This window comes from Vanellus vanellus, assembly GCF_965231255.1.
Source record: "Vanellus vanellus genome assembly, chromosome: 1".
NCBI classification, from domain to species: Eukaryota; Metazoa; Chordata; class Aves; order Charadriiformes; family Charadriidae; genus Vanellus; species Vanellus vanellus.
Window position 1 is genome coordinate 110,697,061 of NC_138905.1, and position 144,179 is coordinate 110,841,239.

The following is a 144,179-nucleotide window of genomic DNA, read 5'->3' on the forward strand; positions in this document are numbered from 1 at the left end:
CTCATGAAACCCCACAGCCAACCACAATGCAAACCTGGGGTCCCTCAATCATAATTTGGGGACCATCCCTCTTCTCCTGGGGAGGATGGTGGTAGGAAATACAACCAGTCATGACATGCTGCAGGCACCACCTGACAGTAATAGAGATCTATGCCATGTATTTCCAAATAATGTGGCAAGAGCAACCCTGCCATGGCAGGAAGACTGCAGTGATTGCTGCCGAACTTGAGTAAACAGTAATGATGTAGCAGCTGTAACTTCTGCTATGGAAAAAGAAAACATTTAAAATGGGGATTTCTGCTTTTATAGGAGCCTTATCATTTTGGGTCTGTAACCTGACCTTGTTTGCTCAGATGCTAAAGCAAGGCATTCTGGTACCACAATTCTCCTGAGGTCCTTTTCTGCATCTCCCTCTTATCCTGGACTCTTTCAGCAAGCCCAACCCGGTCATCATTCCCTCCAGGCTCAGGATGCTATACCTACCACCTACCCAGCTGGCCACTGTGTATCCCCCGCCCCACTGAGCATCACGAGCAGCTGCAGCCAGAAGGCCCCTTTTTGGTACCTCATTTAATCATTGCCAGGTCCCAGGTAACACCAGGAATTTGCATACTAGGTAGAAGAGACGGAGCATCTTTCCAAACACTCCTCCTTTGACCAACCTACTTCTGTAACAATCTCTTGGCCTTGATAACTTTCTGGACAGAGGTCTCTGTGCTTCACCGCTTTCTGGTCTGGTTCCTCATTCCATGGACTGGATTTAGCCCTCTGAATGCTGTTCTCATTCATCCAATTCTTCCCCACCTGGTTTAAAGTCCAGGAAAAATACACGCAACAGTGCATCAAGCAGAGGAGAGTAAACTCCAAGCATCCAGCATGGCTCCTCAAAAAAATGGAGCACTACGCTGCCCTACAGATGTTTCTATAGTTGTCAAGAGTTTTATATCATATGCTGAATCCTCTACTTTCCTGCAAAGCACAGGGCTCCACGCCACAGGCAGCCACGTTCCACATCAAAACGGACAGCACCATCTCAGCTCCAGTATAATCATGTGTGGCTTGGGGCAACTAGGCACATGCTCAAAGGGTGGCACTGGCACAGCTGCACCATTAATGCAGGGTAGCATGAATATAGTAGGGAAAACTGGTTGCTATTTCTGCAGCCCATGCTCTATGTACTGCCAAAAATTTCCGTATCCCCTTGCTCCAAACTGGGAGATACAAAAAGTGAACTAGGCAGAAATGTATGCAGTGCTCAGCATCTCACATCACTAACGTTACCACTTACCGCTCCAGGCATCCTAGCAGTGAGGAACAACAGTTAGCCTGGGTCAGAGGAGACTTCTGTTCCATGCAGGAGGTTCCCGGTACTGTCAGGAGACGTTTTGCAGGCAGAATTGTAGTGTTACAGATATAGTTTGAAATCAAACAAGGGGTAGCACGCCCTATTCTTCTCGTGTAAGCACAACATAAATGTTTATGTAAAAAGAGAGACAAAGATGACTGGAAAACTGGAATAGCACCTTTGTTACTAAAGTGAACCAACTTTTTAAGTGCTAAGCAGATGTGGGAAGACAATGAAAAAAATCTGTTGAAGCCACTAGATATAAAAGAAGTCATCTTTTTATGTAACTAGCTTTATCCTTAGACCTTCTATGCAAGTTTTGAACACTCAGATGTATTCAATACAATAGCTGCTGTCTGTTTCTAGACAATTATTCCTTAATAATTAATTATTAAGCATTTTAATTACTTAAATTAATAACTGCAAAGCTATGCCATGCAAGAATACAGGATGATTCTTTGGGCTGTCAACATTTTTCAGTGGGGGATTCCAGTGCCTTCTCTTCCTCTATCAGCAGCTGCCCCTGTTCTGTCAGCGGTGAGAGCAGCCGCCACCAGCTCCCCACGTCAGATCTCATGCAGCATTTGGGCCCCTGAGAAGCAACCACTGCCTGCACCGCTGTTGTGTGTTCCCTCTGGGAAACAGGTGGTGGGACAGAATGGGAGCAGGCAACAGGCTGCCAGCTGGACCCCACTGAGGATGCTTTTAAAAAAAAAAAAAACAACAAAACCAAAAACATTCCCTCTCTCATTTTGCTTCTTTTACTCTGTCCTTGGACTTGTACCTTCCATTTTGTGTCACTTTTAAATAGCATTTGGGGGGGGGGGGGGGGGGGAGAGGGGGGAGGGGGAGAGGAGAAAAGGGCTTTGTGACATCCACTTTGCTTCTTTCTGCCATAGTAAGCAGCATTCTAAAATAAAGGAAAGAGATACTGGGGGTAGGTGCTGTTAGAAGTTATCACCACCCTGCTCGGTATGCAGGCACTATGCAATGCCCTGGGTGAATATTTACAGTAGGAGAGACCGAGATAGAATACTTAATACAGTCAACGCATAACATAGTACCTTAGGCAAATACTCACTTCAAAGCAGTTTTTTGTCTAAAAATATATACTATATACTTCCTTCTTTTTTTTTTTTTTTTGCCTCCTCTGCCTTCATGGGTGACGACTGGGCTCCCATACAGTTTAAAAATGAGATTAAAGGACTCAAAAATAATAGAGAAAAGGAAGCGGGGGAAATGGCATGAGAGTTAGCAGTTGCTTGCACGAGAGATGGACACATTGTACATAAAAGGATTAGGTAAAGTAATTCCTTTCAGATTTTCAAGCATATTCACGGGCCGACCAACCAGCTTGTGGTACTTCTGCATCACAAAATGTAAGGCTTCTTTTGATTTTAGGCGAGGAAGTAAGAAAACTTGCATGAGTAATACTCTGAGATTTAAACAGTGATACTGTCACCATGTTGAATAGAGGAAAAGGGAGGTGGGATTAGTAAGTGAAAGTAAAAGGCACTGGAGAGCAACGTCTTTGTAGCTTGCTACCCTAAGATTTTGAGAATAACATCTTTGTAAGTTGCTACCCTAAGACTCTCCTTCCCTCTCTTTCTTCCTCCTCCCCTTAAATTAACTGCAGCCCGGGAGGTAACACCCCGAAGTCACTGGCTTGCCACAGCAAACGGGCATGCAGATATATACAAGCACAGGGGTAGTGTGTGGCAACTGAAGGCACACAGCCTTCCTGCAAGACCAAAGGTGTATCACATGCTGAGCCATTTGGAAGGCATGTGAGAGTCACTTAGGTTTCTTTACAAAAAAGAAAAAAAAAAAAAACAAACCAAACACCCCTCCCCCCCCCCCCAAAAAAAAAAACCAACAAAAAAAAAAATCAAGAACTTCTTTTACAGCCAAATGTGAATAACACATTTGGAAAAAAAAAATGCACAATGCTAACAGAGGTATTAGAGGAACTTCCTTCCATCTTCCACAGAACCCCTAGATAAGCTTTTCCCAAGTCACAGCACGCAAGGGAGCGAGCGTCAGGGCATCCAACTCCAAAACATCATTGAATTTCATCACTCTCTCTCTCGGTAGCAGTGATGAGATTTGGACATGGGTTCTAGTCAGGCAGAACTCGGAAAACAATGACGTTTTGCTGGGTGCTGACAGGCAAAGAGTAAGAGATAAAAGCAACAGATTGGATGGATGTATCTATGTCCCAGTGGCTACCCGCAACTCATTTGCAGAAGCCACCTTTGAGGTCTGTACTGCAGTTTTCAAAAGAATTTCTGAGCATGCAAAAGTGTGCGACTTTAAAAGTCAACACCAGCTTCAGTAAAGATCAGGGCCAGAGAGCCCCCAGTAACTTGCAGAATATCCCAGTTTGCCTCCCATTTAGTGAGGAAGCATCCCCACCTCACCAAACTAGACTGGGCGAAGAGAATCAAGATCATCTAATACTGCGAAGGGGGACACATCCTCTCCCCAGCACACCGAGATGCACCGAAGGCACATGCTGAGTTTCGCTGGGGAGGCAGGCATCAAGCTTATCTAACTGGCACAGTCGCAAGTCGATAGTGTTCGTTTTGCATTCAGTTAGATTCTGAGTAGTCTAATCGGAAAAGTACTCTGGAAATAGAGGCAAACCTCTTTACTCATTAAGAGCTAGCAGTCCTTAAAAAGGCAAACCAAAGCGGGCTGCTGTGAGCTCGGATCAGTATATGCTCTTTCATTAGCGGTATTGGTACTTACCAGCAGAGAGGATTTTTGTGCCCCGAGTTTGTGCCATGCTCCCTTTGAGTCACTCTGACAATCAAAAGGAAATAAAAGTATTATCAACAATTACTACCTGCGTGGGGTAGCCACTGCTTGAGGCTTACACCAAGTCCCTACAGACATGCCCGTGGGTGCATTACATGTCTAACGCACCCAGCTGTCCCATCCGGAAAAGCACTGTCATTGTCTTCTACAGCTTCAAAATCCCATTTTTCTTGACAAAGTTTACAGCCAGTGAAGAATAATTTGGTTTACTTTTCTTACATGCAGATGCGTTTGTATTACCGCAACAAGTTCTTCTGCTCTGAGAAAAGCTCCCACAAGGCACAGGCCCGCAAATGATCTATCAGAGTCCACATCCTGTCCTTGTTGCCCACAACGCTAAAAGTTAATTTCATCGAGGAGCATAAGATTGGGCTGCCAAGTCCCATCAACACAATTGCTATTTCCCTCCCCGCCACATTTTGAAATCTCTGAAGCAGAAACTTTCATTTCTTTATCCAGCGGCTGTTTTGTGAAAAATCAACATCACGTGCATCTTTTATTTTGTGAGAAACAAACCGAAGATCAAGAAGATTCCGCATGACCACAGGTCGGTCTGTAGAGAGTTCACTGGCGGTTTGAGGCATTTTTGAGCGAGTTTATTATGAATCACTAAGCAAATGTTGTTAATGTTCACTTGGAGTGAAATGTTTCCCAGAATATTTACACCCATTCAACATCCTCGTCACTCCACAGGCTGTTTAGCATACCATACGCTCAGTTCCACAGGCCTGTTTGTTCCGGTAGACACAAAGCAAGTTTTACTTGGTGTTACAGCACAATAAATTGAATAGATACAGTGAAGTTACAAGAGTCTAAACTCTCCCTGAGCAATAAAACAAAAATCAGTGACATTCAAGTGCTCCAAGGAACGGTCCTAGGGCATTAGAAATAAAGGCATAATGTTGGTTTTGCTTGGTGGGTAGAACCAAAACCGAAGGAACCAAGTCAGTGAGGAAGCATGGATTTCAGAAATTATTTCCAGGCTGCACCGCTGCATTAGAAGACTGGATTGGTTCCTTCTTCCCTATGTTGCTTTTTTGTGTGGCTGTATTTTGGCTTAGCCATTCATCCCTCAAATCAGGGGCAAGCCTACTTACAGGGAGAGGAGTCCATGCAGAAGCTGGGTAAAGGGTCTTTTCCCTCTGAAGTACAGTCAAGTATCATCGGTGGCATTATATACGTAGTTTAAGATGAGGTATCCAAGGTCAGCCAGTATCCCGGATCCTACTCTATTTAGGATACCAAACAGTCAAAGCGTTCAGCTATATACTCCATGAAGCCCTAACTGAGATCTATGGAGTTGGAATCGTTTTGAAATTAAACTTTACGGATTACAATTTATGCTTTCCAGAAAGCTTCCAAAGAACCTCATGCATGCATATTTATTGCTAAGTGATCAGAAAACACAGGATGGCTCAGGAAAATAGCTGTTACTGTTACCCAAGACCCAAGTGCTCGCTCGCAACCGTACAGCTCCAGACCCAGTGTACCTATGCATCTTGGAACAAAAATTCTCCGCAGAAACTGTGTTTGCACTAATGTTACAATCCACCATTTGCACTAGTGTCATAGCCTAACTTAAAAGCTGCAAAACATGATGCCAGTGCACTGTTAAATCTTTGTATAATCTTCACAGCCAAACCATGTTCACTTTTCTACACGTTTGCTTAAGAATTTGAATACAACTAAAGTGTTCTTTGTGATATGGACCAAAGTAGATTTTAGTGGGAAAATACACCTCTCCTGCCCCACACGGGGGACCTGAAAAATGTTTCAACATCTGCTTGACATGATTTTCACATGAAAATTCCCATTTAGAGGTTTCCAGTTGTGGTCACTGATTTCAAGTTAATAAGCAGAAGCCTATCTGAATAAAACAGAACACAGTGCTTTGTGAAGTAAAGCTGCTAACCTGATTTAGATTGTTTCATTTCCAGTTCCACGACTCTGTTTCCAGTCAGTAGCCTCGTTGAAGGCTGTGTGTCCCTAAGTTCCTTAAGATATTTTCATTGTCAGATATTTATATTAATAGCACTGATGCAATGAGCCCACTAACACTCCACTAACGGAAAGTACACATGAAATAAAGCAGATTTAAAAACCATCAAGACAATGCATTTTTCTCATTTATTCAAATCTTCTGCAGGAAGTAAACACTGAAAGATTTAAAAAAACTTCACACTGCAGTATGTACAGTTTTGTGACATCACATGAGGAAATTAATTTCTAATAAAAAATGAGAGCAGTTAGATAAATTACTGAAGACACATCACAATAAAATTGGTTGTGGTAAACCCCCAAATTCTTATGTATGGCAATGAAAATCAATATTCCTTTGTTTTACAGGGATGGAATAGTCCTGGTACAATATTTCAATTACGCAAAATGGAGTCCTGAACTTACATGACTGATAATTGATGTACGACTACTTCATGTTTTAAAAGTAGTTTTGCGGTTTTGTTTGTTTGTTTGTTTGTTTTTTCCCCCCAGACCCTTTTGATTTGAAGCACATTCTTTCACAAAGCTAAAATACCACAGCAGAAGTCATGTCCAGAAGAGGAATACTGTTGTGTTTTGAACTGATCTGACTTGTTAAGACATTTTTTTTTTTGCCAACGCACAGATGCACAGGGTCCCCCATGCATTTTTCATGCAGCAGGTAATCACAACTTTAAATAAAAGTATTTTTCTATACATTCTTCCAGACTTGCAACTGTATACATACATGCAAAATTTTTAAACCTATGTGATCATATTTACACTTATACATGGAATATACATAACAAAAAAGATTAAAAGTTTTTTTTTTTTCCTTTGCATTAGAACAATACAAAATATGTATTTTTCATTAAGGAAACCACTATTTACATCACCTTTTAAAAACCAATTTCAACATATTATAGGTGTAACAAGTCAATATATTTACATTATATATAAATATATATAATATATACTTACCAGTTTACTCCTCTGTAAGATGTGGCAGAGAACAAACTGGTAATATCATGTCACTGACGTCAATGAGAGCTGTAATACTTTCACCAACATTTAACAGGGAAAATTTAAACCATTCATTTCTTTCTTTTAAAAACATTTGTAAATTAAAAATTTAAAAACATTACTAAGAGTAAATGGCTAAGAAAAGTGAAAGTTATGGCTGAATTCCCTTTTGATCTCATAATGTTCTTAAACTTCTCAAACCGAGCCGCCCAGTTACGTGGTATCAGTAGAGAAGCCCTCCAGCAAAACACCTTCGATTCTGCGGTCACGCGTTACCCCCCGTCATCTCCTCAAACTTTGGCAGAGGAAACACTAGAAATCTGGTTATCTCTGTCCCATACACTTTCCCTCTGGAAAGAAAAGGCGTACCTGCGTGGCAACTACAAGTCAATCCCCAAATCTAGCTAGGTTGAGTGCTGCACCACCACAGCGGGTGAAGCAGCACAAGCCTGTAGATGCCCCCTCGAGCAAGGCACCGGGCACTTCGCAACCCAACTGCTGCTGCTGCAACTGCTCTGAGTTACATGAGGCTAAAGTTAATTCAGGTGTAAGTCCCACGGGACTGCAATTACAACTTTAGGTGTAATTCTACATCCCTGACTTACTCCTTCACTGCTTCATGGGGCGAAGGCAGCTTTCCCCCAACAGCCTCAGCAGCTACAATTGGGATGTGACCTCCTCCCCTCCCTCCCTGCTCCTTTGATGGCGAGATCATACAACAGCACCCATCAACCCTGCACCTCTTCGCCTACACAGCTACTGCTGCCAATATCTGACAAGGCCCTGTTTTCCCCCAAGTCTACAGTCTGAAGACCTAGCTGAAACTTCAGCCTCCTCAGTTCGCAGAGCTATCTTTGAAGTTTCCACTCCCACAGACTGAGGAAGCATACTGGGGACAGCCAAAATGCATATCCTAGTAGTTAATGTCTACTGAACCGAGGAGACAGGAGTTGCTGAGAATATCAAGCATTGCTCAGCTGACCTTGGTTTATCGTTTAGCTGTAGGGACTGGTGGAAATCAAGGATCTTTGAGTTGCTTGGGAAAACATGCCCAGCCCAGCCCTACTGCTCCTTCTGCTGGTGCAGCAAACCCAGCTCCTGCACCCCCTTTTCCTGATGGAAAAGTCCCCAAGGAAAACAATGGTGATTCCTTTTTATTCACCCATTCTACAAGATAAAAAAAAAAAGATTAAAGAGCCTTTGGTCCTCAGGTGGATGGGGCAGATCTTAAAGACGACCTCTCTTCCCTAGGGCGGGGTAACATCAGTGATACCGGAGAATTTCACATAGGAGAGTATTGCCCTCTGTAGCTGACTGAAGAACAGCTTTCAGTTGGCATGCCCTACCCTCTCCAAGGGCCTCATCATTATGTGACACGCTGCTTGAGATTGCAATGTCTACAAGAGGTAAGGTTCTCCCACAAACAGCATGTCCTAAACTTATCTTTTTGTGCATTATAGTTTACTGACGTCTGTGAGAATGGCAATACCCTTTCACTAACATCACCTAAAAAGAAAGCTAAATCATTAACTGGTCAAGCTGTTAACGTTTCAACTTAAATGTTGTATAAAACTTTCAAAACTAAATGTTCAAAAGTATATATTATAACAATAGACTACCATAGAATAAATACATAGGTAAGCACACTCCTAGACTCCCAATATTCCTTGTTAGGGTTACTCTCCTCCCTACTTTTCATCTCAACTTTGTTTTGATAAAGATTTTCCAACCAGATTATTTGACATCCATTCAAGCCGCATTTTTCAGTGGAGCCCTTCAAGTAAATCATAGCCCTGTATTTACTCCGGGGACCATCTATTATTTTATATCGTATATATTTCCTAGCTATATACAGGTTGTTTCAAGAAAAATAATCAATTAAGACTTTAAGAGACATTTAATGGATGGAACAAATACCATCTTTTTAATATTTCTGCTGGGTTGACTCATATAAAAAGAATTCAGTTCCACTGTCAATCCAAAATATACTTTTTCTCATTAATGATTATTCTATGAGACATCTGAATTGTCATTGGGCCACTTATAAATGCAATATTAAAGACAAACAAAATTTTATTTTTATATTATACTTCAGACAATGACATTTAAAATGATATTATATTTGTGTGAAGGTTTTAAAATATAAATCTTCTTTGTACAGCCCATTAATATATTACGCTTCACCCAAATAACATAAAAATATATCTTTAAATCGCTCTGTTATTTCTCATATAAACCAGGGGGAATGTTTTATAATCAGATACTGCCAAATATTTGTGTTCCCTAAAAGAAGATATCCCCCCAGGGGGGTAAAACAGAATAGTGGTGCATTTTCCAGCTGGCAGGCAGGAGAAGTCCCTTTCAGTAGGGGCTGCACTGGAAAGAAGGTAAACTGATCCCAGACAGGGGGCAGAGGAGCAGAGGGGGACAACAGCTCGCTCTGTCTGGGCAAGCCAGCGGTCTGGGAGAAGGATCTCTGAAACCAAACCAGAAAGGAAAAGAGGAAAATGCCCCATCACTCACCTCTGCTACGCAAACATGAGATGGAGAGAAACGGCAGTTTTGTCATGTCATTGGCTCTCAACGGTGAAAATGGTCAAAATTAAAGCAGAGCGTAGCTTTCGTTACCTGTGCAAGCCAACTACTTAGCTGTTTGCCGACAGCACAGGGGATTATCAGTGAAATTAGAAGCCACAGAGAACATCTTTTTTCACGGGAGTAAAAAAGTTCAGCGAAACTTATGGTTGCCAATAATGCATATAATTTAGCAGACCTGGATTTTGTCCTCCTCCTCCCCCGTGAGAAATCAGGGCTGCAAACGGACTTAACACTGACAGTGTTAACAGGAAAGCAGAGCTGCACGGCTCTTCCCCAGCCAGCAATTCTTTTAAGGTGTCTCAGCTTTGACCGCAATTTTCAGTGACTCCCATCTCAGACTGATATTGCCAGATGTTACAAATCACAGCACAGGTGGGGATTGAGGAAAAGGGCAGAGGAGGATTTCTCAGACACGTCCCACTATCCATTACAGAACATGACAAAACCACAATTTTATCCGCAGTGCAACCTGAAAAATTATTCTAAAACCAGGTTTTCTGCAGTGAAAGGGTAGTGCATTAAACCATGCATCAGCTGTTCAGAGAGTAATAAATATTGGCAGAATATGGATTCTTTTCCCTGGTTGTAGGAAAAGGCCAACACATTTTTCATTAAAATCCTATCCCACCTTTGAGTGGAAGTCTGATGTGCTGCTTTAGCGCAGTTGGTGTTCTTCTGCAGGGGAAGCAGGATGGAACTAAAGAGACAATTTGCTCATCCGCTTCACAAATTTTCCACCATTTTCTTCACCAAATATATGTACTAAGCTTTCTTAATGGCACTACTCCAAGAGGCATTTTGGCTTCCCCCTTTTAAGCAGGGAATTGACAGAAATGCGCTGACAAGACAACTCATGCAGTACTTGCGTGGCCTATGAAAATCAGCCTTTTGTATAAAAACCTAGAAAAACCCCTTAATCGTAACTAGTAACTCACAACTATGGCTAAGGATTCTGAAGAAGGCATTTGTCAAGAGCAGGGCAAGGAAGAAAAATAGATTTTTACACCACTATTCTGGCAGGACCACAAACAAGATTTAAAAATAACAATAAAAATTTTGGAAGCACTAAAAAATACATTTCAGTGCATTTCAATTATTAACACTGACACAGGTTTCCCAATATGACGAGCTAATACCTTGGACGGACTGCTCCATTTCTTAAAAGTTATTCTTAAAATTTCACAAAACATATTAAACATTCAAAAAAAAGTACACTGTCCCTATGCTCAGGCTTCCAAAAAATAAGGATTATTTTACAGGGAAGGAGGAAACGCAGCATTACCACCACCTAGGCTGTACGCTTACACTTTATGTTATACCAAAAACTTGCAGATCCAAATAAGACTCTGATCAAAGAGTACTCATAACTTAATCTGATGCATACACAAATGTCTTGTACAAATTACAACCTTTCTAGTTTCCTTGTGACAATCTATTGTAAAGCAAATTTTATCTACATGTATTTTAAATATCACCAGAAAAATAAAAAGTTTATCGAATGAAAACATGTTTCAATTAGACCATGCTTTTCTAAAATCATGCTCAATTTATACAGTAGACAAGTTCGTACTCATTTTTATTTTTTCTATCTTTTTTTTTTTTTAAAGAAAGATTCAAAACCACTGATTGTAAACTCATCGAGGAGGCTGTAGTTTATTCTGGCTCTTTTTTGATTGTTAGCACTTTTTCCAGAAGTCCATGCACTTCTCCATTCATACCATGTTGATGAGAGGTCTTACTCCCCATATGGCTGTTGTAAGGGCTCCTTAAGTTACCAAAAGGAGTTTTAAGCTCTGCATCGGATGTCAACTCCTCTTTGATTGTAACATGAGCTGAACTATCAGTAAATGAAGGTTCATTCCAGATTTCTTTGTCATGTGCTTCTTGGCTACTAACAGAGTTGCCACCTTTCTGTAACATGTAGTACAATATTGGATTGGTTTTGGTCAATCTCGGAGAGTCTTTTTCATAATCATTCTTGTCCATACCTGTGATCACCCATCTGATGGGCCCTTTTTCACTGGGCATGGGACACACGCTAAACTGGTCAGACTCGAGTCTAGATACTGTACTCCCCAAATGTTCAGGGAAGGGGGAACCAGCAGGACTTTTTACTGCTACAGGATACTGAAATGTTCTATGATCTACACAATTGTTCTGTTGCACAGGGCTTCCCATTAATGCACCTACTGAAGAAATGCTGAATTCAGGTTTATTAATTGTTGCACTGGTTTTGTTTCCTTTTTTCTTGCCCTCCGTTAGTATGTTATTCCTATGTTGTGACAGATCTCTCTCGCAGTTTTCTGAGAGAAGCAGCTGTTTCAACACATTAAAGCCTTTACTATCTCTAGACCAATTCCTATTTTCACTTTCATTATTTGAACCATGACTTACAGCATATTTAAATTCAGCATCACTTCTACTGAATTTCAGTTCTTGCTGGCTCAGCAAAGGCCCGTATAGTGCCTCTGTAGGGGAAGCGTGATTGTTTGCAGCATCAGACACATTACTTTTCATCTTTTTTAATGGACTTTCCAAAGGCTCAGCATGAAGCTTCCTCTTCTTCGGTACTGTGCAAAGACTCTTTGATTCAAGGTGTGTCAGGTCATTGTTTCGGTGACTTCTGTCCAGCTCATCCGCAGGGTAACTGTCTTGACTCTGTCTCAGCAACCTACTTAGCAGGCCGTTTTTGGCAAAAGAGAAATCTTGAGGTGAAAGAGGCTCAGATTTCAACTCCTCGGATGCTGGAGAAGCAGCGGTGTTTCTCTGCAGCGAATGGACAAATCCTTGAAATTTGTTACCCTTGCACTCTCTTACTTGTGCATTTGAATTATAAGGAACATTTGATTCTTCAGATGGTTCCGTTTTTATTTTCACCGTCAATATTTGCTCATTCAAAGCCTTATCTGTCTGTTCTGGAGAACTTTCATCTCTTAAAAGCATCCTCTCTTTCTTTTCATTTTTACCTTTATTGGGAGTTCCCAGAAGCAGCTGAAGGACAGTGCGCCTTTCAAGGAGATTTTCTATTTCCGAACCTGGAAGTCCTTGTTCAGCGGGTGCAGGCTGACAACTGAATATTCTGCTGTTTTCTTCATGCGTACTCAATTTATTCGTAAGCAGAGGGCTGTTCAATCTATCAATCAAACCTACAGGTTTATCTGTGTTCCCTGCTAGCAGCTGTTTGCTGGCTCTTTGTTCTTCACTTGACATGGAAGTCTGCATGCCACACTGAGCGAGGTTCTGCAACAGTTTGCTGGCACTGAAAGCCGAAGAGTTCTGGGGACTGTCGTTCCTGCTCAGCTTGGCTCCTTGCATTTCTTTGCTTTTAGAAAGGTCTATCAAATGTTTAGATGCGGGATTCACCAGCCTGTCTGGCTGGATGCTGCAGGCATACGGTGGTGAGCTGCGCTTGATGGCTAACGACTGGTGCGAGAGATTTATAGGAGAATCTGCTTTTGTAGAAGCCAGCAAAGGCGGAGTGCTTAAGGGAGTCATTCGATTTGCACTGGGACTGTCAGTAACAGGAGTCCTTTTACCAGTCTGTACAGTGAATTTTGCCACATCAGCTGCACTGTGTGGTCCCTGAGGGTCATTACTCTTGTCTACCTTTTCTTCACTCTTATGCCCAAGTAACAGCTGAAGTAGCGTTACCTTCTGGTGAGGGTTCAGCTTAGAAGCCTTCGGAGTGTCTTTGTCTTCCTTGTTCTCTGGACAGGAAACTTTTGGCTCCCAGTTATGAAGCAAGGACTGAGTCAGGTTATCCAGTGACGCAGGTGGACCTGCATCTGGTTTATCTGTCCTCTGTTTAAAGGATAGGTCTATAGGAAGACAGTTAGAATGGGAGCTTTCATCATCACTGCTGTCATCTTCTGTAAAACTAGGATTGTTGTCTGAATACTCGTCGATAGTTGTTGGTGTGCTGCTGTCTTCAAAAATGCTGGCTCTCTCACTCTGTTCATGCCCTTTTACATGTTTGGTGGTATCCTGGCTTTTCAGGAGATGCAAGAGCAAACTGTTGCTGGGACAGGTCTTCAGGTTACTCCTTTCCAAAGTACTTTTGTATCCCACATTTTTGGGAGGCGAATGCATGATTCCCGCTGAACTCTGAAATGGTGCCATATTGCTTTTGCTAGATACAGTTTTGGTTGATGAGCCTGTTTGACCATTGAGATGGCTTGTCATTCCTTTTGCTAAACCAAATTGGCCAATATCTTTCTGGGCGCTTTCTTGTAATCTGGCCATAGCTGCAAGTCTCTCGCTTGCTATTTGATTTGCATTTTGTGCTTTTAAAGCATGTTCCCTGGAGTACTGCTGCAAGTGGGCTTCACTTGAAAGGAGTAAAGCTAGCTGGCTGCATGCTACGCTGGGCTTCGGTGAGGCAGCAGGACTAGATCGTTTCTCTACCATGCTTGCAACAGCTTGTAATCTTGCAGCACATGACAGTGGCTCATTCATCACTTTAGGTCCGCTCTGCACCGCATGAGGAGATTCTATAAACCTCTCCTTGGGCAGGTTCTTTGTTATATCAGGCAGGCTGTTGTCCAGCTTTTGATCTTTTGCTTTGCTCTTCTTCAGTAGAGTCTTCAAGTGACTGGATGCAACACCATAGCACCTTAAATCTTTCTCCACTTGTAAAGAATCATGGCTAAGGGAATACCCTTGCTCCTTAAGGCTCTGCCTAATCTGCTGTGACAGAGCAACACTCTGCAGCCTAGAGCTGAATGACTGAAGCAAAGAGGCAAGTAATGTGCTATCCTGTTTGCCTTTAGGCACATTTTCAACCATGCCAGCTAACAAAGCTTCCTTTTTTCCATCTAAATCCACAATGGAATCAGACAACCGCCTTCTCTTTGCTGCATTCCAGTCTTCAGAAGACTGCAACAGTCTTGCTTTTTTGAGGTGCAGCATGCCAGATCCCCGATATGTATTTGTGTTAAGAACTGGACCATTACTTTGACAGCTGGGAAATATATTTCCAGAAATCTTAAAGTTTTGATCCTCTCCACTATGCCCAGTAGACTTTTTGTCAACTGCAGTACCTGAGCCTCCTGCTGCTTGATGCATTAGTAATCCCTCTAGATAAGTTAGAACAACAGAATCCTGGTGCATCTCAGAGCCAAGCTCTTCTCCATGAGTCATGTTCAATAAAAGTTTCTAAAAGGGCTCTGGTTCTATTTACTTCAAAGACTAGTTTTGCTGTAGCTAAATTGAGATGCAGAGTTAAGAAATAATGGGTAGATGTCTATAGTCTTTTCTCACAGACCTTCAGAAACAATACAAAAACATCATATTCCAAGCGGGCTTCTTCCAGTATATACTGTTTGATGAGCCAGGTTTCCAATCATATCAATCTGCTGATATCTAGAATATTTATGAAAGATGTCTAGGAGGAGCACTCAAAACATGGTTCCACAGTAATAAAGTTCCATTAAGTATTTGCCGCCTTCTTTCTCCGGGAAGTCAGCTTGGTTTTCATCTTTTTCCATCTCCACCAAGCACATAAAATTCCTAAGTGAAAAAAAGAAAACAAAAAAACATGTGGTCAAGAAAGAAAATATTTAGGATAAGACCTACTTGCAAAAGACTTTTTTTTTTTTAAAAAAAAAAAAAGCACATTGGTGTAAACAGACATTCAGGATATATAAGCAATAACCACACTCCAGCAGAAATTAAAAGTCAAGTAATGGACAAAGTACATGGTAACTAATGTAAAGAACTTTGCTAAAACAATGATTCTGTAATACTGAGACAGAAAACTTCATACAAAAATTAAGCTTAACTATCACAAGCATTGCTACCGCAAACGTTCATCAAATTTCTCTACCCTACAGCTCAAAATAAGGAACCGCAACCATGAAAGGAAAATCTTAAAGCACTCTAAACAAAGTTTTAGAAAAGTTACATTTGATTTTACTTCAGTTACATCAACCTTTCTTCTTATTACGTAAACACACAGGACATGCTGACTATCACTCTAAAAGAGAATTAATGGGAAAAGGCATGCCTAAAGTCAATGTTTAGGTTCATGTTAAATCTGTTTTCAAATAACAGAAGAGGTAGCATCATATATGAGTACATTTTTATTTGGCAGGTAGATGATACCACTAAAACTAGAAACCAAGTTGCCACCGTTACCCAGGACTATCTACGAAGGCAAAATCTAGTATGATAGCACAAAAGGGAGGAAATTTGGTGTTCTTAAAACTCCCAACTACCACAAGTCATTAGAAGAGTCATGTGATAGGAGTGGTGAAAAGGGTGCATGTGTTCCTAACAGAATATAAATCCTGATATAAAAATCCCCCCTTCGCTGAAAGATTTTTACCTTTATATTCTTTCCATGCATTAAACATATAATGGTAAAAAACCCCAACCAGGTTTTCCTTGAAGTCTTGTTATTTTCAAAGAACATAGAATATTTCTACTCAGTACTTCTTTGGATGAGGCAGTATGCTATAAAAAGCTGTTTTAAAAAAGCACAACAATGACGTTTATGCTAAATGCATCGTTTTAGTCATGTTACTGGTCAATGATAGCATGAACAGTTCAGACAGTCAACACGGTTCAATATTGAGATCATTACACCACACATGCATACTCCTTCACTCATTCAGTTCCAAGCTGGCATAAATATTCAAAATGAGCAAAGCCAAGTGTCTTTCCACATATCTAAGTGTGCAATTTGCTTTCACAGACTAAAAGCCCATTGAAAACTTGTATTTACAAGTTTAAAAAGGATGTACACAGATAAAATACATGCCTCCTTAAAGTGAGTGTTTATTTTGTGATTGATTTCCCAGAGGCTACTTTTTAATTCAAGAGCTACAGGCAACTAGAAGTCAGAAAAATATCAGATCTGAAAAAAAGTAAAGAAGAACAAGAACAACTAAGTAGCCATAATTTTAACAGTCCATATATCCCCCTGTGCAAATACTCCTTTACTAGATTTTAAGTCATCTAGAGAAAACTCAAAAACTGAGCTGTCTCAAAAAAAAAAAAAACTTAGAATATCAGCAATGCACTGTAGTGTAAATGTGTACACCCATGTATCTAAATATCAAATGAAAAGTTTGTAGCTATTGCTGAGGTTTCAGTACTTGTCTCAGAAATACACGTCTACATCAACCAGCATTTACATAATTACCTGCAGAAGGCACAGTGTTCGTTCATATATATAACTACTTAAATGTGGATTCACCTAATTAAAAAATACTGATCATCTTACTGTTCCTTCAAGAACTTGTGCACCTCTGGCTGGGCTTTTGCAGAGTTTCAACCCAAAATAGACTAAAATCTGAAAGAACAAAGCCTTGAAAAATCAAGGTTTCCAATGAATACGTCAAGTATCCAACAATTGCAACATCAATACAGCTAGACTTATTTCCTCAAATATTTGGGAATGCACTTTATCCAGAAAACACAGTTTTCCAATTTCCAAAAAATAAACTGCTTATCTGCAGCCACATTTTCATATTCAAAAGGGAATTAAGCTGACAGCATGCTGTTCTTAAAAAGCAGTGAGTAGCATTTGAAGCCCTGTGTTTTGTGTTTAAGAGAATAAAATTGAGATTTTTTTCAAGACTTCTGACTATCAGAACCTTGCAGGTCACCTTTAACATAAAGTCCCAAACAAATGCACCATTAAGCCAATATTCGGTAAAACTTCACTCATTACAGCTCTGGGTAATTAAGAGAAGACAATGCATTTACACAAATCCCTCAGGTATTCAAAAAGCCTTTGCAGGAGATGACACTTGTAGCCAGTACAGTTTACATACAATAACTACTCTAAGAAGTGTTTTGCCACCTTTATTTAAAAAAAAAAAAAAAAAAAAAAAAAATTACTCAGTGCTAAGGAAATATTGCTAATTTTACAGAAATTGGGTTGATGCAAAAGAAGCCTTCATTAAAGAGAATGAAATCTGAAAACCACTTAAGACATAAGGAATGGGACATCGGTGATCCTTCTAAATAGCCTGTTCTGATCTAGTGATGCAACAGGTATTACAGCATTACAAAACCTTACATGACCTAACGTACGATGCACAAATGTGATGAAGTCATCTGTCAAGAACTGAAATTACATTTTAAAAATCCGTCTCTAAAAGAATACCTTATTTGTGATAGAAATCCAGGTAGTAAATTTCAGGGTTTGAAGACAATGTCATAAGGAAGCACTTTCAGTGAGTTTTGAATTGAGAACACTTTTCTTCTACTATCTGAAGTGCGATCACATGGAAACTGAACCAGCTTTGGAAATTAATGTTCAGCTGTACACTAAGGTAACTAAGGTACACTAAGGTAATTCAGCAACCTTTTAAAAACATATAGGCCATACCAGAGAATTTCCTTGGACCCACTGAAATGTTAATAACTTTTCTCACTATTAAATATTATTCTAGAAATTACCAGAGCGGAGGAAAGAAAAAAAAGAACCTAAAGGAAAAAGGCAGAAGGAAGAGAAAGGAGAAGCCCTACAGCAATACATCTCATATCTCCCAGTAAGGGCTGAAATAACCTTATGGCAACGAGCCTCTAACATTAACCTCTAATGTGTATGAATCTCCAGACCTAAAAATTATTTTTAACTATTGTGACAAAATTAATTGATAAAGTTGACATGCTTTATTGACCACATAGCTACTGTATATGCACTGCTTTCGCTTGTTTCAACTATCTTCTCCCAGACCTCTGTATCCTAACAAACAAATAAAAGACTTGTTTTGCAAAGACTATTTTCAGAACCTCCATGAACAGGCACCAACCACAGCTCATTAGGCCATGTTTACCTAGACAGAACTAAAGCGGCAGCAGGATTCACAGCACAAATGCGGTAACCTGGGGAGACACTCCCTAAGTGGAGCGTACCATGGGAAATCAGTCCTACAGCCTTTTAAAATGTGCCTAGGGAGAAACTGTGGGCAGAATAGGGAAGATAAGAGAATATTAAAATGTACACTGAACACTAGAAACTGTGTATGTCCAGAATATTAATTCTACTTTTGTAGTTGTTGGAGTTTTCCTTTGTTTGCAAACTACGGATATACTTAGCCATCACAAAGATCCTAAAAAAGTGATAATAATAAACTCTAAGATTCTTTGCTTACCATAAAGTATTACTGCTGCAAAAGATAATGAAATTTAAGAACACGTCTCCTAAGAGGTTACACCACAACAACATTGGAGCCAATGGCTTCTGACTCCTGAATATTTATTTATTTTCAAAGAAGTCTTTGAATTAATGAATGCCTCAACTCTAAAACCTAATTGGAGACTAAACAAACAGCAGCCTGTTTGTTAACCCCACAGATAATCAGCTGCTGCCATTTAAGAAATTAAGAACAGTTCACAATTTAAACTAGCAAAATGATATCCATAGCAATTTTTCCAATATCCCAGACTAGTATTTCTAGTCAAATCCTTTTGCTAAATGGAACAGAGAACCACAATAAATTAACAACACTAGACTACTGTTATTTGAGTAGGAGGGCTACACAATCTAATGGAGATAACTCATAGAACTTGGTATTATCAAGGTGTCTTCTGTTGTCTTAATTCAAGATCTTATTAAAAAAATCTTATAGAAACTATTAAGGTATTTGTGGAGGAAACTGCAAACAGCTAGCAGACCAGCCATATAAACACTTATAAAAAGAAAAATTATCAAAATTCTGGCACATTGCTAGAATGATTAATAGAGGTTGAGATGTGTATACATATACACAGATAAAACATTTTTATTAACTGCATTTTAGAGTTCTTTAATGACTATTAAATTCCAGTAGTAATTTTACATTTCATTTTTAAGTTGAGTCAAAACACAAATTTGTAGAGCTGAAATCAAACTGGTCTGTGAAATTAATATCTTGTTATTTAATAAATTCAGTGTTCCAATGGTTAGAAACTACTGGATAAGCCAGAAAAAAAAAAAAAAAAAAAAAAGTCTCTCACTAGCTCACTGCCTTCCTGTTCTCATATTCCCAAATGTAAAGGCTACATACAGCCCACCACATCAACCAATGGCTCAGTCAGTCATTTTAATTATTACAGATTTGAGGAATGCAGTACAGTGATTACAGTGGCAGCTTGGGATCCAGGGGTGCAATTACTCGCTGTGCTGCAGACAGGCCGTCTGACTTCTGGTTTTACTTTTCTGCACCCTGTTTTCCCAGATGGAGTAATAATAGATGCAAACTTCAGAAAGATAATTGAGGATAAATATATTAAAGGCTATGTGTCGCTCAACAGCTCCAGGAATAGTACTGAGCAAGTATGTAAAACATAGGATTTTAAATGATTCCTCATCCTTAAAGTTGTCTGCAGTGAAATGCTGCAGAGCGCAATGAAATTGATGTCTCCAAACAAATTCCTAGATGCACTGGAAATTGCAGCAGAATCTTGCAGTGAACCAAAATGAGTATGGAAAATGAGACTAACCGTCCCAGAATTATTTTGTTGTTAAGCTCAATTTGTACTCCTTTGATTTTAGCAGGCAGGAAGGATGTATTCAGAGTGGCGGTATAAGCACTTCAGTTGACTCTCTGCTAAGGTTATAAGCAGTGAAACAGGCCTGATTCAACAACCCACAGTACCAAATCCACAGAGCTGCACAAATGTGCAGGTACTTCAACAGCACTTAAGCATGTGCTTTAAGAGAATCGAGTATTGAAGTGCTTTGCTAAATCCCTGCTTTATGTCAGAAATCCACTGAGATGAATGGAGCAGCTGAGACCTCTTCACAGTTTTGATTCAGGCTATCAAGACATTTTGAAGGTTCCCTTTGCAAATGTAATTTAGAAAAACACAAAAAAGGCAAAAAGTGATCAGATGGTGGAACAAAATTCAACAATAAAGGGGTGAATTCTTCCATAGTTGCAGTCAAAAGAACTTGGGAATCAACAAGCCTTTTTTTTACAATAAATTAATTTAAAAAAATAAATCAGGCTCCCCTCCTACAATCGTAGGATATCACTTTGAGAAAGCAAAAATAGGCTTCTTCCCAGGAGCTTGGCATGTTATTCAGTCCTTCATTAGGCCTACTGACTGACTGCAAAAGACATTTTAAACATGGAAAAGATAGCCTATCACTTTTAAACAGCTCGGTCAGGAGAGGGCACATGGGGAATCGTGTTGCAGCAGCAGCAGGATTTTTGGAGGGGCTCCCGAGGCCCCAACCTTGCCCGGCAGCCGGCGTTCCCCATCCCGGGCAGGGGTGTTCCTTCCTGGCTGGCATGGTCCTGCAGCATACAGCAGCATCCCTCCTCACTCGATAAAATACCCCCCTTTTTGGGGAGGGGTTGGGTATTTGATAGCAGCAGGGTCAGCAACAGCCATGGCTTTATGGCTAAGTCCTGAGCAAGTATACAAAATGGAAAAGCCTTTTCCCTACTGTTTCGTTAAGCTGCATACTGCCAAACACAGTCCTGACCTTACTGTCTTAAGTTTTAGGCAGCAGAAAGGGGTGTTGGGTTTTTTCCAGTATTTGGGGGTGGGGTGAGTAAAGTGTAAGAGAACAGACCCAAACCAGCCCAATCAAAATCTTCTGATGATTTTAGCAGCTTAAATGGTAGGATTCAGAATCATAGAATCATTTTGGTTGCAAGAGACCTTTAAGATCAAGTCCACCCACTAACCCAGCACTGCCAAGTCACCACTAAACCATGTCCCTCAGCACTACATCTACACGTCTTTTAAATACCTACAGGGATTTTTATTTTTTATTTTTTTTTAAATACTGCAGAAAACCGATTCCATAACAGCTGATGCAACAGCTCAAAAAGATGCAGAATCTACCATCTTACAAAAGCATGCAAACACTGAGTAACAGAGAAGTCCTAAGTCAAAATTGACAGGAACACAGAACCAACAGCACAGCAGGCACAAGAAACGGTTTTTCCTGTGAGAATAAGACTTGACAGACCACTGGACTGAAATGTTAGCAAGTCAACAACTGAGTGGGGAAAAAAAAAACACCTACTGTTCTGGGGGCAGAGACTGCTTAGATTTACTTTGGCTTTTAAGAGACTGCTAGAATGTAAAGCCTAATTTCTGTCATCGTTAATTGTGGCCCCAGAGGCACATAAGGAAGGGGTGGCTGTTCCTACATATTCCCTCTGAGGTGTGAAAAGGGGGATTCGGACACCTCGTCTCCAAGCACCATGGCTCCTCGGATTTCACATGGGATTCTCCACCGTCCGGGAATCTCTGACTCACCCAGCCCATGCAACACCATCTTTGGGACAATACGTAATATATCAAGGGGGAATATAATATTTCCACTGTCTGCTTAAACGAGGTGTGGAAATGTCAGAGAGATTTTCATGTTTATGCAGAGGGCCTTTCGGGAAGGCGGGGGGGTGGCTGGGGCCATGGCAGGCCCCTGCAAGAAGAGCCGCTGGAGTCCGAAGGCCTCATACTCAGCAGCCAAGCATTTTCGCACGAAATAGGGGAAAGCCTGAGCAGGGCTGGCCACATCTGGCAGCTTTTACCCAACCCTGGGGAAGCACGTTGCAAAAAAAAAAAAAAAAACGCCCATCTAGCTCTGACACACGGCTCTCCCCCGGGAGGGGACAGTACGAGCACGAACGACAGCCACCCCACAGCAGCAGCGCTGCTAGGAAAAAGCCATGTCGGTGCTGCAGGCTGGCGGTGTACAGGAGAGAGCCAAGACAGCTCAAGTGCCACAGCTCGCCCAGCCCGGCAGCAAGGGAAATACCCCCAAGAAGCAGGGTATTTCAACACAGCGCCAGTCTGCTGCCGCAGGGCCCACCGCAGGCACTCAGTCCGGCCCAGCTCCCTCTTCCCAAACATGGAGCGCGGCTTACCCCATGAGGCAGTTCTGCAGACAGCTCTGCCCCAGTCACACGTGACTCGTGTTTTCGAAGCTCACTTCACAAACTTAGCAGTAAGGAGAGGAAAAAGGGGGGGGGGGACACACCACAAGAAAAAAGGAAATATCCACCCCACCCAAACAACAACAACAAGAAAAACCCTCACCCAACAACACTCTAAAAACCAAGCAAACCCCCAAAACAGCTGAAGTAAGTATATGGGGAGGGGAAAATGGGGCATGGACACAAGTGCCACAAAAGCTGAGTTTGTGAAAGCCTTAGTAGCAGTGCTGAAGGTTTACACAAATACACTCAAGCACTGGTACGCAGCTTAATCCAAATCTGGCCTGCACATCAAAACTTCCAACTAAGAAGTTCCGCTCAGTGCAGAGACAAATCACACGTGTGGCCATTTTCCATGCTCTTGGCACTCTTCAAACAATAGCTAATGTCAACCTACCTTAAATTACTTGTTAGAATAAGAAATACTAAAAGAATTGAACATCACAGAAATAATCACTCTTAGATATTGAAAACACCACCCTGTTCACATAACTTAAAATTTAACAACTTACAATAGTTCACAGAAATTTCAGTCAATTCCTTAGGACAGACCCATGCACATATATTTGTTCTTACAAATACTAATGGAGGAACATTTCTATTTTGTTCTGTAACAGTACGGTAAAGGGCATCTTCCAGTCTATTTCTTGATCAGGATCTGCTAAAGCTCAGACATGAACTTAGAAACACATTCTCTGCCAACTCTGCTAGTTGTAGTATGAAGAGGAACAGACATTCAACCTAAAAATGCCACCTGTGAAGGAATCGAGTATTTGACATCTTCAACTGCCCCATGAGTCACTGCTGAATGATCTTCTGTGACTGAAGACAAGAAGACCAGAAACTAAACAAGGCAGAAAATTTACACCCCATCTGCAGTAAGGACAGGAATCCAGAAGAAGTGCGTATCACAATCTCAACTAACTTGGGATGGTGTGTTGATCAAAGCTCAGCAGTACAGCTAGCAGAAAGGCTTTTGGTTAATTGAGTCTTCTTAGTCAGAGACCAAGAGCAAACAGGCACAAAAATATATACCAAAATCTGTTTTTAGGGTAGAGCAGTGGATAATATAGGTAGGTACAACCGAACAGACAGAGGATGCGTCTTTCCAATCTTTGTAAGCCACTTGCTTATAAATAGGCAATTAAAAGGAAACTAACAACCAGATTCTCATTCCCTCCAGTACCTACAGAAACAGACCACTGATTATGCATTTAACTCTATGTCAACTCTCCATGAATGAAACTTGATTAATATACAGTGAAGAAATCAATGTCGCGTTCTGGACAATCATGCTTTTGAGTTACAATCAATGCATGCAGATAATGCATTTCAATACAACTCTGACCTTCTGCTTGTTGGAGGGATCTAAAGATACAGCCATTTATCCACAGTACTACAATAAAATTGTGTATTTCTTGGATTTGTTGGAGTAACCATACATGTTAGGTGGTTTGTCATATGGTAAGTCACTTTATGTTATTTTAACCAAGAATTGGTTTCACAGAGGTCAAAATGCAACAAAGCACTAAAAAGTAACACACAGCTTTTACTGACAGCAGTAGTTTTGCTCCACTTGGAATCAAGCATCTCATGGTTACTTATGAACGAGAGTCAATTTCTAGACTTCTCAACAGAACAGCTTTCAGCTAACTGAACACAAATACACAGTAATTCCATAGGAAGGTGAAGCATGGGTTCACAGTCACATAGTATTCAATTATATGTAAAACCCCATAAATCCATGTTAAAGACCCAGATGATTTGGTGTTTTTTTTGTTTGGTTGGTTTTTTTTGTTTGTTTGGTTTTGTTTGTTTTTTTTGTTCTTTTTTCTCCCCAGTGAGTGGAAGGACAATACAGTTTCTATTGTAATGCTATATTTCAGCTTATTGTAGATGATGTTTCTAAAGGGTATGGACACAGAAAAGGCTCATATAATTTCAGTTAAGTGGGAAAGGAAAAATCTGCATTAACTAGAAGGTCTCTGCTAGTTCAATTACAATGAAAAAATTGATATTTTTTTTTCCTTCTCCAAAGCAACAATAAAACCAAGTGGAATTAAAGATACAACATAAGAATCAACTTTAGTGAACCCTGGGGAGAAGAGGCTAACAGCATCCTGTACAGAATGCCACAGAAACTCATCTTACCATTGTGCCAGAATTAATTCTGAAAACATTCATAACATAAACCCCTAAATAAAATACTAAAAGCCTGTTAAGTCATACAGATGTATACAGAGATGATCAGTTAGTTAGTAATACCCTCAAACATCAGGAACTGGGCTGCAACTCAACCTTAGCCATGAGTCAAATCAGAACAATTACAATACTGACTTAGCTCAAAAACTGATGAAAACTGTGTTCATTGCCACAAAGCCACGGTAGGAACAGTAGATGGCTGGCAAGGGGAAGTGTTTGACTACCCCTCAATGTAAGGGCATACACTTTGAAGTAATTTCTCAAATCTTATGTTGATAAAAGTGACAAGCATTTTAAGAAGAAAGATAATATGCTGTCACAAGGTTGTAGAAAAGAGTTCTTACTAATATGTTTTATATCTGTCTTTCATGAGTGCTGCATGAAGGAAATAATTGAAAATTAGCAAGAAAAGACTATTTATTGTTACTGCTTGTTCCATTAATGTCAAGGAAGTTGAAACAGGTGCTCATACCCAATTAAAAACTGTATAAAGTAAAACAACCCAGATGTGACTGATTTCTGAAGAAACTGTGTGATTTTCTACACATAACAGCACTACCTCCAAAATAAACAACCTGTTAAAAATAAATCTATTACTCCATACTTGCACATAAGCATTAGCTAATTTGGGACCACCTTTCATAGTGCCTATCAAGCCAACAACCTCACAAAGCCTTTATAAAGCCATACGCCCAAAGCATCAGTTACACCTAACAGCTTCGCTGCCATGTTAGCGTATCTCTAAAATTAAGCTTGTGTTCAAGAGCCCTGTTGAATGCAAGCACGCAAGCGGCACCAGTGCATCAGAGTCTAACTGGCTGCTAGTAAGCTCCATCTCAATCTCTAGAAAAAAAAAAAAAAAAAAAGACCATATCAGTTGCCATGAAGAACAACGCTAGCAATAAATAAAATAAACTAGTTCAGAAGCTGGACATTCAAATGTATACAAAAACTTGGCTCCACAAGAATTTTTCTCTGATCTTTAAGTGAGAAGCTGCTGCCAAATCATGCAACCTTGTCTTGGTCTACAGATCTGCAGCCAGTTGTTCCTGTCACCTTCCCCCTGCATTGACACAACCATCCCTATAGAAAGCTTCTACAAGGCAAGTTGGACCTCGTTGCCGCCAAAAGAAACCCTGAAGATACGGCCAAGTGATTGGTTCACAGTTCTCCATGTGGGAACATGTGACTATGAAAGCGGTGTAAGGAAGGACAAAGAGCAGAGCCTCCTCCTTTCAGTGCACTTACACCAAATGAAAGCAAGAGGAGTATTCCACCGGTGAGCTTCTTCAAGCAGAAACCCCACCTCCAAGCAAAAGGTCTGTGCTGAATTTGGAGGAGTTCATGGGTGAGATAAAGATGCCTTTTTAAGAAGCATCTCCTAAACAGGATTTAAAAAAAAAGAAAAGTCATCTATGTGTTCTTTTCAAGCCCTCTGAGAAGATGACTGGAAATAGAATAATTAATTCAAATATTTTAATTTTTTTATTTTACTGAGGCATCCTGTGAAGCTGGAGTGCAAATCCTATTAAACTGAACTTAGTTTGTCCATCCCTAAAATAGATTTGACATACAAACACAACACAAGGTCAAGGTCACAGATCAGCAAGAAAGATTACAAAGAGGACTGATGTAAGAGCTGGCATTTGATCAAAGCTGCTGGATTTTTATTTTTTTTTTAGTACACTTACCAGAAATACCACTATATTTTCTTCACATTGATACATTACATGTTTTAAGTATTCCCTACCTTTAAGGACAGCTGCCCTCTGCTTATTTATTTTAACAGGAGATGTTAGGCAGCATATCAAGTAAACTAAGGAAGAACTCTTATGTTCACTGAAAAGGAAGCAGAAGACACTTTTTGTCAACCTTTTCACTCTATTCAAATATGTGCTGATACATACTAAATCACAAATCCAAAAGGAAAACCCATTCACAAATATCGTACATGACAGTGAGACCTCTGCTACAGAATCAGGACCTCGGTTTATAACTTCATGCAGTCCGAGTTACTTATCTTAATATAGCAATTGTATGTTTGGATGTGCACTTCCAAACACAACACTCGCTTATCTATCCTAATTATCTGTGTGCACAGCATATATTTCTCAATTAAAAAAAAAGAACTCTTAACACAAGGTCTGTGCAGAACACAATCAAACTAACCTCTTCTGTAATCAGGACAACATTTACCTCCTAGAAAGCTGCTTTAATGCTGAACGCTGAGTAAGTGAGCAGATTAAACACAGTAGCAACAGTTGAAAGACTCATTAAAAACCCAGCTGCTGAAAATAGTTTGCAATGAAAGTCATTTACTGATCCATCCATCCATTCATCCACCCACCCACCGACACATTCTAAAAGCTTTAAACACATGCTGAAGAATATTTAGCTTGCAGGTCACGTCCACCAGATGTACCTTCTGACACTTAAACAAGAGGGAGAAAGGTGTCTTGGGTGACACAACATCATATGACATTCAAAGGTGTACCGCTGCCACAAAGTTTAGATGCTCGTTACAACAAGTAGTAATTTAAAGAATAGCGTGGCTTGTACTCTCACTTCTGAACCCCTACTTTCAACACCAGCACCGCTCTGATGTTAGTCTAGACATGATTGGGAGCAGTTTATATTTAGACAGAGAGCTATGTCTATAAATAGGACTGTTCGTGTGGGTATAAAGCTTTTATTGCAACCCATTTGGGGTGACCTGCGTAACTCACTTGTACGTGGGCATCTCAGACATTGCCTGTAAAACCTTCATGCGACCACAAACCCTCCTACGTCTCCTTTCAGCTGTGTTTCAACATCTGTTTACTGACTTTTCTCCATTTAACTTTTGTATAGGTATTACATTTGCAGCACTCAACCTGTTTGATTGGGTTGGTTCTAATGAAGAGGTCTTAAATGCAAAAAACAAACAAACAAAAAAAAGCAACTTTAAAAAGATGCCTCCTTCTTGAAAACATCCTTCACAAGAATTGGATTGTCACCATTTTATGCTATAGTGTTGCCTGAGCTACTAGAGCCAGATACAAATCACTCCTGAAGCCTGGGATGTGAGCTTCTCAGTGCAACGCTATAGGTGTTTTTAGCCCTGATAGTGATTCACCAGATCTTAAAACAGTCACTGGTTTAATATCAAATTGAGTTAAGTTGTAGACCTCAGGACAATACAATTTTGCTCTTCCTTAGTCTCTCTTTTTCTAAATCCTTTCAGCAAAAACAGAGAAGAGAGGAAGGTTGGTTTGTTTTTGGGTTTGTTTGTTTGTTTTTTTTTTTGTTTTTTTTTTTTTTTTTTTTTTTTTTAAGTGGAATTTCTATTCTTCGTACATTGTGAAACACTGAGAAAGCTTCTCATTGCATTGAAGAGTTAGGAAGAATTAAAAAAAAAAAAAAAGACCAACCAAAAAAAACCCAGGCAATTAATTATGATTCAAGATTTTTTTAAAAAAAGAGGTTCATTCAATATCTGCAAACAAACAGGCAAATTACTCCGAGAACCAAGCACACATGAAAACATATACATAAGACATTTCACAATCAAAAACATTTTAAGAAATGCATTAGTTTATTAGTAGTATAACTACCCAACACTTCAAACTCTAAACCAAGTATATTCGGAGTCATATAAGTTTACTGAATAACACATGAAAACCCTAATGCGTGAAAAAGCTTTCACTTTAATTGAGCTATATCACAGTGAATAACTGTTCATTCAGTATCACATCAGGACTTCTCTCATGCTTACACTATAAAAACTTTCTTTAATCATCACAACCAAACCTTTAATAAAACAACTCAGCAGCAGTTGTTTGGGGTGGGTTTTTTTCTGTTAAATACAAGTTCACACTCTTTACATACATAACCTGCTGGAGCAGGGGGCTTGTGCTAGTTCTGAATTTTGGATCAAATCCCTCACTTTTCAAGCGGCGGGGATATGCCAGCCTGCTATCAGTTGGCACTGGTGTTTTGGTCTCTTTCTTACTGTGACACCACAGAGAAAACATCTGAAAGCCAATTCTATGCCATTCCTCTTTGGGGAACTCTAAAAGGCATAGCTAAAGCTTCCCGGCACAGAGTGCTTAACATAAACCATTTCAAGTGTGCTGCCTTCGAAAGGGGGTAATGACAAACTGCAATAAATGACTAGCCAATACAGCAACAAAAATAAATATGACAGCTAGTGCGAAGAAGAGAGTACTTCTGATCAATTCAGTAGTCAAGCAGCCCCCAACAACAGGTGATCTTAGAAGCACTGGAGGGCTGCCAATATCTAATCTGTAAAGGTACTATTTTATTTATTTTCAAAAAATTAAAAAGTGTTGTCTGTGGTTATATTTACATGTGTGAAATGTCAAATCAAGAAGTTTTAAAACAATGTTGAAATATAGTTTTGATGAATAGTTTAATAGTAACTCCTTTAACTTTGTATTTTCTTTTTATTTATTTTTACTAACACAAGTAGATCTATGGATTTTAATAGGACAACAAAATAACGGCCAGATTATGCATGCACACTGATTTGTATGAGAGGCATCTAATTCATGCAACATATATTAAGGTTACAGAACTAGGCACGTGATAGATGGACATCCACCATACTGAAAAACAGTAATACATCACCAGTTTAAGCATCATGATTATTAAAAGCCAACTGGTTCACGTTCAAAGTTTGCACATTCTTCTGCTATTCAGGACACAGCATAGGATTTCCTTTTCCAAACAAGACGTGCAAGATCAGTTATTCCAGCTTTCCCATTCCTGAAGCTGTTCAACACACACCGACCATAGCAGGTGATCTGGTTTCCCGTATGCTGGAAGTCTGATACCCATTCATCATCTAACAAAACTGGCTAGTGGTAACAATGAAAGGCAGCGGGAGGTAGGTGGTGAATTTCCCTCTGTAAATCTTGTCTCAGCTTTGGGGCGTGGAAAGCAGGGGAACCCACAGAAATATCTCAAAGTTGTAATTACAGTTTTAATCTGTGCACTTAATGTCTACTGATAAAGTATGGAGAGAGAGGGGAATTGTCATAAACCAAAAGACCTAAAAGTCACAAATCTAGCAAATAAACAAGTGAAACTCCACCAAAGTAGCTTAAACTACATATCATGTAGTATAAAGTCATTATCTAATAGTTATTATCCATAACCACAACTCTATTGATTCAGCTGATCAGGCTAGATATTATTTCCAGCTTAATCTGCCATAGTAGAGATCTGAGCATGGCTGACAGGTCACAACCCATGTCCTTAGTGTTATATAAAGCCACCTTTCCCTGATGTATCTGGAAGAGTCATTTCCCAGCTCAATATACCATCAATAAGTAACTCCAGCATTTTCTGAATCAATATATAGTAAGGCATTGTCAATGACCTGAAGATAAGTTTCATTGACTGCCTGTACTCTTACTAAACTGTACCTTTTTTTTTGGTTTCTTCTCTTTTTTACAGCCTTTATAAAAATTCTGTCATAAAGCTAAAGGTGTTTTTTATTCAACCCCTGTTGCTAAATTTCACCAGTGAACAATAGCAAAAGCACTTCACTGAAGACTACGGTAATGTGATTTCATTCAACAGCAGTTAGGCTCATATGCACCCGCACAATCTTACAGAACAGCAAGATGACTCACAATTACCAAATCAATGCAGAAGTGATTCATACTGGACAAGGAGGTGCAGCCAAACAGGGTAACAAAGGAAGACTAGAGTGGGGGGAACCCCAAAATACAAAGCACACACACGGTCCCCCACCCCAAAGACCAAAACCCACTCAAAGCGACTTTATGCTCTAAAAACATACAATTTAAACTCCATTTGCTGAGAAAAGGCCAGAAGTTCTAGTGGGCAGGTGATCATGTCTCCAGCTTCCCAGGAAAGTTTTAGCAGATTGTTAGCTTGGCACCCTAGTTAGCAATCTCAGGGGAGAGAGATTAAAGACTATCTGGGGATGCGAAATCAACCACCCTCTGACTCAAAATTCCTAAGAGGGATAAGGTCCAAACCTAGTGTGAATTAGATGAAGTTACCACTCCATGCCTGGGGTGACAAAAAAATACAGGTTAACAAACTTCTTCCCATGCTCAGAAGCAGAAACTCATACCTTTCAAGCGTCAATGCTGGATCTTCATGAATCTGCTTTTCACTCCACCCTGCCAAAAATAAAGACATTCTAGTCAGGATGTAGAAACTTATGGTGGAAAAACAATTTTATTTCTACTGTAACAGGAAAGTCATTCTGTTAGTTCAGTTTTAGCTCATTAAAGGGAGGCTGTCTTACTTCTTAACAAGGCATCAACAGACTCAAATAGTTTTCCCATGAAGTTGGTTATACCTGTGGTCAGTTTGTGAAAGTATCAGAGCCTGACCAGTGAAACTGAGCTGAGCAAGCTGGTAAACGTAACATGCCAGGAGAGAGGGGATAGGTCTCTTTGCCCAGTTAATACTATCCACTTTGTCAAAAAAAGTTGTCATCAGGAGATTATCTTTATTCTGACACTCCTGCTATCCATTTACCCATGACAACTTAAAACAAACAAAAAAACCCCACCACACAACACATCCTTGCCATTGCATTTTGCTTTTCTAAAACCTTACTCATCTTCTCTCACTGTTATCCTTGTTACTCTCTCATTTAGTCTTTTCTCAGCTCCCTACTTCTACAACCCACACTTCTGTAACATTACTGACATCCAATGACCCTTCCACACTACACAAAACACAGCTGTTGTTGTAATTCTTCCCCTCAAGACACTCTGACCATATAAGCCTTTACTTGAAGTTTTCAATTGTTTTTCTCTTGCTCTAGATTAAGTTTAAAATTTCTCATCTGAGTTCTACAGACATTAATAACACTTTCATTTCTACCCACATAGCCTAACCACTTATCGTGTCCTTCTTCCTTACCCTTTTGTTTCCACAAACACCCATTTTTACTGTAATACTCAAGCGCCTCTCACACAGGAAATTCCATTATGCTTCTGCACTGCTCCCCAGGCGAAGATCATCTACACTCTGGAGGCTGCTTCATCCTCTCTTCCAACAGTAAATCACCATAGCAAAAATTAATCCAAATCCACCAAAATACCTCCTGCTAAACCACAAGCCAAAACACAAATGATGTATGTCGCTTGCCTTTCCTCATACTGTTTGTTCCCTTTCCCTCATCATAGTCTGTATGAAGTTTAAAATAAATATATCGGCACCTGTCAGATGCTCAGTACATACATAACATGAGTTCAGATGGAAAACAATTAAATGAAGCCCTAGAGCGACACTGGCCTCCAGAATGTTTTCCCTTCCTCTTACAAAAGAAAAAAATGCATTTGTTGTTTCTGCAGCACAATGCATGTTGCTGTTACAGTTTTCACCTGAAACCCTTCTTTTACTACATATGATTGGAGGGAAAGGATAGAGTGGTACACACTAGAAGATCAACAGAACACAAAGATTAATGATAGGGAGAAAAGGGTACGGAAGGGCTAAAATATAGCGTGAAAGGACTCCCCCCTTCTCTCGAGCTGCTCCTATTAAAAAAATCTAGTGAAAGCTCTTTTCCTTTCCTGGCTGGTACAATGACAGTATCCCTACATCGATGCAATCTGTTTTCACGTCAGAGGGCAAAGTTAGAAGAAAGACCAAAAAGACCAGAGAAGGAAAGGAAATACTGCTCCTAGGAGAATTTATTTGCAAAGCAACAACGTTTATTTATTCATTTTTAATCATGACAGCAAACGGTGCCAAAGACGACATGAACAAGGAAACTTTTGAGGAGGAAGGTGAAGGCAGAGAAAGTACCTGTCCCAGGGACTGGTTAAACATAAACCCAGACCTCTTTCAATGAAACAAAGAATGCTTTCTGAGTTGCAGCTGCCTTAATGAAATAACCTTCTGAGCCCAAACAGCAGACTTAATTCTGCAAGTTCTCCACTTTTTTTTGAACATAATTTCTCCTCCTGCTCCTCAGATCGGAGGGATTTGATTTACTGGGTCTACCTCCGATTTCAGTTTTATTGCAAATAAAACTTAACCCTTCCTTCCAAAGTCCCTTTGGTACATGTCTACTAAATCACGTAACCCAGAGCTTGCTTGTAGCACTTCTGAAGGTGAACAGTTTGGCTTACCAAGAACAACCCGCTGGGATGCAAATTCCACTTGCCTTCTTTATATGCTGCCAGGTTTATGAGAGCAAGTCTGTCTGAACTTGACATTTGCTGGGAAACACTGCATGGCATAATTACTATTGTAAAACATTTTATATTCCCGTAAATTCAGACTACAGCTCCAAAGTGCTTACATACTATGACAAGATACAGGGATAACTAAGCAGAAAGGAAGGGTTGTAGGGAAAAGGAGGTATAAGGAAGAAAAGCATGAATTGCAGGTGAAGACAGTGACGCTATCCAAGCTGCCTGGGACACTGTCTCACAAGTGTGAAGTCCTGAAGGGTAAGAAAAAGAAGAGCAGAAACAAAATGATGTAGGATACTGCCCGCTGTTAAATGATACAAGCAGCCTGCTTCATTGAAATATAAAGCCAGAGGTGAAATTCTAGGTAGCGTGTCCTAAAACATCAGCTATATTTCTCCACCACTGCAGGAAGTATTTCCACTGAACTGCAATAAACATCATGTTACAATGCACATGGATGGGAAGTCAAAATCTTCATTATTTTTATTGTGATCTTGAGCAATGGAACAAGAGGGAAGATCGGAAGATCCAAAACATCTTGATTCTCTAGTCTGTTGTTGAGAAAGGGGGGAAGGAGAAAAATCAGTAAGACGCTCCCTATTCATCACCATTCAGACCAAAAGCTCCACTTATATTGGGGGGTGAAGGGGAAGATTACACAAATGAAAATTAGTAGACTAAACTATTCTTGTAATGCACTTCTACATATGGGAAGCAAAGCGTGCAGTGAACGTAAATTATTTTTGTCAGCTGCCTGTTAAGATATGAATGACTGTAAGGAACATGGAATAGCAAAAAACAAAAAAGAAGCTGTTGTTAATACATCTGAACATAGCCTATTACTGGAAGCACCTTCCTTGAGTTTTCCATGAATTCTTATATTCACCTTCAATTACCTTACTTCAAAGCAAATGCATATTTTCCAAGAGTAAGCATGATCCATGTTCCTCACGGATATCAATCACAAGAAAGGTAGCAGTTTTTATGACAGTTTTCCTAATGCACATCCAAAATCCCCGGACTATTTGACAGGGATACATAAGCAAAAGCCTTTGCCACTCTAGGTACTACCATTAAAACCTCTCTTGTTAAACGTTCCTCTTTGTTCAATTGGCGAATTAGATTACAAGTTTAATTTTTGCATAGTAAAGCTCATCCATCCATTTTTAATTTCAAATTGGTTTGCACTCCATCTGGACTAGCTGAATGCTAAAAAACCTTTGACATAGTGACCTCAGAAATTGTGGACAACAGAAGAAATGCTCATAGGAGCAGGGAACTGTTGATAAGAGACTTTTTCCTACGTTGACTGTACTCTGTCAACTGTAACTATGTGCAAGAGTCCACACTCGCAAACTACACAAAACTTGCATCTGAACCACCCTTCCATGAAATTATTTTCTTTGTTAAAATGATAGTCACAGATAGAAAAGCTGAGAAGAAGAAAGTGTCTGAAGTTGACCAAGCATCCTGTTTTTCTTCAATGCAACATGCAACCACCATTTAAAAACTCCATGATTAAAAAAAACCTTGAGGTACTCCACCACCAAGCTGCAGACAGTAGGCAACATTCCCAACTACAAAAGGGATTTTCATAGACTATCCGACCACTACATGATTCTGGAAAAGAAAATACCAAACTATTTCAGACTTGATTGAACTACAGAATTCAGTTCTATACTACTTATACATAACACGAGGTCATAAAAAACCCCCACCCAAACTAATGACAAGTAAGAGGCATTTCAGCTACCAAAGACCTATTTTGATCTGACATCTAAATATCTGATGTTAGATGGCTGCTGCTCTTTACAGACTGATCATAGTAATTTCATTCCTTCATTGTTCACCCGGACCTCTCATTACGTGCACTGCACGGGTCTAAATCACGTTGGAGGCTACTGGGCAGTGTCAAAATTGCAAGAAAAAAGTTATTCTGTCTTTGAACAAAATGCAACTCTTTACAAACATCAATGAACATATCACAGCAATCCTTTGAAGTACTCCCACTTTACACATGAGGAACAGCGGCACAGGGGAAGATCAAGCAACTTGCCCGAAGTCACATGAAGTCCATATGCATAGCAAAGGAAGAAAGATTTTCTAAATTTCAGCTTGGCCCTTTACAAGATATTCTGTCTCTAAAGTTTGTGGGTGTGTTGTGTTGGTTTTTTTTCTACTGGTGAAAAAAACCAACAACTGAGTACACTAAACTTGAGAAAACAATGGGGATTACCAAAGGAAAGGACTTGAAGACCGCAGTAAATACCTTTATCTTACAAAATAAGAAAAATTACCAGCACTTCCATCACCCTTAGGGGGAGATGTGTGTCAGTCAAGTACAGTCAATACAGGTTTTCCACTATACCTGCTGAAACGACACTCTCTCAAAGCAAACAACTGTGTCAGTACTGAACTGAAAAGATGAACAATGGCATTAGGATCAAAAAGATAATTCCACCAACTTTTCCTATTTCTCAGAGATCTGACATGCTGAAACAGTCCTAATGAGCTGGGCAAGCACTATTTAGTTGATTGGAGCTGGAAGTCCACTGCATGGCAGCAGCTGGCATGTTTTGCAGCAGCGGCTCTTCTGATCTACTGCCCACTTTCAGTCTTTTTCCCAACCAAGAACACTAAATCCTTTTTATCCTGAAGCAAGGATCTTTCGTAGTGAAGTAGGTATAAATGCGCATACACGTATCTAAGCACTTCCTTCCCAAACAGGTGCATTTTTATTTCCTTGCTTTAGAAAGCTGTCCAAAACCTGCTTTTTACCAGTCTATTTCAGCTGTGAGACATTCACAGGATAGGATTGATCAAAGGGACTAGAAAACAGGGTGTGCCTTCATCCATACCCACACCAACGTATAAAAAACAACTCCAGCAGCCCATACTAGAAGCAGCGCTATGCAGGGAAGGTGACTGAAGCTGCAGTAGTAAGTGAATCCAGAGAGGCGGCTTTTTCGTGGGTGCTGAACTGCTCCGTGGTGCTCAGGCTCTGGAACCCTCAATTGCCCCGAGCCTCACTGAGCGTCCTCTGCAAGTCCCACCACTAACTAGACCTAAGCCTGCAGAAACAAGTTTGCCTCCCATTTAAACAGAGCCAAAAAGCATATGAAGAATATTCATCACAATATTTGATAGTAACAATCGCTTAATAATTGATAGTAACATTTTTCCTGATGAGTTCTCACAAGCTCAAGCTCCAGCTTCAGAAGCCGGAAGTATCCAAATTGACCAAACTCACTAAAGAAGTTGGTTCCTGTACTTATTTGTTTGTAGAACTTGCGGATACCTGCCACTCTACCCTTTGCCAGAGTAAGAGAAAAGAGATCAAGCGGCTGACATTGGCTTCACAAAACACGTGAATCTGGGAGGAGGGGGAAGTATTCCACACCTTTTAAGGGCTGATGTTGCAGAAGCAAAGATCCAAACAGAGAAAAAAAGGTGTTTGCAACTTTTAACAAGCCCCAGGTTTTCCAAATGTTTTCAGGACAATAGATTAGACAAAGAAGATTAATAACCATCTACTCTAGATCAGGTACCATGACTACAATAGGCAATAGTGCTAGTGCCAAAACCAGGTCCCAAGTCTTTCTACAATTTTGCAATGAGAACATCTTAAAAACACACAAAAACTTGGAAGTGCCGCTTTCCACTTTCTTATCTTACCTTGCTCACCCCCTCAAGTAAGACTGATCACGTTTTTATTAATGGCTCCATTTCAATCATTCAATCCCATTCTGCTGCTGCAGATGCTTTGTCTGGTGGTCAGGAAAAAGATGCCAGAGCTTATTTCGTCAGGCCTCGTAAAATCCTCCCCCATCACCCCAACGGAGTATCAGCAACACTTTTAATTTTCAGGGAAAGTTAACCAACACAATAGACAAAACAATTCCCTCCAGAGGTTTCGCAGCAGTCTCAGTTCAGTACACAAGGCCATTAATTACACAGCTGCCTTTCGCACTAGCAGGAAGCCGGTTGAGTTAAGGCTGCCTTCAGTATCTCCACAGAAAATCTATTTACTTCAAGAAGTTATGCAACACCTCAACTTCCTCTTTTCTTTACTATGGGGTAAGGCATGATACCAGAAGGAAAGGGGGTGGAGATTGTGAAATGCCTGTTCCCTATCTCCAGCAGGGCACAGCTACCTTTCAAAAGCGGACCTAAACTGGAATTCGCCTCTAAAGTCTGCCCAAATTGACGATACGCTCAAGCACCAACTCTTCCTTAAAACTTGATTAAATATTTTCAGAGGAAAAGCGGTGTTACACAGTTAACCAATGCTGCATGCCTCCCAATGTAAAGTACAAGTGTTTTTTTAAAATCTGATTAATTTTATTTGGGTTTTTTTTAAGGGGGGTTGTGTTTGGGGTGTTGTGTTCAGTGCGGTGCCCCACCCTCCCCCAAAATATAGCAGTCCACACCAGACCAATTTGTTTGCCAAAATTCTCATTGAGATTTTAGTGTTATCAGGCACGCTCATTCAGTAAAGTTGGCAGTAAAAGTTTTAATTCTGTAAACATCCTTCCACTTTCCATTTAAAAAAACAAAAAGAAAACCAGGAAAATCACATGCTACCCAAGCTGATATATTCCATGGCACTAGGAAAATTGAGATATCAAACCCATACACTCATCAGTCCTCTCAACTGCGATCTAAAGAATCTACCTCATATTTCTATTGATACACTAATAATTGACCAAAAAAAACCCCAAACCAAAAAACAAACCCCCACAACTCCCAGAACTGGCCCTACTCAGTAGAAGAATTGTAAGAAGTCTCAAAGCAGGCACAGCAATCTTGACTGGTGTCATGTCATTTTCTTTTCCTCTAATCATTTATTTAAAGTCATAGGTTGAATTATTTATGAACAAAAGTTAATTGCATTGAAATGCAGTATTGCCCCGTATTTATTTAACACCTCCTTCAGATCTCAACTGCCTACCACGAACTGGTTAAAATCCACAAAAAGTCAATACAGAATTTAAGATTAGACTTAACCATTTATGCAATATTACTGCAAGTAACTTCCAAAATCTTGTTAGATGTGGTCAAGTCCCTGGATCTCGCAATCCGCTGTGTAAATTTCACAACTGTTTTTACCGACTTCTGTTATCATTACAACATATGTTTATATTTAAAAAACAAAAACAAAACAAAACAAAAAAAAACCAAACAAACCAAAAACCAAACCAAACCAAAAACCCAGGGGGAAGAATAGCTCACTCACAAAATATTTGCTTTGAATAACTAAGTTTTGACTAATCAGTTGTAATTAAAGTCATCATTATTTGAGTACAAGCAATCACATCACAGAGCCTCCCTATCTGGGATTCTTCAAAATTTTCTTAGCTGTCAAAGGATCTCAAAGATCAACGACTTGCATGCGTAAGGCTGTATTCACACTCTTTGCAAGGTGTAAAATGTAAGCTCAAGGGTACTCTCATATAAACATACTGCACATCTATAAAGTGTTAATCTTAAGTCGGCAAGGCCGTACGACAGAAGTAACTCTTATAGTGCATGACTGCTCCTCAGCATACAGCGTCTTCCAAGTCCCTCATTTCCTTAAAGCAACTCATTTACTTGTCACCTGCCAGGACAAAGAGTAGAGAGAGGATTTCGCAAATACCTCTGTGGCTTGTGCGTGGTGATAACACACCAGGAAAGATGGATTTTAATTTTCTCATCAAGTTATTAGATTAGGTTTACATGCAGATTTAAATGCCCGGGATGAGTCTGCCACCTGTCCTAAACTTAATTAGTCGGGAACGTCTGCATGACAAGAGCAGATACTTCAGATGTTTCTGAGTGACCACAAGCAAACATCCAAATAATCACCAACGCAACTTCAGTGATGCCAAGAACGAAGCACTAAGCACAGCTCTCTGTGAAAGAGCCTGAATTTTATTAATGGAGTGCTTCACACTTCCCATCAAACACACAACTGACATCAGCTGAGCACCTATAAAATCAGAGAATCAACTGTGTAAAGTCTGCAGATGAGTTAGGAAATGACGAGCGGTAGCTTTCTCATTAAAATATGGGTGTATGTTTACACATTATTGGGGAAGGGGGGGGGGGAAGGGGAGGGGAGATAAAGGCTCAAATCCTGTAAGACTTTTCCTCAGCTTTGTTCTTGTTCTGTTTATCACAGCAACACATCTAAGATTTTCATATTTTTATACCTCCCCTCACATACATCACCCCCCCATGTAGGACCACTGCAGCAGATTAAAAACTAGGAAAACACGCCACATTTTCATTTAAAGAGGCAAACACATCCACGTTCAAGTATATTTCACATTTAAAAGCTAAATCAAAACCCCCGTAGAAGGTTAATTAGAAATTGGTAGGTACACAGCAACTACTGACACAGATGAGAGTAACAATATAATACAGAGAATTCGGTTATCCACCTCCTTACATTGCCATTGGCACATAGAATAAAATTGTCTCATTAGCAGGGGCTACTTAGTTCGTTGTAGTAAACAAAGCTGCCGATAACAACAGCCTCGCATACTTTTCATTCATTCACATATTTTTCTTTACTTAGACTTCAAGCATGTGCCATAGAAGAGCTGAATGTTAAACATTCCTGGAGTGTCACAATATGTAATACAATAAAACAGATTACAACCATACCTTTCTTTCACAGCAGTGGTGCCAAGCACAGGTACACTGTAGCAATCAATTTGTTCTGCAGACAGTAAGGCTTTCATAGAATACTAATGCAAAATCTCTTTTCTTTCTCCTTCGACTTGACTCCCCAATGCCCGGGTCCCGACCAATACAAGGAGGAGGGCGGAATGTCTTCTGCTGAGATAACCACAACTACTAATCAAGTATACGTGTACAAGGGCACAGGATTAAACCTCCACCAGGCTTGACTCGGGCACCGAGAGCAGCTAAACACATGCACAGCAAGGTCAGAATTAAACACACACACACACACACACACACGCACGCGCATCTACTTGAGTGAACTAATTTATCACACTTTACCACTGACGGCTTTTTACCTCGGGGGAGTAAAATTACATCCTGGTGAACTGACGAGGTTCAGACACAACAGCTTCCAACAACAAATCAGATCCCACGGAAACGGGGACCGCGCGCTCCTGGGTGAACACCCCTCTCCCGGCTGAACAGGCTGTTTCAAAAACTCGGCGCATGCCGCGCGTGCCCGTACGTGCGTGCACGTGTGGGTGCATGCGTGTGCGCACACGCGTGTGTGCGAGACGCACCACGAGCCATCGGCTAAAGCAGAACCGCAGCGTTTAAAGTTCCAAACCAGGCAACAGCTCCCTTCGAGAGAGTTTTCTTTTTGATTGTATTTATCTTTACCTCTTAACGTAATCAATCTATCAAGTCTAATTACTCCAGAAGAAAGCATTTTATTATTGTCTAACATAGCAAATGTCAAACAAGCTGTTCATTTACCTTGAAGTTTATTAGCATAGAAATGCAACATGAAGATGCTCTCAAAATATTGTCACTTGTACTCACAACGTTTTTGAAAACCCACTTAGCAGGTTTTTATTGCCTGGCGTAGCTGGATACTGTATTAGTTCTTAAGACAGGCAAGGCATTACCTTAACTGTATCACCCTTGAGCTAATGTAAGACTTTTTCTTTAAATGTTCAATTTATATTTAACTTTTCCCATCAGTTTTTTCCATTCAAACACTTCTCCCACACTCCCGCCAGCCGTACACATGCGGATACGTGTGTTTTCATAAAGGTTCATACACGTGCATTGCAAGTAGGAGTGAAAAGCAAAATGCTGAAATTTAAAAGCAGGGATTCCCCCCCAAAACACACACCCCCCTTAAGTTCTGCCCCGTCATGCATCCTTCCTGGCATTTTCCTTAGAGTACATGCAGATGTACATTTTACCAAAAAACATCGAGATGAGCCCTATAATCACCGGCAGGGCTTTAACAACACTGCTTTTGCATGTGATCCATATAGGCAAGAGAACACTGTACAGATACTCCCCAAAATAACCCTGAAAACAACGTTTGGCACTTTCCCTAGAATAAATTAGCAAAATATTTTTGAAATACCCGTGGCTTCGCGGAGGCACCGGGAACAAGCGGCGTTAATCAATACTGATGAGTTCGTCCTTGACATACTGACCGTGTCACCGGGCTATTGTCATGTGATATCATGTCATTTCCCCACCTGGCTCCTGACCTTGTCCTTTAAATGACCCAAAGCCTGCCTCAAGTAGCAGGAGGCCCCTCCCCGCTGTCTCAGCAAGGTCGAACGGGTCAGCGTGTCCTCATCTATAATCCACCACCATTTGTCAGCAGGGAGGCTGGAGGAGGCAGGCTCGCTACAAGGGGAGAATGCCCAATTAGGCAGCTGTCACACAAAGCAGAGGCTGCAAAATTATCCCCTGTCAAAAGAAAGAGCAGCTGCGGGTGCCAATTACAGCAACCTTTCAACCCTTTAGGTACTGGAAACTACACAGAAGTAAATGAAGTACAATTAGGGATAACAAATCGATGAATTAGGACAGTAAATTAGAAATTACTAGCAGGTGAGCTTAGGTCTCCCATAATATTAAGGGCACGGCACACCCCGGGCAAGGGCAGGGATGTACAGATTTCACACAGCACATCAGTCCCGTCATATCCATCTTTTGTGCGTGGAGCCCCTTTCCCCCCCACCACCGGTTTCTTCCCACAAGCCCCGTCTGAGCCGGATAGCGCAGGGAGAGGGAGGAAAAAAAAAAAAAAAACAAAACAAAACAAAAAACAAAATCCCAGCCCAAAGAGGAGAGAAGTTGTAGCGCCTGATCTTCCCTCCTTACCCTGACAAATGCAGTTTCCTCCTTTCTCAGAAGGAGGTCCTCAGAGCCAGCACAGGCTCTCAAGTAAGCAGACTCCATTTCAGCCCGACATTTGACATTTGCTGCCCCTCATGTTCCAGCTGAACAAGATTTACCCCAGGAAAAAAAACAACAAACCAAACAAAACACCGGAACAAGTTATAAACTCTCAGTAAATTTTATGTCATTTACACTTGAAGGGCTTAAATCTGAGTTAAGTGCTAGACTTCTGACTACAGGGGGAAGACTTTATTTCTCCACATTTCAGTTCTCTGATGCATCACCCAGTGCCGTTTCTGAGCATACATATAGCCTTAAGTCTACCACCAAAGTTTCTATTCAATGCTTTTTTTTTTTTTTTTTTTTTTTCTCCCCCCTCTTATTCCCTCTTGGTCAACAATTTCTAAACATTCCCCCCCCCCCATCTTCTTAAGCAGCCACCTGGGATGTTCCTGCGTGCTGGTACCAAAAGGCAGGTCCTGCAGCCCACAGTAAATCCAGCTTCTCCCCAGGTGCGGGGGCGCTGGGATCAGCCCCTCCAGCAGCAGGAGCCAAGCTCTGGGGAAGAGCGCTGGGGCTCTGCGCTCCCAAGGCAATCACCCAAGGGTGGCCACCTTACTCGCCCCCGGGCACTGACAGAACAACTCCAGAAAACAGAACAAGAAAAAATAAAAATAAAAAAATAGGGGGATAAGATTGAAAGGATGGGTAATTCACATACAACCACCCCAAACCATGGTTAGGACAGCTGTACCAATGCTTGTATTTAGGTGCTTTGAGTCAAAGAAACAAACACATCTGAGGAACAAAATTCAGATTCCAAGATGCCTCCTATGGTTAGTCTTTCCAGCCAGTTCACTGTAATTTCAAACTAAGGAGAGTTGCCATTTATCTTAATTCTCTCCTTTCAGCCAACATTCCCTAATCTCAAATCCACATCTTCATATTCTTATTCTTCTGCCTTGCAACCACATTGAGTACTGAGGCCAGCAGTCCAGTTTCTCCCAGGAGCAGCTCTGAAATAATACCTGTATACTTGCACTGTAATTCATACATGTACTTTCCCACACACATGTATATTTATGCTAATACATTCACTGAAATATGAAATGTGGCAGAAATTAAGTCACTGATCTTCAAGAAGCGATTTCATATGGCTATCTCTTGATCTCTAGCCAGCACGGAATATTTAAAAAAAACAGTTAAAAAAAAAAAACAAAAAAACAACAAAACAGGAGAGATCTTGCTTTCATAACTCTGATAAGGGAAAGCATAATACAACCTTAACTATAAACAGATGTAAAACTGTTCATAGTTGCAATAATTCTCATCAAGTTTGACATTTTCTTTTGAGTAGCATATGGAAACCATAGAGCACTGAAAGAGTTAATGTGTTTAGAATTCAGTTTCCATCATACTTGGGTGACTATCTCTTTAAATAATTTAAATCCTCTCCATCAACTACAAAGCTGTTTTGAAGCCATTTAGCTTTGTTCTTTACATGTGTTCTAATTAAGAAATGACCTTGTCATCACACACACCAGAAATCCTGGATTATTTCCTGCAGCAAAAAAAAAAAAAAAAAAAAAAAAAAAAAAATCTATGAAGGCAAAAAAAAAGACGACAAAAAGAAAAAAAATATGTATATACACACTTCTTCCTTTAGTGAGAAACTGAGAACTGAGGAAGTTGTTGGTTGGCTGAATGCTGAAGCAGTTTCACCGCATAATTTTTGTGTGTGTGTGTGTGTGTGTGTGTGTGTGTGCGCGCTGTTGAATGTCACAGGGCGGGTTAGCGTGACCTTGAGCTGCATCAGCAGCACAGCAAGGGTCGAGATGCCTGCAGGCGCCCTTGTACTGGATTTGCAAGACAAAAACCTTCAAACTGGCTGAAGGACATCTTAAATCTCTTCAAAGGTTTTTCCGAACTAATCTGGGCTGCTCTTAGCCGGATCTGTGCCAGTGCAAGAGGCAAAATTAAAAACAAGGTCTTTGACAGGATGTTGTCTCCTCTTAACCCTTCCCGGGCAGGCAGCAGCGCATCCCGGCCCTGCCAAGGGACGTGGGACACCACTGCCGCCGTTATGGATTTGTGGATGCGGCCCTTTCCCAGGAACGGTGCCGTTATCCACACCGAAGGCTCCGCCGGTTCTCCACATCCCTCTCCTGCCCCCATCCACCCAACTGGACCGGTCATTTCCCCGCCGGAGCGAGGGGCTGTGTCGGAGCCATGCAGGGATGTCCCCCCGCCTTCCCCCCGCAGGCAGAGAGGGGTGCTCAGCCCCTCCGTAAATATTGTGGGCGATGAATATCTTTCCGAGTGAAAGCGGCAGCACCTAGCAGGGTACGTTGCGTGTTTGGGCGAGGCGGGCAGGAGGAGGGTGAGGAACACGCAGAGGGTTGCCTTGGCAGGCACCGTACGTGTTTTATGAGAACAAATTAAAGAGCATCCACTCCTCATCTTAACCTCTTATTTCCTTCCCAGTCATCCCGAGCCAAGAAGGAAGTAGAGGAGAGGATATTAATATGCGAGAGGCCTACCAAGAGTTTGAGAGCATGACTGAACGCACTTGGGGAAACAAAAAAAACAAATAAATTAATCGCCCAGCCTGCCTGCTCATCATCTGACGGGAGGCACAGAGGCTTTCTAAAAACTTGAGCAAGAACGCAGAGACAACCTCTAGGAAGGGCCCTAGGAACACAGGGTTACTCTACGAAACCACAAGTTTACCCAATGGATTTGGCAGCGTTATTCAAATGCAACTCTCAGCGCTTCGGAGGGATAGGCGCTTTCTCCAGGAACATATTTGCACACAGAACCTCCAACTGCAATTTCAGTAAGAAAGAGTTTGCCAACTAGGAGCAGCCTTCTGTAGGCTTAGTTATAAAGTAATGTGGTTCCCACACCTGAAAGCGGAGACAAACTATCACTACCCTCTCATCTGTTTTAGTGGCGGTGTTACTGGTCAGATTAAACTATCAAATTTCTGCAGGAAAAAATAAATACGAATGGGTTCTGCAGGAAAAAAAGAAATACGAATGGATTAAAATAACCTCAACTTAATTGAGAGGAGCCAGCATCGCACTTCAGAGCTGTCTTTTACTATTTCTATTGACCAGGCAAAAGCCCTTGAGGAGGAGAGGAAGAAGGAGCCGCTCATGCCAGCAGAGGGGGTTGTGATTCTTCTCTGGTTGAGCACCGAGGGCTTCAGCTAGGCTGGGTTTGTACAGTCATTTTTTAAGTACTGTAGTGTATTAGACAGGAACAAAACACATTTAAGTTTACTGAAGAAGGACACGGCTTTGGCAGTTGTGTCACAACTGCTATAACACTACCCTCCACCTGCTACTAAAATAGATTCACTCCGTCACTCCTGAGAACAGCGGCTCTTCTCCCCAAACGCCTCCCTTGTTAGAAGGCTTTAACCGTTTTAAGCGTTAGTTTTCAGTAATTTCAGTGCTGGTGCCTTCTGTATCAGCAGAGGAGGAACTCGCACCACACAGACGCTTCTCCACAGACCTACCAAGGTTTCTGAGGCGTTTGTTATGCTTGGACAGAGGGCCACGGTGTTCCCGCGGCGCCTGGATGTCAGAACAACCCCGGTGATTACTCAGAGCGGTCTCAAGGCTTGCTCTGCCCTACGGACCCGGCCAGCCTCTGCTCCGCAGCCCCAGGAGCCCGGGAGAGGAGAGGTGGCAGGCCACTACCCACGCCTTCTCCACCACCCTCAGGGCCTCCGGCAAGCAGAGATTAAGAAGATCCAAACATGTGGTTCATTGATCTTTCTGCCCAAACGTGTCCTTTTTGTGGCCTTTGAATGACAGGGTGCCATACAGGCAGCCAATTGTTAGGAAAAAAAAAAAAAAAAGTTTGGTCACTTTGCCTATTACACAATTATTGCAGTACTGGGTCCTACACCGCGTTTCCTAGAAAACTTTCCAGTTCACCCCAGAATTACCAGGAAAAGGAATTAGGAGAGTTCACATGTTACATGTTAGCCTAGCAGAACATACCAAGAAGTATCTTCCCGGTATGCACAGCTGGCCATGCAACATCTGCAGTTTCTTAAGTTTCTCCATCATGTAACAAGACAAAAATATATTATGGGTTTTCCAAACATTAAGTGTTGTGAAAACCCTCAAAAACAAAGAACTCGTGTTGCAACGTTCCAACTGAGCAGGGTGATTTAAAGACGCAACGAAAGCTTTCAAGCCAGGTAGTCGCTACTGCCAAGTACGGGACACATTGTGTGGCCCTGCCAGAAGTAGAAGCCAAAACCCAAAAATACAAATTAGCAGCTTTCTTCCAGGGCCACAACAGTCCAGCGAAAACTTTCCAAATCAGGCTGCCCTAAGAACATCAGACAGAAGCAGTGAGTGGGGTTATTGGGCACCAAGCCGCAACACAAAAGCTGCAGCCACAACCTGCGCGCCCCCACGCACAACCACCGTGACACTGTAACATCTGTAACTTTAGACACTCACTCATTTCTAACCATCTGATAAAAATGGTCTTTGTGGCTACAATCTCTCATGGCCAGCAAGTGCAGAGAGGCAGGTTGTTCTCTGCCCCCTTGGCTCCCTACACGGGCGTGCTCGCACGAGCATGTACAAGCCCTGTAATGGACGGGACGAGCATTTTACAACCCACCCAAGTATAGGCTGTCCGTGCAACCTTCATTCTGCCATTTTCTAACTGCTGATTCTGACTATAATGTTCTTTAAGCACAAGGCAGTTATTTCGTATGCAGTGTAACCGCGCACCAACAAAAAGGGGATAAAGATGGCAGAATTTAATGTAATGCATTCTCTTCCCTCCTGGGCCCCATTATTAAATAAAACCGTATCTTCTAAGGCAAAGATGCTGTTGATGAAAACATTCTCTTTGCAGCAAACGCAGATATTCCCATCAGTACCAGTATTAACAAGGAACCGCTGAAAAATTGTCCTGAGACCCTGTCACCCATCATTGCTGACCTAACTTCCCAGCAGCATCCAAAGCAGCCCTTGGTCTAGTACAGCACGCAGGAATTTTCTAGAGGCAAGTGGTGTAAATTATGATTCTCGTTATTATACATTCTGTTAACGCTGTTTATGAGCTCTCTATAGCGTAAAGCAATGAAAAATTTTTAATGTGCAAAGTAGGTAAGGGGGGGCTACTAATTTTAAGTAACCTGACTAAATAGAAAATTTGACAAATTGCTCTTTATAGTGCCAACATGCTAACATACTAATATACTAGTAGTACTAATTCAGTAAAAACAAGTGTTTTCATGAAAAAGGAAGCATCACAGATACAAACTAAGTACTGAAATAACAGCTAAAACATTAGCAGAGAGAAACCTCAAAATGGGTATAAAGAAAAAGGAAAACACCTGAAAAATGAAAGTGAGTACTATTATGAAATTTTAGGTACATCTACTTAATTGTCTATATGAATTCTACCCATCTAACTAAAGTCACGGAAATTATATGTAAAGAAGCAAAGGTAGAGAAGCTTTATTATTAGCATATTAGTTTCACGTATACTTAATATAGCTATAATTCTTATACTAGTATGCAATGTGCTAGTTATAATATTAATTTCTTATATACTAGTGTAACTACTACTTAAGAGTAACAGTTAAAGGCAAGAACTACTGACTAATGTAGATTGAAGTGATGAAAACATAGTGATTCTTTCCACATCCAGGGGGGACAGGGGGTGGCGAAGAGTCTTAATAGATTATCACAGTTTATACGATTACAAAGGAAATAACCTTATTCTACCAAGATCTCAATTAATACCCAGGTATCTTCCACACCTTGCTAGTAAAACCAGATGCTTGATTTCAGTCTCCCAACAACTCTCAAATACTCCCAGCAACCATCTTCTGCAAATGTTCTGCCAAAAGCAGTACCTTCCAAACCTGGGGACACCTCTCCACAAGGTCCATCTCAAAGAGGCAAGGAGCAAGGCTGACTACCTGCACAGATAGCGCGACTCATTTCGGGGGGTTCACTTCTTGCTTCAGACATCTCAGATACCCGCCTAAGGACATTATCAACACTTCATAGTACACATGCTCATGAATATGGCTTATTCCAGCATTTAATTTGTGTCCTGATCAGAGATTACACGAGCATTCACAAAAGAATAAGGACTGTATCCATGTTTAAGATTGTGTTTTGCTGAATCAGGGCCCCGAACCTTAATGCAGGTTTTTTCTCATTGCTGCGCCAGTTTATTTTATTCAGTACAAAGCCACCAACAACCTTTGAGTTCTTCTGCTCAAGGTCACTTTTAACATTCACAAGCACAGCTTTTTGGCTGTCTGCAGAGCAGAGAATTTTTTTTAAAGTGCATTTCAGAGCAAAGTGATGTCTGGAAACATCTTTAAATGGTGAAAAACATCCTTTAAAGTTGCCTTAATCAGTTGTCTGTTAATAATTTTACTTGGCTACCTTTATTACCGTAGGCTCTAATTTAGCCTTCAATCTCTGCAGCCACCCATATCTGGAAAGTAAAAATATGATGTAAAAATGAGTTTCAACTCCTGCAGTCTCATAGGCTAAGCTACACCTCCCACTCTTAGCCTTTGAAGGCATCCAGTACAGAACCAGGTCCTTGAGCTCCTTCCCCTGCTCTGCCAGACACCACCTTTTCTACATTTGCACTTAAAAGGTATTTGGGGAGCTACCTACAATCAACTGTAATTTGCAACATAAAGAAAAATTCCACAAGTTTGCTTATATTATGTTTTCATAAAGTTAAGGAAGATTTCCTGTTCCCCAATCCTCTTTTTTTACCACCCCAACCAACCTCCTTCAGCTCCTCTATCACTTCCTCCTTCTTAGAATTAAGGATGTGCGATTGAGAGTTGAAAAGTAGGCACCTATTTTACACTTCTGATTGTGCTATATTAACTAATATTTTGTCCACACCTGATTGCTAAAGAAATATCACAAGCCTGGGGAAAAAAAAGAAAAAAAAAAAGTGGTGGGTTTTTGGGGTATTTTTTTTTCAGTTAGTTGGTTGTTGTTTTGTTTGTTTTTTTTTTCTTTTTTAAACAAATACATTGGTCTCTGTGTGATCACCAGAACATTATATTGCCAATATTCACCTTGAGATACTCGTTTTACTCGTTTAAATACTCCTCTATTGTCTTTGGAAATCTCAGATATCATTACAAAGTAAGCAGCAGCATACTGATTACAGAAAATACAGCTAGTTATAAAAAGTGAAAAACTGGAAGTCTCTGGTAGGCAACTATCTTTTGTACACCTCAACTTTATTTCCACGTGTGTGTGTCTACGTTAGACATGCATACTTTATCCTGGTACCCCAGGCCATTTTGAGAAGACAGTAAGAAGCTGACCACCAGATGAGCCCAACAGAAGAATTAATTACACTTGTACAGTTCCAGCAAGGATCACACTGTAATACTGTTGCCATGTGTCCAACAAATAGCCGAAGCCAACAGTAGTCAGCAGTAATTTCTGGTTATCAAGTGTGTGTTTGGGTACTCAGCTGCCAACTGCAGTTCCTTCTCCCAAACATGCTTTGTTTTATCTTCAACAATACCAATTCCCAGGTCACACAGCGACTCAAATCTCTCCTGTTCTCCAGCTAACAAGAGTGTCAGAAATCCATCTACCACACAATATTCTCTTACTATTTTGTTATTTCACTTCACAGCTTTCTTAATTTAGGATTGCAGGTGCTTTGCCTTATACTCAAGGCAGGGATTCCCACTTTACTGCATACATCTAAATTTGCAACATAGAAGCTCCCCTTTTTTTCAGCCTAGGAAACTTGAATGCTTATGAATCTCTAATACCTTTGTAAGTTTTAGACCTCTTGACTATTTTCTACCATATAACTCAGAAGTGGTATTAAATCTCACATTAAAGTCAATAGAAACTTTAGTCTGAGCAAGGGAGACTTATTCTGTTCCTAGTCAAAGCCAGTGCCGTAAGCTTAGGTATGGGCCAAGTCATCAGAACCAGTAATGTGGTTTGTTGTTTGGTTGGTTTTTAAAAGAAAAATAAAAATAAAAAGAGGGAAGGGAAAGAAAGTTCTCAGGCAATTATCCTGATCTATTCTCTTCCCTTTCTGAGAAACACTAGATAGACCCTTTTAGAAACGAAGCCTTTCATTTGTCTTGTAGTAAACATAAACCCTCAAACCAAATACATTACCTCAATAAAGTGAATGTACAACAGCTTCATACTCATAAAATTTTTTTAAACTACAGCAGATCTTGCCAAAATACTGGCTTAGGAAGATATGGAGCACACTAAAATTGTTCTGCTTTTTCAGAAGACACATTAGGTTTCTATGTAGTGCACACCGCAAAACATAACTCCAGTTTCTCAAAGTGTAAAACTGTTCATTCAAGTTTGTCTAATTCTTAATATTTCGCCAGTAGTACAACCATCCCCACCACCACCCTCAGGCTAATTGATTTAAAGAATCAGAAATATGAAGCTTTCAGAATTTTTTTAAATGCACCCAAAGATTTCAAAATGTTTACAAGACCTTTGTCGCTTTTTCAATTATTTTCATTTGTGGATGATTAACAAGCACGTCTGTGTGCCAAACACAGACATAAACCACATTCTCCAAGAGACATGAATCTACATAAAACCCACAGATTCACTAAATTAAAATACTGTGAAAATAATTATCTTCTTCAAAGAAAAAGCAACTTAAAATTATTTTTTTCAGCTTTCCAAACTTTCATTAACATCACAAAAATGGTTTGAGCTGTTAGAAATGTATATAACATCCATAATCATGAAAACCAACGTTATGTCACTAGTTCATCTTCTCTGCTGTACAAGTCAACTACTATTGAGAAGCCATGGATAAGCAGAATACGCAGTATTGGAAAAAAACTGAGAACGAATTTCAAAAAGATAAAGGAGGTGGAATGTTTTGGTTACTACTCTACATATAACTTACATTCTTTATAAAATAGCTGCATACATAATTATCAGATGTCATCCTACAGGTTGTTTCAGTGGTTAATGGATCAGAGTATTAGGGAGAGAACCCACACAAACCGCTAAACCTTTCCTCCTTGCAACGTTTTGCATGTTAGTGTTAACAAGCATCACAACCATCAAACAAAGCACCACCAATCAATAAAGTATTGACCATTTAAAAAAATAAAAGGGCCAAATTTACTTGCTCACAAGAGCAAAATTAACATTAGAGTACACCCCCCACCCCCCATCTAAGCACCGTACACAGAGTGCACCTACGCAGATGGCTGTAAGTCGTGGATGCCAGCATTACCCAAAGGATCTCCCATGCTCATGAAGCAGTCTTCTCCTCTGATCTGTCGCATTCACCATTGGAATATAAAGAACAGATGAAAAACGTGTGAGGGAAGAACCTCATGGAAAATTTCCTTCCCTTAATTCTCTTCTTATGTATGAGGTTTTCCACAGCAGGAGCAATTTGGCTCTGGAATATTCATGCTCACTACCACCTGACATCAAGGTTCATTTCTCTGTGAAAGAGTCTCCAAAGGGTAATAAAGTAAAAGCCTGAACACTTGCAAGAGGCATGTAATAATGCAGAGAAGCACTAAAGATTACTCCCATCCTAAGCAAAGGGAATAAATAGATAATCATGGAAAAGAAACTACTAAGATCTTCCAAAAGCCTTAAAAACAAAAAAAGAACCTGGTCTTTAAACATACCAACGATCAACCTCTAATGTATGTGTCTTTCAAGGCAAGCTGGGTCAGAAATTCACATAAAACACCCTTTTCACCCCCACCCCCCTTTTTTTTTTTTTTGTAACCTAAAAGGAATGCCCAAGCTGCAGCTTGCTGACCAGATCCAATCCACTGTAACAATTTATCTGGCCAGCCGCCCACTCCTTGCTGTCCTCCCCAATGGCTAATTAGATATGGGAAGGAAGCAGGCAAGGGCTAGAGGAATTACTCTCACATCTGATTTCCCACCGCCGCGCTTTGTAAGAACCTGCAGCCTCACCTCCATCAAAAAACTGGGCATAGAGTATCATGCAGTAGCAACGGATGGCGTTCATGTAACTGTCCCATGGAGCAAAATGCACATACATTAACAGACATATCTGTTAGCATGACCAGTCCTGTGCGAGCATGACTGTATATCACCCACATGTTTCTGTTACAACACATACACGCTCCATCCTAATGCAGTTGTTCACATGGCTACAAACACTGTCATTTGTGGTCCAGACCCTCCGTAACAAATGTTGCTCCCTGGAGAGGCTGGGCACTAGTTCTCCAAATCAACAGGTTTCACACCAATCCAGGCAACAAATGCCTTATATTGGGGGGGTGTTTCTTCCTTTCAGAGCAGGTACAGCTCACTGAGGAGGGCTCCCTGTGATCACTGAGAAACATTTCACTGTAAGTTGAGAGTGACTGCTAGCTGCCATCACAACTCCATCAAGGCATGCATACTAATGCTCTTGGACTACTGCCATATTATCCATATATGTTTTATTATAGCTCATCTCCTTAATGAGCAAGACATTTATCTTTGATTCTTCCAAAATGAGAAAGGAAAAAAAAAAAAAAAAAAAAAAAGAAAAAACACCACCCTGATAGTGTAGAACTGGTTTTAGCAGAGTTCAGACTATTTAAACTGGGTCACCATAAGCTCTTCAAGCAGATGTTTCTTTGTCATCAGATACAAGTAATAGCACTGAGTTATTTTTTGCCATATTAACAAATGTTTCTGAAACGTAAGGGCTAGAATTTCTAATAACAATCAGGTAAGCTTCTAGGCACAGTTTTTCCATTTGTCAGCAGGAGATTTCAAAATTAAAAATACAGAAAAAGAATTTTGCCTATGGAATCATTGTCTATTTTACTGAACCTTCAAAGAGCATATGGTTCGGTAAGCACAAAGACAACAGTGACGGAACCTGAGCAGAAGAAATTTAATCATATGAATCAACCTACTGGCTTCAACACCAGTTAGTCGGGGCTGGGAGGGGGAGGGGGGGGGGGGGGGGGGGGAGCAGACAACAGACAACAGGGCAAACACAAAACTTGCAAAATTGAGTCCATAAATTCAAGAGCAGGTTAATGACCATGATTGATTGGGGGGCAAAATCACAGACACCAACCAACCATAATCGGAAATATGAAGATCTTCCCATTCCTTATGTAGACAGTGAAATCAAGGAATGCAAATGAGAAATGAGAAAAAACATCATTTCAAGAACAATGAAGGCTCACTGATATGTGCTTTTGGAACAAAGCTACTAGATTGTATTCTATTATTTAAAAAGCAACCCTTTCCCAATATGTTTTTTGAGGATGAACTGTATCAGATGTCCTCCAAGAACATAATACATTCTAGAAACCTGAGTATCGGTGGTGTGAAAAAACACCACCAAAAAAAAAAAAAATAAAAACACCACCACACACAAAACAAAGCACCAAAATGTGTACTTAAATTAACTTGACCAATTAGTCATAAAAATTGAACAACCCACATAGAAACAGGATTTACTAGTCTTTCACAATGATAAAGAACATGTAGAAAATTCTTTAATCCACCCGTCAAGAAAACAACTTTCCACCTCTTAGTTGTTTGCTTTATTCGATTTATTTCCTGTTTCACTTTAAATGTAAGCAACTTCTAAAGTCATATTTTCTTACAACCACTAACATGACATATAAATGTGACACAGTATCATTCACTTACACAGAAACACTGATTATACATTACATGTATTATATACACCACACTACCAACTCCCACAAGAAAAATGGCAAGAAAGTGTCAAAACCTCTGACTAGTTTTCTTCTGTATTTACAGAGTCGAGCTGCTCCATCAGAGTAGTCAGGGTTTCAGTTTCTGAGTCGTAGTCTGTATGGGTTCACTCAAAGCACAGTACAAACCTGGACATGGATTTGAACTCTGGTTTCTGGGTCTAAGTCTATGGCTATATGGTAGAAGTGAGTGAGCTCTTTTCCTCTGTCAGCTCCACAAGACGTTTACACCCTCCTACCTTGCTCTCGGTTCCTGCCATCTCCCCCTAACTTGCTGCCAAAAAAAAAACCAAAAAAGCATAGGACAAAACATTTCCATGCTCTTTTAAAATCCTGTTAGAACTTTTTAATTGTAAGACTTACAACCTGCTGAACTTGACAATGGCCCTATAACCGATTTTTCCCCTTTAGTCACATGTAACACACCGTAACTAGTTCTGTGGATGTAAACAAAAACACTGAACAGGCAGTCTTCTACTGCATGCTCTCAAAATACAACTCATTTAAGAAAAAAAGTTCTTGGCAGTGCGTGGCTTGATGTAGATATGATGGCTTTGCAGAGAGAAAGATGCAGAAGTTTTTTGTAGTTATTTCTCACAGGGATGTCCTGTGGCCAGAACGCTCCTGTGTGATATCTGTGACTGAGCCAGGGAGTGTACGAGGCTGAACGCTGCTGTTCCCCAGAGAAGGGAAGAAGCTGTTCCCTGGAGAAGGAAGCTACACGGGACGAAGAAGCTGCTTCCCACGGAGACTGGCAGGTAAGCGGTGAGACACGGGCTCTGTTGGTCCACCCCTCCAGAGCAGCCACTGGCACAGCTGAGCACCTGAGTTACTCTCTTCTCTTGTAACAGCCAAAGAGAAAAGCCGAAACCAAACTGCAGAGTTACAGTTTTCCATCAAGTTCTGTCTCACACAACAAAACTTTTGCAAGGGGCATACGTAGTTGCAAATCCTCCAATGACACTCAGATTTTGCCATGCCAAAGCTTGGCTTTTCATCACCAAACTTTTCTTTTTTTGAAAGTTTCTGGAAAAACTTATTCTGGAAGAAGATAAGGGAGGGAATATATTTTAAATAATCTGCACTAAGAATAGCTGAAGGATACAGCTATTAGAATAGCTGAAGAATTGTCGGTTCTCATTTTTGATGTAAAGAAGGATACAGATGTCAAGACAAAAAAAGGTGATACATGACTTTAGACGTTTGTAATGAGGAAGTTTAATGATTGAGGTTGATTTCTCATCAGGAAATAAGACATTCTGAGATAATTTAGACATTTCCAAAGTTACACAAAGCAACTGATTGAAATACAAGTAAATAGATAGGTCCTGCAGAAGTAGTTGATGCTAAGGGTGGTGGAATAAACTACTACAGGTGGTGACTGACACAGAAAGTTTAAATGAGTTCAAGAAAGACTAAAATTAGTTTCCAAGTTAACCATGGAGCAACAGCTTCAAATCAGTCACTTTGCTTTTTGTTCATATGCCATAATTTTAGTGCATCTTTTAGGTCTTTAATATTGTACGCCATTTGCCTTTATTTAATAAGTAGGTTGTACATTCATTTTATTAAAACACTAAAAGGAAAAACTGACACCATACCAAATGTGCAGCACTCATGCATGAATCGGACCAGCATTCCCGAAAAACACATTTTATATGGACTCAGGCCACCACAGGCATCAGATACGACTGAAAGGCACCCTGAAAAGATGCTCCCTGGCACTGCAGCTGCCCCAAGCTGAAATCCACACACCCAGCCAGGTCTGACGTCTTTCCCACCTCATTTTCCTCCCCTCGGTTACACAAGGGGAATCATTACGCAGTCCAAGGCTGTGAGACTATTTCAGCTTTAATCTGTGCCTGCAAGATGACCTGAATACAGACCTCCAGGGCTATGCTGAGCTCCGGCACTGTCAGAAGTTTGTCCTAAGCTCTGAAAACATTTGATGTATTATTTTCAAGACCTAACTCAAGAGTAGACCTGTTTGAATAGGCCTTGAAACAGATGCAGAGGATATATAGGAAAGTAAACAGTGCTTAGGGATACTTGTTGGGCCAAGTAGTATAAATGGAGGCAAAAAAAAAAAAAAAAAAAAACAAACAAAACCAAAACACTTAAAAGAAAAGGCAAGGTTTCAGAAAAAAAAAAAAAAAAAAAAAAAACCATGAAGAAAGTACATCATCCCAAACAAACAAATAAAATAAGCAATAACAAAATGAAAAGCAGGGAGATTAAGAGCTAAAAAGTAAATCAGATTTAATCCAAATACTTTTAGTCAGCCATGTTGCAAAACAACTGTTGCATTATTTCCTATATTTGAATCAGCACGTACGCACCCACCCTGTATCTTAATCCACATCAGTTCACTTTTGCTACTCCTCTCCAGATTACATCTTTGCCTTTCCCAGGATTGAAAGACTTTATTAGGGTTTGGTCACATGGTATGGCTCATCACCCTGTGCACTTTGTGGACCAACAGAGCCACCTGCTCTCAGACCTCCCCAACCTCTTCAGTAGCATCTCCATCACACACTTCCAAGCCAGTGTCCAGGTCACCTACAGCCCCAGTACAAGAGCAGTTCCTCAGTGAAGGCTGAAGGTCAAAATGCATACATGAGGATGGGGAGAAGACATGGAGGGGGTTGGGGGGTGGCAGGAAAGGGAAAAAAATTAAGGGAAGAACAGGGGGGGGGGGGGGGGGGGGGGCAGGAAGTGGTGTTTCCAAATATGGAGTGACAATTTGAAAAAGAGAACAACTGCTTTTAAATATAACTTTAGGCTTTAAAATACAGTAGATAAAGAATCAGCCTTACTATTCAATTAGCTAGCTTTACTGGGTAGGAATCTGGCTGCTAGTATTACTTCAGCTTTCTCCACCCCCACCCTCCCCCCAATCACAGTTTCATTGTGAAAGAATTTAATTATTATTTTCATTACCAGATGCATACATTATAAAATGAGCCTGCACAGAGACAATGAGCACTTTAAGAAACAGGTGCAGTAATGAGAATGATCTGTTTATGTTTTTTTTTTTTTGTAATATGCTCTCAACAACACTACCTTTTAAAATATACTTTAATAAAATAATTCAGAATAGTCACAACACTAAATTTGACACCCCTTCTTTTCTTAAGAAAAGATTAGTCCACTGCCTTGAATTTTAATACAATAAAACAAACTGTTTTAAGTTAACTTGCCTAGCAAAAGTTTCCTGAAAAAATTTACCTTGAACACATTTCATAATAACAGAGTATTAGAGCTTTTTTTTTTTTTTTTTTTATTAAGAATTGGTCCCAGAGACATCCATTATACTGCATACCCAGAGAAATAATACTGCAGCAATATGCTGGTATTCCAAATAAACAGCAGGAAAACTCAACAGGAAAAAAAAATTAAATGGAGTTTTCAAGTAAAATAAAGACACATGTTTATTTAGGAGTTCTGCAGCATAAACAAAAATCTCAAAGTCCTAAAGTAATAAAAGCAGATTTGTATGGAAATGATAGAAACACGTGAGAGAATGGTAACATCTACATATTATTTATAATAATATTTAGTAATAACAAAACATGAGTTCTTGTGTTTAAATTGGACCCTATTTAACGATACAGCGCAACACTCCAATTTCACCCAGCAACCAGCTTCAATAAATCCTTTACTTTTCATGGCCCACCAAACACGTGCCAGCTGATTTACAGGCAAGCACCAAGCCTGTCACCAGGATGTACACCCTGCTCTCCAGTAGCAATGTCCCTGTGGAGCTCACCGTTTGACCACTTGTCACGTCTATGCACGCTTACCTGTAAATCAATCACTGCTAGATGGGGGCAATTCAACCAGCTACTACTTCCAGCTCTTTGAAGGTGCTTCCTGCTCCAGAGCTGGGTGAACTGTACACACTCTCGCTTCTTGCCAATGATGCTTGCAGGACCCAGCCTTGTACCTCAATCCACCACTGGTGCCCATGTACACCACCACAAGAGGTGCAGGGAGTCACAACAGGTTTGCTTCTGCTGCCCCTGATATGCTCCCCTAGGGGAGGGTGTGTGAAGACGTGGCAGAGAGATGATACCCTTGCGATGCTTCACCATAAGTCGTTAGCCCTACATGGGCAGATCTCTAGAGGCCCTGGAATGCCAGCTTCCATTTTGAAAAGGTGTCGAGTCTTTACTCAACTAGGATGGAGGCCATCTGACACTTAACCACAAGCCATAATAACAGAGCACCCTTGTCTTTCCATTCTTAGATGTGGATGCCAAGCCCGAATTCACTTGAACAAATAAAGATGTTTACAGTGTAGGTGTCTGTATCTGAACAGGTCATGTTAGTCTCCCTTTACAGCCTGTGGGAAGAACTAGGCTCTTCTACTGAACTCATTCTATAGCACAGGTCTAAAGGAGGTCAAGTGAATCACACCCTCAGTGCCTATTTGTCCCCTGCCTGGTAAGAGATCCTGTTTCTCTTTGCTGAATATATACAGGGTCATGCCCACCTTCCACTCAAGAGGTAGACATCTATCACACAGGTGAGAGAAATCCCACACTATATCCTAGCACTATGTTACTCCCTTCCATTTAAGGATCAGTAACTAAATACTGATCTTGTAAGTTCTCAGTTTCCTACTCACTACAGTGGATTCCTGCTAGTGGGTAACCCCAGTCCTTCACATAACTGCTTTTAGTTACATGACACCAATTAGCGTGTTTATTTCAACATATTCAGCAGCTTGCACTTATTCCTTCAGTTCTTTTCCTCTTAGATGTCACAAGAATTGCCTCACTCTAGGTAGCAACTCCTCTCATTAGTATAGAAACGTCCCCTCTTCGTTACCAGCCTTCAAAAAAAACTTAACAACAGATCTTTCCCTTTAGGGGTGACCTATATATTTTCTTCTAGTTTATTTCCTTTAAGTTTTCCATTTCTTAAGCTTTTTGTTTTTTCTTTCATTCTACACTATTAAAAAAAAAAGTATTATCCAAAATCTGCTGAAACCAGTGAATCTTCAGTTGACTTTGAATCAAGCCACCTGATCAAGTTTATCATCTCTGTTAACTCTTACTTCTTCTTAGAGTCCTCATTTTTATTGGATACTCAACAACTAAAATTATTAATACTCTCAAGTTCTCTAATTCTACTTCTGTTTTATTTCCTAACCTTTCCCAGAAACATGTAACTTTTATCCCTATTTCTAATGTCTTTAATTCCCCTCCTTTCTTCTCCTGAACTGTGTTCCTGAAGCTCTCCAAAAGCCAGACTGACTGCAAAAGGTTTAAAATGTGTTCAGGAAAGGGAGGTGGCTAGACTTTTTCTATCCTGTCCAAAGCAGACATGCAAGCTGAACTCCCTCAACCTGTAGGACCAGGCAGTCTCTCACCTGAGCAAAAAGAGGCACAATGCAGCTGTACTGTTAGAAATTGGTCCCGGCTCCCTAAACTAGAGTTTAGGGCTTTAGATCAAATTTATCTTCCCTCTTCCTCCCTTGTATCAGAGAATGGTTAGAGTTGGAAGGGACCTTAAAGATCATCTAGTTCCAACCCCCCTGCCATGGGCAGGGATACCTCCCACTAGACCAGGTTCCTCAAAGCCCCATCCAACCTGGCCTTGAACACTTCCAGGGATGAGGCATCCATCCACAGCTTTTCCGGACAACCTGTTCCAGTGCCTCACCACCCTCACAGTAAAGAATTTCTTCCTAATATCTAATCTAAAGCTACCTTCTTCCAGTTTGAAGCCATTAACCCTCGTCCTATCACTACATGCCCTTGTAAAAAGTCCTTCCCCAGCTCTCCTGTAGGCCCCTTTAGGTACTGGAAGGCTGCAATAAGGTATCCCCAGAGTATTGTCTTCTCCAGGCTGAACCACCCCAATTCTCTCACCCTCTCCTCAAAGGAGAGGTGCTCCAGCCCTCGGATCATCGTTGTGGTGCTCCTATGGCCCTGATCCAACAGGTCCATGTCCTCCTTATGTTGGGGGCTTCGGAGCTGGATGCAGTACTCCAGGTGGGGTCTCACGAGAGTGGAGTAGGGGGGCAGAATCACCTCCCTTGACCTGTTGGCCATGCTTCTTTTGATGCAGCCCAGGATACCATTGGCTTTCTGGGCTGGGAGCACACATTGCTGGCTGATGTTGAGCTTCTCATCAACCAACACCCCCAAGCCCTTCTCCTCAGGGCTGCTCTCAATCCATTCTCCGCGCCCAGCCTGTATTTCTGTTTGGGATTCACAAGGTTATATCCTTCTATAACCATAGTCATCTTGGTTAGCTGTTGGGCATTTGCCAATAAACGTTCAGACATCTCACAGCAGTTGTCAGAGAACAGAGTTCTTCCAGGCCAAAGTTATGACTGTATTTATATTCCAGCAGTTCACTCCAGCTTTGGTGTGCAGTAGTCATGCAGCGCTCCAGACAAATTTTCTTTCTTAAAATGACTTTTGCTCCTGAGCACTTTTATTTATTTATTTTTTTCCTCACTAAGATGACCAACCTTATCAGAAATGGCATGGCTAGGAAAAAAAAAAAAAAACAAACCATCAAACACCTTCTTGTGGGGTAAGGCAGGGCCCTATTAGCATCTATTCAGCTGTGAGGCTTGCGGGAGGGTACTTTAAGCTTACAGAACTTGGCGATGGTTTTAATCGTTTGACAAATCTCCTTTCCCAGCAGGAAGGAAGCTTTCTGTGCCTGGCAGTGAACTGTAGAGTCTTCCACAAAGCTGACAGAAAACAGCACTTATCTAAATTTAACTTGCCATACTTTCAAACCGTTCTGTGTGAGAAAACGTCTTTTGCTTTCATTTCATGCAAAACGTTCAATTAAATTCTCTCAGGAAAAAAATGCCCTTTTATGTATAAAGGCATGTATGCTATTATTTCTTTAAAATATATTCCACTTGTCTTCCCACATGGCTCAAGTGGAAAATCTTAGTGTACTGATTATAAACTCACATTAACCTGCCTTTCTTCAGGGCAAAGGCGAACAGGAGAAGCACTGAACAATTCCTCATCTCCATAGGCAAAGAAATAAGATCAGCCTGGCCCTGAGCCCACTCAGCAAGCTGACTCCACCGCACCAGGTTGGGAGCGCATTCCACAGTCAGAAGTCCTTCTCAAAGAACTTCCTGCCAATGGCTACTTGACATTAAAAACTAGGATGATCTAGGTCAAGTATCCCGGTTGACATTAATTGCTATGTTGGATCAAAAAAGCAGGCAGCCTCTCAGCCAGAGCTCAAGTCACGTTAGGCTTAGAAGCAACCAAGGCCAAAACCTTGAATTGTACCCAGAAGCCAAAAAGAAGCCAAGGCAGCTGTTGAAGAACTGCCCGAGCATGTTCTTACCACCCATGCCCTCTCTGCACAGGCAGCTGCCCACTTCTCAAACCAAAGCTCCGTAGCACCGATGGAGCGCAGCCGCCTCTGGAACAGGCTAGCCTGTAGCCTCACGCGAAGGTCGCAAAGTCGGAGACCGCCTTCTTGATGTGGAACCCCCTGTAGTATGCTCTCCTGCTTCCTGATGCAGGAGGCTGGGAGACTGCTGGCTGCATGTACCTCAGAAATACAGCATATTACAAAACACATATAAAAGGACAGACGAAACACTCCAGTTTACTAGTAAACTACTACCACCTGCCTTCAGTGCTTTACCTCTGTTTGCTGCTACTTTTATCTCTACATACTCTGAAGGCAACGCATGTGCAACGTCCAACTGGAAAGGAAAGATGACCTGGAAAAGCAACTCATCTTTTTATTGACAAAAGCACAAGATCAGGCAACTCTCAGTTATTCACAGAAGTCAACGAGTGCTTTAGAACACCATGCATGGGAGTGCTGGCTGAAAACAGCATTAAAAAAAACAACAAAACACACCACAAAAAAAAAAAAAACAACACCCACACAAAAACCCCCACACTCCCCAAAGAAAAGGATTTTTTTTTTTGCTTTTATGTTTTTTAAACAGAAAATGCAATTCTGTTGGACCATTATATGAAATAAAAATGACTGCAGGGTGACTTTTTTGAAGGCGACGTAGGTAACAGTGGTAAGGATTAATCTGGAGAAAAAGAAAGCAGCAGCAAGATAGATCAGTGCTCCAAGGAGAGTCACAAAAACAAACATGAGTTTTTGGGAGGGGATGGACAGACACACACCACACAGTAACAAAGTACTCAAAGCTATCACTGTCAATGAGAAGACCAGAATAAAGGACTTAAAAACCTGAAACATAATACAATACCGAAGACCTCAGATGACTCTGTTTAATTATTTTTTTAAGGGAAGATGGTTGATTAGGAACAGTATGCAGACGAGAGAGAATTCAAATTCACGTTTTCAATGCCAGAGTTTTGATCATAGCTAGTGCCACGAAGGTCAGATTCTGGAACCCTGCTCATGTTGAAGGCTATCTCCTTCCACATGTTCTTCCAATAATTTCCGAAATATTACTCACAGTAGATGAAAAAAATTTAAGGTACATAATGAGTTCATTTAAAGAAGAGGCAATTCCACAAGCCCTTGCAATTAATATATTTTCCAAAGCTACAGCTGAAATAGAAAACAACCAGGGGCTCATCTTACTTATCCACACAGCTTGAACAACATGGCCTTTTATACAACAGACATAAAAGGAACAGATTAATTTTTAAAGAGTAAACGATTAAAATATGTAGTTGTACACCATAACTCATAGCAGGTGTCCAAATTGCAATCAATGTTTTCCTTCACATTTAAGCACTGCTGAATCTTAATGCTTTTTAAATGTTCAAGTGCCAGGAAAAAATATTTTATTGTAGATAACTATGTTAGAGCCTGACCGTAGTTTCTGAAGTTTCTTGCAAACCCAATATGGGTTAAGTGCCCATTGGTATTGTTATAAAACTTCTTTACAGTGCTGTAATACAATAGCTCAAGCAACAGACCCTGAGCTAATATTTAGCATACAACCTGATACCTACATGTAGACTCAAACACAGCTGGAAAACCAAAAGTCTACAGCAAGTCCAAAAACATTTGTATTATTTTATTCAAAAGTTTAAGGCTACAGGTGTCAAAATACACTTTTCAAAGCAGAAGCAATATTTGGAAGTAATAATTTATTAGTCAAGCCAGCTATTTGGCAATTACAGCATGTGCAGTACCATGGACCAGCAACAGCTCGATTAGTCCAATGACAATGCAAGAAGGCTCCTCCCTCCCGCCCCAAAAAATGGCTTTACTGGCTGTTTAGCCTATAAAGATACCTAACACTTTATCCAAATTTTCTGAATAACAGTTTTGGGCCAAATGTGAAATTGTGTCAAGGATCATTTTCTAAAAATCTAGCCAGTGCCATTTAAAAAACCAACCAAACAAAACAAACAAAAAAAAAAAAACACAAAACCAAAACAACCACCACACACCCCAACCCAAGCAAACATAACAAATAAAGCAACCTAAACCATAATACCTTAAAAATGTATTTTTTTTCCTCTTCTATACAGTGCATACTGTTCCAGACCCAGGCAAGGCATAACATGTTCAAATATAGCAAGTCAAAACTAACCCCAGAAGTACCTGTAGTAAGAAGTACACAGCATTTCTCAATGCGAGCCAAAAGGAATCACCCCAGTGTGCCTGTATTACTGGGACAAAGCCTGGTAAATCTCTCCGCGATTACAAACTAGGGCAGATCTTGCCCTTGCCCATTTGGACGTTAGGAAAAGGTTCTTCACTGAGAGTGTGGTTGGTCACTGGAACAGGCTCCGCTGGGAAGGGGTCAGGGCACCAGCCTGTCAAAGTTCAAGAAGCATCTTGGCAATGCTCTTAGTCATATGGTTTAGTTTTAGGTAGTCCAACTCCCTGCTCCTCGCAGGACTCGGTGATCCTTATGGGTCCCTTCCAACTCAAGATACTTTACAATTCTATACCCATATTTCCAGTCAACACAATGTTTGCAACCTATTACTACTTTCCAAGAGGCATTATTTTTTTTTGATTTGGAACTATCCAATCATGCCTTTTCTGCTCTTTCATTCATACAAGGACATCAATACTTTGTGATAGGTCTCCTACAGTCTTCTGAGCAAAGCTCTGGACCGCTTCTTATTGAACAGGTATTACGTACACAAATCCCTGGTGCAGACGACAGCTGCACAGATTAAAGATTGATGGCAGGAACCAAGAATACCAACCAGCAAGTCCAACTTCTGTAATAAAGCAAAAATGTCTGCAGAACTGCAGATCTCAGTGTCCTTTGCTCAACCCCGTTACGTGTGGCAGCCAGCTACATCCCAGCCATCCAGAGGGGAAGGGGCCAAGGTTTCACATGGCTTTTGCACAGCCTGGAATTGTCTTTCTGCATCACCAGGATTATCCAGGGCCCCTTAAGATGGCTGGCTAAAGGGGAGAAAGGCAGAAAGGGCTTCTTCAATTCAGTGCACTCACGCTGAACACGCAATGCAATACAGAAACCACCGCATACACAACTCTGCACCTCCCTTTGTGATATGCTTCTTTGGAAGTGGACATTTCTGCTCACAAGTTTACTAGTTTAGCGCAATCTAATCCTAGAGCCCCCCTCATCTCTCTCCTGCTGCTTTAAGTCATGCTTAAACACAAAAAAACCCACAAAAACAACCCAGGAGAAGAGCATTTAAGGGATATTTATCTTGTTTTGATTCAGGAGGAGTGCTACAATGAGTTGTTAAAAATATGTTAGGGGGTTAAAAAACAAAATGCTTGTTCTTTCAGGAGCAGAGAAGCTCTAGTCTTTCAAAGCTCTTTTCTGCAAACGTTCTGTCAGCATTTCTAGAAAATTTTAACATATATCGAATTAATTCCTATATAGAAAACCTTGTTACTTGAAAAACAGACATTGCTTGCTTTTGACATACCTCCCGAAGAACATTACTTTAGTTAAAACAGCGTATGTTTTCTAAGCTACTGAATAAACTGATATACTTTAACATTAGGAAAAAGTCAGGTTTTGTTTTTAAACACAAAACCTATAAAGTGGTAAATTAAATTTTTTTGTTTACTTACTGCTAATTCAGTTTGGCTATTAGCTAAGAATGTTTTCATGTTCCTGAGTCAGAAAAGTCTGATGAACCTAAACTTATTAAACTAGACCTGCTTCTTGCAATTGGTGCCTTTTAATCCAAATTATATAAAAGTTTTCATGTATACCTACTATTTCTGCATACAGCGTACTTTTGGATGGCAGAATGTTTTGTTTGTTGGAATGGCAGTTTCCTAAGTTTATTCCACTTTTTTTATCCTGTAGGCAAATCTGTAAATAATTTAAGGCTTGTCCCCTTCACCTATTATTACAAAACTTACAGGAAATAAGTGGTCTTCGTAAGTTCAATTTTGTATGGGTTTTGTGTTTTGTTTTGTTTGCTTACATTAGTTTAGTTTATCCAATGCATTCAGAAGTTACTATGGTAATATGCTCTTTTTTATACAATACTGCACTAGAATAGTCACTTATTAACCATAGTACAGAACTGCATTTTACGATGAAAGAATGCAACACGTATGAGTCAGACTTTTGATTTAATAACATTTTCCTCTAGCAAAACCAGAGTAGAATATCTCATAAGCCTGACTCAAAAACATCCTCCACTTAAATACCTGATATATGTTTTTTCTGTGCTTTGGAAAAGTGCTAAATATAAATAAATAAAAAAGCAAGAGGAGGGCAAAAAAAAAAAACCCAAAACAAAACAAGGGAAAAAACCCAGAAAGCTTCTAAGATTGATACAGTCTCTTGGAACGAAATACGCTTCTTGTTCAGACAGGGATCACTTAACATACATAACTCTTGTTTTGTTTATACATCTCTTGCTGCTGTTCTTGATCATCTGCCCATAGACTCAGGAAAGGCTACTGGGAGGCGAGGAGAAGGCAGTATTAAAACAAAATAAATTAATTAAAAAATCATCACTTCCAGTCTCCCACTTTGCTTCTGCTTACGCCCTCATGCAAACCTTTCCCCAGACATCACATCGTCAGCCCGACCCTTTGATCAGCAGCAGCACTCTCTTTCCTGATCCTGCAGTAAACTGGCTCAGGGAATGAAGACAGCAGACATGGTTATATTTTTAATAGGACAAATAATTGCACCTCCTTAAACTGCTCCCAGCAGGGCAATACCACTGTCTATGCCTGCACCAGTGAAGTAGCAGGACTGATGGGTCAGGGATAGGGCTTCCCTGCTCAGTGGAACCAAGCTGCAATATCAATCTGTGCACTTGGTCTTTATAGATAAGGATTTGCTCTTGCTACTCTCTTGTATTTCCATATCTAATTAAGTGAATATTCCCAAGCTTTCCCGCATATACACAATGTCACCCTTCTGTGCAAGCAAAATCTCACATTATTTGACACTAGTTTAAAACTGAAATTGATTAGCAGAGGTTGAACAACCCCCGTCAATAACAACTCTGAATCCCAACTGCATCAGCCATGTACACAGGGCAAGGGAGCATTTGCCTTTGTATTAAGACATCAAGTAAGAGAAGTACTTCAATTCCTTAAACTAAAGCACAGGTCAGGTTCTTGTTGTCTTCTAACCTCCAAGTCTAGCAAGAGAGAAAAAGATTAAAAAAAAAAAAAAAAAAAGAAAGGATATTTAGGATATTTACTCTATTTGTTTCTGAATGAAGACCATGTCTAGTGAGAGGGTTACCTGTTGTCTCACCCGGTCTTAGTTTTGTCCCTGACTAATCCATCAGCTGGTCTAATACACTGCACTGCTAGGAAGATGGTGCCATTCTTGCTTGTGTTATGGAAGCATCTTTTCTTATATTCTATTGCACTCTATTGTTAAATAATGCCTGCATGCAACTAGAATCAGGTGTTTTGTCAGTGCTACACTCAATATCCACCCAGGAATGCTGGCATAGGCCGGCAGGACTCTGGGATGGGGTATACCTTTGCCACAGACCTCCCTTCTGGATGCTCAGGCCAACTTAAGTCCCTGTGTTTTAGTCCCACACTTGTAAAATTTTAACAGTCCCATTCTTACTCTGTTTTAGTGTGTGCATGCAGCTTTACACTCCAAAATGCAGCGGAGTGCTATTTCCAGCAACAACTTCTGTGCTTCAGTATTACAAAACAATCATTAGCATATGAAACAAAAACCACAGTTAGACTCGGGGGCGGGGGGGAAAATCACTTTTTCCTTGGATATACTCTGCTCCTTCCAGCAAAAGGAAGCTACAATAACCAGACCACCAACTCACTCGCAGGAGATCCTACATTTTCACCCATTATCATACTGAGCTCCCCCTGGAATCACTGCACGGTATGGTTAAGGGACTGACCGTTCTCCTTGGAAAATGTACATGTACTGCAATATAGCTACAACTAAAATAAACATTAGTTTGCATATAGAAAGAAAAAAAGGTAACTGTTTAGTAACAAACTCAGTCTTTACCTCTAAAAATATATAAAAAAAAAAAAACTCACTTTCTGCAGGCAGTAGGGCTATTTCCCCTCACTTTGGGTGTGTTCCACTTTTGTCTGATATTCTCTCACACCCAGTATTGAAGCTTACAAGAGCAGCGGGAAGCAGTGAAAGCAAATAAAGATTGGTTTCCCTCATAAAAGGAATAAATATTTTTAAGCATCAGGAATGTGTAATTTAGCATGTTGAAAGAGATGCACACAGCTACCCCTTTAAAAAGCCTTTTTTAGCATCAAAATCTCTTACATTCTCTTTCTCACAGGTATATGTTCACATGCTTTAATCTATTTTTAGAATGTCCTTCCTAGATTAATTTTTAAACTCTAGTCTGGATACTTTTTCCCCTTTCTCTGCCCAGATATCCCCGTTGAGCCTGTCTGCTCCACTACTGCAGCAAGGACATGGAAGTCAGCCTGCCACAGGTTTGCTTCCCACCCCTTTCCCACCAGGAGCAGATACACCAAAATGGGGAAAGAGTCACCCTTGTATACGAGAACAGGGCACAGCACTTACAGGCCAAGACCCATAACTTCATACAGCATGCATGCTATTACATGTACTTTCTGTCACAGTATGTGACGTAAAGCCACCTAATTAAATGCTGCAAAGCTTAAAAAGGAGGAAAAAAAACCCAAACAAACAAGACACCCACAAACACAGCACTGTTTCCCAAACTTGACCGAAAATAGAATATGCAAGCATACCTGCCTGCATTCATCAGGTAGCCAGCCCAGGCTTAAATTTGACAGTATCTCTGTAACAGAATAAACCCACCACAGACTGTGGTATAAATATATAACTAAACCTTCTGCCAGTTTTCTCTGTACTAGATACAATTCAACTTCTACAACTTCAGCTATGCCTGATACAGCTCACAAATGCGACAATTTTAACCAAAGTCTGTTTTATTTAGAAGGGTCTTGTACCTGAAAGCCTGTATACAACACATATCTTTTGAGAAGAAGGACTTCACACAACCAGCATTAACACTGTGAACTATTTAAGGAAGCAGCAAGTTGCTTTAGACTAAGCCAGCTCTTCCCATTCCACTTCCAAACAGCTGGAAAAAAAACCTCTAACAAACTGTAATGGTGGTTAAAAGGCCGGGGGGGGGGGGGGGGGGGGGGGGGGAAGAGGGGAAGGGAGGGGGGATTATGGGTGCGTGTGTGTGTGTAGGAATTTAACCAGCTATTTTACATCAGCTAATCAACGAGCAATATCTGTGGACCAAAACTCAAGCAGGCGCTGATGGATGATAGAGCCCCTCCCCAGAGGTGGTAGGTACAGCATGGATCTGTTCCTTCATTCTGCCGGGTGTTTTTTGTTACACATGTCATTTTGCTGGTTTTCCACTTGGGAGAGTTCATACCCTAGACTGGCTAGACAGAGCAGTTCCAGTACAATATATCATTATAATGTGTTTTACGAAAAAATGCTTTAAAGCTATTAATGCAAAGATTACATCAACAATGTACCAAAAAAAGGGGATGTATGGGAGGGTGTGGGTGTGTGCAGAACAGACTCTGCAAGTCCTATGCGATGACAATAGTCCATACAACAAGCTAGAACATCCAATTACTTCACCTTTTACCATACACCAAACAGCTTTCTCCCAGTAACCCTCACAGATCCACAGAACATCACCTTTGCCCACCGGCCTCTAATAGTTAGTAGTCTCAGGAATCAGAGCAAACCCCACGTTCAGAAGGGCGTTGACGGGCTTCATAAGCCATACAGTGCTCCTGCCAGCTCCTCTTCCTCCTCCTGAGACAGTCTCTGGATGCTCCAGAAGCCTCGCGTATGGTCGGTCCTGCTGCTAAAGCATGCTTCACGCGGCACCGTGCCACCACCGTTACCGCTCTTCCCCTCCACATGGTTGCTCCTGACTCTCAACTGCTTAACAAGTTGTAAAATTAAAGGATACTCAACCCAGCCCAAACAGACTATTCAAAATCCCCCATCATCTGCACACTGTTAAATAACCATTTTATGAAGACCTTCTCCACTTGCCTACAGAGATGAAGAATCAAACAAGTCACACAGAAGGTAAGGTGCCAAATCATGGCAATATTCTCAACTCTGCAACAAGTGGTAGTTCCAGTGACACAAGTACTAATGTGTTCCAGGTTTCGAGTATTTAGGACTAGAAAGTCTAAATCTCCCTACCACATTCCTATGTGTACTTTGTTAGGAGGCTTTCCCAAAAACTAAGGATGTTGAAGGCTTTGGGGGGAATTTGATTTGGGTTTCGTTTTTTGTTTGTTTTGGGTTGTTTGATTGTTGTTTTTTTTACATCTCTAAAGAATGCCCACTGCTAGTTCCAACTTACTCATTATCCCGCTTATCCATCCACACTCTTCTTTACATTCAGACAGCACAGAAAAAATACTGGGTTCTACCGCAGGGCTAGGACCACTCAGGTATCTTCTTCTCTACATACACTCACACGCGGAAACCAAAGAGAGCTAATAAAAGTATACAGAAGATATTATACCTTTTTCTTCTCCTCTGATCTCATTTTAGTAATTACCACTTATTTCTACATATCTTAAGTGACTCACTTGTAAATAACAAATACAAGAATACAGTGCTGGAGCGCACCATTACTGTGTGTATGGGAAGTCTGAATTCAGAAAAGTCAGTTTACAAATACGTTTGTATTTACACATTTGTTTATATAGTCTAATGATTAAATCAAAAGAGGAAAATCATAGGGATATCTGCCCCTACTTTAATTAGTAAGGTTATTTATGCAGGCTGAAAGGTAACCACAGGTTTGTTTCTCCAACTCATTTTTATTTATTACATCTGAAGAGCATTACATCATTTGTACTCTTCAAATCACAAGAAGGCTCCAAACATCATTTTTGCAGAAATGGTTTTTAGAAGTGACGCATTTAGAAATTTCACATTTGATCCAGATGACTGACATCTGTTTTACCTATACAAAATAACCACAACTTACCCCCCTCTTCAGGACTTATATCACTTACTGCCCCCCCCCCCCCCCCCCCAAATTTCTAAAAGTAAACTTCATCACTACAATTCCAAATAAGTCATAAGGTGGCCAGCTGCCCTAATTCTTCCTAATGAGAAGATAAGAGGTCATTTGATAAGAGGTTTTAAATATGGAAGCTAAATTAAGATTAAAAAAAAAACCCAACGAAACAACAACAAAACAAACAAACAAACAAAAAAAAAAAACCACCAACCCCAAAATACAGAACACCCATAAAGCTGCCCCCACACTATGTGCTTCATTCCCAGGATAGCATGACAGCTGTTCAGGCACGGAGAAGTGGACGCCATCCATTACTTCCCTCCCAGTCTTAAGAGTATTTGATGTTCCTAGTATGACCAGTTCTAAAACACCCATTGTCATATACCCTTCCAACAGTCTCTCTCCTGCCTACGATTTTGATACAGAAGCACGGTAACTGCAATATTCAGGAATATTTCAGGAATATGTCATTTTTCTGACTTATTCAAACAACCATTGCTATTTCTACAATCCAGGGTATATTGTCAGAGTTCTCCAAATCCTGCAAATGATCTCCACGTGACATGGGCAAAGTGTTTGTTTCATTAAAAAAAAAAATAGTAGTAAGTTTTCCACAGAAATAAACTGTTTGACACACATGGAACAGCTTCATTTCCAAGCAACTCTTTGCTCAGCAAGGTGAGGAGACAACGCAGAATCACAGAATGGTTTAGGTTGGAAGGGACCTTTAAAGATCATTTAGTTCCAACCCTCCTGCCATGGGCAGGGACACCTCCCACTAGACCAGGTTGCTCAAAGCCCCATCCAGCCTGGCCTTGAACACCTCCAGGGATGGGGCACCTACACACCCTGACTTCGGCCTTCCCACCACAGGGACAGGACCTTCTGCAGAGCAATGGGGGCAGGTCACTAGGGCTGGTAGCACCGCTATGGATAAACCTGACGAAGTCCACCTGCCACTGCACCAAGCAACAAGCTAACAAGAATTAGATCAGATAGCAGATCTACAAGCATTTATAGCCCATGACTCAACTTTCCCTCCTGTACAGTGACCTTTAAGGAGGACAAGAAAAGGAGCCGAGCATGCTTATATGTTAAATTCATACAATCCATTATCCAAGAGAGGAACTGATATCTGAGGCTCTAAATCTACTTAAGTAGCAGAACAGCAATGGCCTACCAAATCCCCAAAAGGCTGCAGAGGAAATTTGATTGTTTCTGTGCTCTTGGTGTCTTGTGAAGCACGCGCAATTCCCCTCAAAAAAATAACAGAGTCATAAGGTAGGAGCCAGAGAAATAGTGTGATCATCAGCACAAAGAGGGTATTTTAAGATCTGCTTTAATGCCTAAGTTCAGGTTTGCAGGGACAAAATACAGCTGGTATATGCCCAGACAATGCTCTGAAGACATCAGAGCTACAGGAACCATACAGCACTGTAACCCAAAATACCCAGCATTACCCCAAAAGTAGTGTTCAAATACTGTTCGTCTCCCCTATTGCACATGAAAATACTTTGAAAATAAAACCAGAGCAGGGTAACGCAAAAGTGAAGTCACCTGGAAAGCCTGAAGAGCACACTCAACAGACCCTTTTTCCATTAAGGGAATTCACAGTAGAAAATGACTAATGATATAACTTGAGGTCCAGAAGATAAAGTTTGGGAACGTGACCTTTTATGCATTTCAGATCAAAACCCAGCTCAGTCGTATGTGTGCTGAGATAGCCTTGGGAACGTGACACACTAGCTTAAAATGAAACAAAAAACCCCACACAACAGAAAAAAATAACCAAAAAAAAAACCCACAAGAAAAAAAAAAAAAAGAGAGTTTGCAAGCAGGCACTCAAGACAGCTGTGTTGAATAGCTATATATCAAAAAAACATGATCAAACTTTCATACTTGATACTGCAAACCAAAGACACACCAGAGTTCAGTAAACAGTAAATGTGATTCTGCACAAGCTTGTTATCTTTTCATCTCAACAGTTAAACCTATGTGAGGGAGTGCAAAGAGGTTACAAAATGCTATCAGCACAGTTTTATTAACATTCCTTTTGCATTTATTCTGTAGCAGGATAAAACTTAAGGTAGCAGAGAATTAAACACCAGTAACTTGAGAGGAGCAGGACTGATTCTTGAGAAATCATCTTGACCACCAGCATCAAGGGGAGAATTTTTCTTCAAGAAATTTTGCATTCTTACGTGGCCACTGTTGAGCAGCTAGGAGCAGATATGCTCTTCGTATATTAGCTGAGCAAAAGTGAAAGGCAAAGGTGCATAGATTCTTCTTATTTCCCCAAAACAGGGCCTGAAATAACAAAGGACATTTCCCAGCTGTTTTTGTCTTTCCACCCCATAACCATACACTTCTCCATTTTTCAGAGAGCTGTAGTACTTTAACATATGATCTTGGAATTGAGGCGAAATTTTGGCCTTACAGTCCAATTTCAAAGGCGAAGGATTTCACGTTCATCCATGGCGTTCATTCTCCCCAATTCCCCATCCCTTTTAAATCATTACATTTGGGTTTTCAACTTTAGCTTCTAATCCTCCTTCTCGCACCTCATCCAAGAGAGATTTTGCCCATCTCTCTTCTGAAAGCACCTTTAGATCACTTCAAGTTGTGACCATTATTATGAATTCAAGAAAGATCAAGCTATTGTCCTAGCTGCATGTTTAGGAAGCTCAGACTAAAGCCTGAAGCCTTCCTCACTTTTAAATATGCGAAAGAAAGGATGCTCTTGGGAATGAGTTACAGAGTACGTCCACAAGCCAGAAATAGTCAGGTAAGACTATTTATTCTATTAATCAGCCTTTAAAGGATAGTCTCATTGTTGCATAATTAATTTAGCACATAAAATTCTAGTAAGGAGAAGCAGGTTAGCTACCAGCAAGGAGTCCACGTACTACTCTCGTTAGATGAGAAAGAAATGATAAAAGCAAGTTCTCTGCAAAATAAGGCCAACATAGCCAGCAGCCCTTGCTGCCTAAATGGTTCCAGAAAGAGCTGTGCAGAAAGAGTCGTTTCCAAGTTTCACGTAGCTTTGTCCTTCCCCATCAAACTCAGCCCCGTACAGGACTGGCAGAACACACTTGCTTGGACACCACCACCCATCGGGGAGGTCTGCTTCTCCAGCTGGGACTGCATTTCTGGAAAAATGGCCATGAGCAGGAGACAAAAAAGGCAAAAGGTGGGAAGAGAGGGGGGTTAGGGTTTTTTTTGTTGTTTTTTTGTTTGTTTGTTTGTTGTGGGTTTTTTTTTGGGGGGGTTGTGGTTTTTTGTTTTGGTTTGGGTTTTTTTTGTGGTTTTGGGTTTTTTTGTTTGTTTGGTTTTTTAACATGACACTTGTCATGTACTCACGTTTTTGGTAACTACAAAAACTCCAAAGTGAGTGGAAAAAGAAAACCACCACTTGGGCAAGAAATTTTTTCCATAAATAAGCAAGACAACTGCGTTCAAACACAGTTGAGGGGTACAGACAAGAAAAGCGGAGGCCTGAGCCCTGTTCAGAACCCAGCGACTTGATGTTCTTCCCTGCTGTTTTACGCTGCTTTTTCACCTTATTTCGGCAGCAGTAGGGATAAAGACAAAAGAAGCACTGAAGAACAAAGCCTGAATCCCATTCTGGCAAAAAGAGGGAAGGGGAACAAAAGACATAAGTGGAAGTGGATGGACTACTTATAGCAATTATTGTCAAATATTTTTGCACTTCCTTCCTTAATGTAGCTCCTTTCCTACACAAAGGCCTACAAATAATTTTGAGAGGTTCCCATTGTACAACGAGGAGAACGGAAGACTGTAATAATACTGTGCAATGAAGATAAATTTTTCCAATAATGCAAGCTACAGGAAACACATGGAGGTCAAATAAAATTATTTGACTATTATTTGCCTTTTCAAACACTATTTTCTTCAGCTGCTAAATAAAAACATTATGAAGCCATTTTACACAGTAAAATTTAACCTTATATTAACCTTCCATATTAAGTAAACAAACCTTTCTAGCCAATAAGCATCTCTGTTAACTCTCCAAGATGATAAGCAATACCTTAATTACATTCATTTACATGACTTTGAAATTGTTCCAGACCAAAGTCAACGACTACAAGGTCAAAGAGTATGGAAATCTAAAATAAGGAGAAATCCATAGTCGGACAGTTCACACAAGCAGGGTACAGCATCCTTTCTATCCAGTTTGTAAAGGGTCAGGGATACCAATCTTTTCATCAATTACATTAAAAAAGCAAATCCTCTGAAACACCAAAGACTGAGTGCATCCTTTCTGGTTTTTAAAAAAAACAAACTATTCAAAAATGGAAAACAAGGGACACTTTAGAATTGTTTTTAATGCCTAATGGCCAGTCAAGCTGTATGAATCCCTTATGCAAATATTTTATAATATTCTAACTGAAAGGCGCAACACAGGAGATATATTAAAAAAAAGATGCAGCCAATTCACTGACAATTACAGAGTATTTGGTATAGTACCCTGCTATATTCAGTAATGCTACATACACTGAATCATTTTGCTGAGATTTATCCAATGATGAAAGTGAAACAGCAGAAGAGAAGCCACCGTACTGATGCCACACCACCATACTTCAATAACTGCACAGACTCACAGAGAAGCCCAAGCCCAATTCAAAAAATAAAAGTAATAAAAAAAAAAAAATCACCGCACAGACTTCCACTCTCATTAACAAAGCTAGACTATATCCTTAAGATATGGGGAGAAAATATCCTGTGTTGTAGTACTGAATACAATCTTTAATATGCTACCTGAAAACCTTTATTATTCAATCTGTGCTACGCTTAGAGCGGAAAATGCTAATTACAGTCAAGCAGCAATTATAAATATTTTAACAATTACTGTTGCGAGAAACTTGATAAAGTATTTCTTCTGTTTCAGGGCAGAACAAGCAGACACAGCATCCATCCCATTCCCAAGATATTAGATAATGGCTCAGGTATGATCAATAGCAATCAAATTAGCCAAAATATAGCATATATGCACACTGCACTAATGGACCGTTTCAGGATTATAGTTTGCATATTATAACCATGAAAATATTACAACGATGCATATACAAAATTCTAAAGCATGGCTTTTGGATTTAGGCAATCCCATATCAATACACTGCAGCCGACAACATTTTCTTCGTATTAAATTAGATAAATCTCCCTGCACCCTCACTTTACTAGCCAAGCACTTTTTACACAACTCTCAAGCCAACAACCTTCTGCAATTTAAGTATGATTTAGTGCAAGAGAAGCAATGAGTATTATAAAATTTATGCTTGTTCACCTTCTCTCCCCACAGAGAAGGTCAAGATGTTTTTTCATGTAAATATGTATTAGATCCAAATCATTTAAATAGATATTATTCCATAGAGAACATGATGCTGCATATGCCCATTTCAGCTCCACGTTACTAAATAAACTGCAAGATAATGATGTTGCCTTGCTCATCCTAAAGGACACTGAAAATATTTCTAGGTGTTTCAAACAGAAGTAAAAGGAGGAGACTTTCACAACAACAAAAGAAAAACTAAGGAGGCTCTCACAAAGCTAGATAAGGTGAAGACAAGCTGCTCATAAATCACAAATTAGTAAATCTCTTCAGGAACAGGCCACAGCTGTTACAGCAAAATTATAGCTCAGGCACATGGAGCAGTCTTTATCGTATGGATATCGAGTCATTACTATCTTGAATAGAGAAAAACTATTTTAAAGTTTATGTAGGAATGTTAAATACAAGGTATGAAATGAACATTTCATACAGTTTTACTTCTCAGTCCTATTTAGCTACAAGTGTCACTACTTGAACGGAGAGGAGAGAGAGAATAGGGAAACTTTAAACAGTTTCTTTTAAAAATGAGAGCTTTAAGCATTGATTTTAAGTGAGCACAAATATCTCACTGCTTTTCACAAAGTACAAAGGAAGTTAAACAGTAAGTTACCACAAAATACATTTATAGTTAACAATTGAATTCAAAATAATGTATTTAAACTGAGGAAGACTGTCACTGGTCTTGAAGCTATCGCATATCATTTGGGCCACAGTCAGTTATCTTACAATACCATCTGACCTCTGCTTGATTTTAAAATAGGATAATCACCTTCAACTATGCATGAACCTTGAACATTATCAAAACCAGTTTTATTGCATCAACGATTTATTAATAGTCTTATATTAATAGTAATGTAACTTTGACTTTACAAAGTCATAAAGATGACGAGAAACACAGTCAAGACCTACTGTGCTGCCTGTTTTATTTTAGGCTTACACGGCAACCCCATGATACAATCGGAAAAACTATCCAGAGAGTAACAGAAAAAACAACGGGATACGCATGTATCATCCCAGTTAGGCAACGGAAGGGGGAGAACAGAGAGAGCGTAACGAACTTAAGATAAATACTGACACCTATTTCAGTACCAACATTCTCCTCCAGCCAACGGCGCTTGGAAGCGGAGACCTGAGGCAGGTCACCTCTGGACAAGCCCAAGAACGGTGACTGCCGTAACGACGAGGCGCGAGGCTGATGCAGGAGCGCATCGAGCGCGACTCCCCTTCCAAGCCAAGCACGGCAAGGCGAGCAAAGCCCACGGGCCGACGTTCAAAACAAACCTGACGAAGGAGGAAATGTTCCTCCCGGACCTTTCAGGTTCACATCACTTGCCGCAGCAGCCCTGCCGCGTTCTTCATACTGCACGGCCACTTTTATAGCTGTTAGCCCCATTACACCACAGTTGACAGTTTAAACAAAGAGCAACTAAGAAAGTACAATATGCTATAACTGGCATTTACAGCACCGGCCTTGGACTTCTAATCTTTACCAGACGGGCGCACAAATCAATCTATCAGCTCATAAAGGTGTGCTTTTTTAACCTCTAAAACAGATGGGATTGGCCAGAAACGTCTGGCATGTCAAACTGCTAATCACTGCTGCCCTTTGCACAAAATAACCCACTTAAGTTGAGGCATGGTTGCACTGTAACAGACATTAGTCTGTGGGAAACCCATTTAACTGTCACATACTCCCGCCACTCCTGCTCTCCCTTAATTAAGCCTAATGCCTTATGCTTTGACCTTTTGTTCTAGCCTATTAACCCTATCTAGTACAAGTTCAAATATGTTAAACTTAAAAGTTTGCTGTAAAATATTAAATCCCAAGCTACCGAAAGAACGAGGGACATTTCTCTAGCCTGCAAGCTACCAATCCCTTTACCAAATTTCCGAGGCTGACAAAACGGAAGCACTATGTTCATTCCCAAAGACAAAATATATCCAAACACTAGTCAGTTTCACAGCAAAAAGGTGGAGTTTCTTCCACTTGCATGGCCTACCTTTTCTTCTTCAGAGCAGAAAGGGGAGAAAAAAAAAAAAAAAAAAAAAAAAAAATCAAACTTCTGTTTGCAACTTCATATCCTCAGGCTTTTGGGTTTTTATCCAAAAAGAAAAGAACCTGCTATCAGCCAAGATCACACTACACTCATTTGCTGTTCTCTAAAACCTATCATTAAAAATAAGACGTAATTGGTTTACAGTGACCAATTCCTCCTCAATTAAAGGCTGCATCTGCAAACCTTGCTCATACTGAGTCACCACCTTGTTCTTTTGACAAAGTTACAATTACTATTAGATTTTAATTCTCATCGTTTCATGAGTTACATCTTTTGAAGTTTCTTAGGCTTGCATAAACATAAAATAAGGACATAATTTATAAAATTTAGCTCGCTGCTACAGGCTTTTCTTTGATGTACGCTCAGCTTTAGACAGCATGACCGCCTTCCCCCCTTGTATCTCTTAGTTTGTGGAGATTACACAGCATCCACAAGACCAACAGTTACGTTTGCAAAGCAGTACTCTTCTGGAGCAAGACCATCCTAACGGTCCAGAAATCCGACTTAAAACAAGAAATCCAATTCCAGTGACAAAAACAAACCTCTGATCAAGACAACTCTACTGCACTCCACATTAAAGCTATTTACAATGGTATGCAATGAAAACTCATACACCAACACAGGTATTCTACAGTCCGTGCCTATAACCAACAAACCAACCTCTTCCCCCCCAACCCCCAAAAAAATAAATCAAGTCATAGCACATAACAACTGTTTTATAATGTTGGTTAGAAATGGAAAAAAGAATGCAAACTGCATCAGGATTACCAGCCACGTATACATTAACACACACATTCTGTCAAATCTTTAGCTTAACCGCCTTACTGATGAGCTGAGTAGTTGGTGTGAGATCCTTATTTACAGCTTACGCTTTTGCAACTCTGACTAAATAGAACTGCTTTTAAACAGAGGTGACAATCTTGAAACAAAGCTTCGAATTTAATTATTTTTTAAGATGTGAAACATTTCTAAAAGCTTGTTGCCACAAAAGCCACTGTCTACTAAGTTCTGTTAAGGCTGTACAAGTGACCATCTGCTGCTGATCACAACAATTCTCAAGCTGTAAATAGCTAATTAATTAATTATGTTCTAATTCCAAAGTGCCTATCTTACTGATTCTAAGACCAGCCAGTAACACAATTAACTTTCCACTAAACACAATTGCTCAGATAGCTAAGAAGCACTACAGCAATGCTAGACTTTTTTTTTTGAGGAGTCAAATAGGAAGCATCACGTTAAAAAAATGGATCCTTCATCTTGATTTCCCTTTACTTCCAAAACACTGATTCTGGATAAATCCAAATCTTCCCAATGTAAAAAAAAAATATTTTCTAAAGATTTCACTTTGTTATATTCTGTTGTGTTGGAGATGCTCAAACTGCATTACACAGTCCAATGCTATAGCCAAATGAAGTCAAGCAACGCATGGATTTATTAAAAAAAGAAAAATATATCTCGCATCTGCAAACTGTGTCATTACAGTGGATATGCCAGAAGTTTTGCAGGCTGGGATTTGGTATGACTGCCTCCAGCTTCTAGACCTTCCCTACTAATGCTCACAAAAGTTGCCACTGGAGGCAATGCAAATGAGTCCTAAGAGAGACCAGAAACAAAACAAAAACCGCTTGTCAACCATTACATGCCCAAATTGTATTCTTTATGCGCATCAGCATTCTCGAGTTCTTAGGCTCGCATGTAGGCCCACCGAGTACAGTGGGGCTACTCAAGTGAATAAAATCACTCACAAACCAAAGTGTGTATACATAAGCGATCATTGGACAACACTCGGGGAATTATTCCCCTATCAAAGAAAAATAGGATTTAGGAAATGAGAACCAAGGGAGCAGATCCAAACAAAATGACAGTGGTGCTAAATGCCTACAAGCCATTGAAACGCAATATCTAATAATGATTTTACTGTGATGGTCCTTTGCCACTGAAGCTCAACTTGGATCTGTTGTGTTTTGTGGTTTTTTGTTGTGTTTTTTTTTTTTTTTAAATAATAAGAGATTGTAACACAGTAAGTTTTATTTAATCTTCTCTTTCACTGTGAAGTTACATGTAAATCGGTTTCCTCTCTATTTAGCAACTACCTCCCAAACAAGTAGGCCAAATCTTCAGGACTTACCAGCAAATTCCATACAAAAGGTTCAAAGGCTACTAAAATACTTATTTCTCTTTAATTAGCGCACACTACAAGTCTTACACTAAAAGAGAGGGATTAACTTGAAAATTTATCACTTCAAAACATACTATAATCCTAAAGAACTTATACGTGGCAGACAGCTGTATGACAGATTTGGCAAGACAAAGAAGAAACCCCAGACCAAAGAGACAAGGTAAATAACCCAAACAAATTATTTACCTTGAAAGAGGTCCCATCAGGGAAGCCTTTCCTTCAGGAGTCCAAGGATGCATTAATTTTCTTCCTCAACAATTCCATGCTTATCTGAAAAGAACAGCAGAAATCACGCTATGAAATTCTGCATACCAACTGTTCCTCATCCAATATACCTCCATCTACTTTCTTATTGTTGGTGTAACAGAAAGCGATGCTGTATTTTGGATAGTAAGAACTGGAAATAACATGTTATTTCAGAAGAAAAACATAACTCCAAACTTCAGAACTCAAAGTTTCCAGAAAGGAACCATCAGTAAAACAAGTACAAACAACTTGTGTAGTCTAGACTTGTACTGTCTAACTAACTGGATCGTATTTCTGCAAGAACAAAATCCACGTTCAACTGTGATTCAAAGCCACGGTCCTCTTCCTCCTTTCATTCAAAAAGTAACTGTAACGTGAAAGCCCTCCTTCCTATGCAGCAATTACTGCTTAACACTTCAAACTTGCACCTACAAACATCAAAATCATATTTTTTTTAAAAGCCCCTATTAAATTAAATATATATACACACACAAGGAAAAGACAAGAGCGTAGTATAACTGATGAATGTAATGCTAAACGCCACAAAATTAATTAGAAAAACACAAAACCAGTAGAAATGACAGTATTTTCTTTTGAGATATTTAGGAATTAATTATATAATATTATAGTTACAAGACATCCATCACAAGCACCACCTTAAACATTTTTCTCAACACTTCTCTATTATTCCTACGTGAACTTTTGCAAAAAGATGCAAACTTACAGCTATACCAGATCACTGTTATTTGTACTATTTCAGCCTTGTTCTCGTGACGAGCCTTGTTATTAAAGGTTATGTGAAATCTTCTGTCACCACGTTACCACCCAAGCAGCAAGCTTATTACGCATAGAGTCAAATCTAGCTACAATAAATAAAAAAAAAAAAAAAAAAAAAAAAAAAAGAAGAAAGAAGAAAAACAGACTTTCTCCCCTGTTTGGCTGAACTATCCCCTCCTCTTGCTTGGCAGAGGGAGAGTTCCTCTCCTCTTTGCTTCACCTTTAGCTTCTGGTCTCACAAAAACACACGTACAAAAGCCTTTTAAACACAGGATTTCTCCAGCAGAGAGGACCCCACAGGTGGTTAGGGGTGTGCAGGGTGGAGAGAGGCAGAGTGGCAAGTGTGTGCATTGGGGGCAGCTCTCAGCATTTCCCCCTTCTGCAAAACCGCTGGGGCTAAAGCCAGCCTAAAGAAAACATGTAATTGACCACTGCAATGGAAAAAGAAAAGGGGAAAAAAAAAAAAAAAAAAAAAAAAAAAAAGAGATACAGGTGTTGATAGATAGGTCATCATAACAAAAAAAAAAAAAAAAAAAGACCCATTCAAAGCTTTCAGGTACATGAAATAAGAGAAGCATGCTGGGCTACTGCAAGCATCAAGACCCAACAAAAGCAATAGATCCAACTAAGCCGAAAAATAAGCAAATAGCCTGAAATACTACTCGCAGACACTATTTTAAATCCTTCCCCTACATATATAACAAAATAAAAAGCCAGTTTGCACCACAGAACAGTAGCAATCCTCAACATTTGTATTCAATTAGGAGAAAATAAATGAATAAATATAAAGCTACCCTTGCAGTCAAAATAAACAGAGAAATGGCAGGTACAGAGACAAAGGTGGTAATAAACACAGTTCAAAGCCTTCCCAACCCCACTGAGCTGAAAGGACAAATAAGCTGGATGGGGAATCTTTCGTGAGCAAAGGAAAAACGGGACAAGAAGTCCCTTAGGGCAGAAGGAAGCAGCACTTTCAAAAAAAAAGAATATATTCACCTTTTCAAGTCACCTTAATTTAAGAAAAATAGTTAATTCCAGTATTTTTGTCCTATACCGTAGATGTTGATGAAGTGTTTTCCACCACTGACAAGTGGCTTTATTTAAGTATTTCTACTTCCAAGAGAACACAGATTTCTATTGGGGGTGGGACGGATGGGACACACAACAAAAACCAAAAGACACCCTATACTGTATTGCCATCGAGGTTCAATGTATAGACAGGATTTCCTTTAGGTCAGGATTAAACAGTCTTTTCTGCATTGTTCCAAGTGACTACAAAAGGTTCAGAGAAAAGATAACAAAAAAAGTTTGTTATTTCTGGGGAAAATTACATATTCCTTCAATGATGTTTTAAAAATGGGGGGGGGGGGGGGGGGGAGGGGGGAAGAGGAGCTTTTCTAGAATAATACTTTATTCCCCAAAAACTTCACAGCTGGATCACTTGCTTTAAACACCTTATAATTTTTTGAATGTTGATTTGTTTCAAATTATAAACTGCTGAAAGTGGGATAGGTGATGACATAAACAACGCAAACAGGACAATCTCCTGGGCCAAGAATGATCATTTTTTTCTACCTTGGAGGTAAGCCCTGCTTTCTACATCACTGAAAAAACCTTTTCAATTCCCATTCCCATTCCATTTTCATAGTAGGGTGGGGCATGGGGAAGAAGTGGAAAGCCCATAGCTGTGAATTTTAAAGTCTGCTGGGGGGGGGGGAATCAGAGCAGCAGTACCAGCCTAGCACCAACAAGAACAAAAATACTGTTATTCTGCAAACAAGTCATACTGCTTAGACACATTTCAACACAGAAATTCATTGAACAGTTTTGGGAGCAAATGAAATAGTCCTTTATGTGTTTTCAAATAATAGTTTCAGTCAAGAGCGAAACACCTTTTACGACCAGTGCCCAATCTCTCACGATGACATCTTCACAACTGTCTTTCTCAGGAGGAGGAAGAGCAGCCCACCAGAAGTCTTCCCCAATACTCAGCTGCTTTTCAACACCAAACTCCACCTCTTTGAAACCAGTGACTAACAGATCCGCAGCTTCTGCTTTTAATCTGATATTGTTTATAAGCAAAATTGGTTTTCTTCTGCTGAAGACAGTGGTATATAGAAATAAGCTGTATGAAAACAAAGTTTCTCTCAAGACAGACAATTAAACAGGAGCAATGAGCTCCAGTAACAATTAAAGTATGAGAAGACCACACCAGGAGGGGTCTGACCCAAACTAAGATGACTAGCAACTGCTTCTTCTCCTTTCTACACGCGAATACTTATTTACATGAGTCTTAGTTCCCATTCTCCTTCTTCAACCATTAAGCCAAGTGACCTGCAACAGACAGCCAAATAAATTACCAAATTAATTCTTTCAAGTGCTAAATAGGTCCGTTAACATTTCTAAGTATTTGAAATAAATAATCCAGAAACACTCAAGTGCAGGCATTCATCTTTACCAAAAGCATCCCTCTGCCCGCTTTCCCTCAGGCAGATCCATCAGAGCACACCAGAAAGTTTTTACCTGATCACACACGTCCACCCAAAGTACTGCCCGCCATCCCTAGCACGCTGTTTTCTACCTCAGTATTTTCAAACACAACTAGCAAAACCCTAACACCATCATATCCAAAAGCAATGCCACAAGCCTTTTAAACACTTTCCTCGTATTTGCCATAGGCAGGCCAGCACAGCTCAGAGAGTTACTGTTCTTATCGTTTTAGCCTCTTGGCAGGAAGAAAGAGCAAACCACAAATGCAAACCATTAACCTTTTTGTCTTTAGTTTAAGACTGGTTAGACAGACTGTCAAGTTTACGGTTTTACCTTTTTTGTACATTTGTGCATATTCTTTCACACCTTTTCCTCTTTTTCAGGCTTCAGTCCCTACCTACATTATCTTTCCACTTGCCTGTCATTAAACCCCTGCTGAGCAGTAATGACTTATACTTCAAATTTTGCACTTCTTGTCCCAAAAGAGTATTTATCCTTTTTCAATCCATAGAATAGTTATCCCACTTATCCCAGCCCATCACTCGGCGTGTGTCACCTGGCAGCCAGGAGACGAGCCCAGCTGAGCCGGGCCACCCTTGCCCACAGACGTCCCCCATCTGGGACGTCAGCCACCAAAGCCCCCTCTCACAAAGGGGCTTGTGTCCCCAAACCAGGCACCCACTGGAAACCCCACACTCTACCCAGTCTCTCTTCTGGACTCCCTGCGCTCGCCATACGTACACATACAGGGAAAAAAAAAAAAAAACTCACAAGCCATCTGGGTTTGGAGGTTTGGGGAAGTTCTGAAGAGCTATTCTAAAATTAAGAAAACACTACAGTCTTCAGGTCTTCTCTGACCGCCCTGCAAGGAGGTGTCAAGCACAACCCTGGAGCGAGACAGCTGACAGGGGGAAATGCAACTCCCTGGCTTCGCCCTGGGCAAGTTTATACATGTGCTCGGCAAAACGCAAAACATAGTTTATCTTCTAATATAGTAATGCCCCGCACTGTCACCGGTAAAATTAACAGTGCTCTCACTGCTAACAATAATACAGCTGGTGTCACAGAAACCTTTTGCCAATGTTCAAAGCCAGGAAAATAAAGTTAGCTCCGAAAAGGGGAAATAAGCTTGAAGCAAGCAAGCCTTTGAAAATTCTTTTAAACCAATCCCACGTTAAGCAAAACCTACAGGCAAATATGATCACCATCAAGTTAACTCATATTTGAGTTCTATAACCTTTATTGAATAACTTTAATAAATAAAAAAAAAATCCTTGGTGCCTTTTACAGAACAGATTCACCCTAGACACAGCTATCAAACACCGCAGGTGATATAGCCAGCATTTAAATCATCCATTTAACTTTACAATATAAAAACATTAGTTCACTTTTACTTCTTTATCAACTTAGGGTTTATGACTACAATAAATTTCGCTTGTTTTATTTTACTCCAATTTTGATTAGCGCATCTTTCACTTTAGAAAAAAGAAACAAGTACAGGGAGCAGAAAGGAAGAGCACATTTTCACCTGGCAATTTTCTACCCCAAGACTACTAGGGGGAAAAAAAAAAAAAAAAAATCCATCTAGTACGGTTTGGCGCTTGACAGCATCTTGTCTTCTGTGCATGCAGGGTCTACAAAAATCTGAAAGCCACTGACAGCTCTCGCCCATTAGGTAACTGGGAACTGTAGGCCAGTCTGACAGTAAGTCAGATTTCACCCCCACCTGGAACATGAAATCCCTACTTGTTACCTCTTCCATCCCACTCAACAGCAAACCTACACGCCTACCTATGCATCTCACTCATGACAAACTTGCTGCCTTGCACTGGAGTCCACGTCAACTCTACCTCCCTGATAACATGCACAGTCAGACTTCTCAACCACAAGTTGCCCCAGAGAGCAGAAGCCCCAAACCTGCCTGAACACTTTTCTGGACACGAACTTTTGCTCTCCCAGATGTCAACTCTCGCTGCCCGAGTAGCGACAATTACTCAGATGCCATTAAATCAGATCTTAACCACAAGATATCCTCAGCTCACAAAGCTTTCGTTATACGGCATCTTAACATGCCACTTCCCAGCGTGTTCAGTCAGCCCCCAAAACAGTAAATCGCATTGGGGAATTAAAGAAAAAGGTTTTCTACCACTCGCTCAGGGACCCACCACCCCCTTTCTGCAAGCGACTGCTTCCTCCCCACGGGTCTTTGCAGGCTGGATTCGCAGTCTTTGTTAAATAAAGCTTTACAGTATCGCTGAACATTTATAGTGCCATGACTCAGTTAAATTCTAATCGGCCTGCGAGCTGTCAGGCTCTGCAGGCAGGTCCCCTCAAAGCAAAACAAGGAATAATACAGTCTCCAGATGCCAGAGAGATGAGGCAGAAGGAGACCTTTCCTAACATCAACATAATCCCAAAGCCAGAAATCCCACCAAGATTTTGGGGTTTTGGTTTTTTTTCTCCTTCTTCAGCATCTTCAACACGTGTCAGGCATTTTAGCTGAACTCTTCTTTAAATTATAAACCTCATAAACCATCCAGGACACGGGAGAAGGCCGAGAGAGGTGCAGCGCAGCGACAAGAAGGCTGTCGGCGCGTTACAAAGCTGTCCCTTATTTCGCCAATGCCCCGACACCACCACCACCTTTCTTTGGGTTTCGCTACCTCCCAACTTCATCACCCACTGACACTTATAAAGAACAGCCTCAAACAACGCGTTCCAGAGGGAGAAAGGGAGGGGGGAGGGGGGGGAAAAAAAAAAAAAAAAAACAAAACACACACAACCAAAAAAAAAAAACAAACACCCCCAAAAGCCACCTTTAAAGGGCTTCGGGGACACAAAAACACGCCTGGAAGAGTGGCCTTTCGCCTAGAAAGGAAATAGCGACGTCCCCGAGGAGCCCGAAGGGATGAGAAGGCATCTTTTGGGGGAAGCCGGGAGCCGCGCGGGTGCCGCCAGCCAGAGGCGAGGGAGCCGGCGCCCCGGGGCCCGGCTGCCCGCCGGCGGGCGGGCACAGGCGGCCGTGGCGGGGGGGTGGGGGTGGTGGTGGCGGCGGCGGTGAGGACGGCGAGGAGCGGGGCGGGGAGGGCGGCCTCGCCCGCAGCTGCCGTGAGCGCAGGCGGGCGGCGAGCGAGGCCGCGGCCGGGGCTGCCCGCAACCCCCACCCCCCCGGGCGCCTCCCCGCCCGCCGCAGCCGCTGCGCACCGGGCCTGCGGCTCTTTAAATAATTCACACGCACACCGGGAGGAGGAGGAAGGTGGTGGTGGTGGTGGCGGCAGGGGGGGATATCCCTCCGGAACGCCGACCGAGGCTGGCAGCCAGCGCTGGGGAAAACACCGGCGGCTCTCTGGTACAGACGAGTAACTTTCCCGTCCCTCCGGCCCACCCCGCCCGGGCAAACTTTCACCTCACACCGCGGGTACCGGGGGGGGCGGCCGGTACCGGAAGCGACCCCCGCCGCCACCGCCGCCGCGCCGGGCTCACCCCGGCATTGTTCCCCGCCCGCCGCCGCCGCCGCCTCCCGGCAGCGCGGCCCCGGCCCGCCCCGCTCGGCCATTTCCACCCCCCCTCCCCCCCGCCAGCCAGCGCCGATCGGCCACCGGCGGAGCGCCGCACTCACCCCGCAACGGGCCCGAGCACCGCGGCGGCGGCTCCTCCCGGGCGGGCTGCCTCACCGGCCGGCCTCACACCACCACCACCCCCCCCTCCGCCAGCGGCTCCGGCGGCGGCCCCCGCGCAAGCAGCGGGTACCAGTCCCGGCGCCGAGCTCGGCTGAGCGGCGGCGGCTCTCGATTCCGGAGGTGGGCGGCCGGGTCCCCCCGCTGGAGGACAGGACGCGCCGCCTTCCCCAACCTCCCCCCACCTCCCGCGTCCGTCCGTCCGTCCCCCCCCGCCCCGTCCGTCCCTTCACCCCGCGCACATACACGGCGAGCTGAGCTCCGCTGCGCTGCGCTGCGCTCCTCTCCGCGGCTCGGGGCTCTGCTGCAATGCCTGCGAGGCTGACTTTCAAAGCCCTAACCCGCAGCCGCGATCCTTCCCCGCCTTCCACCTCGCCCGCCGCGGCGCAGCCCGGCCCCTCCCCGCGCCGCGCCATTCATCTCTCCGGCCAAGTTTCTTAACCCTTTTCTAACCCGAGGGGAGGGAAGCCCCCGCATCCCCCCCGCCCCGCACCGGCTTGGGGAAGGGGCTGCGGAGCCGCTTGCCGCACGTAGGCAAGTCGCGTCGCCCCCTGCCCTCGCTAATTAATCTTAACCGAAGGCGCAGAGCCCCCGGGAAGCAAAACTTACGAGCGACTGCACCGGAGGACCCGTATTTAATGAAAACAGCGGTGGCTTAAAAATAACACCTCTTTTTTTTTTTTTTTTTTCTTTTCTTAGTCTTGCTTAGACTAATGGGGGGGGCGCTTCAAGTGGTTACCATTTCTTGTCGCTTTAGAGCTGCTATTTTCAGCCTTTTCTCCGCAAAACACGCGCCAAAAACTTTTTTTTTTTTTTTTTTTTTTTTTTTTGTCATAGGAAAAGCCGAGAGTGGCCCCACCAGCGCAGGGGGCGGCCGCCGCGGGGGGGGGAGAGCAGCGGGTGCCCCGGCACCTGCGGCGGCCGGGTGGGCTCTGCCTCCCTCCCTTCCCTCTTCCCCTCCTCCCTTCCCTCCCTCTCCCGGCCCCGCCGACCTCGCCGGCCCTTGCCCCGCCGGCTCCCGGCACGTCTCGGTTATCCCTCGGCCTCTGCCTGCCTGGCCGGTCGCCGCGGGGGTGGCCACCGCGCCCCGGGGATGGGAGCATCCCCTCCGAAGGGAGCCGCCGCCGCCGCCGCGGGCTCCCCGAGCGGCTGCAGCCCTGCCGAAGCAAGGTGGAGAATCGGGGGGGGGGGGGGGGGGCAAAAAACCGGCTCGTCAAAGCCGTGCCGTTTGCCCATGTGGCGACTGATACAATCTGTGAGGGAAGGCAGCTTTGGGCAGAGCCTCCGAGAGGAGTCAGCCCTCCTCCATTTTGATAGGGGGCATCCCCACCCGTCTGAGGACAACCCCCGCTGTCAGGCACGGCATTATACGTCAAGTTCTTCTTTAGACGTGATGCCCGTCAAGGGAGAGAGTGTCCAGAGATGCACGCCGGACTGGGCTGTGTAGGCGAAGCTGACAAAGTGCGCCTGACCTTCAGCACATCTTCTGCGTGCCTGTGTTTGACAAACGTCTCTGCGCTGGGCACGGTGTCTGCCGAATGCCTCACAGAACACTTCATGACACTTTACTTCTTCTAGAAGAAGTTAAAGACTGAGGGAAGAGAAAGAACTTCGCTCACAAGTCACTTGTGAATCGTGTGGTAATATCTGGGTTAACATATGCCAACATATTAGTTCTAAAACTCAGGTAAACATAATTGTAAATTATATAGATATAAAATTCATAATAATTATAAACTCCAGCACTTTTTTAGTAAAGTACTAATATTGTTAAAGGACATACGAATTTTCACTTTTAAAGAAAGCAAAAGGGAGTCGCGCTTGTGAAAAGCCAAAGATACCATACTTAAAGATACCATGAATGAAAATAGATGTAGGAGTGTTAAGCAAAACCTCTCGCTTTGGAATGTACGGATTGTGTACAGGCTTACAGCGGAGCCAGTAATGTATTACTTGACCTATTTTTTTAAGCCAATGAAAGATTTAGGTTAACTTCATCATCATGTGTTTTTAACCACTTTCTTCCAGAAACACAGCAGCATTTTGTAAAGCTACAGCCTGTCACAGTGTCTATACAATAGTCTCTTTTTTTTGAGAGCGTAAGTCTCATAATATAGCCTGCCCATGCTTCCGTTGAAACAATAAGGTTTACTCTTCATTTCCATAGTAGGCTTATTTAGCAAATTCTGATTGTAAAAAAAAAAATAAATCAATCTTTAATTTTTTATTTCACAAAGAATCTTTACCTCAAAAATGTTTCAATGCTAAGCAGCTGAATTATCTAGGGAAAGGGGAATTTTCTCATTACTGCAGCAATTTAGCTGCTATTTCAATCAAGAATGTCTGTAGTAGAGACCTTTCTCATTCTCAACCTTAGGGAACATATTGCGTAGACAAGAGACCTACAAAATGAGGAATCTTGAAAAACCGACAGAAAAAACACGCATGTGGAATATCTGCTAAAATTATTTTTGTTGGGTAACATATAGTTGGCTGAGAAAACAAGTTTCTGTAGGGTACAATCAACTGAGATTGTATTAAACAACACAATGTATGTGTTTAACAGGTTATTTCCAACACAGTGTTCATATCACACTGAATCCTGCCACTTGCTCGCATCTGCATAAACTACATGAATTCAAACAATATATGAAATAAATTGTAAAGGAAAAATTCCAGCACACAGGGAAATCAGCCTCTCAAGAAGTATGAAAGTCCTAATGAAGTAAAAAAATTCTTCCTGTGCAGTCTTCAACCAAACCTAAACACACACGCTCACACTCCAAGCCTAAAAGATGTGCATCTACCAGTGTACTGACCTATCTGCCATAGAATCATAACATCATAGAATGGTTTAGGTTGGAAGGGACCTTGAAGATCATCTGGTTCCAACCCCCGCCCCCCCGCCATAAGCAGGGACACCTCCCACTAGACCCATCTGTGGGTGGTTTCTATAACTTCCCTTCCTTATAAAAGTCACAAAATGGACATTTTTTTTTTTCTTCCAGGGGATTTTTTCACTGTATAAGATGCCTGTAAATGGAAAGCCAATTATGACAGGAAAACGTAAACTACTTTTGGATTAGTCTTGGAAGAGAAAAACACGTCCGTAGAGATTGTATTGGAACACATTCCCAGAACTGCAAGCACTTAGCGGAGAGCTCTTGGTACCGTACTTTTGTAACATCAGTAAGCCACTTCTTTTTATATTTAGAAATATATGTAATAATAGACACAGACTCTCTTTCTCTTTAAAATTGCTAACCAGAAATCTCAAGGCAGAAAGGTATGGTTTTGACCTAGTATGAATTCTATCAAAATCAAAATATAATTGCAATTCTGACATTCTTGAAGTACAAAATTAATCTGTGTGACCATTTAAAAATCATTAAATAAATTGATTTACCCCCAATCTTTTCTTTGTTCACTTTGATGATTATAATGATGTGTTTAAAAATGATGAAAAAAAGCTACAGTTCCAGTAGCAAAACTTTGTCGTTATCTTGCTGAAGTAAAACTCATAGATCTGTGCCATGTGGTAACAAGACACATATTGTTTTCAAAAAGAAAATGAAAATGCAATTACATGATTCCCAAACATGTTTAAGCTAATGCTAGCCTATTTTTAAATCACATAAAGTGCTTTGAAGAGCGTGGGTGCTCTTATTTTGATTTTCCTTTATGGCTATCTCAGCCTCTCAAAAAACTAACAGCTCTGAAACTACCTTTTTCAATCAAAATAATTAAGGCCTTGCTTTATGGCATCCAATCATGGTACGAAAGGCTTAGGATGTGGTTGGGAATCTAGCTAGCTTTACAGAAATTCTTTTCCAGAATAAATCTTACTCTAAAATAGTTTGTCAGCCTTACACAGACAAATAAGGAAATTCCATCCTTGACTCAGCCTAGTTCAATTCATGTAATATGTCAGTTTACCCACTGTTTCCAAGGTACCTTCACACAGGATTAAATCACCTAGTATTCCAGAAATTATGTAGGCATACAAAATAAATGAAAAAGAAAAAAAAAAAAAAGAATCCTTATGATTCTTTATTCAATAATTGACTTCAGAGGAGGTTTGCCTAAATAAATGATAATCGTATAACAGCGTTCATCCATAAACCTGAAGTAGTGAGGTGGAAAAGTCTGCCTTTCTTCGGGAGTACTACCTAGGACTAACCAAAATCGATGGGAGCCCTGCAAGTGTTATCAGAGGAAAAACTGGTCCAGGGCAAGGGTTTCTGCAGGGTGTACCATAGCGCGTATCCTGTTTTGCTCATGACAGCAGCAGGTCTGCAACTGTTGGAGGTGGAGTTGAATTACACAGTAACATGTAAAGGGAGGAGTAATAGACTCTCTTTATACAACTGAAAGATATCGAGAGTACATACCACTTGTTACTTTATCGACCTACATTTAAAACGATAAAGGTATTTGTATGTTTACATAACTCATATCATTCCCTACTGGAGTTGTTTTCTGTCTGCTTCTTTTTTTTTTTTTTTAAATTGCACAGTTTACTTATATTTTTACAAGTACTTCGAAGCAGGTCATCTGAGCAAAATGTACCCTTAGTGCCTCAAGTTCTTTTTTTCTCTTTTTTTTTTCCCTGCGTTATTTAAAAGTAGACTTCAGATCGTGACTATTTGATCTAAGAGCAATAAGAAAAGGACCAGATGCTAGGGTCTTTTCAATTACAAAAACCATTTAAAGACAGCTGTACCCTATAAACTCTCATGGAGGAATCATATGCTGTCAGCATCTGGTGGGTTTTAGCCATGCCTCTAGTGCACTGTATCTGTTCTGAGGCATGAGCTGGGGTGAGGCTTACTTTCCCGTATGAATTGGTGGGGTGGGGGTGTGCATTTTTTCAACCATAGGCAGGAACTAACACTTTAGGGTTTATGTTTGGTGGCAGGAAATAAACACCGCTTTCAGCCCCTGTAACACCTTTCATGGAAGAATCAAAGTAGCGTATGCTAAGTTGATATGACTACTTTACATTAATCGTTAATATTTTACCAGAATAAAATGCTGGTGGTTTTAGCCGGAAGGACACATACTGTACTTGTGAATTTTCTGCAATTGCATCGCACTCGCACAAAGAAACATGAAAAATATACTTCTGAGAACGTTGCTCTGATGAGTCACGTTCTTGGTAGTGCGAAGGCATGTCCAGAAAATAACCAGCCCCTGGAGTTAGTACTCCCAAACTGACGTGAGAAAGTACTGGTAGAGCAGGTATACCAGTATGAAAATACTTGTTGGTCGCTGCCACTGCAAAGAGAACATGTGAGAAGGTTGTATGCATGTAGCCGAAACTGTTCAGAACATGCGTATTCCTTTCAGACTTCATATTTTCCCCTTTTCTTTGACAAAGATGTTCCCTGTGTCGGCAATAAGTGGATGAGGACTGAAGAATCGTGCCCTCTCTCACACTCTGCATTTAGAAGTTGCTCTCAGTAACAATATTGTTTCACAGCCCCATTTTTCTGGCTGGCTATCATGAAATCTGGATAACCCTTTGTCGTGGTTCTCATGATGACACAAGCCATGTTGTTGAAACAGTATGTTCTAAAATAAAATTAACAGGACGTACAAATTATACATACGGCGATCTGGCAGCCTGCAAATGAATAAAGTTCTGGAAAGGACCATTAGGAAACAGCTTAAAAAGCGAGGGTAAAATGTCCTGTGTTTGCCCTTCAAAATAATACAGGTACTGGGCAAATGTTTTACAATATATGAGCGCTTTAATTGCATATTAAAATTGTAATAATATTCTTTAGTACAAATGATCTTAAGTGCTCTGACTCAAGTAAATGAAACTGCTGTGTTAAGCTAAACTGTGTATCTCGTGTATTTTTATTAAATATGTTTACCTACTCACATATTAGCTTACGAACAAGACAACCTTTGATGGAAAACCAACAGTATAAAATACAACATACAAACTTAAGCTACGGTTCTACCCATCCGCTAACTTGGAACATTTTCTTGAGTAACATTAACTCAAGTTTTCATTTCTTTATTCTTTTTCTCCATTTATAAGAAAGAAATTAAATAATAGCTTATTTTCTTTAGCAACAAATAAAAGGAAAACAAAACGTAAGCCCAGATTTATTTTATCTGATTTCAGTTACACCAGAGTGTAAAGATCAAATTTCTAATATGGCACAGGCTACCTTACTTTAGCCAGCTCAGTCCTCATACTTCATACCTCAGAATAATGGATATGTTATGGATGAAATAACACAATATCAGTGTTTTAAATGCCAAAGTAGCATCTTATCTTTTCCATTTGTTTGTAATGTTTTGTTTTGTTTTTTTTTAAGTTCCTGATCATTTTCTTTTTTTTTTTTTTGTGTTGTGAGAGCTGGAGAGAGAGGTGAAGGAAAGAGGTTGGTCTCGGAAGATTATTGGAATCCAAAAGTACTGAAGATACTAATGATTTTCTTGTTTTATAATGAAAAGGAAAAAAAATATTTTGAAAAAAACTACACTTAACCATTTTCACAAATGCACAAAAACATAACAGAAAGAGAAAGAACATGATCTACTACCCAGCATTTCCTAACATCACTCATGAAAGCCCTCAGAAAAGTAACAACTAATAAATTCTGAAAAAAATCTGGCTTCTTTGGCTAGGTACTAAAAGGAAAATCTAAGGATTAAGTATTCTCAAAAAAATTGGTGCTTGCTTACCTAGTGTCACACATTCAGTCACAAGCAATTATTGGTTCCGTTTACCCACCGGTGGCCAACGGGAAAATCCATTTAAATCGTGTATCAAAAATTTAAGGAACTCAAATCACTGGGCTGTATAAGCTTAGGTAAGTTTCTGTTTGATTGTATTTTATGGGATTAGTTTATCGGAATCAAATTAGCTGGGCTTTTATACCTGATCCAACTATATATCTTCGCATATTTTTATTAGCATACAAATATCTGGGTTTCATTAGGAGACATTAGCTTCACTAAATGTTAGATACATAAGAAATCCAGCTTTGATGCTGTTCATCACCATGCCAGTATTGTGCACGGGACATAAAGCTGGCAGAGGCACAGGAGTGATTCAGCTCACCATAAACCAGAGAGCAACAGTTATGTTCACATAAGTTACGTGCCCTCGTAGAGCTGGGAAATTTCTCTTGCTGCTTTTTGCATATATTTTAGAGAACTGCCTAGCCAAGATTGCTCTTGCTTTGAAAACCGAGGAGTGAGAACGTGGGGATACTTCCATATATAAACAACAGGTACTATAACACGTTTCTAAATATATATAATTCTAATTTTGAAATATTTGCAACATGTAATTAAAAAAAATATGTGAAAATATTTTCTGCGGAGAAGAAAATTCATTCTGAGTTTTGATGACTTATCACAGAGAATCTCTGGGTTAGATTCTTCATTTGAACAACATCCATTTTGATGCATTACGAGGACCAAAACAGCTTTTTTAAAGCAAAAGCTTGAGTGAAGAAACATAATTACATTTGGCGAATAGTTTGAAAGTTTTGTTTCATGTTTATTTGGACTGAGAAGCAACATTTTAATTCCATCAATATTACGATAATTATTGCCTGCTATAGAATTCATTTGGGAAGCCAGCACCTTAATGGGGTTGTCTTGATAAAATACTCCAAGAAGCCTGAACTTGGAAGCCCCACTTACAGAGGGAGGAGAAATTTGTACTCCTAGGGATCCCTGCTTCTTGCTTCCTCCCCCATCTGAGGAATCAGATGGCCAAGCAGCAGGGAAAAGAAATCTTTTAAATATTTTCATGTTGGATTTTGACTAACTTGATGCTGGGCCTACTTTTTTTATTGTTGTTAATTTCTCCAAGCAGAATACTCTTCTCATATAAAATACAAAAGGATCCATGTTTTTCTGACAAACTCTATTTAAAATTACTCCATTCCCTAAAATCCCTTCTTTAATATAACTGATATTGAAACTCTTGATACATCAGTTCTTTAACACTGTTGCTAACTTTCTTAATAGAAGGGTAAAGACTCACACAGGTCTTTACAGGTATCTTCTAAAATATATTACATTCTGTATCCCTAATAACTCTTAAATATTTTACTGGCTCTGAGCATTGTCTACCAACAGAAATGTATAAAAAAGGTTACTTGAAAAATTAAGTTTAAAAAACCAAAAAGTCTGTGTGTGTGTGTGTGTGTGTGTGTGTGGTTCGTCTAGAGCAGATTTAAACTCTTGAAAAAGTTATCACTATTCACAATTATTTAACAAATAATTAATAAGCAGTTAAATTTGCCAGGTGGACACGATATAAATTAAGTCCCTGAATATTTCTTCAACTTTCCAAAGTCACTTTATCTACTAGTTATTTGTAATATTCTCCTCATGCTATCTGATTGATGTTACTCATATGGATGCTTAAAGAAAGATAATAAATGAAGCAACAATGCAGATTGAATTCTTGGCTTTTTGAAACAAATAGTTTCATGTGTTTTCAAGAGTTATTCCTTCAATTGCAAATAGATTTTGTTCACTTCCTTTCTATAAAGAAAAAGAAAAGGCAGAAACAATTTACTGTGTTAGGACTTGCACTATTCTCTATGGAAATTCCCTTTCCTAGTATCAGAGATCTGCTGTGATTCCAGTAATAAGCTGTACTCGGATTTATGAGTAAAACACAGTGTAAATCACAACATGAAGACACGTAATTCTGTTTTCTATGACTCATCAGCTTTTTCTCAATTCCCACCTTCACATAAAAAAAAATCTATTTTTTTTTTTAATTGGGGGGTAAATTGTATGGTGGACCATGCAAAAGAGGAGGATATTCAGCCTTTCCTCCTAGTGTACAGCTATTCTCTTACTTACACATTTTCCTTCCTTCTTTCACCTATCTCTTCACTGAGAGTTGAAATATCAGTGAACTTTTTCATCAGCATTTTCCAATCCTGCTAGGATGTTGCTGGTAGAAAGAAAATCCATAAACTGGAAGATAAAAAGTAACCTGTTGAATGTTTTCTCACATTCTTAAAAACTGATAAAAATCAGATTTGCAGAACGTTTCGCCCAATTATTATGGTTAATTGTCTATTTCTTGTCTCCTCTGGGGTTAAATGAAAAATAGTAACAATAAGCATTATTTAGTTACTGGAATCCAAAAGAAAGCAAGAGATGCAACACCATGCACAAATGCTGTTTGTTATATTGTAAAAAAGAGCTATTTTGATACACAGCACAAAGCATAAGATCCCTCTGTGAATTAGTACCTTATTTTACATCCCATAGTCCGGCATCACCAAAGTACGTGAAAGATTTGCTATTGGCTTCAGTGAGTGCGGAATCAAATTCTGTAATTTGAGTGGGCTTTTAACTATTTGAAATGTTCAGCTACACAGCAATGAGACGTAACCTTCTCCTCAAGACAGGTTCTCATTCTCTAGCAACTCTCATTTCGCTAGATCTTAATGTTCTTCTTGAATGCCTGAGGGACTTTATCTTCCTGTTTGGCACAGTTCTAAATTGGCTTAAATCGTATTTATCCAACAGTTACCTGCATTATATTTTCAAGGGTAATTTGTGTCCTTCTCCTACAGCATTTATTTCTCGTGCTCTGGAGGGTTCCATTTTGGCCCCGTCCTTACTCAGCAATCCAAAGCCGCCTGCGCGCAGGGTTGTTCATTGGCATGATGCTGGGTTTCATTTCTATGCCGACAAGACACGGATCTATTTGTCAACCAAACCAGCAATTTCGAACTATGCTATTACCATATTGACAGGCTGGTGACTATAAAAGCCTCTGCGAGCATCAATTTTCTTCAGTTAAAATCAGACAAAACCGAGCTGCTCATGGCTGGCTCTTGCCATCAACCCAAACCCACTTGAACTTCTAACCCATCTTTAAAATTCAACCCAGGTTCAGTGGTTAAAAACCTTATGCGGTTTTTGATTGCAAGCTCTTCTTTCAGTATTGCAGTCAAAAGATTAAGGCTTCCTATTATTAGTTAAAATAAATGTGCTTTGCTTATTGCTCATTCATGCTTTTATGTTCCCTAGACTAGATTATTTTAATGCCCAGCTTGTTGATCCGCCCATGAGACCGATTATCAAATTTCATCTTGTATAGCAAGTTCTGTTTCCAGGGCAATGTATTGTACAGACTAATGCATGTTTCATACCTGCTGTTCTCTCACAGTGGCTACTAATACACCACAAAGTCTATTTAAGCTTTACCTGCTCTTGCCCTATTAAGGTATTCATGAACTTTGAGTTATTACTAAGAGATACTCCTCAGGAGGCTGATCCTACCAAGTTAAGTTAATGGAAGTTTTATCACTGACTTCAGAGAAAATGAGTTGTAAGCCCACATAGCCTCTACTCACGTTCTTAAAGCTATTGCATGGACACTGGGTGATGGCTTTCTGCTCGTATCCTGCATATTTTTCAGAAGGAGTTGGCGTATCCCAGCGGGCAGATTCGGAAGCTCATTTCAGCTCCTGAATCCAGGTGCTTGTGCACTCTGGCTAGATCCCACGTATTGAAATGTAACCTAGGTACACGCACCATTTCTTTGCAAACTCTAATTTTCTTCTGAAGGAAACCCTCACGTGCGGTCGCCCTCCTGTCAGGTTGATCAGAGGACTGTGACTGACAGAGGCGGTCTGGACCGCTCCGCCTGGCGATGGTCTGACGGTGCCACACGCTGCACCAGATTTGCATTGTTTTCTGAGGAGCTCTGGCTTGCGAAGGTGTTTTGTCTGTCAGCTGCCAAGGATTAAGAAGCTGTTTGATTTTATTTTGGTCCTTGTAGTCGTTTGTAAGGAAGCAAACTAACCACTCTTTACTATTAACTAATAAATGAATAATAAAAAAGCCAAACGCCCACCCCGGCAAGCAAAGAACAGTAGTGTTAGCAGCCCGTTTTTTCGGGCAACCTTATTCAAACAAGTACCTTACTTCTTGGGTGGTGCTACTGAAGTCAGTGAAAATTCTCCATAGCAAAACATACCAGAACCTAAGTCAGAAGGGGTCACGTGGCAGAGTCGCTAGCCCGCCTTATTGGCCTCCCTGATGGCACGCGTTTCTGCTGGAGGGTTGATTACCAATTCTCAGGTTTGCGCACTCAGCTATGGTTGCGCTGATCTGAGGAGGGATCTAGCTTTAGGATTAATGTGCTTTATTACTTATGCCCAATATGTTCCTGTCAGTTAAAAAAAAAAAAAAAGAGAGAGGAAGGGAAAGGGAAATGTTAAGAGTTTTGTCCCCAGGATTTGGCTTTGGAATGACGAGAAATTACACCTACCAGCATAACATTATTAGAAGCTTTCCTGAGAGCACAGAAATTAGAAAGTGAGTAATGGGGAAAGGGAGGATTTATGACTATCTAGCCACTGACAATGAAGGTAATTTCCGAACAGACTGCAAAACTTACTTGTTTATAGAAAGTCCTTACAAGGGCAAGAGTTGCTGCACAAAGGAGTGCTGCCGTTTAAAAGAAAAAGGCCAGTTGTAGAACCCCTAAATTTGTAGCTAAGAATATGGTCCTATAGGGATTATACTGAAGATTAAAATACTTTGGCTCTAGTGACTGCTGTAATGAGAATACATAGAGAGATAAACTGACAGAGCTGAAAAGTATTTAATTTAGATGACAGCCTACAAAAATTAATGTGAAAATGAGAATTGCTTAGAGGTAATAGATTGAGGGTACAAGATTCATTTTTTAAGTGTTAACCTTTTACACGACAGTGTGATGATACTGTAATTAAAATGGCAACATTCTTTGTTTGGGGAATTTATTTTACATTTCTAATTGCTTTGTAGTTCCTAGGTTTGAAAGTTTTTCAAGCAATTTCTGGACTGACACAAGTCAAGGATTTTTCACAGCAATACAATGGAATGAGTGAGCGTCATTTTATCGAGCAAAAAGATTAAGCAGCAACTTGTTTTAATTGTTGTAAGTGATTAAATTAAACTACTCTTCAATATTAATATTTGCTCTGGTCCGTGTTGAATATGAACATGGAAATTCAGCGAATTTCTTTCTAGTAACCTGATCTTTAAGAACTTGCCCCAAACTTTGAGCTGCTTTGATGTTCAAAGGCTTTAGCTGAGATCAGAGACGAGAAGAAAAAGAATGGGGACCTCTTCACGATATTTTTACCTTTGAAGTCTCAGGTTAAAAGCACTATTACTGTTTGCTTAAACGAGCAAGAGGATGAAGGATAAGATCATGAATTACAATAACAGACAAATGACAAATGTTTTGCATGAAGTGCATTTCCTTGTCAGGAGAGAGAACGTTCTTCTAACAGATATCTAAAGAGATTGGCAATTTGTAGAGAGTCAGTTGTAGGGAAGAAAGAGATATATCGTTGGATTTTGGTTTTAGCTGCTTAAGTGGGAATAAAGAATTCATTTGGAATTTTTCCCTTTGTTTTCCTCTACATATCCTACTAGTGGTAGCAAACATGCACATTATCCAGTTGTCAACAAATCCCCTAGACTCAAGCCTGGAACAGTACATCCCACCTCTCCCCCATGAAAGTCTTTCATGAAAGCTCTTCTGTCATTCAAGATCATACTATTCCCTCCTCTATTCATTTCTAAGTGTCACTCAGCTCCATTCCACCAGCTTGGAAAAACGTCAAGAACTTTTATCTTCAGAGTCAGTTGCCAGTTCTGTTTAGCGAACAAGCCAGCAGGGACCTCTGGTGCCATCAACGCAGCTCAGTCAGCGCCCCTCTCTTTAGGGATGGAGTATATCATTATCCCGATGGCTGGACAGAAAAAAAAAGATGCATTTTTAGAATAGTTCTCAGGGAGCAGTTACTGGAAATCTCCTCCCTTGAGACAGTCTATTGGCAACAAGTTTTGCTGCTGTGACATGAGGTATTGCATCAAGGCCCAATCCTGTCACTAATAAAGTTAGTGGGAAACGTGCCATTCTTTTCAAGTGAAGTCAACGGGATTACTGTAGCAAGTAAGAGCTAAAAAATACACCTTGCATCTACAAACGCAAATGGAAAGTAACGTCACACCTGGGAATGTCCTTTTATGTCTGTTTGCAGAGTCTGGCTTTGTTTCAAATCAGACTAAGCCCTTTCCCCAATTTTAAAATTCACAGTAAAGAAAATGGAAATTTTCTTTTCATACTTCAACATTTCCATTTTTGGTTTTAGGGGTGTTTATTTAAGTTTGCATCTAAAAAAAGGTCAAGAACAGGCTGTTTCAGTGTTTGATTTTTTTTTCCTCTTAAAGGAAGGCATAGACATTGTAGAGGTTTTAATTTTTAACACAACTATTTTCTGATAGAAAACAGTTTACTTTTTCAACTTTTCCTTAACCAGCTCTAGCAGGCTCCTTTAATTGCCAACAGACGTGTAATACAGCTGTGCTAGAAAACGTTACTTAACCTGCTCAGCCTGAATGGAGAATTTCTGTTGACTTCAGCTGTCAGACCCACAGGCTCTTGACTGGACTAACTGGTAACAGTCCCACTGTCTTGGCAAGTGAACTCTTCCTATACAGAAATAACATGGCGCTGGGATTTATATATATATTTTTTAATTTTTTTTATAACTGTTGGTTCATTTTTTCATAGGTTATTATCATACTTGGCAATACTGGCTTTAATTCCACTTAAAATGACAGAACTGAATTGTCATCATTTTTAATGGGTAAAATCTTTGCAGTTCATCAGAGGTGCTGTAAAATCTAATCAGAAATTAGACTGTAAAATTAATAGGCCTATATTCTATATAATGCGCTTTTATAAATCTGGAACTGTAGCAGATTTGGAGTTCCGTATAGGGTACAATTAGGCAGAGGGAGAATCTTCAGTTTAAACAAATAACCTGTGAAATAACTGGTACACCGCACTAAACAGCCAGTGCCTGTGATTTACTTTGTGTAGTAGGGTACCAAATCCACTAATACCATGCTTGGGCTTTCATTTTTAGTGTGTTTCCATACCATGGCTCTAAGCCACGGGATAACTTCCCCCCAGTATATTGTCACGCAGCACAGGTTAAGGATGGCGGTAAGACACTGGTTTTGACCACGCAGCCCTTGTGTGACGGTATCCAGGGGACAGGAGGGCAGAGCGAACCCATCCCCTTTATTCGGAGAGGAATAACAGGGAAAACTGGGCAGGAGAGGCATGGGGCGAGCTAAGGAAGGAGCCAGTGCACAGCCTTTCCTTAGCAGCACCCCCGAGAAAGAGGGGAGCGCAGCCCGGGGCTGCTCCCCACGGACCATCTCCTCCCTCCGGGGGGCTTTGCCCACAGCTGCATCCCTCCACCCACGGTGGCGCAGAGCCCAGACACACGTCTCCCATGCCCAGAAAGCAACACAGGAAAATCCCAAGTGGGACAGCAGAAGGGGGGTGTTTGTTGCGTGCCCCCCTCTCCCCCCCCCCCCATTCCCCAGCCAGCAATCTGGCGAAACATATGTAATGTTACGTAAGGCCGTAGGAGCTGCTGCTGTTGACGGTGAAGGATGGAAAGGCGGCAGTAAGCTGATAGCTAACCTTACTTCCCCGCGCTGAAATGATTCATTTCTAATGGTAATTTGCACCATTTTAACTCCAAGTACCTCCCACGTAATGATTATACAGTGTTACTATAAAACCTCAGGGTTCATCTGCAGAAACATTTCTTATGCTGGAGTTCTCTGTGGAGACACACTTATAAAAATTGGTATGAGGGGAAGATTAAACAGATAAGAGCATAAAACCAGATTATAGAATAAATACAGTCTTGTAGATCAGCTTCAACTGGAAGGCAGGAGCTTACGCTCCCGATTCTCCTACCGACTTCTGTAATACTGGACAAATCACTTCATCTGAGTTTTGCACCTCAGTTTCCCAGATCTGAATGTAGGGCAATGCCTTTTTCAACTCTTTCGCTGCCTGTTTTAAGCACGCTGTAATATACCAAGAATACCTTCATTAGAGACATTAGCACTCTATCTAGCCAATGGAATCTGGATCTCACTTTAGCCTTCTAATTTGAAAGAAATAATTATCAACATATACTCATTTTTCCTTTTCAGTTTGGTTTGTCTTTTCTTCTCTTGTAGATCCTGCTACTCATTCCATCTCTATCTCCAACCTGAGAGACCATGAACAGTATTTGCCAAAAGCAAAAGAGCAAAATCAGCAAGGAACTAATTTTTATTTTCTTCTTTTTTTTTTTTTTAAACAAAAGACCCCAACCTGATAGAGAATACAGCACAATGAAAAAGATTTCTTCTTTAATCTAGTTTTAAAAAAATCTTTAGTGTTGTTTCTTTATATTAATAAGGCCATTCACTGAAGTAATCTTGCCTTACACCATTAGTGCATGGCAATGCAAAACAAGGTGAAAACCTTTGAAAAAGTACTTAAAGGAATAAATCTGTTACAAGGAATACACTTTTGTTCTATCATAATTGCACTTTTAAGAGGCCTCAGCTTTACTGGTGACAATTCAGAGCTACAGTGCTTGGCTTAATGCTCTCACCTTGTAGCTACTATTAAAGAAATCGTAATTGTACAGTTTTCGAAGTGAGCAATTTTATGAAGTTAGTTGTGTAACATTGTTTATGAACTTAAACCGCACAATTAATATGTTATTCACAGACATGCATAATGGACTCTTCCTATTGAATGATGGTTTAAGAAAAAAATGTGACTGATTTTGGAGCTACAATGATTGATTTATGAGGTAACATTAAAAGTGCTAAGTATGTATTACTTGGCTACTCACCAGCTAAGTGGATCGGGGCAGTATGAAAATTATCTATATTTAACTAACTGTAAAGTATGAATATCAAGGAATCACAGAAGATATTTAAAGTGAAGCAGGAGGATTAACCTAGAAGTAAATGGTGAAGATTTAAGAAAGGCAATTGGCTATCAAGGGAAACTAGGCAAGAATTAGATGCTCTTCCCTATAAAAATCTTCTCTGATGTAAGGTAATGGAAGCTTTATTCTTTGAAATTTTAAAACAGCTGGATCGAACAATATCAAATTAAAAGACAGCACTCCAGTAACATTTCTCATTAATATCTTGCTTTTTAAGTAACGGTGGGACTTTAAATGAAATGCTACCCAATATGAATAATGGAAACTACCTGCCTGTAATGAAGAAAGGTTGTCTGTGCTACCAAGGGATCTGACTTCTTGGTACTTACCAAGAAGTACTGGAAGTACTTTCCATTTTTAATCCATTTGGAAAAAAAAAAAAACACCAACCCGAACCACGGATGTCATTACACATGGTGAATGTCACACGAGTTCACAGGCAGTTCCATTGAAGAGCTTCACACCATGTAAATTCTCAGTTTAGATAAAAGCTGTGCCCTACTGTGCTGCTCTCGCTTTTTATACTAACAGATTTTAACTTAACAACTAATTGAAGAAGCCACTTGTTTTATTTCACCAGATTTCTTTCTCTGAACTGACAGTTTAACAAAAGTGTGTAAAATCATATTAATATACATGACTGATTTGGAAGAAGCACACCAAAGCAATACACTAAACTTGCTTCTTCCACCATCCTCTTCACTTACACTAAGCAAAGTAGAGTCTCAATGAGTCACTGCAGGCTGAATTCCACAAACATCCTGCTATCCCTTATTTGAGCGAGCCTGCTTTGGAAAAAAAAAGTATATATTTGCACAAAAATTACTCTAGTAAAGGACAGTTCCTCTTGCCAAAGGGCAGAAGGGGATGGGTTTAGCAAGCATACTTGTATAATTTAATAAAAAAGCTAATCTAAGTGTCTCCATATTGATAGGTCTTGATTTAAGCTCTAAAATAAAGGAAGCTTCACATTTCTATGAAACAGAGGTGAACAGCAGACTATAATTTGCTTTTAGGCTAAAGCAAAATAAGTACAATTTTCCTACATTGACAACTGTCACATATTTTGACATAGAAGCAGAACAGATGGATCGTATACTACTTTGATTTTAGATACCTAACTCCATCAAAATATTACAAAGCAAAAACATTGCATCAACACAGAGATTTTTATCCCAGAATTGCTGATGAGCAAAATTAAATGAAATCAACCCAGATCTTGGGATTTTTACTTTCTGTTGAGCATGTGCATATAAATGTCTATGTTACACTATCTTTGTGTATTAACAATGAAACATACATAGTATGTTTAAAAGCAGTTTTATTTTCACTCAGATCCACATTACTGCCTATTCTGTATTACTTGTAGCTGATTAAGTATTAACTTAAGTTAGTTTTACAACTCAACTTCGTATTTGTTCTCCATTAATTCTCCTGCCAAAGCAACCTTCCACCTCAACATTAACACACGTTATAAGCTTCATTTTTTCCTCGTTCATCTGGAATTTTTCCTTCATACTTTATCAACTTTATATCTCATATTTTCATCAAGTTTCAGTCACGAGACTATAGCAGGTCTGAGTGACTACATTTGAGTGTATGTTTACCCTCTTCTGTCATGTGTGATGGAATGACCTTACGAACTCCCAGACGGAAAAGCAGACCATGTGTACAGTATATCAATAATGTTTGTAATATTTCATATAAAAATGAAATGGAAATTCATAATAATCTGACACTATTGCCTTTTCTGGTGTAATTTATTGGACTAGTAGCCACCAATTTGAAATTTTTATATATGTTAACAGTTCTGTTCACCCACTCCACTGGCTGAGGTATGACTATATTCTCCCCAAAGAAAGAATGGCCATCAAGCACCGTATGATAATTAATGGAAAAGAGAAGTTCACATTTAGCAATCTAGCAAAACACCAATGGAAGACCAGGTTAAAAATAAATAGCTGCAGTTGTCATAAAAAATAACTTATCTGCTAGATTTCATTTGTTATCGAATAAATTAGGGTACAGTCTACTACAGATGACCCGGTGGCCCTCTAGGATTACAGACTAGAGCATGGGCTATTCAGCCCAAAGGTTAGGGCCCGTGTCCAGAACTGGGAAAGGAGCCGAATGTTCATGGCCAAAAATCAGGAACCAGAAAGTCAAACCAAGGGTCAGCAGCCAGAGATAGGAATAAGCATCTGCCCAGGAATCAAGGGCTGAAATTGGAAACCCACAAGAAGAAATTACAACCGCAGGGCACAATGCAGAGGTGGCTCTGAAAATGTACAGTACGACGCGCGAAAGAACGTGCTTGGGTTCTGCCTCGGAGTCACTGGCCGACGTGCTCTGGCTAACCCCTTAAAAACGGGTCCGAACTGCAGAGACCCTGATTTACTGCTACAGAGGGTCCTATCCCAGATCAGCAACACGGAGGATAACGTGAAGATAAGGCAGTTGGTATATCTGTGTGAATGGTACATGCAGTATGTATTTGCCTTCATCATGCTGCAGATGGGACAGCCATCTACAGCCCAGTGCTGGGAGACACGCCGTCTGCACTGGCTGCCAGGCACGGCTTCGAGCAGAGAGAATTCCCCCTCGTTTCTCACAAACCCAGCAGCCAGCTCTAGCGGACATACTCTTGCTGGGGGTGAGCGCATATAAAAATCTCTAATTCCTCATCGCAACTACAATTAGTCTTACAACAGATTCCGGGTTAAACGTGTTCCTCTTTGACACTCGTGATTTTCAGAAGAGGTACTGAGGACCTGAAAGCGAGAGGGAAAAGCTTAAAAACCTCTTGGCATAAGAGAGATTAATATTCACATGCCTTAAACATATCTACAAGAATATCCAAATGAGTAGTAAAACAAGGGCTAATAGAAGACTATCTTGTTGCATCAAGATAATTGCAGCCACAGAATTTTTTTCTATGAAAAGTATGGCAAATAAGCCAGCCTTCGACTCTTCCAAATTTTTTGGGTGTTGAGAGAGATGGAAACACTTATCTCAGTGTCACGCCTGTTAAATAGATTACTAGAAGGCTACCTTTTCTGCTGCTGTTCTAGAGGCACTACAGCTACATACCACTTTTAAATTGGGTGCTAACATGCAACTTCCAAATCTGTTAAGAGGAGGAATGAATTAAAACAAACATATCAAAGTTGCACTAGGATGAATCTTTAGAGTTTTGGTAAACTTTTGACCTTCTTAAGGCTTTTTCTTAGTATCACTGCAGAGAGCGGTGCCAAATGGTCAGACTGGACTTCCACTTGTAATTTTGTATGCATGAGGTGGCAGTGGAGCCAGGTTGCATGCAATAGGACCTGGCGTGAAAAATACAGATCAAAAGATAAAGAATAAACCCTGACCCCTTGGATTTCCCCAATGAAAAGTTTTCTTTACCTTGGACCGATACCTCCAACCTGCCAAGCCAGGGGCCTTTACTCTGCTGGACTACTAGCACGCAAGAGAGGGCAGCTCTCCATCGTTGTACAGTTTGTGCAAGGACTAGGAGAAATGAAGGCTTTACACACTCAGGGACACAGTAACTCCCATGAGTCCTTACAAGTGCAATCGTCTCAAGGAAAACAGCAGACTCTTTGTGGGACAAAATGGATTGGGAACATAAAAGTTGTTTGAAAAGGAAACATGTCTCTGTGTGTTGGACTGCACCAGGTTCAGGGGAAAGCGTAGCTGCTCCATCTCTTTTCTAAATTCACACGTTTCAAGTACGGAAGTGAACTGACTACAGATGAAAAAGTAAATCTAAGGCAAACGAAGAAGGAATTAGCTGTGACTGGAGTTGGAAGGGTTAGTGTGCAGGAGAATAAGTGACAGTATAGCCTGAAGGATGGCTTTTTTTGAGGACTGACATAACAATCAGCATGAAGGACTACTGCCTCAATGCACAGATGGGGGTGAGGGATGCAGTAGCCACTCACTGTCAGGTGCAACCACCCCAGCAGCAGAGTATACAGGACTGCCCAGAACCCTTCAGTGCCCCATCATAGGATAGTTTGGGTTGGAAGGGACCTTTAAAGGTCATCTAGTCCAACCCCCCTGCAAGGAACAGGGACATCTTCAACTAGATCAGGTTGCTCAGAGCTCTGTCCAACCTGACCTTGAATATTTCCAGGGACGGGGCAACTACCACCTCTCTGGGCAACCTGTTCCATTACTTCACCATCCTCATTGTAAAAAATGTGGTGCTCCAGACCTCTGATCATCTTTGTGGCCCTCCTCTGGACTTGATCCAACAAGTCTTATGTTGGTGGCTCCAGAGCTGGACGCAGTACTCCAGGTAGGGTCTCACAAGAGCAGACTAGAGGGGCAGAATCACCTACCTCGACTGCTGGCCATGCTTCTTTCAATGCAGTCCAGGATGCGGTTGGCTTTCTGGGCTGCGAGAACACATTGTTGGCTTATGTCTGGCTTTTCATCCACCAGTACCCCCAAGTCCTTCTTGGCAGGGCTGCTCTCAATCCCTTCATCCCCCAACCTGTAGTGATACTGATGATTGCCCCGACCCAGGTGCAGAACCTCATGAGGTTCACACAAGCCCACTTCTTGAGCTTGCCCAGGTCCTTCTGGATGGCATCCTGTCCCTCAGGCGTGTCAACCGCACCACTCAGATTGGTGTTGTCCTCAAACTTGCTGAGTGTGCACTCGGTGCTACTGTCTATGTAACTGATGAAATCATAAACAGTATTGGTCCCAATACAGTCATAGCCCAGGTTCAATTTCCTTCCTGTCTTGGTTCCTCAGGACTGATGCCTCACATCCCTTTATATAGCGCATCTGCTTTGTGCATGGCTGTGGGCCAAGAGTTCTTGTCTGCACTACATTAGCGTGAAAGTTTGGAGAGTTTGTGTTGGTGACATACACAGGCATGGTTTGGTGAGGGAATGGTGATGGACAGATGTTACTATCTCTATTAGGTGGGCATGCAGTTCTTGTTGAAAGTAGCACCTGTGAGGTACATCTCTGTGAGAAGAAAGGTAGAACGGGCCATGAACTTCTCCTTACCCACATGTACAGCTCTGCTTAATCAAATTTTGGAGCCGCTGCTTCAAAAGTGCTGCACATATTCGGACTGGAGTGTTCTCCACTACAGCAGTGCAGCTTCTTACCGTAACAGTTCTCATTAAACTCTTTAAATTGTTAAATCCATCTTAGGTATATAAGGTATCTTAGGCACATAAGAATTTAAATATGCAAATATTGTGCAGTGGGTCAGACCACCAACATCTTTCTTAGAAAAAATCATGTTGAGGATTTTGCTATGACCTCACCCTATTTTTCTACATAAAAGAAAAATATTGTCTGACTTCTTTCATAGCATATTCTACATCTTATTGACAAATCACTTATGACACTAATTTATTAGCATAAAAATATTACTACACTCAAGGCAGCCTGCTTTGATTTACTACATCAGGGTTTTTCGTATGCCAAGGTCCTATCATCTCTGCTTGATCATTAAAGTCCCTTGGCTTCCCCGCCCCCCCCCCCAACAGAAGAGTTTTGCCTTGTTGCCTTGGCTAAAATCCTGAATACCGGAACGGCTTTGCAGCTCAAAGGAACATTCACTGAACTGATGCTTAAGAAATACAGGATGGGTTTTTCAGAACCACCTTCTTTACATTAGCTCCTTGCCAGGAAAGTCAGAGGGAAAGTAGGGAAAAAATAGGGGTACGTAAAACCAGAAAAGTGAAATGTAATGACAATTAGAGGTGAGGTGCTTAAACTGCAACATTGTTTTTATCCTCCTTATGTGAAAGCTACCTTTATTATATGCAAAATGAAACTAAATACACATATCCTTTTTGCATACAGGTAGTGTTTCAGGGGTTGATATCTGCTTAGTTTTGTGAAAACATCAACACCCCATTATAGAAGCTGGACCCACTGACTGTACCCACAGGCACCTGCTGAGTTCCACAGAAGACAGACACTTGAAGAAACATGGGAATGAAACTCTTTTGCCATCATCATTTTATTGCAAGAAGATACAACTTTAATAAGCAGCCGGTCCAGGTGTTTTTCTCTTTTCCAAAGATGTACCCTCCCCCCCTACCAGTTTCTTTTCAACTATGGTAATCATGCACAACCAGTGACTGACTACTGGTACTAGTCAAAGTAAGCAAGCCCTGCATCACTAATACTCCAGACTACAAGAGTCCATTCAGAAAATGTATGAAAGATAGAAAACAGACTAAAATTAAAACTTGCACTCTATAACCAATTATTTTATCTTGTCTCCACTTCTTCAGCCAATAATAACTGAAACCAAATAAGCCAAAACAATTTCACTATTATTTAAAAATGAGCTATCTAAATGGGATATGAATAAAAAATTCAGACACATTTTTAAATCTTTCATGCATTCTCAGATTTTTGTATACGTTTCAGCAAATGCTATTTTAGCTGTAGCTATAAATATGAACTCTTCTTGTTTGTGTAATGTGTACCTACCAGACCCTCAGCCAGACCAGATCATGCTATAATACATTTCCAAAGAGTATGTTCTTATTTTGTCTGAAAAATAAACAATTCATCTGCTTGCAAGGAAGCAAGTTTGCTTGTGAACCCAGGAAATAAAAACATGGTGGTGTTATATATTCAGCATAAAAAAATAGCACAAAGGTTTGAAATATGAACAAATATTTCAAAAAACTATACGGCTCTAAGTTCAATTCATGTAAATAAGCAAAAGCTCATGAGTGATCATTCAAGTTGCATTATGTAAAATACCCTACGCATGCAGGCACACACCTTAAAAGCTGTGAGGAGTACACTTGCTCCTTTTTGATCTTCACACCGCCCACCAGGATGGCCGATACCGTACTGAAATGCCCTAACGCTTTCCCTTTCCTCTCCCGTCTCTAACAGATATGAAAGCACAGAATACACCCAGCTGCATCAAACTCTCATTCGGAAACAAAATCTTTAAAAGGAACTTTGTACATGTATCTATCACAAAGTCATCACATCCCATTGTCACATACGCCGCGCATTAGAAAGCTCATTCTTGCCCTAGGATTGCTGAGATACTTGGCAAGACAGACGGCCAGTCTCCCCGTCTCCCTGATGGCGTCTGCATTGCTGCAGATTTGTCATGTAATTCATTGGATTGAACTTAGCACATAAATTTTCAGTTATGACTAAAAAGTTAGAAAATTCTGCACAGATGAAAACGGCGTGTCTCCACTGATAGTCAAGCAGGGAGCACTTTGGGGAACAAGGGCGGGAACAAAGGATCAATCCCAGAGTGCGAGAGTGACTTACAGAAAGGAAGAACAAGCTAAAAGAAACACTGGCAAGAGATAAATTCTGGTGTAACTCTTAAATATATTTCTACTTTTGTTCATTTTCCATCCAAATATCATTAAATATTTAAATGACTTCCAGCTTAGATGGCAGTTTATTGAGATTTTTTTTGAAAATTGAGATCCCGGTAAAGCAAAAGCTTCTGCCACAATCTAAACTCTGAATTTTAAACCAGCATCTCCACAATAAACTACACACCTCCATTCTTAATTAATGCAAACCAGAGCCCAGATCCTGACAACAGACAAGATCGTGCAGAGCCTTCCCCTTAACACAGAGGCAATGCAAATCTGTGTTTTCATAGGAAATCTCATGTCGGACAGAAATACCAAAAGGAACAAGGTCCTTTCATAATAAAGGTTTGAACCTTTCACGAATATTATGCCGTAATTAACAGGTTTAAAGCAAATTTGATTATTTTACTCAGGGTTGGGTTTTTTTTAGAAAAGGAGACATTTCAATCATTATTTTACATAGAGTAGGCCATGCTATAGGGCTGAAGTGCAAAAACGTGAGGATATTTCCAGTGAAATATTTAACCTGAATGGAAGGAAAAAACATTACTACTTCAACAACTCTTTTGAAGAAGTTTGTCAAAGTCCTTACATGGCAAATATATGTATACCTATAAAAGTAACTTCATTTTAATTCACTCTTTCCTCCTAATTTTGTAACGTGTGTCCAGTAGTCTAAGTGAAGGTGTATTAGTATCATTATTACCAACGTATAAAGTGGTGAGATATCCAGAGACCTCTTCTGCTTTTAACATTTACTCAGTATACGTTTTTGTTTTATCTGAAATAAGATTTCTTAAATTAAGTAATTATATTACTAAAAGTCTTTGTGCACAAACAGTTTTACTGCATAAATATGACATCAAATAATAGATGTCAATTTGCTTTACAGAGCATCCTAAGTATCTTTACAAGCACCATCTTACTGACATAATACAGCCTGCATTAGGAGGAACCGAGAGGCAGTGGAGGTTTTCCCTTAACTACACCAGCAGAATAAAGCAGTAATACTTCAGCTGCAGACTCTTGCTCCACCACTCCAGTGCAGACAAGACTGAATGCAGTACACACGCAGAAAAGAAAATTTCTGAAGAGGAGAACGAAACCAAAATAGTAACCAGAAACAAATAAGAAACCCCAGCTCAAGGGCAGCTGTGCCAATCCTATTTTGCACTATTCTTCTTCGTTTTCTTCCAGTATTCCTGCCAAAGGAAATTCCTCTGTATTTTCTTAAGATGCCTGAATCTGAATGAGAAAAAGGAAGATATAGACTGAAGAAGGGCTTTTCTGATAGCCTTACCTGAAGGGATGAGAAAACAGGGGCTGTGGAGTGTGTAAACTGAGAAGAAAACAACTCACAGGCACAGATTCTTAGTGGAAAGATATTAGCTCAAGATAAAAAAACCCTGGAAGTCATATCTGCATGCAGACACCCTTTTCCTAGGATTTTTTTTTTTTCCTTCCGAGAAGGGCAGATAGCAGTAGCATTCTTCTCTTCTAAAGGATTCAGCCCCTTGAATAAACTGATTTTTACTTACCTGTTAGGTCTCTCTCAATACTAGGATCCCAGCAGATCTACAGCCAACTAGTAGCAGCGCAGTCCTACTCCAAAGTCTGGTTCTTTGTTCAGGTAGGCAACAGGTGGGATGATTCTCAACCTATCTGTTGAGAAAGAAAATAAGTAATTTTTAACAAGAACAGATATACCCAGACCAAAAAAAAAAGAATTGAGCAGCAAATAATTTTTCTTGCATTTCTAACTGAAGCCAGGTGACATGGGTACAGAGGACTGTCATGAAAGCGGGGGGAGGGGAAGGCAAGAGAGGGAGAGATAAAATCATTCACCCATCTAGTTCTGTGGAAACAACCACCAGTATAGTTGCTACCTTGAAAGCTGGTCCAAGTTCCTGCTTTGCTTGATTTGGACTATGTACCTGAACTTCAACCTACCACCCTAGCCTGTGCAACCTTTCTAACCACAGGGCTATGGGCACTCTTCTCCTTCCTCCCGTTGTATCTTCTTTCCCTACAAATATATTATTAATAGAATGTGGTCAATGCCAAGAGAATGAAAGAAGCCCACTTCACAGTAAATTGACAGGGACATCTTTTGGGATGAGGCAAGCCAAGACTCGAACCTGTAGCAGCCACCCAGCAGAGCTATATCATCTGAAGAACTTCTATCAGTGCAGTAAGCAATGTACGTGTTGTACACTGCTTCATCATCTTCTCCTCACCTTTTGTATGTTTTCAGTAGTCTACAGCGCTGGGGAGAGTAGTGGCACTAGCCAGAGTTTTTTAGGAAACAAAAGATTTCAAGGCCAGGTCTAGCAAAGAGGTGCCAAAGACATGACAGACAGACTCAGGTGGAAATTCAGCAGTGGTGGCAACAGAAATTGTTACTCACAGGGAGGAGTAAATGAGGGATTTGCATCAGTGCAGACCAAATTAACGAATTATGCATATGTGCTGCTAGTGTTACTACTTACTACTGGTCTCAGTGACTTGATCTGTTCACTATGGTGGTTGCATGGAGACAGCAAAGAGTAACAGAAAAAAACCTGAAAGCTGCTAAATCCCCGCACTCCAGCACAGGAATGGAACAGCAGAGGTGCAGCTCCTGTTATTTCTCCTTCTTCACGTCCTCCCAGGAAGGGCTCAGCCATTATAACACATTATTTTGGATCTTTTGACCTTGGTTGCCTTCCCCCTCTTCCTTTTTTTTTTTTTTTTTTGAGTGCTAAGTAGCTCATGTGCCCATCTCAACCCTTACAAGCCATGGTCTGGAGTGTTCACTGTAGCTCCATGGTTTCCTGTTTGGTCTCTGTTACCTTCTCAAGTACATTACTCAAAAGTGGAAGGTTAGATCTGGGATAATAAGATAATAACCAAAGGATAGGACTAATTCATCAAAGGAAGGCTCCTCTGGTGTTTGATGGACTCAAGAAAGGAAAGGAAGGGAAAAAGTCAACGTATCTAAACACATAAATATTTTGGTCCAGAACTTATGGCTACTACAGTCCTTCCTTGAATTCTGTTTTTAATTGTGGCTCTCAATGATTAAGCTTACTAAACCCAGAGAAATAGAAGCTGTGACACAAATGGGGCAGACCTCTGATGTCCAAGAAAGTTTTCTGAACATCCATGTTCTTTTCAGGGAAGTGAGATGACAGCAGTCTGCTCAGATCTGCGGCACGCCGTGGGCACTGAGCCCTGATGACTCGGTTTACCACCCATGGCTTGCCATCCTTTCCTTGAGAAAGGATGTGGCAACAGATAGGAAACTTTTCTCCGTCTGTAATACAGCTACAGCATTGCCCGAAATGTAAATTCCTCCGAGGGTGTTTGTAGCAGCCTTTGCTCTCAGCCATCAGTCTCCACTCTCACTCGGGATCTGTGCGTGGGTAGAGCAGCCTTTGATGTGACCACAGCTAATCAAAAAACCTGCACAGGTAGGGTTTGCAGCCCTTCCGAATAAGAAAGTTGGGGTTAGCTTCGTAAAAAGCCTTTGAAGGAGGAGGAAAAGGAGGATTTGAAAGCAGGATATCCAGATGTATTAAGTTCTCTTCACCCCCATGGTGTGGAACACTGTTATCATGACACAAAGGAAACACAGGGACTAGCTTTTTTCTTTTTCTTTCTTTTTTTAAAAAGAAAGTTCAGTTTGATCTCTTTGTATATAGAGAATTAGTTCTTTTACTTCATTTTTCCGCATTCAAATAAATCTCAAGAGGAAGGAGAACGCAACCAGGCACTATTTCCTGCGTGCATCATTTTCCTAGTGTGTTCCTTCTGGTTTGGTTGCTCTATTCTACAGCACGTTATTTTTAAACAGTTCAGCGACTCCTTCCAAAACGTTCCTTCTTTAACGAAATCTGACGCAACAGAAGGGAGAACGGGAAGGTTTGGGGGTTTGTACTTATAATCTTAAACCAACCATTGCTTGGCCCGAGCGCGTCAGATAGGGCGGCAGAGAGAGCCAGCAAGCCTTCAGACACCGAACTCTGAACTTCGGCCGGACCTTGCCCCGGTCAGCTCTGCCACAGGAAAGCGGGCAGACTTTGAACCCGGGGCTCTGGGGCTGCTGCAGGGTTGCCAGCAGAGAAACAGCTGCGCTTTGCAACACGAACTTTGTACTTAGACACATGCACATTTAATCTCTATAACAGAGCCTTTGTTCCATTACTTATTAACATCTCCTCCTTGAGTAAAGTTCTTTGTTAATGAAGCCCTAAAGCATGTCGTGGGGGGGTTTTCCACCTCCCCCTCCCAAGAGAAACCAAACCACACGCCACCCAACTTGGTAGGGTTACAGTAACTATTAAAAAGTACTAAAAAAAAAGTTAGACTTTATGCACCTTCTGAACACCGCGGATATTTGTTGTGCGCTCCCTTCTGAGGGACTCAGTTGTAATAGCCAGAGCTGATTATGGAAATCAGGCAATATTTTGGGACCTGTCTTTGCAGAGATCACTTCTTGAGATGATATCGACAGTAATACAGCCTGCAGCAACATTCAACCTTATTTAACACATCAGATAAAAAAAAAAAAAATAGTAGGAAAGGGTCAGCCCACTCACACTTAAAAGCCGCACTTTAAGAAAGCGTCATAGGATGTTTTAAAGTTGTACAGCTTTTTGCTATGGCTTTTACTCCAGAGCAGCGTCAGTGCTTGACTTCTGTGTGTTTCACCGTAACGTTTGCTAACGTGCACAGCACAGCAAATTCGTAGAGAAGATACTCAAGGCCTTAGGTGCAATTGTGCACCATCCGTTTGTTAGCCCTCACTGAAGTTAAACTTCTATCAGGAACAGAAACCTGTCTAAATAAGGACCAAATGAAAACCACAAGACAGGGGCCAAATAAGACGCTTAAATCATTTCTGTACCAGAAGTAAAAGCTGAAGATGCACATACGCATTTGCTGTAACAAAACCTAGTAACAGAGAGGTATCAGAAGATCCTGGTAATGCCCCGTTGCGTCTGCGTTGTGATAGCAGTATGGAGTGGCAAAGAAGATTAAGAAAGCAAAAGTTTCCTGAACAATTCTTCATATGCAACTAGAACGAAACAAATACTTGAAGTATATTTTCTTTGTCTGCAGATACTGCAAGTGTTTGTCACAGCCCGTTTGGAAGAAATTATCCACAGACAGAGGGATCACAGTTACGCTCTTCCATCACCACCATCTTTTCAAAACTAATTTCTTTCCACACCTCTGCGGTCAACTTTTTTCTCTTCCTTTTTTTTCCCCTCTTCCATATGATGAGGGAGACACACACCCCCACAACCCACCCAGCCTTCCTTCTTTTTTGTCAACAGAATGATACAAAAAATGAAATTTTCAACTACCCTACAAAGACAGGAGGGAAGAGAATAAACCAATTCAAGAGATTTCAGACCACTCCCTTGCGTGAAGCTGGGCTGGCAGGACTCAGAAGCAATCGGGTGAGGACAGTCAGCTCCTGAGCTGCCTCATGAAAAGCCCATGACTTTTCTTATTTAGCTCCATTTGCTTACCCACCACCTTCAGTGGTGAAAGCATCACCATTTGTCTAATCCGCGAGTTTCATTTGCATTCTTTGCAGAGAGCAGACTGACAGAAAATGACAGATTACTTTTCTTGTGTTACCACTATTTTGGGTAACAGTACCGCTAGCCCTCCGATGACTGCAGGAATGCCACACATTATTACTTTCCTTTCTATATCCAGAAAGCCATGTTTTCTCCTCCTCGAGGTGGCCCCCATTCACATTATGCATGCATTATCACTTCACCCCTGGAACTCGGCCCTCCCGTCACACGGGTCTACCATGAGGATCATAAGATTTAGCCATTGCTAAGAATAGACACGACCATTTGGAATAGATCCTACTTTATTTCTGGGCACAGTTTCTGAATGGTGTTAGACAATAAAACCTTTAGGTTGGATTCTGGATAACACCTGCCTGCTCTTTCCATCAGTTCATCAAAGGTGTCAGACCTCTGTCTGTGAGGGCAGGAACCAAGAACTGTACCATTTGCTTAGCCAGGGACGGTCGCAGACAGGAATGTGAATGAAGCCAAGCAAACTATAACATCTCTGTGAACAAAGCAGGCAAGCCTCTGGGAAATTGCAATCCTTTAATTAAAATAAATACAAATAAATAAATAAATACACTTGGAAAGAGTGCAGAGAAGAGCAACAAGAATGATTTAAGTCTGGGGAAAAAAAAAAAAAGGCTCCTTGCAATGAGGCACTGAACTAAATGTGTTTTGCTTCAAAGAGAAGATTATAATCTTTAAGGGACTAGACAAGAAGAAGATATTTCAGAAGACTCTAAATTAGTGGGCAGACACACAACTGAATGCAATATTTGCAAGTTCAATCTGGAGATAAAAAGCACATTTTAAGTATAATTAGCTACTGAGATGAATTGTCAAAAGATGCAGTAAATTCTCCATCACTAAGAAACTATTTTAATTATTGTATGCTTAGCTTATACTAGAGCCCAGAAGTCTCAGTCAACACAGGCCCAATACTCTTTAAGTTTATCTAGCTTCCAGCACAAGCCACCCCCTCTGTCTGAAAATTGTTCCTGTTGCTAATTCCAAATTAGGTGATTTTTTTCCTGAGTAATCCAAGGTGGGAGAATCATGACAAATGCATAATTAGTACATACAATACCAGGTCACGTAGACATTATTTATATAATACTAGCATTCCTCAGCCCAGTGCTTCCAGGAAAAAAAAAAAAAAGACATTCCCTAAGGTCTAATTCAGGTTACAAAACAAAAACGACAACAAAACCACCTGACCAAACAAAAATGAGTATTGCTTTATATAAAAACTTAAAAATATATAATGTTGTGTATAGTACTGTAAAGTGCTTTTATCAGACCCAGAATCCACCCCAGAGAGGAAAGGGTTCAAACTAGCACTATCAACCACTCTACCAATCCACTCCCAGAACACTTCAATATTGTTCCATACCCTAAAAGAAAAATACAGCTAGCAAAAATTTATTTCTCTTTTTGGTCCTCTAGGAGTTTACATGGATAGCTCCTATTAACGCTAATCAGAGTAAAGGGCAGAAATCCCCCATGGACAGCCATGTTGTCTGGGGATATGTCCATAATTAATATGTTCTAAGAGTCTAATTTTGAAACAAAGTAATCAGGCTTAAGATGAGTTATATTAAGACCAATAAACCTCTGACTGCATATTTGCCTATATATATATACTGTATCCAATGTCAGACCAATGTATAGTTTACAAGACAACTTCTGATAAAACAAGCTATATCTTAGCCGTATTTGGAAGCACGAAATACAAACGTACAGGACCAAAACCCCCACATTTTTTCTTTTTGTTTTATACTCTTCTTTGTAGCACGTCATTATTACAAATGTTAACGCTCATCATTGTTCTTTTTCACACTGTAGTACCCAGGCTCAGCAAAGCTAACATAATCCTAACACTTCTGATGTTACAAACTAAAATTACCATGCAGCACCATGGGAATATTTGTAATATGAAAGATGTGGAATGGGGACTTTGTGACAAGTACATGGAGGAGAGAAGAGGAAGCTAGATGGCTTGAACATGAGTGCTTTTGCAAGTAAGAGATGTTGTAATGGGACAAGGAATACAAAATAAAATTATGCCAATGGAATTTGGTTTCGGTATTACTTAGGATTTCTGTCACTGAAAGAGACATTTTCAAGTCTGTGGCCGCTGGTGCTCCAGCACAATTGATGCCCAAGTCATACATAATGCATGATACAACACAGTATATTAACTTAGCTTCAAAGTGTTAATATGTCATGAAACTTAATTCAGATATCACAGATTATGCAAAGGAAGGAGATGTGGAAACACTCTCTTGTTTCTCAACGATGTCAGCCAGACTTTGCTTTGTGTCCCCCAGTCCAGGAGGACGTAGCAGCAGCTCTCTCTAAACCCCTTCCACAAGGCAAGGGGTGGGTGGCTCTTCACCCCAGTATTTTTAGCAAAGAGATCCCGTACCTACCGAGAGCAAAACAGTGCATTCCCCCAAAAAGCAAAAGCCTTCAAATACAAGACAATAGACATGGTTTTGCAGTACCACAGCTGCAGATACATTTTATACCACAGATGTGAAAACTGTATAATATAACCACAGAAGAATTTATCATTTTCTTTATCTGCAATAAACTGAACTCCTAGGTTTAGCGCTGTGTGGGTAAAGAATCCAGCTGTACTCTCTGAATGCCCCTGAACAGACGGCAGCGGTGGAGACAAACTGCTTTCTTGATCGACAGCTGGGAGTAAAGATAGCAAACCTTCGGCCCCATTAGCTCAGTTGGGAATGGACCTGCATGGAGACTCATCTAGTGCCTCTGTCAGCTGGGAACGGAGCCCGTGACAAGCCACAGTGCTTAAAATGGAGGTAGAGACCTTCTCCCATTTCCACATGCGCTGTTTTTGTGAGTCTCTCACTAACTGCTCTCTCGCTGAGAACTTCCAGATTTCTTCATACAAGCTGCTAAAAAGGAGACCACAAACAGCGTATACCAAAATTGCATTGTAAGCAGCAGAGGGAAAGCATCCACAGGAAGCTTTTGCTTGTGGTATGAAGTTTTCCAAATCCCCTTCGAGGCACTTTAGCTGAGGGAAGAGGAGTGTAATCCACTGTCTAAGTCTAAGAGTGAAGTTTAGCTCCTGACTCTGATCTACCGTTCTTGCGTGACCTTGGGCCCTGATGCTTTTTAAGAGGGGTTTGAAGAGGTAAGTCTGATTGTCTCTGTATGTCACTTCATGTGTAGAAAAGGGAAAATAGAAGACAATTTTCTACCAATAAAGATGATAATATTAAGGTTTGAAATATTAAGATACTGCAGAGATGTATTAAATATTTAATATAGAGTGCCCACTAGCATCCATTTTTTTTGTGTGTGTAAAATCAGGTAAAACAGCCAAGGCGTATAAAGAACGTAATTAGAAAATATTGATATGCAAAATACTTAATGGTTTTATTCAGAAGTTCTATAGCAATCCCATGACTTGAAGCAAAAATTCAAAACAAACCAAATATGGTTAGATAAGTGCCTTTTTCTTTGTGAGGAAAAATCCACATATTTTAATTAAAACTCAGCTCTCTCTCAAGAGCCACCCGCACACACAAAAAAAAAAAACCAAGCCCAGAAAACCCACCCTAACTCTTGAAATTTTGAGGAATCTACTTTCAGTTAATGAACAGTGGGGTCCTAAATCCTCATGATTATTTAGACTATGGGTTTTTTTATTGTTTGTATGAAGCTGAGAGGGAAAAAGGGTGCTTCCATTATTCAGACTTAACAAACACATTCACAAGAACAGACTCGATTTAGGCTGGCTACGCAATCCAGTGGCTTTAGAGACAAAGAAAAACAAACTGGGACAACAGATGAAGGCCAGGATTCCCGGGAAGGAAACCCGGCTAACAGGACTGGTCCCAGCCCTCTACACCAGCTGAGGCAGAACATGTCCCTCGGTGGCCAGTTTGGGGAGGGTGGGAATAAACGAAACAAAGCAAAAAGATGCTGCCTGCAGGAGACAGCTTGCAGGGGGAAGTCACACGCAGGAGAGAGTCCCTACGTGCAGTAAAGAAATCTTGACTGTTATTTAAGAATACTGAGAAGTAACAAGGAGTTTTATTCTGTATCCTATCATAATCTACCAAAAACATTCTAAGATCAGCATCCAGTGCTACCAGTTCCCCAAAAAAGAATTTCTTTGAACATATACCCAAGAAAATGCCATTCATGCTGTCTGAAAGACACTTTGGGAGCCTGTTAAACCTTCCCGTAACAAATACATACCACCAACATAGACTTAAACATTTCAAAAAACATTGTAAAACAGCACACCACATCACCAGATCGTACTTAACAGTTGGCTTCTCCCTCAGCTACTTCAGGGGGCATCCAGCTCCAGTCTGCACTCACCAACTTACATCTGTCCCGTTCCTTGGTGGCAGGAGCTCCAGGTTCTCCTCACCTCCCCTTGGCCAAGTCAGAGTGTCCTGATCTCTCTTAGGTGCTCCTCATGAGGGCTCACTTCCTACTTTCTCCTCTGATGGCAATCTCATTCCGGAGCTTCTGCCAAATACGGCTGTGAAGGGTTAGTTTTCCCATCCCCTGTTTTCCGCAATTAAACTTAGGATGTAATAGAAGACCTAGGATATATAATTAAGGCTTAGGTTGTAATATAAGGGACGCTCTTTTGTTTAAATTCTCTGCCCTACTGTGGCTGTTTTAAATTTGTATTTCTATCATTCTCTAATTAGTATCTGTCTTCTGTCTTTAGGCTGGCTTTTCCTGTTTATAAGACGGTGGTAAAACATCATAAATCATTTAACCTAGAAAAAAGTGATCGCATTACCACCTTATGAAAGCTACAATTATCAGTTTGTTCTCAATATTAGCTAGAGAATAATGACAATAATACTAACAGAAAATGCATATGAGAAAGGGGTTACTTGGATGATTTAAACTCTTCTTCCCACGCAGACTGTTCAACTTCTGGGGACTTCCTCACAGTAAATAAAACAATCGTTGTGAGGCTAATTAGTTCAGGTGTGGCAGCAGGCTGATGAGTCTAGAAGGTGGTTCACCTGGAGTTGGTTCAGGTATTCACCCACTACCAAACAATATGAACATATTTTCCCCATCTCTCATGCTCTTAACCTTGTCTCAGCAAGCATCCTAGCATGCAAGGAAAAGCAAAAGCACGAGAGCCAAGACAGCAGACTCACCAGGACCAAGAGCAACCATTAAAAATATAGAAAATACCTGTGACAGCTCTTCAGGTTGTACAGTTTCCATCCTGGTTTACCCTATCAAGTGCTTGGATTACAGCTGCCTGTCAACATGTTGCTACATGCTTGCACACCAAACACAAACCTAGGGAGAACCTAAGTCTTTCTTCCCCACATGAGAAACAGTGGAAGGAAGCAAAGTCCCAAAACAAGTCACCCATCAACTTTACAACAGGGCACCGCAAAATAACGATTCCTTCTTCAATCTTTGTTTCAGTCTGATACCACTATCAAACTCTGTACAATCTTCAAAGAAGTAAAAAGAATTACTGTCAAACACACACAAACTCTTTTTCCATCTAAAAAGCACACATTTTCAAATTCTGTCCTCTTCTGCAACAAAGAAAGTGTGTGAAGCTAACTACATGCTAAAATGGGCTTTCAATTCAAAATAACCCAAACATAGAATATATAAGCCTTTGAATTTATGATAAGCCAGTCAACTATGCGTTAAGCACTGCTCAACAAAACCAGTCACAGCAGAGCTCTGACAGGCATTCAAAATAAGTTACACAACAAATCAAAAAATCGTCATTGACTTCTGCATCGTGATATGATTCTCAGTTCTTTGAGGCTGGTCCATGCAGTAATGAATTTATCATGCATCTTTGATCCTGCACACCAGCCTTTGCCAGCAAATCCACTTCGAGGATATTCCTAACATTCCAAGTCTTTAGAAGCATTAGTCTGTATTAATGAATTAAAAAAGAAAAAAAAATAGAAAGAAATTAAAAAGATATCTATGTGCTTTAGAGCAATATTCAGCCTAATCCCACCAACAGTTTTCCTTAAGGCTTTGAAATCCATTACCTTCTGCAAGAATAGGAGCTTTATGGCAGCCTTCAAAAACAAGCTTCTACCTTCAACACAGGAACTGCAGTTGCTTCAGTGGCAGATCAAGGTCTCCGTGCGGCACAGAACAGCAGTTACCCAGTGAATATAACAAATGTGCCAGCAAGCATGTATGAAAAAGAGTATATGTAAAGACAGAAATCTCTGATAACAGCTAGTCAAAATTCATCCCAGAAACTCTTTTCTGAGCAACAGTTCCTGGGAGAGGGGAAGGGAGCATTAAAACAAGTCTGGCTGCATATCTTGCAGTTGCTGAGGTCTGAAGACCTTTATACCAAACACAGTCATTTACTCACAGGGCCTGAGTTCTTCACTTTGTTTGTACAATGCTTGGATGCAGGAGGAATGGAAAATTCCTGCAAAGAATTCCTTCTCCTGGGTCAACTGGACCTAAAAGGATTTAAGAGAAATTGGATGCCTGCTCTAAGGCAAGCCATTAGTGCAAAAGCGCTATCAAACCGTAGACTTAGGAGAGCTTCTACCCCTTTTACAGATGCTAGACCAGAACGCCGGACACAGACTCCTTTGTAAACCTTCTGCTAGAAAAGGAATCACCCCTTTAGCTAGGTAAAGATGTCTAAACACCACAGAGTCAGTGAAACAGATGCCAAAAATTTTCCAGAGCTTTTCATTTTTCAGAGGAGGAGACGATTTAGATCAGGTCAAACCTAAGCATGTCTTCTATTCATTCAATACGAATACATGTACCTGTCAGGCTTTCTTTCTCTGAGTTACAGTACCAGTTGTGGGGTTTACAGCTCACAGTATGTGTCTGTGCAGTAAGGATGGGTGGATCGCTATGGCAGCCTTCTCCCTCTGCCCATCATCCTTTCCAAAACAAAGAAAATGGCTGTAAGGTCAGTTCTGAAAGTTGGTTGATAATTACACAGACTAATTATTAGATCTTCATCTTAATAATTAGCATTTCAAAAGTATTTTATTAATCAGCCTTGTTACAGGTAGGAACCATTGTTCGCTTTGGATTATTTCTTTTTTTACTGCTTTTAGAGTCTTTTTCATTATTAAATCACTGTTAAGGTCTCCAGAGCTGCTGTTATAGAGCTTGTAATAGCTTGACACCCTCCAACCCTCTTTCAATTCCAATTCACTATCTAGGTGAATCACTATCTAAAATTATCAGTATACTCTCCAGATATCACTATCTAGAATAATCAAGCTCCTAATGCTTAGCAGATACAGTAATAACATACCTAATCTTTAACTTTCATGATAGGGTCCCTCTGGGACAGAATAAAAGGAAGAATGATGTATTATTAATATTATAAATAATTAAAAGGAATTAAATACACCAAAAGTGGAAAGCATGAACCAAAGGAAGAACTAGCACACAAGTCTTAATGGAAACTATGGGCTCTGTGTCTATACAACACCAGCCATATACATTCTGTGCTCTTTTATGTTCCTGCAAAGCACACATAAAACCTTGCTAGATCAAAATGATATCATTTCCCACTCATTTTCCACACATGGGAGTATCTACAGAAGGTGCAAGGCAGGGGAGAGAGTGGTCAGTCAGTCGTGATTTAATTTATAGCTATTTTTGCCTAAGCCCTGAATGGCCTGCCAATTACGAATAGTACCAGCTGGGCTGTCAGGAGAGCAGGCTAAGAAGGACACCATAAGAAGAAAACAATAATAATGTAAAAATGAAGCACAGGAGAAAATTTTGGAGTGGGGGAGACCTGATGGGGATCCAGCTTTGGTGTTAAAATTCCTCACTACGGTCCTATCTTCCTATCTTCTGCACCCTCCCCAAATAAAAAGATGATGATGATCATCATCATCGTTATCTGGACGTAGGCTTATAACACAGCTAGGACTACCTCCTAGACTTCTTGGGGCATAATCCAGATACCTAATGAGTATAAAAATCGTGACTTTTCTGTGCTTAAATAAACAGCAAAAATAAGAATTTCCTATGATAATGAGGACAAGACTCTTTTGAAGGGTCTTCTTTTTATTTTCAAATAAGTAATAACTATTCACTAGGTTTTTTTTTTTATTTATTTAACATAATCATTTTACATACATTTTATACGAAATGTAAAAAATAAAGATTTTCTGTAACATGGCAGCTCCGCTGTTTTTACAAAGCTCTTTCCCATGTCACAGGGAGGATATCGAAAATAATTCTTCTAAACAAAACCTGATGAATGTCTCATGTCTTGAGCAGCTATTGAGGGAACAAAGAGTAAAAACTGGCATTAAAAGACAAAGATTTTGTTCCATCACTGTTAGGATGTCAGTGCTGGATCCACACTGGTGTACATATAGAGATATTGTATTTGGCAAAGCAGTAGTTTTGGAAACTGATCTGCTTTTCATGACTACCCTTATCTGTGAAAAAAAAAAAAAAAAAAAAAAAAGAGATTTAGCACACGCTTTATTGTAATCTGGTTATTTGTGGATGCAGATCAGTTTAAAAATGAGAAATGTATTTATACTCATGTATTTCACTGTATATCAGCATCATACTGATAAACTCTACCATATCCTCCCCTCCTCTCGTTTCCATAGCCTTGTAGGAGAGGCAAGGTAGACAAGCCAGTATGAAAAGCCAGCAGGCCATAACTCCTCTACTACAGACAGGCGACAATTAATCACATTCACCAGCTAGGCAGGAAGCTCTTGTCCTTTAACACTGAAGGAAATATAAAGCTCCTCTCTCTCAGCACTGATTGTCCAAGTGATATTGGAGCTCTCAGAAGCAGCTACTGAGATACTTAAAAAAAGAGGTAAACCTAAAAAATGCCAATTTTCTGCTATTTTATTATTCCTCACTTTTCAAGGGACTGTTGAAAGCACAACCCAGAGTGGAACATTTATCACCATTTCTCCCTGCAAGATTGTAAATTGTTCCTCCTGCACCATGGGTTCAAGGTCCCTGGGGCTCATTCAGGCTCTGACCACAGCACCCCTGCTCAAAGGAGTGCCCTCCCCAGCTCAAGGCTGGGGGAGGGCAGCGCCGGGCACAGAGAGACACCCCCCTCCCTCGGAACGAGAAGGAAGAGAACAAGCCATAATACCGTCAAATACGTCTACTGCGGGACTAAGAATAAAAGGATTATTGCTTTTTTTGGTTTTGCTCTCAAGCTTCTAACCTTTCTGTTTTAGCTTTCTCCATATACGCGTAACTCATTGATTCATTCTGACAATTACATAATGCTTTTGAAGTGCAAAGAGAGACCAAAAAGCACATCCAAAATCTGGGACACCCATAGCTCATCTGTTTCTTTTGTTTCTCTAGCATAGGTTTTATTTCCAAGCGAGTCAGTCACGTTTCAGTGAGTGTAACGGAGTTATTTTTGTAACCCTTCCAAAAACCCTTCGACTAAGACGTGATGATGTACTGACCCCTTGGAGGGGGAAGGGGTTACAGATGTAATTTCATGAGACCACACAGAAATGTTAAGATTATCTGTGGAATCTCTCCTTTAGTCACTCAGCAGAACTTAAGCACTCAGAAACCCACCTTTTTGAAAAAAGATATGGGTCTTATTTTAGCTGCTGAAGATTATTTAGCTCAGGACTGCTAAATAAAAAAAAACCTCCATGTTGCAACTTGATCCCCAAGTCAAGAGAGCCCCTTGTTGGCTTTGCTAACTCAACTGAAATCCCCCTGAAAGAGGAAAACTGCAACAAGGACATGTGAAATGAGAAGTCCTGTTTGTTAGAGAAGTACACTCACTTCCACATAGGCTCCAACCTCCTGTTGACCCAAAAGCTGACGAAATGAACATTTCAAGCATGTAGGCTGAAAATGTAGGCAGAAATGGGTGATGATCAGGGCATGTCAATAATGTCACACAGCTGGAAGACTGCCCAGTCCGTGGTGAACAGCTGTTCTCCAAATGACTAATCACACAGGAGGAGGTAGAACATAAAATTCTCCATTTTTAGAGAGGAGGATACTGCTTCTCCTGATTCCACCTCTTGCAATTAGTTTCTATCTTTCCTTCCAGTATCATGTTGGAATGGTCTAGCCACGATGTGTACAGCAACAACGTGTCGTACACCTATCTGTGAACTTTAAGCGTGCCAGTCTTTTGCCTTCAGCAAATCATCTGACAGCAGTGCTCCACTCCAGGTGTCGAAGGATTTAGTGAATTAACTTCTGAAATTCTTTGAAAACAAGAGCAATTTATAAGAGATAAAACATCCTGCCTACTACTGTTCAGTTAGAGACAGAATATAAAGTTGGTGTTGGGTTCTAAAAAATCCAACTCAAAGTTCAGTGCTTAATCTATTGAAACCACGTCAGTGATGGACTCACAAAAGCCTACAGCCAAAGAGGCCTCAAGGTGGGAGACACATTAGAAAGCAAGCCATGAGGTACATCAGTTTGGATGTACCTCGCCTGAGGAAATGAAAAATTTAAAAATTCAGAATAAAATGCAGGAAATCCATTCTATTTTATTTAAAAACCTGAGTTAGACCTTCTAAATGCAATGTTATTTCCTAGATGCTTAAGGATAACAGCAGGCAGGATAACATCGATAAAGCAAAACAAAATATGGCTTTCATCATCTCAGAAGTGTTTGAAAACCCAGCCTACACCAGGACAAAATGCCTGGTGTTTGCCTCTAACCATTCCAGTCATCCTATTTTTGAGGATCACAGTGATAAACAATTCCCTGAAGTATACTGTAATTCTGCAGCACTGATGAGCCCAATATCAATGCCTGTGTTAAGGGCAAGTTCAAAGACTATTCAGTATTTGCCTGATAAGCTTCTCAGAGAGGTCATTAACTAGGGTAGTTAGTTATCCTCTTCGCTAAAATTTCCTGTATTTTTTTTCTCATCAAGATCCCCATTTTAGAGAACCTTCCTCACCCAGCTGCCCAGGTACATCTAAAGGTACACATTTAGCCAATATACAGATATTTTAGCCTGTACAGCTAAAGCACGTGTGTGGTTAAGGACTATTAGCACACATGAGATCAGGAAGTGTTTTCAACCGGCTGAAGAATAAAGCTCTTACAGGACTGCAGAGAAGACAGGAATGCAGTGGAAAACATTTGCAAGGCTTAGGCCTAGTGAGAAAGTTATTCCAGGAGATGCTTTGGGTAGCTCCTGGTGATACTCATCTCCAGTACTCAAGTATTAGGAGTAAACAAAACCAACCAGGTGAGAGCCTTGGTGGTACCTCATCCTCCAGGGTTCACTGCTCCTCATTAAACCTCTAAAAACACTGATGGTGTGGTGTTGTCGTACTGGCTCTGCACATGGCGGGGTAGTGGAGGTGACCAGCCTCAGCCCCCCAGACGCAATGTTGCACAGAGCATTCATCAGGACAGCTCTGATTGTCACAGGCAACTTGAGATAACTCTTCTTCAGATGACTCCTTCTAGCATGCAATCTACAGAATCTAAAATAATACCACAACAGCCCCGTGCTGATACAGGAATACCGCTCTGCCACACCAGCAATTTTCACTTAATGGAGGAGCAAGAGAGAAGCAACTTTTATGTCGTGACCTCCACCCTCTCAGTTGCCACTGCCAATGAACTATTACCAACAAACTTCTCCCATAAAAAGTTTCAGCTGCACCTATGCAGGGTGTCTGCCAGTTGGACAACACTAATCCCTGTAACCCTGAGCAAGACAGGCTTGCTCAAGTCCCTCATGTAGACATAGCTCCCCAGGTCTGAATTAATGGCATCTCTGCACTGGATCAGCTACTGTCTAATGCAGGACCCAGAGGGATCTTCAAACATCTTTAAGCAGCTTTCAAACCCAGAAGCAACCAGAGTGGCCCGAGGCCATCACAAGCATCAGAACCTGACTATTCATCCTGGCGAGTCTCAGAGAGCACCCTGGGTGTTCCCAAAGGGCTGTGTCAGCTGTTCCTCAGCCCTGTGGAGCAGAGGCAGGAGCAGGATCCAGAGGTGCTGCAAGTCAGAGCAACCAGAAGAAACAGCTACCTGAGTGGGTGCTCAGAATCAGAAAGACGAAGATTAAAACCAGAACATTTTCAGAGCCAGCTTTCCAGTTTTATAGCAGGAATGATTCAAGCAGGAGGAAAATTCAGCTGACAAAACCAGCAGGGTAGTGTTAAAAGAGATAGGAAGAAAAAGAAGGAGAAGGCCTAGCCCCTCCAGACACAGCTGGCAGGCAGCTCCCGCCTCCCCAGCTGCGGGGGGAGTGGGGGCCGTGGCAGTGGGGAGAAGCGGTGACCCCTCTGCGGGGCCTGGCCAGCACATCTGCACACCTCCTGCCAGCGCCGGTGCCTCACCGTTGGAAGCTTCACCTTTAGGAGTCCTGTCAGGACACAGACAGAGAGCACGGGGCCTGGAGGAAAGGCCTAATATAAGTCTCTCTCTTTTTTCTTTGCTCTTCAACAGCTGCTTTTAGACTGCGCCCTCTTTTCTCAAACGTAACTTCCGACTAGCAAACAAAGTAGATCTCACATGTAAATGCAGTTTTTTGTCTCAGAAGATCCCACTTAGGTAACGTCGTCAAGTGCCTAGGTTTGGCCTGAAAGCTTTTCCCTTCGAGCACTGGTGCACAGACGTACGGGTATCCCCTCTGCCGCAAGTGGGTACCCGCTCCCCCCTCCTGCCAACAGCAGCAGTTACTCAGATAACACATGCCATTTCAAGAACCGCATTTTCCAGCCACAAGGAAATGAAGTGCAAGGAAAGCTATGGTAACCTTATCTTCTGATAAATGTCGTCGTCTTCTTCATGCCTACGCTTTTGGGTGTTGATTTTTTTTTTTTTTTTCCAACTGATTTCTGCAGTGTCAACTACACTTTAAAAAAACCTGCTCAAGTGTATGTTTAAACCAAAGTGATGGATAAAGAGCTATTTGAAACAACCTACAGCTACTCCGGGCAATCTGTTTAGCTTAGCTGATCATAACTATTCTGAAAGTTTAGGTTACATGTAGATAGTCATCGATATAAAAGATAGTGCTGTCGGTCTTTCTCATTTATTCAAACATCCCTAATCCCTGGGAGCCTCAGATACTCCCTTTCCAGGAAGAGAAATGAAAACAAAGAGGGAAAAGGCGGGGAAGGGAAAACCATCCAGAATACACACATCTTTTTAGACTTCCCAACAAATACTCCTCAGGGAGGGGCTGACAAAGCCTGAATACTGGAACAGCCCAGCATTTCTATTTATTTATCATAGATCCACACTTCCCCACCAGTCATTGGAAAATATGGATCCAAAGGAACAAGACTTCTGCCCAGAAAGGCAGCATTTTGATCACATTTTTGAGCTGTGGAATATTTTTAAATGTGTAAAATTCCAACGGTATGTATAATGTGAGGTTTCAAAATGAAATACTACATTTTCCATTTCTAGAGGGACACTGACTACAGTGAAAGTTTATCAATTTGAAAAAAATATATAGCCAAAATTGAAACACAGCAACTCAAATCCCCTGTATTTTACTGGTGGGTAAAAGGGAAGGATTGAGGTGGTTTTTTTTCCGTCCTAGCCTTTCAGCCAGTGTTATCAAAGAAACATTTTTTGAAATCACCAGGACTCTTCACAATAGGGAAGAAAAAGAAGCAGAACCAAACCAATGACCGTCCAGCTGATACTATTGCAGAATAAAATCCATTCAGAAATCTCCTAGAAGTAGAACAACACTTCCGAGTTGCACGAAATCAAATTTGGCAATAATAGGGCTGCTCTCGCTTCTCCCCTCCATGACAAATGGAGACACAGGTTACCTAGTCCAGCATACAGTTGAAGGAGCTTAAATTTAGCAAGTCAGTTTTTATTATCAGTCCACCTTCCTAAGGACGCCAGTTTATACAACTGCCTCTACAGGTGTTTCTATCCATTTGTCTGTCTTGCAAAATAACTTCCAGTTTTCCAGGGCAACTTCAAGGCAGTTTTGACAGAATTGTAGCGGTTATAAAAATACTGTGTCTGATAGAGATTTGTACATGTATAGATGATGCTTCTGCTGAGGAAAACTTGCTATGTTAATTTATTAAACACAAGAAAATCCACATATTAAGCACAAACCTATAGGAAATCAGACTTAATAACTTTTACTCATTATGGCGCTACTTTTTTCATACGCTTGTGAGATACCAAAGCAGCACAAAACCCCAGGCAAACAGAGAGATGCATTTTGCAATGTGTCAGCTGTCAGCACTATCTTTTTTATATATATATATATATAAAATAGCAACTGTATAGTATAGAATTAACTGGGCTAATACAATAATTTAACAAATCTGCAATGAAAGCATATATAACTGATTAAATTAGGGAAGGTTCCAACAACAAAATCTCTATTCGCATTTTATGGCCTCAGTGACTCTGTGTATGATTTTATACTTAGAACAATCTTTGGTATATGTATAGGGTATCATGGGGAATGATTATGGAATACAAGTCAAAATGATGACAATAGTCACATCTCTGGCAGGTGTCACTTGTCATTTACCAACATGTTCGCTCAAGGCTGTCCAAATTTCTATTCTGAGTGAAGATTTCATTGAGTAAAATGGAAACTGTGCTTTTTATTAGGTCTTTAGCCTCCAAGTGAATGCTATTCTACTGGGTATCTGAATACATTGTAAGTAGGGAAAAACAAGCAGAAGCAAATACATTTTTAGTATGCATTTCGACCAAAGAATCAGATTTCTCAACAAGATTGTGAATATTGTGCTATTAGAGAAGGTCAAATTTCATTTTATTTCCTCTGCAGGTTACTGGGTAAAAAAAAAAAAAAAGCTGATTTTTGTATTCTATCAATAATTGTATTTTGTCTGCTGAAAAAACATCAAGCTATTTTAGCTAAAGGCAAGGTTATCTAGCCATCCTTGATTTGGGGCAATCAGCCATCACAAAACAATTCCCGGGAGTAAACACTATAGTTAGAGACGTGCAAACAAATACTAGAATTATAAATGGTAGTACTATACTTGAAAGAAAAAGAAATCAAAGGGATTACTACATGAAGCAAGTCTGTATTATGTCTCCTACTGAGTTGTTATATTTTCCATGTACTCTGCTTTGGGGGGTTGATGTTTGTTTGTATGCATTTGTCGTTGTTTTGTTTTGTTTTGTTTTTCTTAAGGAATACCACATGTTCCAACAGGGTAAATCAGGTAAATCAGGTTTTTTTATTTTCAGTTTTGGAAATGACACACATTTCTGTGTCTACCTCTCTTCCAGTATACCAGTGTAATATGTCTCTCTCAGCTCAAGAAGACTTCATAGAATTTAGTATTAAAAAAACCTCAACCAACAAACAACAAAAAACAATGCCACATACAGTTTAAGACGTTGCCAAATTGTTTAAATTCAGCCAGAAGAAAAAAGTCACATAAACCCAAGTATAACCTTCCTATTAATTTGTGACAAGGTTGCCTTTATGTAAGTAGTCAGTCAAAGCCTCAGGCAAAGGGAAGTGGCATCATTCTGCTACGGGCAATGGAGCTGTGCTGATCTGCACCAAGATTTGATCTGGCCACATGTTTGGAAGAGGCAAATATTGCTTCAAAACACGAGGTCTCTGCTGAAAGGAAGGGGCCCCGTTGAAAAGTTACTGCCTGAGCAGCACATCAGTTCTAAGTTTTATGCATGAACCAACCTCAGGGAAGATTCAAAAATACACCTTTAATTAAATATCTTTCCACTATTCCACCACTCTAAAAACATAAAGAGAGGAACTAATTACATAGGCACAGATCTAAAGTCAGAGCTACCATTAGCTGTTAGGGATGTCTTGTGTATCAAAGATTCTGCCCCAATACATACAATAGCATTCATATTAGTAAAGCTTAGAGTCATTTCAGCTACTGGTAAAAGTTTAAAAAATTTAAAGTATTCCCTGGGAAATATAAATGTATTTGCTTTTTGAAAGATGGTGCGAATCTACATATAATCAGTGAGCTCAGTTGCTACAACGGTGCTGTCAGAAGTGTAAGAGTAGATTTACTATAGAAAAGCACCGAGAAAAAGTGATGACAATGACATACAGACACATCAGAAACTCTTTTCCCCCACCTAAGATCTCCATCAATTAAAACTGAAATTCATGAACAACATTGATAACAAAATTACACATCTGAAAATTCAGCAGTATGGTGGAACACAAAGTAGATGTTGTAAAACGAAAGGCAGCAGAGTAAAGAATCCCTTTGCAGCCAGGCATAGCAGCCGCATAAAAGCTACAGAGCACCCAACTGCTGTAATTTACTTGTCCCTTCCTTTCTTTTTAAACTATCCCAGCCAAAGTGACACTGTAAGTAATAAAATAGACAGTGCAGAGCCACGCGGTGTTTGAGGTGTGGTAAGGTGGTCTGAGGTGTTCTGTGCTAAGGTGATCCTGCTTCACCTGATTTGAAATTGCAGGGCCTCATAGATGGGAACAACCTCAGAAGAGTATGTATATAAAAATAAAGGTATCCGAAATGAGATCAGACTATCCCTCAGTGTACCCAGACTTGCTTCCATCCACCCAGAGTATCAGGCACGATAATGTAAATTGGCGTAAGCTAGGTATCAGGCATACACGTGAGAAATGTGTGTTTCTGCGTATGGGATAATCTATTTTATGATATGTTCTCATGTTCTCCAGTTTCTTCTTCCCTCATCTGTTCTTTTTGGCTCTGTGTGTACAACAGCTGCATATTTGGGGAGACTGATTTCAAACAAAGGAAAAATATTCTTTGCTTTTCTAATAAATCACTCTTCAGATGGTATATAACTCCAGAAATTCAGAAAATTAGGCCAATATCTCAGCTATTTTCTCATAACAAAACAAACCAGCGTTATTTCCCTAGTGATATCTCCCCTCTACGTAGCAAATCAAATAGATATGTGCCCCATAGAAATCCATTTGTTTATACCTACTTCTGCCCCAAGAATTAGTGCCCAGCCTTTTATACATGCAGCTCATACATGTTTATCATGCCTTGTCGTTACACCTTTCTGGACTGGGAAAAAGCTGAACGAAAAAACAGTGGGAATTACGGTCTTTAAACAAAAGGAATGGAAATGTGTTGTGGTCCATAGAGAGGATGGTGGGATCCAGGTTCCTTTCCTGCAGAAGGATAAAGATATTGACCCCAGAGCAATTTCAGCCAGCGTGAGGATCTTGCTTCTCAAAGGCAATTCTCAAGCACAGATAGTGAACATGACAGGAGCACGTGACTGTCAACACAGAAGAGCTGAAGAAGTATCAGCTCTTCTGAATCCCAAGCCTGTGTATTCCTCATTTGCTAAACCCTGAAGTCTTCATTCAAGTCACGTTATTGCTCAACTTAAAAGGAGTTGCCATTAAGGAGATATGCAGCAAGGTTTTAATGATCAAGCATAATATGCAAACACTACATCTACCATATCATTAATAATTCTGTAATAGAAACCAAATAATGTACATGTTTACATTCTCTTGCTTAACCTTTTCATATTTATGCAGAAGAGAAGGTACTAAGAAAGTGCTACACAAGAAGTTTCTCCTGTCCATTATAGGTACATGACACAGTTAAGAAGTGAACCAAGAATGTGAAATTAAAACCAATAAGCCCTGTGCCAAATGTTATGGATTCCCTAAGGTTAACACCCTTTTCATAATCTTTCATAAAAATCACAGTGCAGCTTCACAGCCAATTCATTAATTGCCCCTCTTTAGCTAAATACCAGGCAGCCTGCAGGCCTCTTGTTTGTTTGTTTGTTTGTTTGTGTTTAATTCAAAGGCTGACTAGGACATCTAAGGTGTTTTAACAACAGGCCTGTGCACTATCTAATTTTTCCAGTCTGTACAGTTTGACTTTTTTTTTTAAGGGGATGAATAGTGTTCTTTGAGTTTACGTGTAGTAAAACATGGGCAGTTCTCATTAGACAAGTACAGCAGAGTATTTGTTTTTAAAGGACAGTACCAGCCAGACTATTTTCTGCATGAAGTGACTCCTGCACATGGTAACATCACAGCAACAGCACAGTGTGGCTGTACATGTCTGACATGCAGATTTTCAAACTGCATGCATCAATTAGAAAGCCATGTACAATGAGCATCAGGTGAAACCTCACAGTCTGTCTGAAGAATACAATTTTAGGCAACCACTGTAAGTGTACGCTCAGCCTAGTGATTTTCTAATACTGCTGTAACTTAGAGGAGACCATACTTTACCACAAAACCCCGCGATGCAGCATCAGTGGTCCCCAACTCTAACTTCTTGATATGCTAAAAAGTGTTTGCAATCAGGTCTGCTGGCTCCATTAAAAACAGACAAACAAACCAACCAGAACAAAACCAAGCCTTCTGGTACCATCAAGACAGGCCCATAGAAGTACTTAACTAATGCCAAATACCAATGGCCTTTGCACTGCACAAATTATCAAAGGCAACGACAGAAGCAAACCAATCATGTTAAAAAAAAAAAAAAAAAAAAAAAAAAGAAAGAAGCCAAGAAGCCAAATCCAAAACTTACTTTCTTGACAACGACACTGCAAATGGGTTGGAAAGGAGAGAGGTTTGCGCTCTGCCATTTGTGTAACCCTCATTCCCACTTGCCAGCCCATGGCTTTGCCTTTCAGTGTGACTAGTACAATGTTTTGCAGCTGCTCAAAGAGAAATTTCCCTCCCCAAATAGTGCACAACAACAGTAGCTGGGAAATTCTGGGAACCAGCAGCTGGGGAGATCAGCGTTGGCGGGCTGACCTGAAATGCTGAAGCATCTCTCATCACAACTGCACAGAGCCAGATTCCAGAGTTGTTAATCAAGCACAACTCAAAGGGAGCTTTGTCCAATTAAGTAACAGAGTTTGGCTTATTTTAGCAAATGATTATACCACTACGGCAGAAGCTCTTTAGTACACAAGACTGAGGTTAGCACCCTCTTTTACTGGACTGGTAAACTCCCTTCCCCTATCTTCACCACTACTAGTCCCTCTGACTTTAAAGGTAAACTGTGAAGTGATGCTGAGAAAAGCAGGGATGCAGTCTAAAAGGAACATAAGACGGGGCGGCATGGTGCTTAGGGACACGGTTTAGTGGTGTTTTTGGCAGTGTTAGGTTAATGGCTGGACTCAATGATCTTAAAGGTCCCTTACAATCTAGATGACTCTCTGACTTGCTTTCTAGTTCTCTTTATCTCAGTTTAACCACCTGCCCTACTTGCACCATGAAAATCCCTCTTCTCCCCCTCTCCCCAAATAATTAGAAAACAACAGCATTTATGTATGGGTAATCTAGTCTAGTGGGAGGTGTCCCTGCCCATGGCAGGGGGATTGGAACTAGGTGATCTTTAAGGTCCCTTCCAACCCAAACCATTCTATGATTCGATGTCCACTCTGAAGCATAACCCTAGTACACTCAAGTAGAGGTTTCCAAATCCCCTGTGTAGCCTTCCAGTCACATGCAGCTTAGATCAATGTCCTGGTTTGAGGTAGAATGGAACCGTTTTTCTGTTCAGTAATTTTACTTTGCAGCTAAGCCTCTTTTCTACTACTGAGATCTTTTCCTTCCCCCTCCAAGGAGGCTCTCAGTGAGGTTGGCAGCTAATGTGCTGAAGATTGCTCTTGTTAAAAACCAGTCTCTAACTCTTTGCAGGATACAGGAACGTAGTTAAGGGAGGGAAGAAATTACTTATTGAAGAAATGAAAATATTAACCGAAAAGAAAAAAAAATATTAATTTGTCAGAGTGAGTGGGTGAGGTGTTCAGAAAGCAACCCAAGCCACACAGGACATCATGATAAAATGTCCTAGGAAGGGAAGCATATACTGCAGAAAGAAGTGCTAGCCATGCCATACTTTCTCTAATCCCACATTACCCTCTCAGATCCTTCATTACTGAAAAGATTACTCTCTCTCAAGATCCTGAAGACCTGATCGTGCAAGGCAAGACAGAGGGAGGTAGCAGAATTGGACCAGGCTGAAGGATAAAGCATGTCAATAGTCCTCACAGAAGTAAATTTTTTCTTGAGGTTTCTACCACTAGTCACTGAGGAGTTAAGACCTAGAAACCTTTATGATCAACCTTATTTTGCAATGACATTTATTTAAAACCAGCTCCCAGTACCAGTTTTGAAATAATGTCTGATTGCAGGAGGATTTTCAAGCTCCATATTATCAAGAGAAAATGGTTCTTCTCCCCTCCTCCCTTAAATAAGAAGGCTGCATAACCAGTTAAACATTTAAATTTATTTCCTGTTTACACTGATTTTTCAGAAACAAGTGCTGCAATGGCTTACGTTTACATATTGCTTGTGGTCCCGCTGAAACCAGTGAGATTAGTCCCAGAGTACAGAATTAAGCATGTGCATAAATCTTTGCAGGATCTCAGCCAAAGAGCCAGTTTTATTCGGAAACAATAAAGAGACATAGGCTTGTGGTAACTTTGTGAGCCAAACCCTGTCCTCAGAAACACAAGTTCACGTCTCTTTGGGAACGTGCAGTTGCAAAACCCCCCAGGAGCACACCGAGCCACGGGAAGCAAAGCAGAGATGAGCAGAAGTCCTGTGCCCCTCCACCTGCAGGGAGGGGAGTTATATTTCATGGAAGAGTTTATCAATGTGAAGGCATGCAGGTACTTTGGTGTAGTTAGATGGATTTTTGGCTTAACACTCCAGTCAAACATAATCCTCTCCAGTCCCTCCTGCCACATAACATTTGGTCTTCCACGGCTCTCATTGCTATGGGGGTCACATAACAGGAATGTATCTAGACAGGTTTGAGAAGCATGTGCAACTTTTTATAAAGAATAATGGATAACCTACATTATTCATAACATAACTGATTTCATTTGCATTATGCTTTACTTTCCAGATTTTTAAACAAGGACATCTAATAGGACTGCACATGTATATTTCTTCTGAGATTCATACTCCACACTAGAATTAGATGTCTTCTACCAAAATCGTTATTAAAATTAGCTTTACACATTGTTAGACTGTCACCTAAAATGACATGGTTAAAATATTGTCTACAACACCTGTATCTTCTATTTCTCTAACATAGAAAGGAGATGTAAAAATTTAAAATAATGATGAGGAAAAAAAAATAAAAATGTCAAGAAAACAAGAAACAAGAAGCAATACAGATCTAAAAGTTCTTGTAATGTAATGGTTGATGGCTGTTAAAAAAAAAAAAAAAAACAAAACCAAAAAAACAAAACCCAAAATGCCTCTGGTTTACCCCAAACCATTTGTGAAACAGTAAAATGGAAGGAAAAAGGCCCCAAACAAACCCAGCAACAGAATAGCCAGAATAATGGAGAGTGGCTTGGAGCAGATAAGAGTTCATTCTCTCCCTTAAAATTCATAACCATGTTTTTCTTCCCTGGAGATATTCTTCATGCGCAGTGGCTTCACGACGTTTCCTTTAGAAAAAGAAAACCTTGCACATAAACACACTTGCATTTGTCACTGTCTACATTAGGACTCAACAAGTCCAGGTGGGTAAATCTGTTTTAGAGACTATCATTATTAATCCACTGAGAAGAAAACACTGATCATCTTGAACCAAAACCTGAAGTGATCTTTTGCCTCTTCTTTTGGAAAAAACCTAAACAAACTAAACACCAAACTAGGCAACACCCCATGGAAATTACAGACCCACACACAAGGAGAAAGCAGAGCTGACTGGATTTTTCATTCTGAATACCTGAAAATCTGTTCTATTCCCTGTATTAATGTACAATTTTCCTCAGAAGACAAAGCAGAAGAAGAGAGTTGTCTCATAGGCATTCTTACTCGCTCCTGTCGTCTTTCAAGACCTGCTGTTTTAAAAGACTGGCAAGTATTTTTTTTTCTTTCCATGCATTCACAAGACAATATTAGATGTTGCTTAAACCCAGTTCAGTCATTTGGAAATGGCCCATCAACATCAGTGTCACAGAATCAGGCCCTGAGCCCCCGATCTGAACTGCTGGGGAAGAAAAAGAAATGCCTTTAAAATCATCCAAGCAAAAAAAGTGTAAAAACAGGCATTCATGAAATGTTATTGTCCAAGATAGAATAGTAGAGGCCGAGGAGAACAAACAATATAAACAGAGAACACGTTTTCCCTTGCCTGCTTCACAATAGCTAAGATTCTTTAAAAAAAGAATAGGTAGAAAGATAAGACATGCATGCCTGATACTGAAGAAAAGACTGTTTGTACCCAGCACACCAGAGAAATTGTTCACGAACAGTTCAGCCATGTCAAAAAATGACCCTCTCTTACTGCCAAGGTCAGTCAGACCCATAGTCAGTGTTAGTCAGACAGGTCATCACCACTTGCATATTTAAAATATATTCACCTGATTTCTCCTGGGACTTCACAAACGTAGTACAGACCAGTCGGGTAGGAGATTTTAGGCGTGGTATGGTGTGGATGGCAGGTGGTTTAATTGGTGGATCAAGAGGTGTAGGCCCAGTGCTGAAGACTATCAGAAAGCCTGTATGCTGCTGGGGACCCTAATTACAGGGCTAAGCAGGACTGTGATAGATATGTGCTGGGCGTACCTATGAGGTCCACTTGCTCACACAAATACTCCTCACTGTAATAAACTACCCAGCTGGGACTGTTGCTGTATAGCCAACACACAAGCTTTTAGGTACCAACCGAACCCATTGAACCTCCGTGTATTTTTAAGACCACTAAAAGGAAAGGCCTGACCCCTAAACTCCTAATGCCTGGTTAAAAGTCCACTTCACTCTCAGTGTTCAAGACAACATTTATTTTGATCTCAGCCTGATCTCTGGAAGACCCTCTAATGTTTAACATAGCAAGGAAAAAAATCACATAAACGCATTCCCATGGAAATTCATTATACAGGTGCATCCTGAGAAGTAGTTCACTTGAACAGGGAAACAACAACAATGCATTAAGATGTAAATTAAATGCATGATGGTAGTTAGTCTTCCACTCAAGGAATTCCCATTGTTATTTTGACTCACTGATCATCAGAGGAATGCTGGAAAGCAGTAGCTTTAAAATGTTTGCTAATCAATTCTATTATTTCTCCAATTCCACAGTTTTGTTTAAAAATACTGATTTCAGGAGAAATTCACGGTAAACTTATAGCTAAAATTGTCTGACCCTTGCATTGAAATTGTGATGGATCTACATTGTGGCAAAAATTAGATAAATTGCTTTGTGGTCCTTACCCGTGTATGTAGAGAGTTAAAAAAAAAAAAAATAAAAAAAGAAAGAAAAAGGAGCAGTTGAAATATCCACAATATCCACTGGGAGTTACTTTGTGGAATCGCCTTCTTTCCAAATTTATAAGCTGCTCTTTTGAGACAGTTGTTTTGCAGAGTATACAAGGAAGAGAAGGCTACGCTGGAACGGCTCACACACAACATGAAAGGAATAGCATTCAGCTATACTGTGAACCCCAACATTATTTCATAACAAGTCTGGCAAAGGCTCTCCCAATTCTTATAGAATTGTTGCCTTCAGACAATAAGGTTTCTGTTTCTGTGGTTGTCTTATTTTTCTAAAGGAGACCTGTGCGTAATTATACCCACACTTCCATTGTATGCAGTAACTAGGCAGGATCCCTGTCCAGCGCAGAGGAAAACTCAGGGCAGGCAGTGGAATTATGCTATTTTAAACGAGCCGTAGCTTTGTCCCATGATGTCTAGTCAACAGATATGCATCATTGCTAATTGGCTGTCCGGTCTCATCTGTCCACGGTTGAAAGATAAAAGTGTGAAACAAACTCCTCTAGGTTTTAGGGCCAGAATAGGCTGAAGTTAAACTCATTTTCATGTGTGGTTTTTTTTTTTTTCCCCCAGTGTTTTCAGAACCTGAATACCAAGCAGATTTCCCCAGAACCCTTTTAAGAAACTTCTGTAGGAAGTTCCACCTCCCCCCCGCAAATGAACCCACCCCTTTTAAAAGAAAATAATAATAATAAAAAAACCACCCTGGAAATCACAGATCAAGATTTTCTCTCATGTGTTCCACAGTATGCCAGCAGTTAATGATGTTGCAGCGGCTTAGGTGAGAGGGTAACAGCACATCCAGCACTCAATACAGAAACAAAGAGAATGGAGAGGGAGGGAGAAGAGCCTTACCCAAGTACTCCTCTGCTGAAGCCAGGACTTGTGCTTTTCCAGATTTGCTATTAACTGTACTTGCCAATGATTACTCACTGAGAAAGTTTTTCTATATGTACTGGAACTAAAGTGATTGTACAGTGCAATTACTGTCCTACCTCAGGAGTGGTCTAGTAGAGTTCAAGACATGACCAAGCAGTGCTGAGACTCACTCTACCTTTCCCATGGGCCTTTCATCAGATACGTGCTGAGAGTACCTTCCTGTGCTGTTAGAGCACAATGATGCAGAGGGTGCTTAACGTCCCCCACTTGTATTCCTATGCTGCATGCACACAGTTCTTGTTTACTTTGAACAATGACTTCCAACTTCAAGCTTTAGAGCCAGCCCGTGCCACTTTCTGCTCCCAAGCCAGGACACGCAGTTCTCTGCACCTCTGAGCTGCAGAAGCCGTCTCAGCTAGCACAGGTATTATGCCATTTCAGAAGTCCTTTTCGTGCTACCCTTCCCACCTACCCTCCTCCCAACATCTGCAGGCACGCAGCTGTGGGCAACCCTGACTGAGCATGCATTAAGACAGGAAAGGCAATAGAGGACTTTTTTAGCAGACAAATAACTGAGGGAACTGAAAGGAGGCTGAGGGGCTGGGGCTTGCTCAGCCTGGGGAAGAGATGGCTGGAGGAGGACCTAATGGCCACCTGCCTGTACCAACGGGGCAGTGATTGAGGAGATGGAGCCACACTGTCCATTGGTGTATGGCAGGACGAGATGCAACGGCTGAAAGTTGAAACAAGAGAGGTTCAGGCTGGATATAAAGAACAAGTTTTTCCCATGAGGGCAAGCAGGCAGTGGAGGAGGTCATCCAGAGAGGCTGTGAAGGCTCCATTGCTGGAGGCTTTCAAGAGCTGACTGCACAAAACCTGGAGCAACCTGGTTTGATCTCACAGGTGACCTTACTTGGAGCTGGAGGTTGGACGAGAGACCTCTCGACACCCCTTCCAACCTAAATCCCTCTATGGTCCCTTAAAAAGAAGTGAGTAAATTCAACAGTAAACACCTGCCTTTGCTCTGGTGCATCAGAGCTGTGATCTCAGGACAAAACAGATATTTGCTTCTTCAAAGTACTTCCGTTCATGTGTGCTTTGTAAAGGTGAAGGCTTAGGTGCCCCCCAGCCCCTTTGCACTGAGAGCACACTGGGAGCTTTCAGAAGACCAGGTCATGCCATTTTGAAACATGGGGAAGCTCAGGCTGCTACCAGATGCATGCTGACCTCTCTGTAGCTCAGTACAAGATCATCTTCTTCTATTTGGCAGGTAGTTATGTCATTTGTTGCTGACAAAAAGAGAACCTATACTGGTCACAGGCAAAAGCCTTAGAGGCTTAATTGTTTCATGGAGACATTCTCAATAAACACCTTGTAATGCAATAAAAATGCATTTTTAAGACACCTTTACAATACCAATATTTAATAATGGCCTTCATATGAAAGGTGCTTGCAGATGTCTACATACCGTTTCAATTAAGATATAAACAGACATAAAACTATTTAAGCAGAAAATACAATGTATTTTTTAACAGCTCATAGTTTAAGATCATAAAACTGAGAGTGACTGTAGGACTCGCAGCCTGTTACTGGTTTGAATTCAAATAAATTTTAACAAACTTGACTGTCTCAGTTCAGTGAGTCTCATGCTATTCCTCATCTACCTTATGGAGACCACTACTGCACTTCATACCCTTGCCATGATTCCCCACAGAAAACTTAGAAACCAAAAAGCCAGAGGCTCTAAAAGGCAAAGTGGTTTCAGGACCAGATCAAGGCTGAAACGAAACCAAAATATTGTCAAGGGAGATTTGAATTAATTTTCTGTCCACTTTGTTTATTCGGTGAATGAACACGCCTTCATTTTCCAGGGAGTCGACTCTGAATACAAGCATGTTCTTTGGTAAACCTCAAAATAAGTGAAGGGGCTTTCCACGACTCGGGCCAGAAAAATACAATCTTTTATACTTCAGACTTTGAAAGCTCTCTTTAGAAACGGTCTTCTTTTTAAAGCCTCAGATCGATGTCATTAGTGGTTAATAACAACTATTACCACTTCTGACTCTTCATTCTTACATATATGTAGCAAATATATTTTTAAGAGGAAGAGGGGGAAGCAATCCTATAGAAGTACATAACATAATCACCAGTTATCCTCAGGGGATGTATTAGTCATATCTCAAAACCCAAACAAAACTCCCCAGTATCATTACATCCATCGTGTTAAGGATAGTTGCGGGTAGGTATGTTGCCTACCAACAGCTGCTGGGTGGTCAAAAGTCCTTACCATCCGACCTTCCCCCGGCAGCGCAGAGGGGCTCTGGGGATGCAGCTGGCTTTACCCCCCCTGGTTGGAGATGTTGGGTGTTGGAGGTTGGTGGGGGATGCCTGTCTGGTACCCGCACGCTGACTGCTGGGGTCCGAGCTGGCTCCGTAAAACTCCATCGGACAAAACCTGAACTTTTCAAATATGCACCTGGGGATCGCACAGAGCAGCACAAGTATGTAGCTGAGTTAGGTATAACATGTAAGGGAGCCTAATACCTTTGAGGATGAGAAAATTACTGCTCATTATGCTAAGTAATGCCTTATATCAGCATGTAAATAACTTTTCTTTGTAAGCAATCACCAAAGCATTCTCAACAGAAAATTAATATATCTGATTTGTTTATGTATTCATCTAATTTAGGGCAGAAAGATTTTAAACTGAAACTAGATATGAAAATTTTTCTAAGCTATGTGCTAGGATCCATATATATTCATACTCTGTGATAGGCTGAGTCAGATAAGATGTTAAATATACAGTCCTGTGCTGTATGTTACACAAGATTTCACTCATGTCCCTGTTTCTGACAGCCATAGTTTTGGTGGGAAATTAAAAGTTAATTTTGTTTTTGTCCTTTTGTCTTTTTCCTTATCAGTAGTACCTCCGAGGCATGCTAAAGTATGCTGAAAGTGACCTTCAGTTTACCCATATCATCCTGACACAAGTGATTTAGCCTCCATACTTGTAGGAGTAAACATAAGAAACGCCCGCTGACTGACAAATATTTCATCAGAATTCAGCCACGCATTCGCTCCCAGGCATAGAGGGAAGGGTGTGTTAGATGATGACCTCATTTAATAAGGCATCATCAATTAAGTTCACCATCATTATATGTGCACTACCTTTTGCACTCTTAATCCGTATCTTCTTGCCTTCCTTTAAAGGTTGCTATATTTTGTGGCCCATTCTACACGGAATGCCATGCGCTAACGTTGCAGTGCTGTGATTTCGAGGACAGACACAGATCTTTAACCAAACCTAATTAGGACAAGAATTTTCCCATTTCTCAAAACTGCTCCTAGAGCAAGCAGACAAGCAAATTTTGAGTACTTAAACATACAGAAGTTAGACAAATGATGCAGGAAAGAGCACAACTCCACAAACACCACCCTGCAGAGAACATGCTGATGCACACCACGCATCCAGCTCCACTGGGGCTTGTACTTTCCAGGAAAGTGGTGGTACCAATGGTCAAAAACTCTGGGCCGTCAAATCCGGTGGGGTGATCTGTGCACTCACAGCTGTTCTCACATGGAAGTCCTTTGCTGGACTGGAGTTTAGAGGGCAGTTGAAACAATTTTGAATATGTTAATTAGTTGTGACTTGCAGATTTCAAGGTCTGTACTGTGAGGCAGTGGTGTTACAGATACAACGCAAACGTGAAAAGTAACAGAGATGAAAAAATTGACGGAGATAAGGGCTTTAGTCAGTGACTGGGAGAAAAAAAATCTAAAAAGGTAAAGAAAAATCTGGTATGTAGCAATAAGCTGAGTCAAATAGGCTCTTGAAGATATAGGACAACTTCTTCTGAAACAGTTTAATACTTGGAGCATCAGGGTTTTACAAGACAGAAGTCACAGGATTATTAAGAAAGGTGATTTCAGCAATACCTTATCATCCAGACCTGGGCTGGAAAACCGTGTTAAAAACTGAAAGACTATTGTAGCAGACACAGCAAAGGCCATAAGGGTACAGATACAGAAGAAAAAACAGATGCACTGGAGAGGCTTTATGAGTGCTTTAGTATAGTATGGAAAAAATAGAGCGTATATAAAAAATAATAAAAAAAGACAACCTCAGAGCCACTACATCCAAGGGAAGCTCAAGATACCTCTCAAACAGCAACTGAATGAAAATTCAGCTTTGACTGCAGATGACACCCCCACAAACCTTTACCTAGCAATGGCTGTTTAATGTAAGTGCACATCCGTACATGCGCTCCTGGGCAGAGTGCTGCTGCAGCATTCATCTGGACGGCATCAAAATGACCGGATTTTTCAAAGGACTTTATCATGCCTACAAGAGACTGGGCAATAGCTAATTCTTCCATCCGGTTTTGTGATTTAGTATCCTGCTTACAGCTGC

At 40.7% G+C, this 144,179-nt stretch overlaps 2 protein-coding genes and 1 long non-coding RNA gene across 3 annotated transcripts in view; 1 reads left to right on the forward strand and 2 right to left on the reverse strand.

Moving 5' to 3' along the window:
* Positions 1-10,712: 10,712 nt before the first annotated feature.
* On the reverse strand, positions 10,713-15,080 carry NRIP1 (nuclear receptor interacting protein 1). Its single transcript, XM_082498726.1, has one exon. The coding sequence runs from the start codon at positions 14,900-14,902 to the stop codon at positions 11,417-11,419; it is 3,486 nt and encodes a 1,161-aa protein (XP_082354852.1). The 5' UTR covers positions 14,903-15,080; the 3' UTR covers positions 10,713-11,416.
* A 50-nt stretch (positions 15,081-15,130) lies between these two features.
* On the reverse strand, positions 15,131-87,161 carry LOC309683725. The gene is made up of 4 exons (XR_014270235.1): positions 87,132-87,161; positions 79,882-79,965; positions 30,968-31,016; positions 15,131-15,271 (listed from the first exon to the last, which is right to left on the reverse strand). It is a non-coding gene; the product is annotated as an uncharacterized lncRNA (long non-coding RNA).
* A 21,849-nt stretch (positions 87,162-109,010) lies between these two features.
* USP25 (ubiquitin specific peptidase 25) overlaps positions 109,011-144,179 on the forward strand; it is a 309,467-nt gene continuing 274,298 nt past the window's right edge. The window contains exon 1 of the mRNA XM_082480993.1: positions 109,011-109,014. The gene's annotated coding sequence lies outside the window, so the exon portion shown is untranslated. The remainder of the gene's footprint in view (positions 109,015-144,179) is intronic.

What these genes read in the sequence shown, in the direction of transcription:
- NRIP1 (XM_082498726.1), bottom strand. Translation starts at nt 14,902, where the DNA reads ATGACTCATGGAGAAGAGCTTGGCTCTGAGATGCACCAGGATTCTGTT.